The 124,501-nt window shown below is 35.4% G+C and overlaps 4 protein-coding genes and 1 long non-coding RNA gene across 10 annotated transcripts; 2 read left to right on the top strand and 3 right to left on the bottom strand.

Moving 5' to 3' along the window:
• Positions 1 to 17,613: 17,613 nt before the first annotated feature.
• On the top strand, positions 17,614 to 35,290 carry LOC129256971 (transmembrane protein adipocyte-associated 1 homolog). The gene is made up of 9 exons (XM_054895204.2): positions 17,614 to 17,910; positions 23,359 to 23,491; positions 26,969 to 27,058; positions 28,273 to 28,425; positions 29,665 to 29,778; positions 30,472 to 30,532; positions 31,499 to 31,601; positions 32,324 to 32,404; positions 32,818 to 35,290. The coding sequence occupies exons 1-9, from the start codon at positions 17,660 to 17,662 to the stop codon at positions 33,047 to 33,049; spliced, it is 1,218 nt and encodes a 405-aa protein (XP_054751179.2). The 5' UTR covers positions 17,614 to 17,659; the 3' UTR covers positions 33,050 to 35,290.
• A 16,886-nt stretch (positions 35,291 to 52,176) lies between these two features.
• Positions 52,177 to 56,865, bottom strand: LOC135153638 (uncharacterized). Its single transcript, XR_010293117.1, has 3 exons — positions 56,696 to 56,865; positions 54,714 to 54,897; positions 52,177 to 53,641 (listed from the first exon to the last, which is right to left on the bottom strand). It is a non-coding gene; the product is annotated as an uncharacterized LOC135153638 (long non-coding RNA).
• Positions 56,866 to 58,411: 1,546 nt separating this feature from the next.
• LOC129255486 (uncharacterized) lies at positions 58,412 to 78,812 on the top strand. Of its 3 annotated transcripts, none has more exons than XM_064097385.1 (6): positions 58,412 to 58,669; positions 68,505 to 68,725; positions 71,583 to 71,611; positions 72,290 to 72,332; positions 72,969 to 73,089; positions 76,304 to 78,812. In XM_064097385.1, the coding sequence occupies exons 1-6, from the start codon at positions 58,627 to 58,629 to the stop codon at positions 76,495 to 76,497; spliced, it is 651 nt and encodes a 216-aa protein (XP_063953455.1). In that variant the 5' UTR covers positions 58,412 to 58,626; the 3' UTR covers positions 76,498 to 78,812. The 3 variants fall into 3 exon arrangements, with proteins under 3 accessions (XP_063953455.1, XP_063953454.1, XP_054749811.2); XM_064097384.1 differs by having other exon boundaries at positions 58,412 to 58,893; XM_054893836.2 differs by lacking the exon at positions 58,412 to 58,669 and adding an exon at positions 58,898 to 59,266.
• Positions 78,813 to 79,153: 341 nt separating this feature from the next.
• Positions 79,154 to 92,688, bottom strand: LOC129256973 (uncharacterized). Its single transcript, XM_054895205.2, has 6 exons — positions 92,403 to 92,688; positions 88,838 to 89,043; positions 88,052 to 88,083; positions 86,593 to 86,632; positions 82,469 to 82,592; positions 79,154 to 81,253 (listed from the first exon to the last, which is right to left on the bottom strand). Exons 1-6 carry the CDS (start codon positions 92,470 to 92,472, stop codon positions 81,054 to 81,056), a joined length of 672 nt encoding a protein of 223 aa, XP_054751180.1. The 5' UTR covers positions 92,473 to 92,688; the 3' UTR covers positions 79,154 to 81,053.
• Positions 92,689 to 96,015: 3,327 nt separating this feature from the next.
• On the bottom strand, positions 96,016 to 103,372 carry LOC129256974 (uncharacterized). Of its 4 annotated transcripts, XM_064097382.1 has the most exons (4): positions 103,160 to 103,277; positions 101,932 to 102,102; positions 101,624 to 101,745; positions 96,016 to 101,260 (listed from the first exon to the last, which is right to left on the bottom strand). In XM_064097382.1, the coding sequence occupies exon 4, from the start codon at positions 101,174 to 101,176 to the stop codon at positions 99,104 to 99,106; it is 2,073 nt and encodes a 690-aa protein (XP_063953452.1). In that variant the 5' UTR covers positions 101,177 to 101,260; positions 101,624 to 101,745; positions 101,932 to 102,102; positions 103,160 to 103,277; the 3' UTR covers positions 96,016 to 99,103. The 4 variants fall into 4 exon arrangements, with proteins under 4 accessions (XP_063953452.1, XP_054751182.2, XP_054751181.2 ...); XM_054895207.2 differs by lacking the exon at positions 101,932 to 102,102 and having other exon boundaries at positions 103,160 to 103,372; XM_054895206.2 differs by lacking the exons at positions 101,624 to 101,745; positions 101,932 to 102,102 and having other exon boundaries at positions 103,160 to 103,274.
• Positions 103,373 to 124,501: the final 21,129 nt, after the last annotated feature.

Raw genomic sequence — 124,501 nt, 5'->3', positions numbered from 1 at the left:
AGTAATAATTAAATTTTACTAAAAATTGCCAAACTTATATATATTTGAAAAAATCAAGGCATTTTTTTGCCTCAATTTATATAGGAGCAAAGATCTGCAGTGAATCTTTTGTACTGGTGGGAGGATTGTCTGCATGGCGGATTTCCTGTGAAAGTCTGCTATCTCATTTATTCTACATAATATTCACTTGAAGGAGGAGGAGGAGGAGAAACAAAAGAAGTAAAAAATTTTAATAAATAAATAAATAAATAAATGAATAAATAAATAAATAGGCCTAATCATAATTTTATGTAATATTGGAAAATATAGGCCTATAAACTTTCAGGTCATTATAATTATTTTTAAAAATGGCTCGCGCTTCGCACTCCTGTGAGCATATAGATGTCGATCACCGGGGAGGGGGGGGGGATAACCCCCTCTTTTTCAGATGGGGTGGCCTATAAAATGTTATCACCCCTGATAGGCCTATAACGAGGGAGTACAAGCTGATCGGATGATAGCCCGGGGATAATGGTAATCATGACTTGTGTAATATTATAATTGATTGTCGTACGTAGGCCAATACATGATGACAATTTTTTTCTCTGGATTAGTCTTACTAATGAAACCAATCCTTCTAGATATTGGTAGAAACAGAAGGGTGGAGAAAGAAATCAAATCCAAGATGAAATAGAATTAAAAGAAATAATAATGTCGTGACAGCACTCTTCTGAATGTCACAAAAAGAGTAATTTTTGTTCTTTAAAAGATCCATGCAGGTTTCTGATGTGAATAGAAATATTCAGGAAAACTAACAAGTGTAATGATATATGGCCCATTTTCATGTCGATTTTTCAATAATGCATGTGTATTCTTCAATACCGGTCTTTAGCACCCCACCCCCTTCAGATATTGGACTTGGAGGGTGCATGATGGACCCCCAACAACAACAAAATGTGAAAAAATAGAAAAGGAAAAGAAAAAGGGTGAAATATGATATGTTCTTTAATATGATGTCAAAATCTATTTAAAAAACTTGATTCTTGTAAAAAAAAAAGGATAAAACATTTAGATCCATATCTCCTCAACAATTTTCTTATACAAGTGCTTAAAATGTTCCCTTTGGTTATATCATCATCATCATCATCATCATCATATCAGCCATGTTCAGCCCACTGCAAGGCGAAGGCCTCCTCAAGTTGGTGCCAAAGGCGCTTGTCTTGTCATGCTTGTGCTGATGCAATCCAATTTATGCCAATGAATTTTGTGAGCTCGTCACTCCATCTCAATTTTTGTCTACCCCGATTTCGTGATCCTAGCCATGGTCTCCATTCTGTAATGCGTTTGGTCCACCTATTATCATGTGATCTTGCAAGGTGGCCAGCCCATCTGATTCTCCATTTCGTTGATTTAATTGCTTTGATTATGTCTATTACTCTAGTCTGGCTCCTAATCCATTGTATGGTTTTCCTGTCACGTTTTGATATCCGTATCATTATACGTTCCATACTGTGTTGAGTGGTTTTTAATTTCTGTTCCATTTTCTTTGTTACAGACCATGCAGGTTTCAGAACCATAGGTCATTGCCGGTATAACGCATTGATTAAATACTTTTCTCTTAAGGCAAATTGGCATATTGCTCTTCATAATGTCATTGAAATTCCCAAAAGCGATCCATCCAGCTCTTGTCCTCCAATTGTTCATGATCCATTCTGACGTGTTGCCCAAGGTAGATATACAGCGCGTCCCCAAAAAAATGTCCCTCTGACAAAGGGCTGAATTAATTCTAAAATGTGGAAGTATTCTCAAATAAATGTTTATGAGCAGAAAGCTCATTTCATGATCTAACTTCTGGGAAAATTTCATTGGTCGCGCTTCAGCGGTTTTGAATACATACTCTGTTACGTAACAGTGGTGCATTTTAGCCCATTCCAAGTTTGCAGCATTGATGCATTTCTGCATTGTCTATGGCATATATTAACCCCCATTTGTACATCCAAGATGATACGGGGAATCAGTGCACCAACTTGGAAAGAAAATGTGAATGAGGGATGAGTAAAATAAGCTGAAAAATAAAGGTGAATCCACAAGTTAATCACCCTTTGCAAAAAGAAACTTTACCAGAGAAAAAATTGACCTCTTTTTTCTTTTAAAAAGTTTCATTGACCACAGTAGCTTATTAACTAAAAAAATAATGAAAACAAAAATGCAGTATTAGGCATGAAGTAGGCATGAATTAGGCATGAAACAGACATGACCAGTTAGTGTCTTTAATCATTGTGCATCTCCTATTATCAAACATGAAATGAACTGTCAAATATTGCTTTTGCCCTTTTGAACATGCTCAAGGTTGTGATTTGATGAGCTTGGTTAGATCATGGAGACTTCCCTGATCAGATCAGGGAATACCTTGGTCAGAATGTTCAAAGGGGGTTGATATGCTAGAAAGTGCAGAACACACAGCAGTGCTGCATGCATGCAAACTTGGAATGGGCTGAAAAGCACCACTGTTACATAATAGACTGTGTATTCAAAACCACTGAAGCGAGACCAATAAGATTTTTAAAGAAGTTAGAACATGATATGAGCTTCCTAGTCTTATACATTTCATTGAGAATATTTTTTTATTTTTTGAAGTAATTTAGCCGCATATCAGAGGGACATTTTTGGGGGGACGCGCTGTAATGATCTACTTTCTCGACTTCAGAATTATCCATTATGATTCTTTCCTCCTTAGCAAATTTGTTGAACATTATTTTTGTCTTTTTCATGTTGATCTTCAGACCTACTTTGTTACTTTCAGTGTTGAGATCGTTGAGCATATTTTCTAGCTTGTGGCCATCATCAGTAATTAGAATGATACCATTGGCAAATCTCAGGTGGTGGAGACACTCCACTCACCTTCAATGTTCAATATATATATCAAGTTCAAGTTCAAGTTTATTTATTCAAAACCAAAAACATCACATCATAATCAAAATAGATATTACATACAACGTAAATGAGTGCATGAACATACATCAATTATATTATAGCATAGACGAATTCGTTTTAGGACCCCTTTAAAAGCAAAGCTTGTGAGAATACTTATGATTATTCACATAAAACATAGTATATACTGATCTACAAGATACAAAAGGAGAGGGAAAAAATAGATATATAATAAGGTTAAGATGCTAAAAATAGAATGGAAAACTATTACAAACACACATATATACACACACACACCCACACACAACCGCATTCACCCACATAATTATGCACACTTACTAAACATAAATTCTGAGTAGGTCATCAACTTAAATGCAAATACATCCTTTCTTACACAAAATATGGGCATATGATCTGAAATATCTGAGTAAATTACACCAGAGCAAAATTCATTTTGAATGCAATTAGTGAAAATAGCATCCATCAGGGTTGCACTGTCTTCTGTAACACTCGATAGGTTTTGTGATAAGAGAGAACATTCCAAAGGAGTACATAAAATCAACAAAACTTTTAACACATTGATCATTATCATAATTCAATAAATTTATGTTAAAATCACCCATCAAATAGATCTCCTTGTTCTCTCTACTCACAAACTGTAGCTGATGTTCAAAATCCTCAATAAAAGACATACTATCATAGTTTGGTGCCCTATATACACAACCAATAATAACCTTTCAGAGTGAATTGTTGTTTCAACAAAGACTACTTCATACCATGTCTTAGAACCAGACAGATCTTCACGTAATTCAAAATCTATGTCATCTTTTACATATACAAGCATGTCCCACCCCCGATTTTCCTGCCCTACATTTATGAACGCAAGAATAGCCAGGTATCTGAAACAGTCGGATATCAGTAGCATCTTTCAAACCAAGTTTCTGTATAACACCTATTACTGAGAAATCATGTTTTAAGCATGACAGTAAATGTAACAGATCATCAAAATTTTTACATAAACTTCTGGCATTCAAATGCATAAGATTAAAATTTCCCTCTTTATTCTGATCAAATACCTCACAATTAATATAATCACAACTTCTGGCATTCAAATGCATAAGATTAAAATTTCCCTCTTTATTCTGATCAAATACCTCACAATTAATATAATCACAACTTCTTAATATTATGTTTACATCTTCTTCAACAATGGTATCCACTAGTAATTATTAAAGAAAATCGATGACACATTAAATATTTTGTACATATATGAATCTGTTATGATACTACTCAGAGTTGATCTACCATACAAACACACATGGCTTATAAACATATTAAACAGACACCAAAACACAAAAAGGCACTCACACAAACAGTTCATACTTGTAGGTCTATGCCCACACACACACACACACACACACACACAATTGATAAGAAATAATATGTAGATTCAAATGTGTGAAATTGTACATGCTTTGGCAATTAACTCCTAAAAAAAGTTTGGAAATCTAATTTTGATAGATAATATCAATGTGTAATTAATTAATATCAATGAATAGATCATTTAATTTTCTTTAAAATGATACCATATATGATTATCGTTCGCATGGAGGTACAGCTAGTGCCTTGAAATGTCGGGCAAGGTCACAATTCAAAAGTTGCAAAATAACACAATACTGAAAGTCACTGTTCTTTTTTTCAGTGCATGGAGATGAGTGAGTTTCTCAGCGGTTTCTTTTAATTGTTTTCATGCACCTTAATCAACATCAACATTAACATGGAATCAAACACACCTCTGCACAAGCAAAAACATAAGAAACAAACAAACATGCATGCGGTATTTCAAACCACGACTCACACCATGTTATCTCACAGTAGGCCCTACCATCATTACAGAATCAGGGGCTTGATTTGAATGGATTTTCATCTCTATAATATAGGCCTACCGGTATATTGACACAGACAAAAGAATCATGTTCTGTATTGACCCATCATGACTATTTCTGCTCGTTTTGCAACTTTTCAATTCAGACCTCATCCAACACTTTTGAATCATGCTCTTTTCATGATGGCAAGATCATAACAAGCATGGTATCCTTTTAAAAAGAATTAAATGATCTTTTGAATGATATCAAATATGCATTGTGTAAAATTGAGAGTTGGGAGAAATTAATGGCCAAACACAGATTTCCAAACTTTTTTTGCTCGTTTTTCAGCTTTTCAATTCAGACCTCATCCAACACTTTTGGATCCTGCTCTTTTCGTGATGGCATGACCATAACAAACATGGTATCATTTTAAGGATAATTAAATGATCTTTTGAATGATGAAAAATATGCATTGTGTAAAATTGGAAGTTGGGAGAAATTAATGGCCAAACACAGATTTCCAAACTTTTTTTGAGGGCCGGTTTATAATAATTAATATACCGGGTATATATATATGTGTGGGAGGGGTTGTGTGTGTGTGTGTGTATTCATTTTTTGTGTGTATAGAAGAGAACTATAACTTATGGAAGACTGGAGAATATTCGGAAAATTCCAGGATATTTTGTAAAATTCCAAGAACTTTCAGAGTAAATTCCAGAAAGTTCCTTTTCGAAAAGTGGAAGCACCGATAGCGATCGGATCGTATATATATACCGTACCGTACGATATGGATGGATGGATGTTGACTAGACTTTGATTTAATTAATTGTTCCTTAGAGTTAGATGTGAGACTGAGGTCGGGTGAGTTCCTAGTACATATTTCTTTGTATTTGTTTTAGGCGTGTGTTTTTGATTAATTATTTTGAATTTTCATTTATTTCCATGATGTGCTCTGAAACAGTATAGGCCTAGACCTATAACTGTTAGTTATTTCCACATTCAGACAACGAAAAACGCAATCAGAATAGGAGAAGCGTGTCACGTGCATAGACAGGCATGTGTGATTTTTCATGCCCGAAAATGAACGAGGGACATCACGTTTCTCTGTCTGAGTAATCGTAATTGCACATGAGTTGAATTACCCGCTACACCATAATGGTAAATATAATGGGGTGACCATAATTTAGGCATAGAACTATTTTAAAACTTATCACCAACCAAGTTTAATTATATTCAATAAAAAAAATTTTCACACTGTCACACTCGCCATTCTCACAACGCCAGTATGAATGATTTACTGTTTAATTGTGCCACCACAAGTGGCTTACCATACATGTATGCGATGACTCTGCCACGGCCAATAAATGTCTCAACACCTACTTAAATCGTCTGTAGTTTTCCCTTTATTTACTGGCGTGGTGGCTTACGGTGTGATCAGAATTCCGCGGCTAACTTTCGCTACCAGGATCAAAGAATCCGGATTGCGGGAAATCTTGCTCGAAAACTTGGGGACAGGCGCTCACCAGGACTAAATTTGGTGTGATAGTTTGGGTAGGCATACAGAGTTGAGTATTTATAAAGCGTACGTAGTCCCATATATAGTATGTACTGTACTGCAATGCGCGCCGCATCGACGAAGCGATGCACGGTCGTGGCGGGGCCCACCCGCGTCGGGCTCGCATCTATACAGAGATGTGTAGCCGTCGCTGAGGCACCTCAGCGTAGGTGTCCTCCTGCTGTAGAGCATGAGTCTATCGTGACTCGTAATAAATCTAAGAATGACACCCCATTTTTCCCTGCCAGTGTTCGGGGAACCTCCGAACAGTTGACAGTGGAATTGCATAGTGGTTCTCCTTTGAATTTGATAAGTGAGTCTACTGCTGATTTCTTTGGCCTTGAAGTTGTAATCGATTCGTTTGGTTACAGTGACTATGTTGACCCCGAAGTGTCGTTTGCCTTACCATCTGGCATTGTTGGCATTACATCTTTTTCTCTTTTCCATGATGGATGTGAGTTGTATTATGATGGTTTCGTGGTTGAAGATGGTGTGGTGAACTTTGACGTGATGGCTGGGGCTCCCTTTATGGAGAAGAATGATGTTTCCATTCGACCTTCTAAACACCAAATCATGTTTGGGGACTACCATACTTTTTCTTACATGTCACCATCTGATCAATTCCCCCAATCTAGTCCCACTAGTATGAATGAATTAGATGAGCTAGATTGTGCAGTGGGTATGATATTGCAAGGATCTGAGAATGAGTGCAAACACACTAATCCTGGATTTGACAGTGAGTGTAAACACACACTCCCACTAAATGAATGTTCTCAAGTATACAGAGAGATCATGGATGTTGGGTGTAATGTTCAGTTGAATGAGACTGAAGCTGAGCATCCACACATTCACAAGTCCAATGACATTAATAACATACACAGTGAGGTCATTGATATTGAGTGTAGTGTAGAGGTGAATGAGACTGAAGCTGACCATCCACACATTCACAAGTCCATTGACAATAATAACATGCACAGTGAGATCGGATTGATGACCAGTGTGGAGACTGAAAGTACACGTATTATGACTGAGTATAATGTTGGTAACACAGACTTGGGATTTGCGTTGCCTCTACGTGGGTTGAAGATGGATGGTGAGATTCGTGAGACCTTGAGTGAAAGTGTTGAGAAAGTCACACAATCCAAAAGCTGTAAGCCTGCTGTGAGTACTGATAATAGCTGTGACCGTGCTAAGCCATGCATAAGCACAGTAGGTGAAGTTGGGACACATTACAATTGTCAAGTAAAACATGAACATGAAATTAGTCGCGACAGTGACCTATCGTGTGTAAAGGTTGTAGGTGAAATTAGGCTACATAACAACAATCAGGTAAAGTACAAATATACACAATTTGATACTGTTCCTGATACTAAGCTTAGCTCTGTTGTTCCCAACACTGAGCCTAGCTCTGGTGTTTCTGATACTGAGCCTAGCTCTGGTGTTCCTGATACTGAGCTTAGCTCTGTTGTTCCTGATACTGAGCCTAGCTCTGGTGTTCCTGATACTGAGCTTAGCTCTGTTGTTCCTGATACTGAGCCTAGCTCTGGTGTTCCTGATACTGAGCCTAGCTCTGGTGTTCCTGATACTGAGCCTAGCTCTGACATTCCTGATACTGAGCTTAGCTCTGTTGTTCCCGACACTGAGCCTAGCTCTGGTGTTCTTGATACTGAGCCTAGCTCTGGTGTTCCCGGTACTGAGCATAGCTCTGGCATTCCCGGTAATGAGCCTAGCTTTGGCATTCCTGATACTGAGCCCAGCTCTAATACTAAGCCTTCCCATAGTGTCTTGGTAATGAGCCTTACGTTAGCTCTCTTGTGTCTTGTAATGAACATAGCTCTAGTGGTAGTATGCTCTCCTTTCATTGCTACTCATGTTTCGGAAGCTGAACCTAGCCTTGCTGTTGCAGGTTATGTACACAATGCTGACTTCACTTCAATAGAGCATTGCGCCGGGATTCGATCGCTTTCGCATGACCTTTATTCTCCTTTCGCTACAGTGGAGAAACGTATTCGCGAAATCCACGATCTTGAAAACCGAACCGCTGACTACCTGTCGGACGTAGAGTACATCGATGAGAGTACCCGTAGTACAGATCGTTGTTATTTCGGTTTCGTTCTTTGTACACGTGATCATGATATCGATGAGAGTACCCGTAGTACAGATCGTTGTCATTTCGGTTTCGTTCTTTGTACACGTGATCATGATATGCCCAGGCATGTACGTGGTGTCCGCAACACAGATCGTTTTCGGCATTTCGGCTTTGTTCGTTATACACGTGATCATGATATGCCCAGGCATGTTTGTAGTGTCCGCAACACAGATCGTTTTTGGCATTTCGGCTTCGTTCGTTGTACACGTGATCGTGATATGCCCAGGCATGTTTGTGGTGTCCGCAAAACAGATCGTTTTCGTCATTTCGGCTTTGTTTGTTGTACACATGATATGCCCAGGCATGACGCTTACCTTGATATTGTGCTGTGTTTCTCTCTCACCGACAGTTACCATTTCTTTACAAGTATCTTACCTTGTGAGGTATTCTATGTATGCACAGCTCACATGCCTTCCGTAGGTATTACCATCTGGTCACCCTACATGGTCTGTATAGCTTATAGTGCAAAAGACAAGGATTTGGCACCCTACCTTAGTCCCGTGATGTCTACCCTCCTTCGGAATCCTCCTGATCGATTGATATTGCCTGTTGTCCATCATGCTACTGATTCTGATGTGATTTTGCTGCTATCTTACCTGTGTGGCTACATCAGTTCTGGTAACCAGTCCTCTACATATTATGTCATGACTAGTCTTCCCCCCTCACGGCTCTTTGAGGACAGAAAAGCGGCCCACAGTAGCACACCCTTACTCCATGTTCATGGAAGTTCGTCACGCGCCGTCTTTCCGGTGGCCGACCCAGTCCGTACCCCTGCTGTTGTTGATCAGCCCTTGAGGATCCGACCCCCCGTTGGATCTTGGCCTAGATGCGTCGAGACCATTGAACACCAGGATTGGCTTCTCTGGACTTGTGGACCTCGCCCACCATCGCCCTTTTCTGATCGAACTCGCATGATCCTCAATTTCCATGATGGACCTCGCATGATTCCCTACCCCCCTGATGGAACTCACTTTTCTGGTCCCAGTGTGGTTGTCATGCGACCTTGGCCTTCTGGACTCTTTCAGGCTCATACAGTGATGTCATCACACGCTACAACAGTTTCTGCTGCTTTCTGATAACTGCCCTGTGTGCTTAAAGTTTCTGCGCGCTTCGGCATTCACGGTGGCCCACACCCCCCCCCCCCCCCATGGTCATATCTGCAGTAGTGACATTTATGTTTAAAGAGTGTATACATTTTACCACTGTTGTTGTATCACGTTTTTTTTATTATTCATTTCCTATATTGTTACTCATGTTTTGCTTTGTGATACAGGTATGATTTGGCTATTTTTGTACTTCCTTAATATACGCCCCTTTTTTATCTACAGATTTATACAAGTATTGGGTTGCAGTTGGTTTTAAATTTTTATGGTTTTACCAGAACACAAATATAAATGTGTTACTACACAGATTGGGTGCGGAACATTGGTTACGTTTTGTATTAATGCATGCTATAGTTTTTGAGTAATATTTTTGATGTCATGTGTGCATACATTTCGGCCGTTTCAGATTGTTAGTAGTGTACTGACCAAATTTGGAAACATGCCTTATTTTCTGAGTTTTTTATGTTCAGTAGTAACTACACATGACTTATCTCATTTGTTCACATTTTTTAAAAATTTGTTTATATGGTAGTGATTAAAGAGTGCTCTTGTGGTATTATTTATACCTTTGCTTTGTTGGATATAAGTGGCATGTAGGCATGCTGTTGTACATTATGTACATAATTTTACAGGACAGTGAATTTTATTTTATCGTTCTAAGCATGTTGCATTTTACTTGTAAAGTAAGCAAGGGTAATTGGGATTAGTGCATTGTTGTAATATATTTTGAGGTTTGCTATCAATGACTCGTATAGTGGAATTGTTACATGTTCTTCATCCACGCTATACGTATATGGCTATTATTTGAGGTCTGTTATTAATGACTTGTATAGTGGAATGCTTTATGTCCTTCATACATGCTTTACTTATATATTGCCTATTATTGGAGGTGTGGATTTGATCCTTATCATTTGCACATTCATATTTAGATTGAAATAATTATGGCCAGTTTTGGTGTACCAATTGTTTAGTTGTTACCTTACGTATGTTACCCTGTTACTTAAATATTTTTGTTGGTGTTCATGCGTTTTGAATATTATTTCATACAGTCAAATTGAATATGCTTGGTTTTGGATCTGTTAAAGAAAAAGAGAGAAATGAAAGAAACATAATCACGCCAGTATGATTTACTGTTTAATTGTGCCACCACAAGTGGCTTACCATACATGTATGCGATGACTCTGCCACGGCCAATAAATGTCTCAACACCTACTTAAATCGTCTGTAGTTTTCCCTTTATTTACTGGCGCAAGCATGACAAGTCACAGTTCATGCAGAATATAAAATCATGAATAGATCTAGTATTACATTTACTAGATCTAACTTAGGTCTTAGACTTAGTTAGGTCCTTAGGCCTAGCCTAGGGCTAGGCTCTAGTAGTAGTGTAGTACTGACATGACTGACTAGTATTAGTAGTATGGTCACTATGGTGGTTGACGTTCTGCTGAAGCTGAACTGCGTTGCTCACCATTATTACCTTATATTACCGTTGTTGGCTTCTCTCACCATTAATATTACCTTATTACCGGTACCGGATCATGCGGATGTACTGGAAAAATGCAGAAAGCTGCAGCCAAGTTTCCAGGTCTAGCTTTCGTCCGAGCTAAATCTTCCACAAACATAGACTGTTTAACTTCTGAATTGAGACCCGTACGTAAAGCCAAAGTATTAGCAGTAACGTTAGATTTCCTTAACATTTGGCAGAAACACGATTCTCGGATCGTGTTTCAATAAAATATCACATTTACAAAATGAAATTACATTTAACTTGACAAGGAAATAGATCTAGGCCTATATAAAATTAAGAAATTTCGTACTAGTTTGGACTGCAGTTCCCGCTAATTCCCTTCAAATGATGATCAAAACATACAATGTAGTCATCCTCGATCCTTTCGTTGGTCATCGTAAATTGCCATCTTTACCAGTCGCCGTATATCGTGATTCGTGCCACCGCGTTGGGCTTCTCTTGACTTTATTGCTAATTGTGCATGCGGTCAGAATTGTCGCTTGCATATCGGAAATTCTAATCGGAAAGCCTTGATAAAAGCCTAACTCAACGAATGTAGAGGGCAGCAAGTCACGTCATCAAAATTGAGTCAATTTAGAAACTGATGCGAGGCATATTTCAGAGAGGCATTTAAGCGCTTTTTAGTTGGCGATTTCCACCTTATGTATTATTTTTGTTATTTTTAAATGACCTGATGATAATCCCCACATCATTACCTTTCCATTGATATAAGGCCCTATTCATAATCAATATATTTCTCCTTTAATATATCCATGAAAGTGATAAAACATGTGTTAAACTTTGGAGTACAAATTATGAGGCTTTATGGTCTGACTAACAAGTGACTTTTCCATGAACATCAATTTTCAATCTAATAATAAAATACCCGGTAGAGAAAAATTACATTTGTCTTCGGCATATGGATGTTGATGTCTAACATCAACTAAAATTTCCAGAAATCGATCATTCAGAGTTAAGAAAGAAGGGAATTTTTATCATTTTCTTGGTAGTTTCCAATTCTATCTACACTTATACTTTGAAGGAAATAATTACATGTAGGGAGTCCCGCCATGGTTTGCCAAATCTTGCCTGCCAATGAGGTCTGAGATTGACTGCCTGTCTGTCAAAGTTTGGCTAAGTCCTCAGTGAGAATTGTACAGCTGAAAATTTTGACATGAATAAAGTAGGGTGTTGCAAGTTTATTTAGAAACAATATAGCACTTATTTTACGGTTAGTGAATGCACAAAATGTAGAGGGCGCAACAGTTTGTCCGTCAATATATATTATCAGATCATGATTGTGGAAAAGTGTCTCAGGACTAACCTTTACTTGCGCAGTTGTTACATCTTCATTTTTTTTTAAGACAGAAAAATTGACATATTTTCAATTTTTCCTTGATAATGATTACTACTTTATGAACATGTGTGATCTTACTCATTAATATGCATGAGGCATGATTGCCTATTCATATAGATTCATGAATATTGATGAGCAACTCAAAATATGGCAATTTCTAAAGAAGATTGAGGATATTTTGAATGCCAAGTTGTAATAAGAACTTGAATCATGTGTACATATCGGAGTGACAATGATCTGATTATATCTGTGCATCAAGAGGTCAAAGGTCATAGAGTTCAAAGGTCATAGAGGTCATATTGCTATACATGGAAATATAGCAATAAGTGAAAAACTGTTTGAATGATATACTTCAAACTTGGTTCCTACATTCATATTGGATGGACATTGATCCGAGTAGACGTTGGGGTTACAAGGTCAAAGGTCATAGAGGTCATTACTGTACATGTATATATCTCATACTCTGGACAACTGTAGATCCGTTTGAGGAATCTACTTCAAACTTAGGTCATAACCAACAAACGTAGAGGGCAGCAACACACAAGCGTGTTGCTCTAAGGAAGGTCAACTCCGCTCAAATTTTGTGACCACTCTAAAAAATAAGGTGGGTTTTGGGTAGACCAAAAGCTTCAGTCTCTGTATTTTGGTTGTTCCGCTGAACTACGTTGGCTCCACTCACCATACATAAATGGGGATTACATGTAAAATGTCAGAAATTGTTGAATAAATCCCCAGAAACGACGGTTATTCCTGTCTAGGTTTTGGGGAACTTTGTAGAGTTGATTTTTTTTCATTTGTTAATTAAAAACATTTTTTGATGAAACATTTTTGGATCGCTTATTCTTTATAATAATATCAAAAATAATATCAACATTTTTGAAAAAAATATTCACCTTGAAAAGTCAGGATTTTTTCATTTTCTCTCATTTTGGAATATTAAGTCTGTAACGAGGATACCTCTGGTCTGTTACTTTCTTCTGCTAAATTTCGCTGCACCACTAATAAATGCATAGACAACCACCGTCCAAATCAAGGTCGTTCTTCTGGCCTGGATGCGCCGAGTCTTGGCCGGTCGCGTAGCTAGCTATACTAGTGACGTTGATGCGCTGGGGATCCAGGCGACTCGTCATAGATCTTCTAGTAACAGTAACGTCTAATTTGCCTGGCCTGATTTTAGGTGCAATGGTTTCAGGGCTGATGTTTATCATCGATGATTGTTCAAGGTTAGATTTCAAATTTTATATTTAATTTGACTTTTTAGTCTAAAACTCTGAAATAAAGGCGCTGTATCCCCGAAATCCAGGTCGAAATTCAACTCCGAGTCCGAGACCATTGGCTGTGCGCTGCATGCACAGCCAGCTAGGCGAGGCTGCCTCGATAGATAGGTCGATCAAGCAACCAAACTTTCAAAGCCAAATTCCCTGGTTTTCTTCATACTTTTCTGAGAAAAATCTCAGCCAATTGAGGCAAAAAGATTGCAATGTTACATCGTTTGGCAGAGAATCACCGTTTGGCGTTAGACCTAACTCAGTAGGGTTTAGACCTAGTCTAGTCTAGGGCCGTCTAGGGCTGGGGCCAGATTAGTTTCTTGAGACAGAAGTTGAACTTAAATTGATTTGAATACGGCATCCATATCTTAATTTGACCATTGATTCTCAGCAATCAATGTTTTAAAGAGTTTTACATTTGTTTATCATATGGAAAATAGTAAATTTTCCTGGGCCTTTGGTTCTGTAGATGCGTACAATTTTTTTTTGAAATTTGAAAGCGAAAGAGCAAAGTGACAGAACTTGTGATTTTATGCATTTTCTAAACTAAAGTGAATTTTAAGGATTTCATGTATAGATCTAGGCTTAACGGTAACTTGTCAACCAAAGAATCTTCTAGATCTAGACTCCAAAATTTACCATGTATGGACTAAAAAAATCCTAACCTATAGCTAAGGCTGGCCTTAATTGGACCAAACCGAGCCTCGGGGCTTGCATGGCCATGGGCTAACCCTCGATTATGGTCTATATCTAGGTCTATATACGGTAGGCGTCCTTTACTAATATTATAGATTGTATAAATATTATTATTCGAGGAATATTATTATTGTTTTTTAATTATTTTTTTCCCTTTTGCATAGATCTATCTCCTACCAAGTAAAACAAGTCGTAGTAGATTCTACTAGACCTAGATCTAATACTAGATCTTAGATATCCCGCACGGTGGAACATTGATCGATGTTCCGCTGTGCGGGACAAACAGATCGAGACTGTTCAAAGCTGTCTAGTCAGACTAAACTTAAAGTTAGATCTTAGACTGAGGTCTATCGATCTAACGATAGATCTAAGTAGGCCCTAAGTTAGATATGGATCTAACGTTAGACTTCAGTTATTTGGATGCAGTGGCGTACCTAGGATTTTCCACAGGGGGGCAAAACCGTCCGCCAAAAAATTCGACAAGCAAAAAAAAAAAAAAAAAAAAGTCTTCAATCACAAATAAAGGATTTCGTAACAGAAAAAAATTGACAAGCAAAAAAAAAAAAAAAAGTCTTCAATCACAAATAAAGGATTTCGTAACAGAAAAAAAATTGACAAGCAAAAAAAAAAAAAAGCTTGTCAGGGGGGCAATAAAGGTCTTCAAGCTCGTCAGGGGGGGCAAAAAAAGTCTTTCAAGCTCGTCAGGGGGGCAGGGATACGTCCTTTGCATGGGTTGTGGCTCATCAGGGGGGGCAGACTGCCCCCCTGCCCCCCCCCCCCCCCGTAGGTACCCTAGTGTTTGGATGTATTGTAGGCCTAGATCTAGATTTAATAGAAGTTTTGGGAAAATGCTGAAAAGAAATGATAACATTAGACGTGGATCTTTTTTTTTATACCCATTGGCATTGGCATTGCTACCGGTTCTTTATTTATATTAAAAAAAATCAATGAGTCACAGCCTAGGCTATGGGCTGCGGATAAATGCTGGTCGACGGGTTGGCCGCCACGTCGTGGTCCGCCTAGCCTAGGTACATAAGAGGTTGAGAGCTAAGCAGACGACGAAACATACGTACATAAGCATGGAGTGATGACGGGTTCAGCGAAGAGCTCAGAGAAAATAAGGTAGTCATATTCAATCCCGAAATGCTTTGCGAGTGGTCACAAAATCGTCTCGGCGCAAATCACCTAATACAGCCGTCTGGTGAAATCGCTGATAACAAGAATCATCGATTTGGTAATGATTTTAGTTTCTAAAACTTATATTTGTATGGCTTTAAATATTAATGGTTGTTTTTAAAAGTATGTATAATCCTATAGGTATTTTTTTTTAATCTTTGATATCGTTGTAGTCATATCCTTTGATATTGTTTTCGTGATCGCTACTAATTTGTTGTTTGATCGGCGTTTGATTTCGTTGGCATGAATAATAAAATGTGCGCGCAGCTCAGCTGCATGCGCGTATTGAGTTGACCTTCCTTAGAGCAACACGCTTGTGTGTTGCTGCCCTCTAGGTTCGTTGGTCATAACCATGTATGCATGTCGGCTGACAACGAGAAATTGAGAAGCTTTCCGTGACAAGTTAATATGTGTCAGAACTTGCTCGAGGCTTGACAGACATAGCATCAAATATTTACAAACTGGATTCTAACCAAAATCGGAGTTAAGAAAATTATATAATGTATTCCAATTTCATACATGTATACTTTTTAAACAATGGCTGCTTATTGACAACCTGAACATTGTCAGAGGCTTGACAGACTTAGCAACAAGTAATAGGTCTGCAAACTGTTTTTTATGGTATACCAAATTACACACCTATTCAAATTTCACAATACTCATTATATTCTTCATACAAAAATAGCTGTGCAAGCCAACATACACTTGCCTGTATTCCAATTTTCCCAGTTCATTCAATTCTTTATATCTTTTTATTACCGGTAATTGACTTTGACAACCTGAAAGTTTGCTGCAGGCTTTCCAGAGCAACATATCTAGTCTATATGGTGCAGACGCCAAGTCCAAGTTTTCATGAAATTATTTACTGATTGGTTAGCAAATCACGTAATGTTATATTATGATTAATACTTTTCATAGGTTGACTATATTAAACACAGGAGTAAAAAAGCTTGAAATACCTTCCTATCTAGTAGTTATTTGCCTGAAGGAAAACACAATTTGCCTCGCTCCCTTGCTCATTGATTCTGTGAAAATTTGAATGCTCCCTTTGACATGAGCTTATTTATATCAAGGAGTGGTCGGTTAAAAACAAAAGGTTTCACAAGGTCTAGTATGATTTCTCTGAATTTCAGTTATTACATTTAATAATGATAGGATCCATGTAGGTCTTGTGAAACATGCAACATTTTGAAGGGGTTTGCTATCAATGGTTCACACATTCTGTGTACAATCATCAGTTATTACCTGAATTTCATTATGGCAACCTAAAATGCCATTTGGCAACCTAAAAATTGGTATAGGTTGCCCGGCTGGCAACCAAAGAAAAAAGTTAAGTGAGAGCCCTGTGTAGATGGGCATACCATAGATGCGAAGATGTCGAAGGTGGATTATCAGGAATCCCCCATCTCAATCAGTTACTGTTCAGAAAAAGTGGTTAAAAGTTTTATAAACTACTCACTACTGTAAACATACTGACTCAAGCCTAATGTACAGTAGAATCATTTATTTCTTACCCATTACTGACAACCAGGCAAGAGTTATTATTTTGTATCTTCCTTAATCGTTTTCAAGCAATTAACTTCATGAAGGAGAATCCTGAGCCCATGATTTGGATGTCAGGTTGTACATCTTGACTCAGAAACATTTATTGGATCAGTATCATGAACTCAAAGATGTGTGTGTATTTGAGTTTTGTCAGACGTGTATCAATCAGATATGATTATTTACGTCTGGGACCGACCTTTAACGTCACCATCCGAAAGACGTGACCAGGGCTCGAACCTCTGCATCAATTTGTAACTTCCCCACAGCTTGGATTACAGGCGCACGCCACAACGCCCAGTCTTGAACTCAAAGAGTCAACCTGCCGGTACATTTGAACACAATGCAAATCCAAACCAAAACAGTTAATGCTTGTTTCTGATCAACTCTGAATGAATATTGCACTTCATTTCCCTGCTTTCTTAACACTAACAGTTAAAGTTTCTTCTGTGACCTGTGTTTTAGATATCTTGTAATATAGCAATGCCAGTATGAGGAAGATGTCTATCTGTTTTGTCTAAATTGCTTATGTTGTTTCACTTTAAATTCTGCCACCAGACAACCCTTTCTGTAATGGCAGTGCACATACTAATACCAGACCCCTCTGCATCACACAATTGGACAGATGTATTAAGTAGCACACCATCTGCCAATGCAAGTAATATGTCAACAAGCTCAGATGTTTCTCAAACATTTACCATCCCTACTCTGGAACCAAACAGTACCGAACCTCTACCTCCATGCCTTTGGATACTCTATGCAGAGATTGGTAAATCAAAGTAAGTTTTTCTTTTTGCTTCTTCAGTTCATGACGTTAATATGGATAATATACTGTAGTCAATTGCAATTGAAAATGTCATTTTTGTCTCACCTGCATAGCATTAGTGAGACTATAGGCGCCGCTTTTCCGACGGCGGCGGCGTCAACACCAAATCTTTACCGAAGGTTACGTTTTTGAAATGACAGCATAACTTAAAAAGTATATGGACCTAGTTCATGAAACTTGGCCATAAGGTTGATATTACTAAACATCCTGCCTGAGTTTCATGTCACATGACCAAGGTCAAATGTCATTTAGGGTCAATGAACTTAGACCATGTTGGGGGAATCAACATCAAAATCTTAACCTAAGGTTAAGTTTTTGAAATGTCATCATAACTTAAAAAATATATGGACCTAGTTCATGAAACTAACTTAGACATAAGGTTAATCAAGTATAACTGAATATCCTGCATGAGTTTCACGTCACATGACCATTGTCAAAGGTCATTTAGGGTCAATGAACTTTGGCCAAATTGGGGGTACATGTATCTGTTGAATTACCATCATAACTTTGAATGTTTATGGATCTGATTCATGAAAATTGGACATAATAGTAATCAAGTATCACTGAACATCCTATGCAAGTTTCAGGTCACATGATTAAGGTCAAAGGTCATTTAGGGTCAATGAACTTTGGCCAAATGTGGGGTATTTGTTGAATTACCATCATAACTTTGAAAGTATATTGGTCTAGTTCATAAAACTTGGACATAAGAGTAATCAAGTATCACTGAACATCCTGTGCACATTTCAGGTCACATGACCAACGTCAAAGGTCAATGAACTTTGGCCATAATGGGGGTATTTGTTGAATTACCATCATAACTCTGTAAGTATATTGGTCGAGTTTATAAAACTTGGACATAAGAGTCATCAAGTATCACTGAACATCTCATGTGAGTTTCAGGTCACATGACCAAAGTCAAAGGTCATTTAAGGTCATTGAACTTTGGCCATTTTAGAGGTAATTATTAGATAACTTTCAAAGTTTATAGATATAGTGTATAAAATGTGGATATAGGGGTAATCAAGTATCACTGACAAGTTTTAGGTCACATGATCAAGGTCAAATGTCAATGAACGTAGTATTGTATCATTATATGAATGGTGTTTTTGTGAATAATTATTCTATAGTAGTTTTCAAAGTCAGCACTGCTGCTATATTGAATCGCGTGATGCAGGTGAGACTGCCAGAGGCATTCCACTTGTTAATGTATATACATGTTAGACATCACTAACTTTCCATATTGATCAATGCAAAGAAAATAAAAGAAACAAAATCGTTAAGATGCATTTTGCACATGACATGATTCCCATCCTGACATCGCTTCCAGGGAACTGCATTTGGTATTACTGCAACATGTTTCCAGTTAACAAGTATGTGTGTACATCAATGACTGTGTTGGGATGGGAGCATTGATATACAGCTGTAGGAATTAATGCTGTTCTTCTCATCGTGTTGTATTTTAGAAATACCTAATTAATAACCAGCACTGGTTACTATATTCCTGTCTACTCCCTATTCTCCGCAATAATCTTACACACCCCCAATTCAAGGTGATTGGAAAGTGAGAATAAATTGTGAGGATGGTATTCTTTGGAAGATAGTAAGATACCCTTTTTTCTCTTCATTTTTTTTCTGATCAATTTAACTTCTAAATTGGTCAAGTTGTTTTTTAACATTGTTTTTAGAAATTATATGTAGCAGTATGCAATTTCAACGTATTGCAAGTCGGAATGTTCAAAGTACTAGTATATCGGATATTGATCCCCGGATCAAAACATGTATTTAAAAAGATGTTCATAAAGTTGCCGTGAAATCCGCGAAAATTAATGTACCGCGAATATTTCTGAATTTACAGTATTGCATTACAAATGTACGTACATGTAAAAGCTACTGTTCATTAGACTGTGAGTAAAGTAAACAAATACACAGACACACTATACATGCTGACCTTGCATACTACCAGTGAGAACAAGCTGTATTTGTCCATCTGTTGTTCTCATACATGTATTTGTACATAGAGTCAGTTTGCCTTTTAGATTTTTTTTTTCCAGATATATGATGTAATTGATGATGTCATGCTGATACAATCTAGAGGGTTCCTCCCTTATATATATTTTATGCATTAATCATAGTGAATAGCAAAAGGTTTATTAAAGGACAAGTCCATCCCAACAAAATGTTTGTCTGAAAAATTTGAATAAAAAGAGAAAAATCCAACAAGCAAAACACTGAACATTTCATTAATACCAAATGTAAAATAGGAAAGTTATATTTTAAAGTTTCGTTTAATTTCACAAAACAGTTATAAGCACATCCTGGTCGGTATGCAAATAAGAGGACTGATGACGACACAAACTCTATATTCTTTTGTATTTTATTATGGGAAATATGTTTTCCTCATTGTCCTGTGGAACCAAATTGTTTTCCTTCCTGAACATGTGGTATTACCACTGTTACAACATTATGATTTGGTAAAGTTGTTCCTTAATGTCAAATCGGTAAACATTGGAATATTGTAGGCCTATAATTCAAACAATAGAAAAATCATTGACTCTCTCATTTGCCTGTCACTGAGTTGTGCATATAACTGTTTTGTGAAAAATAAACAAAAGTTTAAAATGTCACAACTCTCTTATATTTGATTCTGATGAAATTTGCAGCATTATGCTTGATAGATTTTCTTCTATTGATTCAAATAAACATTTTCTGGGATGGACTTGACCTTTAATTTTTGTAAATGGACTGTGGACCCTTTATGACATATAGGCCGCCATTGAATGTACGTCATAAGGAGGGGGGGGGGGGGTGATTTACATGTAGCCATATACCGATACCTGCTTGAGTGGCTAGAATTTATTATGGACTACACGTAATATAATATGCAAGGTTCAATGATTAAAGGACAAGTCCGCCCCAACAAAAAGTTGATTTGAATAAAAAGAGAAAAATCCAACAAGTATAACACTGAAAATTTCATCAAAATCAGATGTAAAGTAAGAAAGTTATGACATTTTAAAGTTTCGCCTAATTTCACAAAACAGTTATATGCACATCCTGGCTGGTATGCAAATGAGGAGACTATGACGTCATCCACTCACTATTTTTTTTTTTTTTTAATTAAAATATGAAATATGAAATATTCTAATTTTCTCCTCATTGTCAAGTGATACAACGATTAATTCCTCCCTGAACATGTGGAATTAGCATTGTTTAATACTATATTTATATTGTTCAGTCAAGTTGGTCCTTATTGTCAAATATATAAAAAATGAAATATTGTATAATTCAAACAATAAAAAACAAAACAAATAGTGAGTGATGGACATCATCAACTGACTCACCTAGTTGTGCATATCACTGTTTTGTGAAAAATAAGCGAACCTTTAAAATGTCATAACTTTCTTATTTTACATCCAATTTTGATGAAATTTTCAGCACTATGCTCGTTTGATTTTTCTCTATTTATTCAAGCCAGCATTATCCTGGGGTGGACTTGACCTTTAAATGGAAGCATACATGTATGACCAATGTTAGTGTACCAGGAAGTATCATTCTATCTGTATAGTGAGAAAAGTAGGCTCTCAAGCAGCTATTAAAGAAGTTATCAAATTGAAGATTGAAAGGTTTGATTTCAACAAAAACACAATTTTAACTGTTATTCCTGTATGTAAGGTAGTTCTAGCTTTTAAAGGACAAGTCCAAGCCAACAAAAAGTTGATTTGAATAAAAGGAGAAAAATCCAACAAGCATAACACTGACAATTTAATCAAAATAGGATGTAAAATAAGAAAGTTATGACATTTTAAAGTTTCGCTTAATTAAACAAAACAGTTATATGCACATCCTGGACAATAGGTTATAGGCAAATGAGCACGCATTACTATTACTTTTGTATTTTATTATAGGAAATATGAAAAATTCTAATTTTCTTATTGTCATGTGAAACAAAATTTGATTCCTCCCTGAACATGTGGAATTACCATTATTTTTACAGATTATGGTGAAGTCAAAGTGGCCTTTATTGTGAAATCTGTAAAAATTGAAATACATGTATTGTATAATTCAAACAATAAAAATATAAAAGAAACAGTGAGTGAGGGACACCATCGACTCTCTTATTTGCATATTCACTGAGTTGTGCATGTACATGTATAACTGTTTTGTGAAAAATAAGTGAAACTTCAAAATGTCATAACTTTCTTATTTTACATCCGATTTTGATGAAATTGTCAGCGTTATGCTTGTTTTATTTTTCTCTATCGATTCAAATCAACAATTTTCTGGGGTGGACTTGAACTTGATTTAAATTTCACATTGATATAAAATTCTAGATGTAAATGTAGATGATTTGCATTTATTGAGGATTGATCAGTTTGATTTTTTAGCAGGAACTTTGTTGGTATAAATGTTAATCATTTTTGCACCATGAGTCATCGGTTCATAAAACAAGTGCCAGAAAAATAATTTGTTACTAAGTGATGTTGTTGACAAATTGACCTTGCAAGTGATGACTTTCCATAACCACAGGTAAACTGAAAAACAACATTTTTTTTTTTTTAGGAAAGCAAAAAGTGATATTTAAAACTCAGTACTCATGGTCAAGTACAAAATGTTTATGATAAGAGTACAAAAGGCGAATTGTCCCTTATTTTCATTCATTGAAATTCAGCAGTATCTAGATGTAGTCAGATGAAGATATTGGAAGTCCCCAAATGTGTGATTACATATTTTTTCTCAAATGATGATACATATACAGGTAGTAAACAGATTTAGTGCATTTACATGTGGATTCTATTTTCATTGTAGCAACAAGATTTTCATTAGCGTATCTCCTTGTAAGAGCTTGTAACCATTGAACTCTGCACTAGTCAGAGATTCATTCATTGCTTTAAGTACATTTGAATAATAATTTGTTTAAATTTCAAAGGCCTTTAGTTCTGATCAGTGCAATTCATCCCTGATATGAATTGTGTGTATTTATCAGAGTATCAAAGCATCTGGTCCCACCGGCCGACGGACACAAAATGGATTCATAACGGATAAAGCAAAATTTGGGTTGGCTCCATCCGTTTTCATCTGCTCCAGATAATAGACAAAATGGGCGAACAATGAAATCACTGGACAGATGCTCAATGGATATACATATATGTAGAGTGTATGAAACACGTATGCAAAAAGTACACAACGGATACATAACATTTTCCAATGGATGGCAAGATTCTTTTCTGTTTTACATCCTCTCTGCACGCATAAGTGCAGTGGGACCAGGCCTTCACAATTCTAAAAGTCAATTCTTCTCTAGTTCATGAACTGTAAAAGTAATACATGTATGTGCTGATTTTGTTCATGTACATGACTTGTAGCTTCAATATATCTACTTTATTTTTCTCTTTTGCAGTATTAGAGTATGGGATTTGATGCTTCTCGTTCCCAATGCCATCTTCCTACTCTTCCTGCTTCTCAGGTCAAAGGTTGCAGTTGCAAAATTGCGCCAAACCAATAGACCAATCTTTTTCACATTCTACATTATGGTGAGTTTCTTGTATGTTCTTGCAAATAGCCAGATGATTGATGTGCAAGAGCTTTATGATTTTTCCATGTTATGGGACAGAAAACCACTCCCCCTCCATTTTTGTTGCTTTAATAATGAAAATTTCAGTTTTGGTTTCTAGTAGTTGATATGTTTGATTTGAATGAGTCAATCAAATTGACTATAAAAACAATTTGAATGTAGTTGGTTTATTGTTCATGAAACTGAAATGCATCCTAGACTCTCCAAAATGATAGTATCATAATATATGTTCAAATAAGTGATCTCCAGACATGTACACAGTTCTTAATTAAGTTTATGTTGTGTCATAGCAAACATGTGACCATACTGTTACACCAATCTAAAAAAAAATTAGGATTCAGCAGGAATCAAGGAGAATCAATTGGAATAAAAAAAATATTAAATTCTGGAAAAAATGAGTGGGGTATTTCCAATTCATCGCACAATAGTCTTACTAGAAGGGAAATGAACCACAATGGAGTCAGTATGACAATTTTGGCTTTGTCCTTGGATATTCAAGGGACATTTTCACTGCATTCTATTTTTTCCAACATCACAGCAGCATTTGAAACATGAATGCATTGGAACAGCTGGGGGGGGGGGGACTTGACCAGGTGATGGTCAAATGACAGTCATTTCATACTGGCTTTTTTTTTATTGCGAATTAGTGTGTTGGTGGCTTTAGAAATTGTTTATGAAATTGGGTGTATTGAAATAAACCAAGAATGACTTATCTAGAAGTCAAATGTACTTTAAAAGATTAATACCAGTTGTGGTAGCAATCTCAAAATGGGTTCGAAAAGAATCTAATAAAATGACCACCCAAGTGTTTGTATAAGAATATGTGCCAATTGGCTGTGGAAAAAAATCTGTAGTTGCTGAGAAATTAGCAAAATAAGCACAGAATTCCATGAAATGTCGGTTATTTTCCCAAGCAGTATTAATACACCGTCCACATATGCCTTTTTGTGTTAGTTTTCATCAGAATTTTCGGTTTTCGGCTAAGATTTCATGATTTTACAAAGGTGAGTTTATTTCAACGTACCAGATCTATGATAATATGGTGGTATTTAACATTGATTTTAAAAGCCTTGAACTCATGAAATAATTATTTGCCGCAATTACTTTCTTTTACATTTACCGTTAAGACACATACAAAGTCCAAAATTTAAATTGAATAGTCATACATCAATCGAAGCTTTATTTTTCTAAACACAGTAATGCAAGGTTTATGCAGTTTTTGTCTCACCTGCATAGCAGAGTGAGACTATAGGCGCCGCTTTTCCGACGGCGGCGGCGTCAACACCAAATCTTAAAGGCATTGTTTAACATTGTTGCCATTTAAAAAAATCTTAAATGCATGGTTCTACGTGCTACCATTGTCTCTGATATAGTGTAGAAATAAAGCTCTGAAAAAATTGCGCTCTAAATTTATCATTTAGTGCCTTAAAAAAGTGAAAATCTGTAATTTCCTCCCATAGACTATGTACAGAATTAAATCTCGGGCCGAGATTTCATTCACAAATAAGCTGTTTTCTTAATTGTTTGAGATTTTTACTGGGAATTTGTGTTGGTTTCAGGGTTTTTAGGAACATATACACCTACCTATATGCATTAAACATCGTAATTCCATGATTTTTTAAATCAGCTTCTCACGATGTTAAACAGTGGCTTTAACCTAAGGTTAAGTTTTTGAAATGACAGCATAACTTAGAAAGTATATGGACCTAGTTCATGAAACTTGGCCATAAGGTTAATCAAGTATTACTAAACATCCTGCCTGAGTTTCATGTCACATGACCAAGGTCAAAGGTCATTTAGGGTCAATGAACTTAGACCATGTTGGGGGAATCAACATCAAAATCTTAACCTAAGGTTAAGTTTTTGAAATGTCATCATAACTTAGAAAATATATGGACCTAGTTCATGAAACTTGGACATAAGGTTAATCAAGTATTACTGAACATCCTGCTTGAGTTTCACGTCACATGACCAAGGTCAAAGGTCATTTAGGGTCAATGAACTTTGGCCAAATTGGGGGTATCTGTTGAATTACCATCATAACTTTGAATGTTTATGGATCTGATTCATGAAACTTGGACATAAGAGTAATCAAGTATCGCTGAACATCCTGTGCAAGTTTCAGGTCACATGATTAAGGTCAAAGCTCATTTAAGGTCAATGAACTTTGGCCAAATTGGGGGTATTTGTTGAATTGCCATCATAACTTTGAAAGTTTATTGGTCTAGTGCATAAAACTTGGACATAAGAGTAATCAAGTATCACTGAACATCCTGTGCGCATTTCAGGTCACATGACCAAGGTCAAAGGTCAATGAACTTTGGCCATAATGGGGGTATCTGTTGAATTACCATCATAACTTTGAAAGTTTATGGATCTGATTCATGAAACTTGGACATACATGTATAAGAGTAATCAAGTATCACTGAACATCCTGTGCAAGTTTCGCGTCACATGATCAAGGTCAAAGGTCATATAAGGTCATTGAACTTTGGCCATTTTAGAGGTAATAATTAGATTGCTGTCATTACTTTCAAATTTTATAGATATAGTGTATAAAATGTGGATGTAGGGGTAATCAAGTTTCACTGACAAGTTTTAGGTCACATGATCAAGGTCAAATGTCAATGAACGTAGTATTGTTTCATTAAATGAATGGTGTTTTTTGTGAATAATTATTTGATAGTAGTTTTCAAAGTCAGCACTGCTGCTATATTGAATCGCGTGATGCAGGTGAGACCGCCAGAGGCATTCCACTTGTTACCACTTGCCTGCTGGGTATATTATTTAAAGGACAAGTCCACCCCAACAACAAATTGATTTGAATAAAAAGAGAAAAATCCAACAAGAATTGCACTGAAAATTTCATCAAAATTGGATGTAAAATAAGAAAGTTGTGACATTTTAAAGTTTCGCTTAATTTCACAAAACAGTTATATGCACATCCTGGCTGGTATGCAAATGAGGAGACTATGACGTCATCCACTCACTATTTCATTTGTATTTTATTATATGAAATATTCTAATTTTCTCATTGTCAAGTGATACAACGATTAATTCACCCCCTGAACATGTGGAATTAGCATTGTTTAATACTAGGCCTATATGGTTCAGTCATGTTGGTCCTTGTTGTCAAATCTTTAAAAAATGAAATATTGTATAATTGAAACAATAAAAAACAAAAGAAATAGTGAGTGATGGACATCATCGACTGACTCACCTAGTTGTGCATATCACTGTTTTATGAAAAATAAGCGAAACTTTAAAATGTCATAACTTTCTTGTTTTACATCCGATTTTGATGAAATTTTCAGCACTATTCTAGTTTGATTTTTATCGATTTATTCAAGTCAGCATTTTCCTGGGGTGGATTTGACCTTTAAAATAGCTCCAATTAATTTGATTTTTTTTTCTTGCACTTTACTTTTATTTTCAGGCCTTTGTAGCAACCATTGTTAGTGTTATCAGAGCTATCGTATCAATGATTGTAGATGCCACAACAGTACCAGGGGATTTAACAGATACAGTAAGATTTAACAACTTTTCTTTGATACCTTGTCCAGGATAATGTATTCAGAAATGGATGGGAGGACTCCGGAGTCAATGTTTGAAGCTTGTTTATTGAAAATGACCTTTAAAAAGAAAAACCAGGGAGCAAAGCATTTGAGAATATTTATTTTGCTGTTAGTAAGTATTCAAAATGAAGTTATTTCTCTAAAAGATGTAATTTCCTTGTGAGTCAAACTCTTGTTGGAGCTGCCATTTTGCTTAACCAGTGATTTCAGAGAAGACTGTGCAAGTAAGTTGATATCCATTAAGTTTGATTATGTGCATCAAGAACACCTGTTTTATTGATGATTCCCTTTACATAATATACAGTCTTTAACAAAACACTGATATTTTTTCATCATCATGGCTAACTTGCATTAAGTGAATAGAAAGCAAAGAGAGAATTAATAACAACCCATAACTCAAGTGTTATGTTTTTTCATCTCTAACTTTCCTTTTAAACCCTAATAGTCCTGCTGTGTTTTAATTCTGGTCCGTCCGAGGGGGGGGGGGGCATTAATATCTTAGCAGTGAATATTCTTTATAGCATTCTTAACAATTGTACTTGAAAAAAATATTGCCTTATTGGCATGAACAAATCTGTAATTGATAGCGCTACAATTGTGATCTGAGTCCCAATATGCATGTCTTTCTGTAAGACGTACATCCATTTTTTAATTAGGTTTTTTTTCCTTTGTACAAGTTTAAATTTGAATTTTGAAAAAAATTATTATTCCTATTAGCAATCCCATAACAAATGTTTGATTTATTATGTACTACCCCTTTTTTTCTCTGATTATTTTGATCAAATCCACCCTTGCCATTTTGAGAGATATGGTTGGTCCCTCTACCAATTTTTGTCTCGCCTGAACAAGGTTCGACATAGACTTATATTAAGTCTTATCTGCTTTTTCATTCATTTATTCATATATTCATTCTGTATTATATCACTCATTCATCCATCCTTTGATTAATTTATCTGTTTCTTTCTTTCAGTAGGATGGCTATAACATACTACTTTTATATTGTTTTCACTGGATGTCCTTTATTGACAAACAATATATTTAAAAGTCTCTAGGTTACTAAATTAACTTCTTGTAATCTTTTACATTTAAGATGTTAATGAATTTGGTGATAGTAACTCAAATTGCACCAAGTGTTCATATATTTTTTGTTTCTATGATCAATTAGATTCTGTGGTTAGCTGTGAGGTTTGCTCTTCTCTCCATTGAGCTGAGTGTGGTTATATTTGGGATAGGATTCAGTCACCTTGATAGTCGATCCAGCATCATTCTCATTCTTCTTACGACGTGTGTTATTTCCTTCTGCTACTCAGTGGTTCAAGTAAGTCAAACAATATACTCATTCTTAATATTATGTGTTATGTCTGTCTGCTGCTCAGTGTCTTTTACAATTTTTTTGTTCTTTCATCTTTTTCGCTTGCTAAAACCAATAGATCTCTTTGGAATAAGCTACCCTCTTACATTCACAATGCCAAGTCCGTCAGTCAGTTCAAGACCCTACTCAAAATCTACCTGTTTAATAGATGATTTACAGTTGTGGATTGGTCAATTGAAGGTGCACACCAGTTTTGACTATTAGTTTTTATTTGTGTCATATTTTCTTTTTTCCCAAGTATGAACAATAAACAGAATAGAGTGCGATAGTAAGCACCTTATTAATGTTATTTATTTTTATTATTATTATCATTGGATTAAAGAAAGAACAACACTCTTGCAACTCAAGTTTCCATTGCGATACTCGCCCCTATTTTTATTATGAAGTTTAGCAGTTCATTACAGCTTATATGAATGATCAGCATTGACAAAAAGATTGGGTCACAATCCACATTTCCAAGGTTTCTCTCTATCCAGAACAGTGTGGTTAACACACATATGCAAAGGTGTGTGAGCAGCTATGAGAGAAAGCCGGTCAAATGGCAGTGTATGCAGCCTTGAACAGTATGCGTGATGGACATTTCAAACCTCATTGGTATTTGCAAGCCAATCATGAAAGACAGAATGTAGGCATCTGTCTTCATGGGTGCCGTATCATAAAGAATTGTTATAATAACAAATGCACAATTTTTATAACAAGTTTACTATCAGCCTTTCAAATTGAATGATTTCAGTAGCTTTAAACTGTTATTGTAAATTTGTTTTTAGAGCAAGTCTAATGACATTGATTTCTCTTCACACAGAAGAGCAAGCTATACATCGGTTTGACTTGTACATAGCGCATTCTCTGTGTGAGAGAACGTCTTGGAGAGGGGACAATTTTTCTGTATCTTTAATGAGCAGCTATGAGAAGAACTAGACTTAGAATCATTGCAGTATATTTACTTGATAATTGGGATTGTTTGGGAATTTGGAAAATGGCAACTACATTAAATATTTTCTAATGATGCTGTAAGTAGTGTGCCTTGCTCATCCGCTAATTCATATGTACTTTAAATGCTCCCTCTTTAAATGGCTGGAGTGATAGATTTTAAAACTGATCCTTTATTTTGAAGAATATGGCTAATCATAAATTTTCGTAATAATTCTATTAATTTTTGGAGATGTGTATTGAATACCTTAACAGGGCTGTTTAGAGGTTATATATCCTGATGAACACTATGAGGATCCTAAGGAACATGATATATTCACTCATGGTGGTATGATCTTTTGGTGTGTAACCTCTTCAATATTTTGTCTGGTAAGTATCTGATATCAGCATTTAATTTGTATTTTTTTTGGTTTATGTTCTATGACGGAGTGTCAGTAGTTATCCTTAACAACTTATGTCTTAACTCTACCTAGGCCGGGGTATTTTGGAAGATCATATGGCCGGGGGGGGGAGGGACTCGCAGGCCATTTTAGTATTAATTCAGGGAAAATATTTTCCCTGAATTAATACTTATTTGTACACAAAATCATGCGTTTATGAGCAATATTAGGTCTGACATGCATTTACGAAATGTTGCGGAATTTTGAAATCGCGCAACCGGGCATCGCAAATTCCGAATAAATTGCATGAAAAGTTGAGGGGGACTCTAAGGACCCCCTCCCCCCCCCCCCCCAGCCTAGAATGGGTTAATATATTAATTGACCTGCTGGTGGGTCTATTGGGGCGATTCCATCCCTTGATTTTTACACATTTTCCACTGTAGATTTAGAGCAAAATTTGCTGATTATTTTTCAATAGAAATTAATTTAGTTATTTATGGGTGAAAGATTCAATGTATTTTTATAGTCCAACATAACAAAATTTCCCTGTTTGTTATAGAAAAATCTAACTTAAATTCAGTTAATCATCAGTATTACCCTGAATAATTGCTAAATCAGTAAGGAGTCAGGAATAGGCTGTCTGATAATCATGTTTTCTGTCTGTCTTGTATCTTTCATCCAGGCATATATAATTGTCTTCTTATTGCCTTATACACCTGTGAAAAATAGAATACAACTACCTGGTGAGTTTTTTTTCTACTCTCTCTCATAAACTAATTTCAGATTAACTTTTCATTCAGAACAATCAAATGAACGTAGTAAGTAAAACAAGATCATATTTGTGAGAATTTTACAATGTCAGATATTGTGTAAATAGATGATCTGCATCCATACAGGAAATATCTTTGATTGATATTCATAGTACATTTCCCTAAACATTAAACAATAAAAAAAACTTTAGGAAATTTAAAACTAAAACTAAAAAATAATTCATTTAGGTAGTATGTACAGCAATTATAAGCTCTTACATTGCTGTAGAATTTATACCCATAGTCACTTGACTTTTTGCCAATAATATTCTTTACATATGAAGAAGGCTGGTTCAAACATATGGGCCTGAATTTACAAAGGTGTTTTTTTTAACCGATTTATGCAGATTTCCTGTAAAAAAATTATGCTATTTACCACGTATATTAATAAATGTCCAATGCTGATGCACGCTTTTGTGACAGTATGCCAAATTGACGCCTGTTGCCATGGTTAAGTATGCCATTTTATTCATGAGTGTACTGTTTGAAGAGTGGACTCATTAATTCAAAACAGTGAAATCATGAATAAAATAGCGTGGATAACCACGGCAACAGGCGTCAATTTGGCGCACTGTGACAAAGGCGCGCACCAGCATTGGACATTTTTTTTATATACGCGGTAAATAAGTGAAATTTATACAGGAAGTCTGCATAAACCATGGGTTCAGCCGATGGTTTTAAAAAAGCACTTTTGTGAATTTGGGCCACAGTGTGTAAACTTATGTATACATATTCTTCATTTTATATGTTACATTTTAAGCAATGAGAATAGTTGAGATCTCTCCTTCATAATTCATTTTCAAAACTTTATGATATTTCGGTAACTTTTAGGTTCATTAAATTGTTAAATGCCAAGGACAATAGTTGAGTTAATCATTTTCCCCCCATTTTCCATTACAGCAAAGAGGTCTTTTTACTGTTATGTAGCTTCATTAGCATTACTCAACTTCAGTCAGGCCATAGGAAGTGGTCTTGTTTATGATGATGTCCAGCCAGCAATATGGTAAGGTTTTACAAGTACTCTTTGGAATGCTGGTATTTGAAATATTGTATCCCATTGAAGAGGGGCTTGAATCCAGATAAAGACTGGGCTATTAGACCCCATGTATCAACTATTAATATTCATATTAAAGTAATGATATATTGCATCCCATCTGCTATGCTAATTTCTGTCTTGTGTTAACAACAGCTTTCTTCCAACTTTTCCTTACACTTATTGTGATAGATTAGGGGAGGTATAAGGAATGAGGTGGAAAACTGACAGGATCAAGTTTTGCATTACTAGACTACTTGTCTTGCCTAAAATGTAATCTAAAATGAGTCAAGAAGTCTATCAAATTAGGTTTTAGAGATTCTCATATTGTTTGACATGTTGGGTATGTGTAAATGAGGATTAAATGTAATTGTCAACCTAGGAACATATGTTCAGTTTTTAAAGAAACCACCTGTCTTCAGTGATTTTTTTTTTCCACTTACCATCTTCATAGACAGGTTGATTGTATGAGTGTGAAAGGTGATGTATTGATGTTAAATCATGAATCTTCATTTAATATATGGATAGTGAAGACTTTGATAGCGGAATAGTGTTAAAGTGTGTCAGCAAAGATTGGATTTAAGGACTATTGTAAAAGAGGGATGCCTATTTCATTTTGTTCTTTGCCTGCTATTTTTCAAATTGTTAAAAACAAAATTAATGGAATTCTTATCTCTTTTCTTTCTTTACAGCCTTGTGGACATTACATCTTTCCTGTACTTTACATGTTTTGCACCATTAATTTACATCACATTCCTTCATAATTTCTTTCTGTGAGTAAAACTGTTGTGTGAATTTGCCATTAAAATTATGAAGTTAATCAATGGATGTAAAAGCTTTGTTTATCTATTTGTTTTGTTATTTTTGATGTCGTTGATTGATATTGATAAAAGGAGACAAAGTCAATTACTGTTTAATACTGTGTTTACTTTTGCAGTGTAAAATTTTAAATTCCTTAAAATAGAAAAGCTATAAAAGGAGCTGAATCATCTATTAGATGGTAGTACAGCAGTTGATTCTTTGTTCATTATGTTTCCAGTATCCCTTGATTACAATGCTTGTATCAGTTTCTGTAATTTTTACACTTTCAGTCAATAAATGAAATTGCTAGTATAAAAAAATTAATGATTAAACAATTTATGATAATTGATCTCCTTGTCTCTCTCTCTGTCCATCTGTACTCCAGAGCATCTAAGCAACTACTCCTGCTTTCATATGCATCTCAACCTGATGAGAATGATGATGAAGCACACCACTTACCCTATTCAGTCAGCCGGGATGATACATTAAACCAGTCCCTTTATGATAGTACTGAGTTCGGTCAGGGCAGCCCTCCTGCAATATCTGGTCAACTTTCTTTTAGTATCAATGCTCAGATTGAACCTGTACCACATGATCTTGGTGACACAAAAGGATAGTCTTTATTACTACTGAGATACAAAGGACCTGATTCACTAATGTGTACCAAGTTAAACCATGGTGTAAATCAGCAGCCTTACTATGGAAAGCCAAATGGTACTTTAGTCCTAAACAATTTGTTTGATTTATCAATGTATTTGATTCTCTGTGATTCTCTGAATTATTAATAGCTATCTGAATGATAACAACAATTACCAAGAAACCAGGAGACTGTTTTATAAAGAGTATGACTTCAACAACATGCACATGATGTTTCACAAAAAATCTCATTGGTCATCACAACTCTCTAATGCCCTTTTTGTCTCCTTGTTTCTAGTGTTGCTGTTGCATGTCTATGGTCTATATTATGTTTGTTCCACTTTATATGTTTGTCATTTTGCCTCCGACGAAGATTCTGCTAGGATCGAAAGCTTAGGCCCCTTTTGACTCTCTAATTTACTCCATTGGCTCTCTTTTATTAGATAAGCAGTTTTCAGCAGCTTTTTTCTGCCAAAAAATCTCATTGATGAATACACAGTAGCATGCATCCTCTGAACATGATCTGACCAATGTGATGAGGCTTAAATGGTGCACGCAATGGAATTTAAGTCTGATTTAAAGTCAGATAACCCCTAGGCAAGAAGTCTACAACCTTAATCTTTTAGAATCAAGTGATCTCTAAAACAAAGTGTATAAGAATGATAGGATTCTGTGGGCTAAACATAGTTATTTAACTCAGACTTCTCATTCATTTTGAATCTGTAGGAAAGATTCTGAATTTTTCCTCTACAGAGATCTTGTTTAAATAAGATAGATCAATGTCAGTTCCTATTGTTCCTCTGTACTCCTTTGAGAAATGAGTGTTTTTCATATTTTTAAGTAAAATCAACATATTTTTTATTAAGAAGAGTTGTCACATTTGGCTACTAATCAATTGAACTATATATTTATACCATGGTTTCACTTCATTCATCTTTGTGAATATTGACCAAACCAGTTTGTCCATTGAACCAAATCACCTTATTTTTCTATAAATCTAAATGGTATATACTATAGAGATATAAATATATTGTATGTGTTATACCAAGAACTTAGATGGTACTTATAGAAGTTATATTTGCGTGATATAAATTATATTTGTTTGAATTCTTATTCGTACTTTGTTTTTGTTGTACTTAACGTTCACAATTTTTGTAGGATAGAGTGAACTTTTTGTTATTTGTACTACATCTTGAGTTTGTTGTACTTATGTTCACAATTGTCATTCTATAGAGTAATCTGTTTGTTATGTTTACTACATCTCGATATTGTCACACAAGTTGAGTCTTGAAGAGTTTAATTGTTGATGGAACTACGAGACCTTCAACTTCATATTTATGAAATAAAATTCAATAATATTTTTTTTGGCTTGAGACTGATATTTTTAACTCTTATTTCCAGAATGTACACGTTCATAAGAGTTATTATTAAAAGTACAGTGTGGGTTTCGTCGGATTTCCACATCAGAATTATGTTTAAAAAAAAAAGGATGAAAACAAAATCCCAGTCTTGTAAAGATTTGATGAAAGGAATATGCATGTAACTTAACCCCATCTAGGCCGGGGTATTTTGGGAGTTCATATGGCCGGGGGGGGGGGGGGGGGGGGGGGGCCGAAAATTGGCACGCGGGTTGTATAGGACATAATCTACAAAATTGTATAGTAATTTATTTCATGCGAATTGCTGTTAAATGATTATGCTAATTTATGCGTAATTAGTATGCGAAAACTCCCTAAATAAAGCTCCAAATGTTCTAATTTTTGGTATAGAAACTCTTTGTGGTGTTCTTAGCAAGTGTACATGAACAAAATTGCGATATCAATTCATTTTCTTATGTATTATATTGTTTTTTGCAATTTCTTATGTATTTCTTTGTTTTTTTTTACCTTTTGTTTTTCATTGTTTTTTCAATGAAATTTGTTGGGGACTCTTCTGAGACCATAAAAAGCATAAAATAAATACATTTAGACCAGCAAAACTAAAAATAATCATACATTTATGATTATTGGTTGAAAACACAATTTGTATTGACTTTGTACACAAAATCACGTTTTTGAGCAATTTTTGGTCTGACATGCACTTACATAATGTTGCGTAATTTTGGAACCACGTACCCGGGTGACACAAAATTGGTCTCAAAAGTTGCACAAGACTTGAAAAGTAAAAAGTCATCGAGTTGCGCGGACAAAAAATTTCGGGGAGCGAAAATATTGCGCGAATCGTTGAGAGGGGCCCCCCCCCCCCCCCCGGCCTAGATAGGGTTAATGGAAGGCATGAAGAGACTTTAGTTTATAGATAAGCAGATAAATATTTTGACAGTTTGTATCCACTTGGTGTCTTGGTCTACTATCAGATGGTCATAACACTAGGCTAAATACACATGGTCTGATATCAAATCTGTCTAATTACCATTTGGTCTCACCATTACTTAGGCTAAATGGCATTTTGTCTAATGCCCAGATGGTCTAGTTTCCACTTCGTCTATTTTTTTTTACAATTTGTCAAATCAAAATATTGTTTTAAACAGTGTAGCTAATGATCATTTAAACTACGTTAGGTGTCAGTCCAAGTGGATGTTAGATGACATATGTATTGCCTATTTAAAAATTAGACAAAATAGTAACTGGGGATAGTGTCAATTATACTAAATGGCTAGTAGATAGTCTGGTAGTAGACCAAGTGGCAGTTTACCATTTTAACCACTATTGAATTGATATTGGGTTTCTCACATATGTATTCCACAAGTAGACTTTCTATTTGCTTTTTTCCTTTTCCTTCTCTACCTTACTATGTCCAGATAATGACAATCCACAACATGCTATGGTGGTATTTGATGTCTGCCTCATTTTTAACTAACATTTGTCTATTTTTATTTCAAATAACAAACATTAAAGAGTACTTCTTTACTTTTCATTTATTATTTGATGAACATAAGTGCAAATGACAAGTAAAAGGTGGAAAACCCTTCATTTTATTACATTAAATTTACAGGAATATGTATGTGTAGGTTTGGAGCAAAAGATGACAGTCACATGGAATGCACTTTTTTATGTAAGCTCGTCATCTTCATAAACTTGACATTTATTTCATGTATGCTTAACTAATTGTTATTTTCTACCAAACTTTGAAATCTATTTGATGAAGTTTTTTTTAAAGAAAAATATTGATTGAGAAACTTTTTTGTTTCTTGAATCTATTTATTCAGTATTGAATAATGGAAATTAGCTTATTATTAATATTTCACATATTTTTTAAACTATGAAATAGTGTTTTTATGCTTTGTTACTTGAGAGTTACAAATTGTGTAATAATTTCCCTTTTTTAAAAACTGTTTTGTTATTTTTGCTTACTCGTCACATACTATTTACCTTCATACTACATGTTATAAAATCACACAGAGTGCATCAATATGGTTCATTTGTATATCCTACAAATGTGACATTGGATACTAACCCCCCCCCCCCCCGCTTTCGCGGCTCCTGTTATAAACAAATGTGACCATTCTGCATTATTTCACCTGGATATTTCTTTCTCACAGTTGTACTGTAAAAATATTTACTTAGAACTGTAATAGCTAGATTCTATTTACTTTATGTATTTGCACAAAGTATGTTATTTTGATGAGTCACACGATTATTATAATGTGGTCTCGAAACTGACCAAGTTGATTAGACCTTATTGCAAAATATGTAAATTATGATGAGCTAATTTATTCAATAATGAGGTAGTGGTGGTAGAAAACCATATCATTTTTGTAGTACATGTCTTAGTGATGTGAGAGCAAGTTCTTCTGATTATTAATAACATAGACCCAATTAACATGGTTCTGTAACTTCATTTAGAGTAAAGAGGTCTTATTAATGAAGGACCCAGGTTTAATACCTAGTGGCTGTATAACTGCTCTTTGGATAGGCATTGATTCCTATACCAAGCTCCTCACAGAGGACTCTGAGCTGTAGGTTCCCTGTGTGCTTACTGTCAATAATAAGCATACAATGCCCCTCTTTTGGAGTCTGTTAAACCCATTAACCTCGGTTAAAATACATGTGTCATTGTCAAATCTTGCATTTAAACACGCCAAAACTCAAACTATTGGTTAGATGGTTTTAAGAAGATGTGAAGACTTCTCATCTGTGAGGAGCTAAATGGTTTGAATTTGCAATAATATGAACTAACATTTTATAGGTCCTGTGGCTGAAAATATCATGAGTGCTATGTTGTAGCCAGTAGTAGTGTGATGAACCTGTACATGGGTAAAGTTAGGTTTTTTTTTTAAATTATACGCCCGTCCTATGGGGCGTATTATGGTATCACGCTCGGTGTCCGTCCGTCCATCCATTAACTTTTCCTTATAAACACAATAACTTCAGTTTAAGTGTTTTCATCTTACCATTCTGCAGTCCTTGTAAACGCGATAACTTCAGTTTAAGTTAATCTTGGCTCATGTAATTTGGTGCATATGATACTAGCATGGATCCCAGGAAGGCTAATGGTTTTGAGGTCAAAGGGTCAAAGGTCAAGGTCACAGTGACATGTTTTCATCTTACCCTTCTGCAGTCCTTGAAAACGCAATAAGTTCAGTTTAACTTAACCTAGGCTCATATAATGTGGTGTGTATGATACTAGCATGGATCTTAAGAAGCCTATTGATTTTGAGGTCAAAAGGTCAAGGTCACAGTGACATGTTTTCATCTTACCCTTCTGCAGTCCTTGTAAACGCGATTACTTCAGTTTAACTTAATCTAGGCTCATATAATTTGGTGTGTATAATACTAGCATTGATTCCAGGAAGCCTATTGATTTTGAGGTCAAAAGGTCAAGGTCTCAGTGACATGTTTTTATCTTACCCTTCTGCAGTCCTTGTAAACGCGATAACTTAAGTTTAACTTAACCTAGGCTCATATAATGTGGTGTGTATGATACTAGCATGGATCTTAAGAAGCCTATTGATTTTGAGGTCAAAAGGTCAAGGTCACAGTGACATGTTTTCATCTTACCCTTCTGCAGTCCTTGTAAACGCGATTACTTCAGTTTAAGTTAATCTTGGCTCATGTAATTTGGTGTGTAGGATACTAGCATGGATCCCAGGAATTATATTGATTTTGAGTTCAGAAGGTCAAAGGTGAAGTCCCCACCTTCCACTTTTCTTGCTTGACCAAAAACTCAATTTTCCGCGTTACAGGTGGGCGTATTATGTGCTCGCCTTAGCGACACTCTTGTTTTGTATTTCTGTAAACAGTGAATGGTCATGAAAACTAAAACTCTTTACCATCTTTTTTGTGTCATTTCTTTTTCATAGAATCCATATTAAAAAGAATTATTGGATATATACAATACTAATTGGATGTAACAAACCAGAAAGAAGCAAAACAAAAATTATGAAATGAAAGCCAATGTAGATTTACATTTGCAGTATACTATTTTTTTTTTTTTCAAACTGGATGATATATTTCTCTTTCCATTGAATAATGAAATAATATTAGTGTTTATATTTGTGCGATCTGTTTACCTCATTACAAATAAGTGTTCATTGTAAAAAAAAAGAAATGACAGTTTAATACATGATCTAAAAATCTTGCCAAGAAATCAAATTTTTGTGACAAACTGTTATGAATCACTTCTTTGATTATTCTAGATATGTTATGATAAGTGGAAATAAATACAGAGCAATTTTATTGTACACTTGTTGTCAATTGTCTTTTCTTGTTTTCTTAAAGGTCAAGTCCACCCCAGCAAAATGCTGACTTGATTCAATAGAGAAAAATCAAACAAAGCTGAAAATTTCATCAAAATCGGATGTACAATAAGAAAGTTATGACATTTTAAAGTTTCACTTATGTTTAACAAAACAGTTATATGCTCAACTCAGTGATATGCAAATGAGAGAGTCGATGGTGTCCCTCACTATTTCTTTTGTTTTTATTGTTTGAATTATACAATATTTCAATTTTTACAGATTTGAAAATAATGACCAGCTTGACTGAACCACAAAATGATAAAACAATGATAGTTCCATATGTTCAGGGAGGAATAAAACTTTGTTTCACGTGACAATGTGAAGAAAATTAAAATATTTCATATTGCATGTAATGAAATACAAAAGAAATGGTGAGAGAGTAATGTCATCAGTTCCCTCATTTGTATACCATCTGGTGCATAGTCTGTGAAATTAAGCGAAACTATAAAATATCATAGCTTTCCTTATTTTACATCCGATTTTGATGAAATTTTCAGTGTTATGCTTGTTGGATTTTTCTCTTTTTATTCAAGTGAACTTTTTGTCGTGGTGGACTTGTCGTTTACCTACCAAATGATTTGTATGCTTAATTATGCAGGGGTTTGTATTATCAGTTCAGATAGTTGCAAGATTTTTGTTATTATATTTTATTTGCATATTTTATTTATTCATGTATTGATTAATTGATTTAGTTAATACATTACTCATTAATTCAACTATTGAAGTATATTTATTTATTCATTAAATTAGTAACTTATTTATTCATTCATCCTTCCATTCTTCCTTTCTTTTAGGGGGTAATAGGAGGGGTGGGAATGAGTGATTTTTCTTTTCTAAATAATGTAGTCTAGTCATTCAAGTGCCTGTGGGACTGAGTCATTGATACAGTGATAGTCAACAGTCATAGCTATGGAATCAATTACTTGTTGCAAAAGCATTTTGATAGATTAGATAAGCATTAGAAAAAAGTTTTTTAAAAATAAAAAGCAAAATGGTGAAAAGGAAAGTTAATAACAACTGAAACAAATATTTTATTTGGAATGTGATAGTACCAGACACTGTCTTCAGAAATATTTTCAAGACTAGTAAACTTGATTATACTACGAGAAACAATTAACAGGCTAGATTACCCCATGCTTATCATTTATCGGTAAATGATTAACTGGTATGATGTCATTTTATGTCAATAACTGCCATAAATATGCAGAGTAGTAGTTACATTGGTATCATGGAGTGCAATAAAAACACCCTTGGTTATCAAAATACGCATAAATATATTGTACAAAAATGAATCATATTTATTTTCCATGGACATTGCTTGGAATTCTCCTTATGTGTACACATTTTGGACAAGGAGATGGTGAGTAATTCTTGGGGGTGTTCTTTGACACTACTTCTTCACATTTATACCTTCATGCTTTAATAAAATACAGCACTGAGCTATTGTACTAGCTAACATTTGCTTTTATAGGTACAGAGTTAATGTTGCTGCCATGGGTGTCGATCGGTATTCTTGGTTGGGGGGGATGATTGACACAAAATAATGTTCTTGTGGATGGGGATCTTTTAACATTACCCCCACTAAAATCACAAATTAGGACATTTGGGAGTGGTTGATATGCATGGTGTTCTTGGAAATTCCTTCATTGTTGCAGTGTACTGTACTTATATAATTTTTTTGAAAATTCAATTTGTGTTACAAGTAAGCCTATTCTAAACTCATACGAAAGAAAAAATGACAAAAATTGTCTGGACCATGTACAAAGTGATCTGTTTATTAAGCATGATGTACACAACTTCTCTCTTAAATCTAACCCGACTGGCAATATCTTTTTTCTTCTTAACGCAGATGATAAAATGCAGATTCGGACAAATTAGACTAGCACAAATTATACTCTGTGGCCTCTCGTGCGCCATCGGGCTTACCGTCATTTCAGTGGAGCGTTGTGGCCCAGTGGATTAGTCTTCGGACTTTGAAACAGAGGGTCGTGGGTTCGAATCCCAGCCATGGCGTAATTTCCTTCAGCAAGAAATTTATCCACACTGTGCTGCACTCAACCCAGGTGAGATGAATGGGTACCCGGTAGGAAGAAATTCCTTGAATGCTTTGAGCGCCTATAGGCAGCCCAGCTAAAGCCGGGGTAATAATGATAGCAGGGCCCGCTGGGAGAACAGTTTTCGGAACTGAAGCGGCTTCCCTGGGTAAATATACCTGTATTATTATTATTATTATTATTATTTCTTAGACGATTTTAACACGTTTTAAATGCTTTATAAGCGCATGAAACAAAAACAAACATAAAAACAATAAAAACTCAAATGTCATGTTATGATATTTCTCCAACATTTCCTTGAACCATCAGTGTGTAATATCAGCTAATATATGTGTTAAAATGAAATTTACGTACCGCATGAGTGTGCTCATATAGAATGCAAAACTGTCATCCCTTTCCAAACTCAAAAGAGATTTCTTCCCGATTTCTTTTTTAGTTATTCAAGTCCATAACAATAACAAGAATAACATGGGAAAAACATCCGATGTTCATATCCGAAGATACGTTAGAGAGAAATGAATGATTATTCTTTCTGAAACCATTAATTGATTTCACTTATTAAAAAATTGTAATAATATGATCATATTATATTGAGCTCACTGAACCTCAATATTTTCATGAAAGGTATCTGATGGGGTCACATGGTAAAATGTTTAATATTAATTATATCCAACCGCATCCAACAAAAGCACCATACATATGAGCTACTGATCACCAAACGACAATTATGACTTATTTTTAAAAGTGAAATTTTTGCATTTGATATGGGCTCACTCTTTCATGAATATAGGCACCTCATTTCCACATAGATAGGTAATGAGGACATCAATGCTCTCCTGCAAAATATTATTGACCAAAACTTATCGTTCAAGTCAAGGTATTTGGATATACACGTAGGGGTGACTTTCGTTTTGTGCACATCTTCCTTTTGGCATATTAGATATCTGGTCAACCACTTCTTCTGAAAGTATATCTTTTGTGATTTTGTCTCTTTTGGGGGAATGATCGAACAATCTTGAGGGTGATTTGGTTCATCATCATGGAAGGTTTATTCACCTTTCCTTTCCACTGTGGTACTAGTGGTGCCGATTCTAATTTACTTATACAAGCTGTTTCTTTTTCTTGCAGCGGACTTTAAGATTCCTTTCTCATTTCCTTTTCTGCTTTCTTGCTTGGGGTTGCTTGAAAGAAGTTTGTTATTTCGGAATACTTTTTGCGCTTTGCATCCATTTTTAGCCTCAGATATGCCCGCGATATAATCAGGATAATTTGCTCAAGAGCTTTTACATGTTTCATGACCAGCACGTCTTGTTAATTTCGCGCATTGAAATTTGGTTACAATAACTTTTTATGACAGCGATGCCTGGCGATTTACTTATACGTAACAAAAATGAAATGATATTCAAAAGGGTTGTAGATTAAATGGGACAAACATCATGCACTTGGATGTGGAGAGGGGTAAATCTGAGAAAAGTTATTTGTACTTTTTCAAGATCTACCCCTCTGGGATTTATGTCCATGGGGTTTTTCCCGTTTATCTTGCCACCCTTTTACTCCCGTTTATTTTCCACCCTTTTGAATTAATTGATTTATTAAAATTAATTTATTCACCACTGGTGGGATGGAACACCGTATCAACAAAAGTTGTTTTTCGTCGAGTCCTTTTATGTCATGTGTTAAAAAATGTCATATACATAAACATTTCATTCTTTTTCATCTTGAACCTCCACCCATCTGTTTAAAAGTCCTTGAAAAGAATGTTTTTATTTAATAACAATATACACAAATTGCGAGGAAAACAAACTGATTGATGGCATACTATAATCATCAATATAATCATCATGATCAAACTTTTCATTTTTCTATCATCATTATTATAATTTTTCTGCCCTAAATTATTGGGGGGGGGATGATAATACAGGCCATCCCCCTACTTGAAATATTGGGGGGATATATCCCCCCCCCCCATCCCCCCCCCCGTGATCGACACCCATGGTTGCTGCGTGTCCCATGATACTTGTTGCGAGGCCGGGCCTTTGTCATACAAGAATGCTCAAATTAGCAGCATTGTTTTGGGCAAAAACATGTGGCATTGAAGGTTTCACTCCAGTATAGGTAGCATAGTCTTTCAGGGAGAGAGAGAGGGGGGGGGGGGGAGAGGGGGGACGTACAACTAACTGAACTAAAGTGGATAAGCATTACATTCACACATAATAGTAGTATTATATTTGGGTGAGAGCATGTAATATGTCGGTGGTGAGAGAAAGGGATATTGGTCCTTTGAAATGAAAGAATCTCTATTTGAAGCTACGTACTTTGGATGAATTTTGTGCATTTTTTTCGGTCTCTATATGGCCTACTCCTGACTTTATAATATGATCATGCTTATGCAGGGCAGTGCTTAATATAAAAGTCCTGGAGTGACCTCTGGGGGAGAAGAGAGAGAAGATGGAGAGAGTGGGGAAGAACAGAGGGAGACAATAGTCCGGTTTGAGAGGTGTAAGAAGTAATATAGTATCTATTGAAAAGGAGAGGTGAGCTAGGGAGAAATGGAAACTAATATTGGGAGAAATATCAGGATAACAATGGCAGGAGAGTAATTTTGATGGATGACGGCCAGGCCCGCTACTCCCTCGATAGGGCACTGTACGGAATGTCTTGATGCAGGGATGAATTAGTAGACTTGTTAACTGCAAAAAAAGGGGTGAACGCTGCATTTTTTAGTACAAATGTCCCTTGAGTCAAAAGAAAAAGATTCATCCAAAGAGACACGCTGTATCTACCCAGAAGGAAAAACCAGTTCCACTGGACCAGTTAAACCAGTAGAATTTTAACTGATAACTCTGGAAATTGGAACATCGGTTTACTGGTCTAACTGGTCATACTGGTCCAGTTAAAAATTAAACTGGTCATGAATTACTGGAATTTTATACTGGTCTCACTGTGGTCTTCATACTGGTATCCAATTAAAGCTGGTCTTTACTGGTATTTTTACTGGTCCTCGAACTGGTCGAACTGGTCCTCGAACTGGTCCCCGTACTGGTCTTACTGGATCACTTTATTACATGCATTTGATTTGTTATATACCATGGTCAGTGAAATGTGATGGAAAAGATGGTTAGTAAATTAATCTTTCTGCTGTTATTTTAAATGTGATATGTGAAATTACACATTTTCATTGTGAATTAGTTCACAAACTTATTTAGAAAGTTTTTAAACAACAATGAGTGCCATTGCAAGGATATTCCATTGTAAATCCTGATTTTTCTTTTTAAAATAAGAAAAATGCAAATGAGGTAAACCACGTGATCAGCATCATCAGAATTACTGGTATTACTGGTCTTGACCAGTTCAATTTCAAACAATGAATTACTTTAGACCAGTTGACTATATCAGAGGAATATAATCTTGCTTTGATCTTAATCATGATTAAAGGAAATAATTACTTTAATGATAATGTTAATACTTGATAATTATTATGATATTAATAATATTTACAATATCGATAACAATGATAACAGTAATAAGAATGATAACAACAATGATCATAATAATCATAATAATAATAATTATGATAATTATAAGAAGAATGATGATAATTACAATGATAACGATAATAACTTTCTCTGAATTGCAAGATTCATTTTCCATAATTCGTCAAATGATCTGACTTGAAATAAAATCATTATTTATTGGACCAGTAACACCAGTTTGATGAAAATCAATTTAACTGGTATTACTACTTTGCTTCAACTGGAATGCAATTGTTTGAACTGGTCTAGTTGATTTTTACTGGTCCAGTTAAAAATCAACTGGTCCAGTAAACATATACTGGAAACCAGTAAAAATCTACTGGAAACCATTTATTGGACCAGAAACACCAGTTTGATGAAAAACAATTTAACTGGTATTACTAATTGCTTCACTGAACTGGAATGCAATTGTTGGAACTGGTCTCCAGTTGATTTTTACTGGTCCAGTTAAAAATCAACTGGCCCAGTAAAAATATACTGGAAACCAGTAAAATTCTACTGGAAACCAGTAAATTTTGTTACTGGTCTTACTGGTTTTACCTTCTGGGTATGCAAATAAGCAAGTAATTTGCATAAATTTGCATATTATGTCGATATAGTAAAAACAAGTATTTCAGGATATATATTTAACCAGAACTGCCCTAAAGACTTAGGGTAAGAAAGGGAAGAAAATTGTCATAAAATAATTGGGATGTCCTTGTTTATCATTACCTAATTTACATAAATTATGCAAATTATAATTTAAAACAGAGTATTTTTTCATGAATCCTGAACTGTTTTATAAATAACAGCAATTAATACACAATGTCAACATTCTACATGAAAGAGAATATATTAGCGAAAACATCGATATGCTTCATGACAGTATTAGTGTCTTAATTTGCTTAGAAAGAGGGCAAATATGTCAACATGTATGACGTGATATTGCGCTAAAACGAGACCAAAACAACCTCTATGTCACAGCACACTCACGAATCGGACAATAAAGCGATCAATGGTATGTCATTCGAGATAACACAATCTCAACACAATAGTTCCATCGGCTTCTCGTATCGCTTTTGTTGGTGTGTCTCAGTGTCTGCCACACCGTAATCTATGATACATACGGACAAAATGCATTTCGGTATCGGTAAAACACTATTAATTTTGTTTTATTTGTTTCTAATTTGTTTCTCTTGGAAAATTTACAGGAGACATTGCTTTGCAGGCTACTGCTTTAATGAAGCTCTGGCACATGAATCATGACGAATGTACCCCACCTCAATCCATATTTTAACTTTGTTAAAATATATATCTTTTGGAGACCCCGAAGTGGCAAAACTGCATTCCCCGCGGCATTCCCGCTACTTTACAAAACCAGTTTGACTTGCATTATCGACTTGGAAAAGACAGATGTATGAGACATCAGTTAACATGTTTCCTGAAGATAGTTTTTTTTTGTTTATTTAAGCCTACGTCCATGGGAGCCCTCCGAATTCACCCCATCCCCTCTCTGTATTTCGACACTAAATAAAAAAAAATATCGTGTTTTAAAGCCACCGGCAAGGCAAATTGCGTTTTTGGTATAATAAAGCAACTTTTATATCTATATTTCATATTTATCTATATTAATATTATTATTATCATTAATATTATTATTATTATTATTATTATTATTGTTATTATTATTATTATTGTTGTTTTGCAGTTTGTAATAATGCTCTAGCACAGTAAAGGCTATAATTCAACAGGAGCATGCCTAGGATACCCTTTCCCCTTTGGTTTTATGTATTCAAAAATAGTTTATTGTCTTTAGAACTCATATCTTGGAATAGATTGAGGAGAAAATACTCTACAATTGACATGTAGAAGAGCTGTGGTACATTGAAGAAAAGCCACACATAAGCTCTAAAATACCCCTTTATTGATTCCACTCTATGTTAAATTTGAATATTTTTAGAGTCCATTCGGAAGAAAGATACATTTCTACTACACACAGTGAAGCCTCTTTACTTTCTCCTCTTGAAAAAAAAAACATAATAGAAGGCATTGTTTTATATCGCATAAAATAAGTTCGTGTACATGACGGTGGCCTGTCGAAGATGCCCAACCCTTTATTTTGTTTTGACAATATATATTTAGAATATCGTCTAAATGAAGCCCTCATCTGGAAAAGGACACTTATTAAAGGTAGCATCTACATTATATAGAGGAGGCCCGGTACTTGGAAGCGGGAGCTGAAGCACCCGCAAGATTTTTCTGAAGGGGGGGGGGGGGGCTGTGCTGCGTGTGTTATTCTCCATAGACAGCACCCCCTGGAATTCCAGCAGATGTGACAAAACGAAAAAAAGAAACGTTACCAAAAAAAAGCCTTCATTTTGTAATGCAATCCATTTTGTTTATTTGCTTTTGAAAAGCAAAAAAGTTTCAATGTAAAATTTTGGTCCCAAGAAATTTAACAAGCTTCAGCCCCCTCTTCCCAGTGCCAGGGCCTCCTCTGTATAATGTAGATGCTGCCTTAAATAAGTGCCCTTTTCCAGATGAGGATTTCATTTAGACGATATTCTAAATATATATTGTCGAAACAAAATAAACGGTTGGGCAACTTCGACACGAACTTATTTTATGAGATATAAAAACAATGCCTTCTATGTTTTTTTTTTCAAGAGGAGAAAGCAAAGAGGCTTTACTTTGTGTAGTAGAAATGCATCTTTCTTCCGATCGGGCTCTAAAAATATTTAAATTTAACATAGAGTGGAATCAATAAAGGGCTGTGTGGCTGTTCTTCAATGTACCACAGCTCCTCTACATGTCAGTTGTAGAGTATTTTCTCCTCAATCTATTCCAAGATATCAATACAAACAAAAGTAATCTTTTAAGAGTTCTAAAGACAATAAACTATTTTTGAATACATAAAACCAAAAAGAGAAAGGGTATCCTAGGCATGCTCCTGTTGGGTTATAGCATTTACTGTACTAGAGCACTATTACAAATGGCAGAATAATAATAATAATAATAATAATAATAATAATAATAATAATAATAATAATAATAGTATAATATCAGAAGAAATATATCAACACCTGGACGATCAAGACATACTACCATGGGAACAGAAGGGATGTAGAAAAGGAAGTAGAGGAACAAAAGAACAACTATGCATCGACAAAGGAATTATGAAAGACAGCAAGAAAAGAAAAACGAACCTCGCAATGGCATGGATTGACTACAAGAAAGCATACGACATGGTTCCACACTCTTGGATCATCGAGTCTAGGGAAATGTTAGGGGTACCAGACAATATCAGAAGGTTCCTCATTACAAGTATGACGAGATGGAGAACTAAGTTGGAAAGTAATGGTGAAGTGCTTGGAGAGGTTGGTATCAAGAGAGGAATCTTTCAGGGAGATATAGTCTATCTCCATTGCTGTTTGTGATGGCAATGACACCATTAACTAAGGTACTCAGAAGATCCAGGCTAGGATATGAGTTCAAGAGCAAGGCAAAAATCAACCATCTATTATACATGGACGATTTGAAGATGTTTGGTAAGACACAAAGTGACTTGGAGTCTCTCATCAACACTGTGCGGATCTACAGCGAAGACATCGGTATGCAGTTCGGGTTGGATAAATGTGCAATGATTACTCTCATGAGAGGTAAGCCAGCCAATGACAACAACTTCCAGATGCCGAACGGAGAAGAGATCAGATCAATCGAAGGCGGTGGTAGCTATAAATATCTCGGAATATTAGAGGCAGATCAGTTGAAACATCAAGAAATGAAGAAGAAGATTGAGGCAGAGTATATCAGGAGAATTCGGAAGGTGCTCAAATCCAGACTAAATGCTGGAAACATGGTGAAGGCTGTTAACACTTGGGCAGTAGCCCTAGTGAGATATGCTGCTGGCATAGTTGAATGGAACAAGCTTGAACTCGAAACCCTGGACAGGAAGACAAGGAAGTTGCTAACTATGCATGGGATGTTTCACCCAAAATCTGATGTAGATAGACTTTATGTGTCAAGAGAGAAGGGATGACGTGGTCTGGCTGGAATAGAGGATACTGTAAGATATGAGGAACAAAGCCTATACTGCTATATTGAAGGCCAGATGGATAGCATCATGACGGCAGTCAAAGAGTCGATGAGGAAAGGAAAGGATTTGACAGCGAAACAGCTGAAGGCTGATCAAAGGAAAATGAGACTGGAAGGATGGAAAGAGAAGGTGATGCACGAGCAGCATTTAAGACAGACAGAGGAGTTTGCTGGACCAGAGAGTTGGCAGTGGCTGAAACGAGGAAGTTTAAAGAAGGAGACGGAAAGTATGCTAGTTGCTGCTCAGGACCAAGCAATTAGAACAAATTACCGAAGAGCCAAAGTTGAAAAGGAGCATACATCTCCCTCATGTAGAATGTGTCATGACAAAGACGAAACGGTGTCTCATCTGGTGAGTGAATGCAGCAAAATGGCACAGACAGAGTACAAAGGAAGGCACGACAGAGTAGCAGCTGCAGTTCATTGGGGTCTGGCCAAGAAGTACCATTTACCCCATGCGGAAAAATGGTACGAACATCGGGCAGAGCCTGTAGTAGAGAACGACGATGTAAAACTTTTATGGGATTTTAATATCCAGACAGACAAGGTCATTGAAGCTAGACGACCAGACATCGTTCTCTTAAAGAAGAAGGAAAAGGAATGTCTCATCATAGATATTGCGATTCCGGGAGACGTACTGCAGAGCTTGGCGTAAAGAGGAGGAAAAGATACAGAAGTATAACGATCTGGCATGGGAGCTGAGAAGGATATGGAAGGTGAAGACGAAGGTGGTACCAATAGTCATCGGAGCCTTAGGAACAGTGACAACAAGACACAGAAGCTTTCTGGCTGTTCTAGGAGTGGAGGTGTCCTTACTCATATCTTACGGAAGGTCTTGAATTAGAAAGAGAAGTGAACAATGAGAAGAGGACCCATTTGATAGAATATAGAACAATAACCCTAGATTTCTGGAAGAAGTCCGGTTGCTGTTTAATATACCAACAGAACATCAAGTTGTGGACAATGGAAATAATAATAGTAATAATAATAATAGTAATAATAAAAATAATAATAATAATAATAATAATATTAATAATAATTATAATAATATCAATAATGAAGAATGTAAATATAAAAATATAGATATAAAAGTTGCTTTATTATACCAAAAACGCAATTTGCCTTGCCGATGGTTTTAAAACACGATATTTTTTTTTATTTAAAGTCGAAATACGGAGAGGGGATGGGGTAAATTCGGAGGGCTCCCGTGGGCGTAGGCTTAAATAAAAAATAAAAAAAACTTTCTTCAGGAAACATGTTGACTGATGTCTCATACATCTGTCTTTTCCAAGTCGATTATAAAAGTCAAACTGGTTTTGTAAAGTAGCGGGAATGCAGGGGGATGCAGTTTTGCCACCTCGGGGTCTCCAAAAAGATATATATTTTAATAAAGTTAAAATATGGGTTGAGGTAGGATACATTCGTCATGATTCATGTGCCAGAGTTTCATTAAAGCAGTAACCTGCAAAGCAATGTCTCCTGTAAATTTTCCAAGAGAAACAAATTAGAAACAAATAAAACAAAATTAATAGTGTTTTACCGATACCGAAATGCATTTTGTCCGTATGTATCATAGATTACGGTGTGGCAGACACTGAGACACACCAACAAAAGCGATACGAGAAGCCGATGGAACTATTGTGTTGAGATTGTGTTATCTCGAATGACATACCATTGATCGCTTTATTGTCCGATTCGTGTGTGCTGTGACATACCCTGATAGCAGAAACTGGTAAAAATGACGTTATATTTACGTCATTTTTACGACAAGTCTCACGTCATATTGACGTCGTTTTATCACGTCTTAAAGACGGGATCTTGCACCCGCGAATAACGTCATTATGACGTCGTATATTGACGTCATTATGACGTCTCCAAGAGTGACTACGACGTCTTAATGACGTCTTTGCAACGTTTTTACAACGTTTTCCTGACCAGTATCAAGGGTCAGATTGACGTCGTGTATTGACGTGATTATGACGTCTTCGAGAGTCAACCACGACGTCTTAATGACATCCGTGCAACGTGTTCCTGACCGGTTTTAGACGTCATATTGATGTAATTATGACGTCTTTTAAAGTCATCTACGACGTCTTAATGACAACTTTGCAACGTATTCCTGACCAGTTTTAGACGTCATATTGATGTTATTATGACGTCTTTATAAGTCAACTACGACGTCTGAATGACGACTTTGCAACATATTGCTGACTAGTAATAGACGTCATATTGACGTCGCATATTGAAATGAATATGACGTCTTTTGGAGTCAACTATGATATCTTAACGTATTCTGACGTGATAATGACCTAAAGATTAAATTCTACATGCAATGTACATACACACACCACTTCAAAGACCTTGTCATTGAGGATTATCTATATTTTGTGAATACTGAGGTGGTCTGACAATGTCCAGCATTCCCAGTAACAATATAATGATCCTCCATGCCAGGGCCTTGCATAACTTGTCTCAGTCTCAAGAACATGACCCCCCCCAAAAAAAAAGAATATATATACAAAAATGGAAAACGAAATCAAATACATGTACGCATTTCAATTACGCAATCGTGGCAAACATTCTATTAATAAATAAAAGTTGCATAACATATTACCAGCAAAAAAAAAAAAAGGAAAACAAAAAGTTGAAAAATCTAAATAGATTGAAAAAAAAAAAACTTTTCTATGAAAATGCAGTATTAGGGTCAAAGGAATGAAATTACAATGTTTGTTATTCCAATACATACAATTGTACATGTATAAATACACATTAATACATAACAGAGGCATAATGATCTCCAAGAATAAAGCTTTTTCATTGAAATAATAATTAAATATACCTTCAACTTTAGACAACTATGTAATGTAGGTAAAAATATATGTAAAAAAAAAAAATACCTGAGTTGGAATAATTTCAGGATTTATGGAAGTTCGCATTTGGGTGAAAGAATCATACATGTACATTAATTCTTATGAAAAGTTTGGGTTGTATTACACTATCACTTAGGGGTAAAAGACAGTAGTTGCAGCAAACAATTATTTCTTCGGAAAGTCTTTTAAATTAAGGTTAATTGTCAAAATATTGTACATAATCTAGATCTGGGCTCGTCTTACAAAGAGTTACGATTGAACGATCAATCATAACTCTATGGAAATCCATCAGTGTCAATTTTTTTCTACGAAAAATTTGCACAATGTCCTTTGTATGCAAAAAGAAGCGCAGCGAATTTTTGAGAAAACAATGAATGCATGAACATACATCATAGCTAGAAAATATTTTGAACAAACATGCTTAATAGATGTTAACATTGCTGACCGTCCATAGTTGCGATTGATCGGATCAATCATAACTCTTTGTAAGACGGGGCCCTGGTAAATTATTGTAAACTTGTATCTTTGTAAAATCATGAATTTTGAACTTAAAATCAATAATTCTGATGATCACTAACACAGAAAAGCATATGTGGGACAGGACAGTGTATTATGATTGATTCGAAAAATACCCGACATTTGATAGAATTACATGCTTATTTTGCTCATTTCTCAGCAATTACACATTTTCTTCCCGAGCTATTTGGCACACATCTTTTATATATACATACACTTTGCTGGTGATTGTGTTGGATTCTGTTCGAACTCATTTTAAGATAGTTACTACTAGAGGTGGGCTATTAAGGCAACTATGTAGTAGGAAAAAATATACTGTATGTAAAAAAAAAAAACCTGAGTTGCAAAGTTTTCAAGATTTATGGAAGCTTGCATTTGGGTGAAAGAATCATACATTAATAAGTCTGATGAAAATAATTTGTGGAACTGTTGTATTACACTATCACATAGAAGGAAAAGACAGTAGTTGCAGCAAACAATTATTTCTTGAGAAAATCTATAAAATCAAAGTTAATTGTCAATATATTGTACATTATCTACATTTGGTTCATTAATGTAAACTTGTATCTTTGTAAAATCATGAATTTTTTAACTTAAAATCGATAATTCTGATGATCGCTCTAAACACAGAAAAGCATATGTGGGACAGTGTATTATAATCGATTCGAAAAATACCTGACATTTGATAGAATTACATGCTTATTTTGCTCATTTCTCAGCAATTACACATTTTCTTCCCTACATGTAGCTACGTAGGCTTTTTATGTGAGCTGAGAGATTTCATACCAGATTTCCTATGCTTGATAAAGTTCTTAAAATAGTCTGTGTATCAGCATAGCATGTGTTCAGTGTTTTGAACCCACTGGAAATTGTGCATCATATCTTTATGTATGGAAGTCATTTTGCGTCTGCGGTCTCCATGGTTTTTTTCAGGATCTATGTGTTGACTAGACCAGTCCCATATTGATATTTTCGTGCTGTGTCACTTTCGAAGGCCGTCTCTAATTGGTTGACTGGTGAGTTGGCAGATGCACAGCCTATCCCACTTTTCGATTATATCATTACGTAATCTCTAACAACATGTCTAAGATATCCACCAGATCAAGAGGCCGCTTGCACTCGGCTAACGCATGTACACAATCCTCTGTTTCATCATTAACTGGATCTAAACAAAGCCCAGCATACCTAGATCATATTGATACAGTCGTTCAAAGAGCGGTGGCCGTGTCAATGGAACGCGATAGACAAAAACTCAATGATGATATGGATAAGCGCGAAAATAAATTGCGTGAAATTCTTGATGAAAAGCTCACTCGTCTACACGCTCTTGAAATATCTATCGATACTAAATTGAAGCAACTTCATGATTTTGAAAAATCGGTTTCTGATAACATGACTAACACCATAATGCTTTGTCAAATAGGCTTGACCACATCGAACAGTACTCCTGTCGCAATAATATCCGTATCCGTATGAGATGTACGAAATGTAGCAAAGCAGATTGGTATCGATCTTACTCCATGTGACATTGATCCATCCCATCACCTTCACCGACCAACTAGCAGTCATGATGTTCAACCCCAAGGATCATACCCCGGCGTGGCCCTGTAATGCCAACTTAGCAGCTCCACCAGTCAATGTGAAATTCACTTCATACAGGCCGAAAAGAACGATGATGAAAAATAGAATGAAAATGCTCAGGAACAGATGACTGGGTGCAGGCAGGCAAGGCACTTCAGATGGGATGAAAATTTATTGGCAGGACACCTTCCGTTTCAAAGTACAGCATCTACAAAAATAACAGAAGAGGAGAAACATAAAAACCTTTTCTACATAAACTATTTATTAATCTTCATTAAAAACTAGATGGTTTCAATATTAATTTTCAATTTATTTTAAATGATTAAAAAACGATGTGGGGTTTGTTACATAATTTATACTTCAAATATAAATACATGTATGTAAAGTCAAGTCGGGGGGGGGGGGGGCATGATGCCCTCAAGACCTTAAACCATCTCTGTATAAGGAATGAAATTTTAGAATCAATTTATTTGACACATAAAACATATTATTTTTTTTATAATTATGATTTTAATTCATGCCTTTTTTTATGTGTTTTAAATGGTTATGGGGTCACCAGGACTGTCAGGACTGAGAATTCGAACTTCGAGGCCGAAATACAGCCATTCCCTATGCCTGATTTGGCTGAAATTCAGGTCAAGGATCAATTAAATATATATTTTGCAAAAAAAATCCGACAAATTTTGAGGTGGAATTAGTTTTCTGGCATCGCGAGATCGACCAATGCTAAATTTTATTAGCGCCAATTTACCATCTAAACTTGTCATTGAAATTAGAACGTCCAAACTGATCCACTGCGTCAGCCTGGAATCTAGTACCAGTACTAGCACAATCAATCAGCTATGCATGTGCACCAATTCTGTATTTCTTGCAAACGTACGTCACTTGAGTTAAAGTTCATGTCATTGCATTATATAGCGTTGGAATTGTAAGAAAGTGATCCTTCAAAATTGTTACCTTCCTACGATACGAGTACAAATTGGACAAATTAAATGTTTGCCCCAAAATTATTGTGGGAAAGGTGGATTTTCTAGGGAAATCCATCTTAGTGTACAAAGTTCTACAGGCAACAGAGACTTGTCTAGGCTCCATGAATGATAATACAATGAAAAAATGATAAAAATATCACAGAGTCCTTGAAGTACAGTCAGGACCATTGACAGATTATAAGGTGCCCCGAGTTTGTACACACCCAAATCTGCGTGATTCTGATAATAGAGATTCCCAATGATCCCAAACAAAAAAATAAGCTTGACATCTGAAATAGCCTTCTTACTTACCTACTGCCCGATGCCTCCTAGCATGTAGGGCAGCAACGAAGGATCTCCACTCCTGGCATCCGGCGATTCTGGGCCTTCTTCTGGAAACTCCCCCAGGCCAGGTCATATTCACCGACTTCATTTCCTCCTCAACTCCTCATGTGTGACACCGAGACAGGTGGTTATGTGTCTCCCTCTCTTTCTCCTGAAATGTCAAACAGATCTATTCATTAAAAATCTTACTCAAAATGGTGCTTTTGGTAGAAAAATAATGAATATAGGGCATTTCATGTGACGGCCTTAACCCTTATGAAACTGGGGGGGGGGGGTTAATTTGACCCCCCCCTCAACAAATTTCATCACTATGCTGTCGCGCAAAATTTTTTGATCGCGCCGCTCACTGACTTTTTACTTTCAAGTCTCGCGCAAATTTTGAGACCAAATTTGTGATGCCCAAGTACACGGTTACGACATTACGCAACATTATGTAAGTGCATGTCAGACCCAAAATTGCTCATAAACATGATTTCATGTACAATCCAATGCAAATTGTGTATTTAGCCAAAATTCATAAATTTATCATTATTTATACTTTTACTGATTAAACTTATACCCCTTTATACCCCTCGTAAAATCGGAGGAGGACCAGAGTTATCCGCATTATGTTGATGCTGCAATTATCCGCATAATAGCAGCATCGGGACAAGATTTTGAGTTTATAAACGTATTTCCAAATAATGCGGATAATTGCCATGGTGCGGTCACAAGGTCACCCTTTTCCAACACAACCGCATCGGAGGGGGCGTGTCCAGTTGTCATGACGATTATCCGCCTTTTTCAGGACGGGCGCTCGTAAAAATAATGCGGATAATTTTCGGAGTTTGTGAACGCAATTTTTATTGAATTATCCGCATTACTATTAGGCGGCTAATTGGAGGATAGGTTTATGAAAGGGGTATTAATTAATTTTGCCTTGTTTATGATTAGAATTAGGTCTGGAACGATTTCCATCGAAAATACAATAAAAAACAAAAAGTAAAAAAACTAAGAAATACATAATAAAAAAAATAAAATACATAAGAAATCGGTCTTGGTACCAGAATTTTTTTCATTCAAAATTGTTAGGAATGCTATAAAGAATATTTTCACCCAAAAAAATAGCATTCTAGGAGCTTTAATTAGTGAATCAGAGCAAAAAGTATGATTTCATGAATAAATTAGCATTAATTAATTCATATTAAAAAAAAATATATGAATTCAGTGAAATTTACCAATGCAACTATGTAGATTATGTCATTCTCTACCATCATGCAAATTTTCGCTGTGAACGCGCAATCCGCGGCTGAGATCTTATAACTTATAACTAAGGGGGGGGGCAATAATGCCCCCCCCCCCCCCCCCCCGGGAATGACAAGAATCAAAATACCCTGGGAGATTTAGGGTTTATTGTCAGTATATCATCGAGGATCTACATGTTGATCTGGTACAGTTACATAAACTGAACTTTGTGAAATCTTGAAATCTACGCTGAAAAATGTTCACACTGAAGATCACCAACACAGATAAGAGCACGTGGGACAGTGTATTATTATTGCTCTGACTGAATGTCAGCCAGACGCTTGACCCGAATCCTGTGCTTTTTTTGCTGATTTCTCAGCAATTACACAATTTCTTCCAGAATCCTTTGCCACCTTTGGCACATATATTATTTATAAATATAGACAGACACTTTGGTGGTCATTTTCATTGGATTCTGTACGAACTCATTTTGATATCGTTACCACAACTGGCATTTACCTTAATCTGTGTGCAGACTTGGGCCCTGAGGCTGAGCCCACCAGCGCAGCCTGTCCTATACAGCATGCCGGCGCTCCCCGCAGCCACCCCGGCCGGGCAGTGTCAGTGCACGAAATCTAAAGCCAATGGTAAGCTAGCTACGGTACGTAGCTGCAAGCCGCGCTCCGAAAAGAATTAAAATCTTAGAAAATTGTTATCTAACTTACTGTTTGGTCTACTGCGAATGCCTTCGAAGTCGTTGTCCAAATCTGACCCGTGTTCTTAAAGTAGTAGAACTATTACGGCCATCTTCGTCGCACTTAATTCTCGATCCAAAATTAGGCTGCATGCATCATTTAACGGCGGAAAACGGGCACATACCGCACCTTTTTCAAATGATTGTGACTTGCCAGTTGCATGCAGTGCAGCGCGCATGCGCAGGCCCGCATGCGCAGGCCCGACGCCCGGTGAATTAATTCTGCGGATCATGAATTTTTTTATGAGCCCGGGGGTGGGGGGGGGGGGGGGGGTTGAGCTGTTGAGCTAACTAGTTAGGGGGTTTGCATGACACCGGAGCATGACACCAATTACGAAAAAACAGTTTTAAAATAGATACACACTTCTTTGACATATAAAGCTTCCTCTTGTTTGGTTTGGTTGGCAACCAGTTAAGAAATTATTATTTTTGCCACTGCTTTTGAAGCTTTTTTTTCTTTGAAGAATGATATACTTTACCTTAAAAAAAAAAATTATGTACTATTTTTTTTTTAGTTTTACTTTTCCTTTTCTAAATAGAAATAGCCTTGCTAACATGGCAATTAAGGTTGAAAAAATGGCAAAATAGTATGTGGCTTTGAAATTAAACTTGTAAATTTCCTCGTCGTTGATTGGTAAATAATTGATGTCATAATCACGTCATAATGTGGTCATATGAAAACGCAAATTTCTTTGTCGTTGTTTGGTAAATAAATGATGTCATAATCACGTCATAATGTGGTCATATAAAAATGCAAATTTATTTGTCGCAGATTGGTCAATAAATGACGTCGTAATCACGTCATAATCTGGTCATATAAGAAGCAAATTTACTTGTCGTAAATTGGTCAGTAAATGACGTTAAAATCACGTCATAATCTGGTCATATAAGAAAGCAAATTTACTTGTCGTAAATTGGTCAGTAAATGACGTCGTAATCACGTCATAATCTGGTCAAATAAAAATGCAAAAGAAAGTTGCCATTCTAAGTCGTCAAAATTACGTCGTAAGAACGTCATAGATACGACGACATGACGAGTATTACCACTTTACGATCAGTTAATGACGTCATTACGACCGTGTCTGCTATCAGGGTAAGAGGTTGTTTTTGGTCTCGTTTTAGCGCAATATCACGTCATACATTTTTGACACATTGCCCCCCGCATTGCCCTCTTTCTAAGCAAATTAAGACACTAATACTGTCATCCCGACTGTCATGAAGCATATCGATGTTTTCGCTAATATATTCTCTTTCATGCTTTCATGTAGAATGTTGATTTTGTTTATTAGTTGCTGTTTTTTTTAAACAGTTCAGTATTCATGAAAAATACTCTGTTTTAAATTATAATTTGCATAATTTATGTAAATTAGGTAATAATAAACAAGGATATCCCAATTATTTTATGACATTTTTCTTCCCTTTCTTACCCTAAGTCTTTATTTCCAATTTTAGGGCAGTTTTGGTTAAATATATATTCTGAAATACTTGTTTTTAATATATCGACATAATGCATAATATGCAAATTTATGCAAATTACTTGCTTATTTGCATAGATACAGCGTGTCTCTTTGGATGAATCTTTTTCTTTTGACTCAAGGAACATTTGTGCCAAGTGGGACATTTGTACTAAAAAAATGCAGCGTTCAACCTCTTAACAAGTCTACTAAATAGTTGACCCTTTTTCTATATGCATAAAACGTATCAGGAACCTGCCCATAATAACAAACTCTTCATAATTTTTGTCTTTGGTTTGGGCGGGTTTTCACTGAATTGCACATTTCTATTCAGAACGTGATAGGGTGAAATTAAGACCAGTGTTTGCTCACTTGGCTGCGCTGAACCATTGGATATGAGTCACCAATTCTTATTTATTAATGTTTGTGCATTGTGACTGCATAGCGCATGATAACAGCGAGAGTTTTTACGCTGATCAACAAAGTTACCGGTACGTGCCTTTGAGTTTGGGCTAATTACGAATTACGCCATTGTCCGGTATATAACTAAGGATTAACAGCTGTCTGATTTCGTTGTACTGAATAAGGGCAAATAATTGTCGCTTTAAATTCTTTCAAGTAAAAGTCAAAGTCAGAGTGAAGTTATATAAGATGAAGCGGCTGTATTCTAAAGGGTTTTTAGTGTTTTACACTCTCCTTGTGCTGTATTCAAAAGGTAAGTAGACCTACTGTATTGGTATATTGATCTACCTCTAACCATGGAGCTAACCACTATCTCTTTCCTAATCGTTGGAGCTGGTAGGAGTGGTACTGGTGTGCGCGGATGTATGAGAGAGTGACATCCTGTTCTGTCGGCCTCGAATCCCTTGGAATACACTCATGGTGCCATTTAACTGAAACTGCAGCCAGCTAGCCGCTAGTACTTTAAACTTGAAAATTATGGACCCAAGTTAGATATTTTCCAAAAAACTGACATATTGTATTTGTATGTATGCAAAAATCACGTGGTAATCACTTCTTCAGATTACATCTGCCTCCTTCAGGGTTGAAGATTCTTGCACTTCCACAGGAAAAGATTCCTCAATACTGTAGGTTAATTCTTATTCTTTACCTTTGAGTCAAGTTTCAAGATTATTGTATCCCTGGCCTAGGGGAGCCCCTTTCTGCACCGGACAGACAGGACGATGCCTGGATGGTGTCATAGAATTAGGGACAGGATTCGGGTAACCTTCTTACTTTTTAGAATAATATAAACAATAAGAAGAAAAAAACTCAGGTAAAAAAGTATACTTCTAAAATGGGAGGGTAAAGATTAAGGAACAAAAAGTTAGATATAGCTCTATCTCAATTTTCAAAATATATTTGAAAAAAAAAATTGAAAAAAAAAAAAAAATTCCTAATTTTTATATAAGAAGTTCAATAGTCGAAATTTGATGGATTTGCAAAAATCATTACCAACCAACCACCTATTAGACCAAAAGCTTCAGTCTCTGTATCATTGGCTCTGCACCCATGGGGATGATAGCAAAATGTCAGAAATTGTTAAATAAATCCCCAGAAACGACGGTTATTCCTGTCTAACCACCTAGTAGCTCTTGAGGTTCAAGCAGAAAAGGACCTTGGGCTTGGGTTACCAGTAATAGTTAGACTCGAAGCTTTCTTTCAATGACCAAGTTTGATTAACAAGCCGCATTAAAGTGTAATAGAGTCAGAGGAATTGTTAGCCTCTAGATGTCAGATTTTAGGAGGTGTCCATTCAGTTAATTAATTGGCTGTTCCCATCCAAAAGTCCATTTTGTTATACTAGTAAGTTGCATGCTTTGAACTGTTGTTGAATCTGAACTAATAGATCTAGATGATCTACATTCACTGATACAGAACAATTTTTTATTCAAATCAAAAGTTTTGGTAAATTCCCTGGTCAATATTCAAAGGATTTAGTCCTCATTGATACTTTGTACTTTTGTCCTAAAACTGTTAATTTTTGTTGATGATATGAATATAAAAGTGTTTGAGTTGATTTATTTTACATGAACATTCATGTTGGCTGGGATCCTGACCAAATTCTAATTTATTCATACCCATTTCTAAAGCAGAGAATGGGGAAAGGATTTAATGTTTGTAGCTTTATATGCAATAAGTGATCATATCTTAAGGGGTTTTTTTAAGGAAAAATATGGGCTATATATATATATATCCTCAAATTATATAAAATTTAAATGAGTATTACAAGATGGAAGAGATTTGATGTTAAATACATGTACTGTACATCTTGTAAGACTCGGCAGGAAGATTATACTTAATTATAATTCAAAATTCATATTTTTTCAAACCTGTGTCAAAGCTTGAAACATGCTTGTAATACCACTAATGCTAATTCATTATTTTAATTGATTTATAATTTCACTTTGAGTGCAGGTGTATAATGGCACAGAATCAGATCTATGCAGTCAAGTCAAACCTTATTTCATGATCACAGGAAGTAATGGAAAAGTCATTTGAAATCTGTTTGTCATGCATTGCATTTAACGATTACACAACTGACTTCTCTCCAATAATTTTCAAAAAAAGAGTACAATCAATTTGAATGAATTTCTTATGAAAAGAAACTATAAGATATTTCTGAGGTTAATTTTGACAAAATTATCCAGAGTCAGTGACCTGAACAAACTGAACCAGGAAATTAATAAACTCAATGAATGTATAGAATTGATGGTACTCTGCACTTTCTGATAAATTAATAAAATACAAATTATTTGTGTATACATGTGCATTATGTGAAACTCAATCTAAATCACACACTACTTTTCGGCTTGTCTCGTGAATGGAGTGATTTTGACAGATATGCTTTTCACACTGCATTTACTTAACCCCATACTATAATCCCAGACTATCCTTAACCCCATACAATCTTTATTTTTTTTTGGTTTCACACTGTCTTTCTTAACCCCATACTATTTGATTAGCCAGGGTTAACGCCTTAACCCGGGACTATCGTACAGCTCATGAATATTGATGATTTTTGCCACACAGAGCATGATTAACTTGCAATTTCGATTTCTGTGATTGGCTAATACTTAGCCCAGTTTCGTTTCACATTGCATCTCTTAGCACCACAATCGTGGTGCTAGCACCGCAATAAACCGGCTAACCCTGCTCTCATATCGAAAACTTGCATACAGTGTACCGGACATGTAAAAACATAGCAGACGACGTTTGCAGACCTCGCGATCATCGTATGACTAGTGGTGCAGAATGTTCCATTGCGGCTTTATGGGGGAAATAGCATTACAGAGGGATAAAATGTATACACAAATAATGTTTCAGCGTAATTTTTTGTGTCAATTTCATAAATTATCATTGTTTGAACATTTAAAATGTCTTTATAAAGTGAAAGGAATAAGCAAAACTTAATTTTCAGACTTACCTAGATGCAGTGGTAAGCTAGGAAGCACCCCTCGTATACATAATGGACCCGTCACAATATCCAGAGACATATCCAACTTTCACAGAATAAAATTGATTTTTGTTGGCAAAAATAATGGTATCTGATATATTTATCTGATATATTTATATCCATAGTTCGGACTGACAAGGTATATATATTTATATATTCCTAAAAAAATGTTCAGCACTATTTGGAAAGAGCTAGAAAACCGCTGTGACTCGAACAACACACCAACGTACACAAAAGCTCTGTCCAGCCCTATATATGTTGAATGCACGTCGAGTGTAGGTTTGCTCTTCGGACATATCACTATCACAAAGAAAATCTCCTCTGATTTGATGATAAAAGTGCCCTATTTCCTTATTAACCAATCTCCATGGTTCTTTCATGAGTATTTGCCTTACAATGTGCCCTTTATTATAATCTTGGCAGAAATTCTTGATATCATCACCCACCGATGTGACGACGGATGTAATCCACCCGGGTACTATAAAAATGTCCCCTAACCCATTATCCCAATACATATTCCTGACTATGGATGGTTTTGAGTGATTTTAATGTAATAATTAAAGTGCCATATTTCCCACCAACTGAATGTAAAAAAATTATGGTCATCTGATAGAAGAAGTTGTTAACATTCATTTCAGGGGGGCGGAAATTCTATCTGAATCAAAGCTTGTCCTTGATACACATTTGTTTGTGAAAAAAGGGTATGATGCAAGGGAATTCTGCGTGTTATAAGGGTGCGCGCGTGCAGCGAGGACCTTCTGTCCGCTAGTTTTCCATATGTTGCAGGGCCAGATAGTACCATACTATTTCCTATGCTAGCCCATATTGCTTAAATGTAGTGTGAAACCGAAGTTGGCTAAGCTTAAGCCCGGGAAATTGGTAGGACTAAGACCCCTTAGCCCCACCAGTTTCCCGGGGTTATCGAAAATATGTGCAGTATGAAAAGCATGGTACAATAAAAATAAATGTTAGAATTAGGTATCAAATGTATTGACAGTAAGGCTCATTGTTGTGATAGTAAAAATGTACTTCAGATGATCATTCTTAGAAATTATGAAACTGGTTCAACAAAAATGTTCTCTCTGTGTAGACAGTTAAAATTGGAGTATATAAATATGAAAGGATTCTATTTTGAAATTAGATTTCGAATGGGAATTGAACTACGAACTATACAAGTTAGGTTTAAATCCATCTAATTTAGTTAGAACCAGACAAAAATTATTTTTAATAGAAATTAGATTATTATTTTCATTATTTTGACTTTCAATTAAATGCTTTACTGTTTTCTATTGGTTGTAGATCATCTATTTTGAAGAATTGTAGTTATAAGATCTAGATTACATGTACATCCTCAACTTTTACCCATAAAGCCTTAAAGGCCTTTCTTTAAGTTCTCTTATTTCATTTCATATTTGCATGTATTTGTGTATTGGCATATTATGTGATAATCGTGTATGTAATACTTTGTAAATATCTTTTTATTGAAATGAAATAAATGGATTCAATCAATCAATCAAATCAGTCTAGTGCTAATGAATGACTGGAAAGGATTAAATCAATTCAGAATGATATGAGCTTCTTATCTTACATTCTGGATGTATACGATGCAGGGCCCTCCTGGGCATAAACGCATCCGGTACTTGACCTGAATTTTGCCGGGACCGGCACGTGCAATACACCGGGTGAATACCCTACTCTTTGATGAATAGTGTACTGGTTTTAACGTGCATAGGTTGTGACTCTCCTATACACACGGGACCAACATTTGCTTCCTTTCCGATGCATTTCCAACTGCATTCACACCTGCACTGAATAAAGTGGTGAGGCACGCTAACACACAACGCTATAGCATCAGACTTTTTTTTTTGTTAGACACGTTTTGGCATGAGCGAGATTTGAACCCCTCACGTTGAGATCTACGATCTTATCCGAAACATACGCTGTAACTGACTGAGCTACGCTGCCTCCCTAACATTTGTTTGACTCTCAGCATATAATTAAGATTTCTGCCATATACATTTTATTTCATTTGATTTTTTCATGTGTTTGATGATGGTGTGTGCACTGTTCATGTTGAATGAATATATTTTTTGTAATAATAGTACAATTATCGGCCTGAACCACACAGGCTTTGTTTAATCTGATCATCTGTAAAAGCTCTATGATCTGATAGGTCATACATCCTATTATTCAGACAGGAAATGAGTTGCTACTATTATGCCATTGCGTTTGACCTATAACCACTGACTCTTTATATCGTTCACTGGTACATGTACATGTGTAGGTACATCCATGGAAGCCTTTTACTTAGGGGCAAGAGTGGGAAACACAGGTGATAATACTGGTTAATAGTTAATACCACCTCAATAAATTTTTTTTGAAAATCAGAAATAGTTTCAAAGTGCAGGGAAATACTTCTAAATATACTTCTTGAATATTTGCAGGTATGCCAGGTGTTCCTCAAGCATACAGTATTCTAGGCTTTCTCGCATTCCAAGTATTTCCCATCTGGTTGGGAAATATTTAAATTTCCTGGGAAATTGCCAAACCTACAAGGGAATTAAGGCATAGTCTGTTAACTCTCTTATCTTTATCACTAACAACCATGGTAACAATTTTCTTACCTCTTGAGTATCTTGGACACAGACTTAACGTTATGAGTTTAGGGTTGTTATTTGTTTAGTATGTTATCCAGGGTTGCAAATAAAAATAATGCATGCACACATTAATTGGATGAAAACATATAGATGTGCCCATTAATTCCACAACCTCCTTTCAATCTCCCCTCCATTTTAATAGGTCCAAACTTTATCCCTGAATAACTTGATGTGGAGGGAAGAAAACAGAGATCCTCCCAAATGTTCATATATTTAATCATGGACTCTGGAGAGTAATTCCCAGGGTGCACAGACTAACCCTTTTCTCGTGGATAATACCATTCCATGATAATACTATAGGCCTACATAGGATAGACAGACATAATTGGATTAAACATTCTGAGTAATACTTTTGGAAGAAAACAAATGAAATTTTGTCATTTAAAAAAAAATTATTTATGTATTTATTGAATGTGTTTTGGAGTGTAACACAGTGTACATTGCAATGACATAATCATCTTGCCAGTTTGAAATTGCTAAATATATGCTTCCACCCGGAGGGGCCACTTCCATTGACGAGTGGATACCATGCGTGACCACGGGGTCTTGGAAAGCACCCTAAAACACGTATTTTCCATATTCTGAAAATGCACCCCTTAACAAGTATTGGCGTGTTAAACCCTACCCTTAACAAGTATTGGAAACAAATACTATTGGCAAGTATTCCCAGAACTGAGCCCCTAAACAAGTACAGCGATGTATTTTCCATATTCTGAAAATGCACCCCTTAACAAGTATTTGAAACAAAACGATACTCTTTGCAAGTATTCCCTGAAATGAACCCCTAAACAAGTGAACCGATATTTTATTGTTATGTCACGGGTCCGTCGGTCGTCGGTTTTACCTTTACACACCATTATTTTGGTTTAGTACGGCCCCACCTTCCACACCTCGCGCAAACATGACAAATCGGACTCTAAACACGTAGTGTTGGGGCAAAAAGGACATCCTTTATAAAACATTTTTATTTTGTTTTATCATCCACGCATATTTGACCCTAAACACGTATATTTTTCCGAGCGAAATAGATACCCTTTTTCAATATTTTTGTGTTTTTGACACCCTTATCACGTTACGTATGTAACGTGCCCTATCTTGAAAAAGACATCCTTTTTACATGTTTTTTTTGGTCGCGCATGGTATCCACTCGTCAATGTAAATGGCCCCCCCGGGTGCTTCCAACTTTTTCAAATTCTAATGTATTCTGATTGTTTTTATTGTTCTGTTCAAACATTTGACTATCTACTTCAAACTGCTTTCCTGATTTCATTTTTGTCTCGCCTGCATAGCAGAGCGAGACTACATGTAGGTGCCGCTTTTCCAACGGCGATGGTGGCGGCATCGTCAACATCAAATCTTAACCAAAGGTTAAGTTTTTGAAATGTCATCATAACTTTACAAAGTATATGGGCCTAGTTCATAGTTTGAGGTCACATGACCAAGGTCAAAATTCATTTAGGGTCAATGATCTTAGACCATGTTGGGGGAATCAACGTCAAAATCTTAATCAATTTAAGGTTAAGTTTTTGATTAAAACTTTGACATAAGGGTAATCAAGTATTACTGAAAATATTGCCTGAGTTTCAGGTACTTGACTAAGGTAAAAGGTGATTTAGGGTCAATGAACTTTGGCCATGTTGGGGGTATTTGTTGATTTCCATCATAACTTTGAAAGTTTAGTGATCTTGTTCATGAAACTTGGACATAAGAGTAATCAAGTATCACTGAACAGCCTTTGTGAGTTCAGGTCACATGACCAAGGTTAAAGGTCATTTAGGGTCAATGAACTTAGATTATGTTGGGGGAATAAAAACAAAATCTTAACCAAGGTTAAGTTTTTTAGATAAGTCATAACTGAAAGTATGTGTACCTACCCCGGGGGGGGGGGGGGAGCCAGTTACATTGACGAGTGGATACCATGCGCGACCAAAAAAACACGTAAAAAGGATGTCTTTTTCAAGATAGTTACGTACGTAACGTGATAAGGGTGTCAAAAACACTAAAATAATGAAAAAGGGTATCTATTTTCGCTAGGAAAGCTACGTGTTCAGGGTAAAATTTCCAAGGGTACAAAAAATTAAGACTAAAATGTTTTAAAAAGGATGTACTTTTTGCCCCAAGAGTCAACACTACGTGTTTAGAGTACGATTTGCGCGAGATGTGGGGAGGTTGGGCTGTACTAAACCCAATGATGTAGGTAAATTAGGTAAAACTGACGACCGATCGATTGAAATATCGCTGTTCTTGTTTAGGGGTCCAATTTAGGGAATACTTGCCAAGAGTATCGTTTTGTTTCCAATACTTGTTAAGGGTAGGGTTTTACACGCCAATACTTGTTAAGGGGTGCATTTTCAGAATATGGAAAATACGTGTTTAGGGTGCTTTTCGAGACCCCATGGTCGCGCATGGTATCCACTCGTCAATGGAAGTGGCCCCCCGGGGTACCTACATGTAGTTCATGAAACTTGGACATAAGAGTAATCAAGCATCATGCAGTGAACATCCTGCAGTTTCAGGTCACAGGAGGCATGATACATGTAGCTCAGTCGGTAGAGAGCGGGGGATTCGTATTTCGGTGACCCGGGTTCGATTCTCACTTGGTGCGCTAGTGCCCTTTGGTAAGGCATTAATCCTCAGTACCAGGTCCTTCGGAGAGGACCTTAAGCCGTCGGTCCTATGGTTGCTTGCTTACAAGCATTCATGCTTTCTTAGCAATCAGGTAAAAAATCACCACCACCACCACCACATTTGACCAAGGTCAGTGAACTTTGGCCATGTTGGGGGTATTTGTTGAATTACCATCATAAATTTTAAAGTTTATGGATTTAATTTAGTTCATGAAATGTGAAATTAAGGGTAATCAAGTATCACTGATCGTCTTGTACAAGTCTTCAGTGACATCACGATTAATGTCAAATGACATAAAGACTAGAGTCAATGAACATTGTATTTTATCATCGTATGAATGTTTTTTTTTAAAATGATTATTCTATTTTCGTTTTCACAGTCAGCACTGCTGCTATATATTGAATTGCAGAATGCAGGCGAGACTGCCAGAGGCGCTCCTCTTGTTATTTCTTTCCAATAACTTTCCACTCTGGTTGGGCTCAATTTTTGTATTTGTTTTTATAAATGTTTTTCACTTTCCCATCATTTTAATTTGGATAAATTAATTTATTCCTCTAAATATATTTTCAAATGCCACTGTTGTAACTAGAAGTTTTATTAAATTAAGACCTTCCTCTAATTTTTGTTAAGTTTGAAAAATATTTCAGTTGTATATTATTTTTGTATGATTAAAAAGGAATAGTGAGTATGTTACATTATGGTCTCTCTCTTATTCCTTTGCTGTTCATAATTGTGGAAATAGCAGAGCTTTAAAATGTCAATATATAAATCTGATGCTGTGCTTTAAGATTAAAATTTCCAGCATTACACTTGTTTGATATTTATCTTTTTATTGACTGTTTTGATCTTGTTACTGTAAGCTCTAAGCAGTAAAAACTTCGGCGTACATCCGAACCTTCGTATCAGTCAATTTTGGACAAACAAACAAAACAAAAACAAAAACAAAAAATCGATTTTGGAATTTTTGCAGAAAATGAATGTACAAGTCCTATTAAAAAAGTTTCTAGGCAGCGATTTATGTTAGTTTCTGAGATATGTGGGGATTTTCATGGTTATGCCATACAAATTGTTTGATAAAATGCGCAAATCCCACAAGAAATAGGTACTGTAGCAAAACAAACAACAGCTGCATGCACTTAATATGCAAATGCGCAGACAGTCAAACCGTCGTATCGGCACTGCATTGACTTTACATGTGAAAAAGCAATACAACATTTTGATTGGCCGCGCACATTGAAATCGCGGTCAGGGTTGTTGTATCCCCTATGGCATTTTGGTACAGGGAAATTCTAAACCGCTCAAACCAAAATTACAAGCATCATTATTATTTGGAAAAAAATATTCAGCCATTTATCTGAGAACAATTATTATTGTCTCTATTGTTGCTAATCAGGGAGAGTATTTCTAAAACCTTTACTTTAACCTAAATTATCCTGAAACTGTGATTAGCATGTCAGAGTGTGCTAATTAATTACCTTCTTGCAGGAAGCCGACAATTTAATATTAAGTATCATATCAAGTTTTGTCTTCCTTTCCATATTGTATTTTAACTTTAACTTGATTTTTTTTTCTCATTTAAAACAGATTGTGATAGTCAATGTGATGCCCAAGACTACATAACATGGGAACCTGTGAGAAATGAATCTGCTTACGACAGGGATCCATCAAGTCTCAATCAACCTGATGGTAGACCACTAGGTTTTCAGAGTGATACCATTGATTACATCAATGATGCAGGTGCTAATGCTAGACGACCATGTGTAACAATCACTGGATGTACCAACTCTCAGTATTTAGAAATTATGGTAAGGATTCTAAATTCAAGAGTTCTACCAAATTTATTATTGATTTGATAATTGGGGTAGCTGAATATTTTGCTATGGTGGTTTTGCTACCATTGTTGTTAATTTAGTTTAAATTCAGCAAAAGTTACAAAATACAGTACAAACATTTTTAAAGACCATTTTCACACTGCTAAGAGATCTTGGACAGTGGGTTGAATGCACAAAGAAAAAAAAATTGCCTCGTGAGTAATAATATTGCTTTAAATGCAGAAGGTAGAGACCAAGCAAGTGCTTTAATCCATATGCAGAAAATTTATTTTTATTTATTATTAAAATTATTTTAATATGTTGGTGGGGAACCTATAAAGGAGACTATCTGCCTTTTTCAAATATGTTAAGTACTCAATTTCTTTGAATAAAATGAGAGTTTCTTTTTAAATATTCACATCTAAAAATGATGAGTACATCATGTCATACGGTCCTTGAGAGCAGAGGAAGGATTTTTATTCAGACAGCGTGACTATTTAGATCGCATCAGCATAGCCACTTAAAAAAAAAAAAAAAAATTTGCTAGCTGAAGGCAATAATAAACTACATATTTATTTTACTAAAAATACTAGTTAGGGGTTTTGAGGTGGATGGTCACATATATGTTTTTTTTTATAATTATTTTTTGGGTGGTAAAGAGTTGCTTCAGCCTTTGATAATATATTTCATAGATACAGCAGGAGGATACATGTACTTTGAAACCATTAAACAGGTTATGACAATGGTTTTATACATGAAGATTGAATTCAAACAACTGCTGAATTTAAAGTCATCTTGCAAAGGAAGGTCCCGGAGGGGCCACTTCCATTGACGAGTGGATACCATGCGCGACCAAAAAAACACGTAAAAAGGATGTCTTTTTCAAGATAGGGCACGTTACGTACGTAACGTGATAAGGGTGTCTAAAACACAAAAATAATGAAAAAAGGGTATCTATTTCGCTAGGAAAGCTACGAGTTTAGGGTCAAATTTGCGGAGATGATAAAACAAAATGAAAATGTTTTAAAAAGGATGTCCTTTTTGCCCCAACACTACGTGTTTAGGGTTCGATTTGCACGAGGTGTGGTAGGTGGGGCCGTACTCAACCAAATGGTGTGTAAAGCTGGGGTGTAAAGGTAAAATCGACGACCGACGGACCCGTGACATAACAATAAAAAATCGCTGTACTTGTTTAAGGGTTCATTTCAGGGAATATACTTGCTAAGAGTATCGTTTTGTTTCCAATACTTGTTAAGGGTAGGGTTTCAGACGCCAATACTTGTTAAGGGGTGCATTTTCAGAATATGGAAAATACGTGTTTAGGGTGCTTTTCGAGACCCCATGGTCGCGCATGGTATCCACTCGTCAATGGAAGTGGCCCCCCCCCGGGAGGAAGGTACATATTGTTGTCACCTAAGGACCATTACTCATTACAAACACAGCAGTAGGCCTACCTACTCTAAATATTTGCTTGCAAGTTGGACATGTACATGGCTTCCCACAGTGTGTTGGACATAGCTTGCTCTAATGACTTACTTAAAATAAGAATAGTGAAAATTCATAGGGCATGAACAGGTGAATTCTATATTCCTTTTTGGTCCATCTATAGATGCAAAGTTACAAACTATGAACTGTGGGTAAGAAATACTGTCTCAATCAAAGTAAGATTTTTGTGGTCACAGGATGAATGAGCAATTCCCTAAAATAAATGATGCATTTTGCATTTGAAATTACTTCAACTTAAATACAATTACATTGTATTTAACTCATGTGGAAGGTGGACTTTTTGAAAACTTGACTCTTATAATATTTGTTATTTCTTATTACTGAAAGAAGGAAGAAAATATGACCTTATTGCATTATTGAATATATTATGGCATTGTAAATAACAATTGAAGTTACTATTGGGTGGCAAAGCTACTACTTTGATGCAATGTTGGTCTAAAGCATGGAAGTACATAGGTCTATCTCTTTAAGGGAAGACATGTTCAGACAAACCCCTGCAATTAAAAAATCAGAATATGTGGACTAAGTCAATCAAATATTAGTGAGCTAAAGTGTTGCAATGGTCAGAGATTTTGTCTGTCACCTTGTTAAAAAGAAACTGTGGGCCAGTTTTATTTATTAAAATTTAGGGCAAAATAATCACAAAGACAGTTTGCAAGTTTGTCTGCACAACTGAAGCATATATCGGGCAATTTGTCCCAACATGTCTGTCAGACTTTAAACACTATGAAAAGTACGAGCTTTCTGGAAATAAGAAAAAGTTTATAAAAAAGAAACGAGTATAAGTGATAGGCCTTCATTAATCTGCACAGATAATTCAAAACTTGGTTTATTAAATTGGAAATAAATAATGGAAGTCTACTAATGACAGTGTTTTTCCTTTCTACATATATCAGTATGAATGGTGACCTATAACTAGACCTCAATCTGTATACTTCTCTCTTCCCTTTTCTTCCACTTTTTTTTTGTTCTCCTTTTTTTTCACTTCTCGAAAAGTTCTCAATGAATATTAAAGAGACATTAAAGGCCCTGTCATATACTGCCATCTAACTAAAACATCTTAGAAAGTACTGCTTATGTTTAGTATTCGGTCTCTAGTAAATTTCTACTGAAGCAGATGAATCTAGATGTTGATGGATGACTTTGTTTGTTTTTTATGATTCATCCTACATCTACATGTACACCAGTCTCAACAGTATGTGATAAAGATTTTCAAATGGATCCATACTCTATGTTTAGACTATATTATGTGACAGAACCTGTTATGTTCAGGATGTAATGTCATTATATTTGATTTGGTAACTGGTGTTGATTGTCCTCTTCATCTTCTGTTTTTCCCATGCAGGTTGAACCAGAGCAACAGTCCAGTATTTGGTAGGTATTACATGCATGCAATTGCATCACTGGTAAATCATTAAAAGTCAATAACCCTAGATTGTGAATTCTTCTTGAGATCTAGTGTGCGATAGTTAAAGTTTATGCGTAAATGTTTTATTTCTGTAGATTAGACAATTTTGTTAGAGTGGTCTGTAATTGAATAATGATTATGGCATATCATGAACTATCTTTATACCCCTTGTAAGAATCAGGGACAATTCCATTTTTCAAAGGGGAGGGCAAGATCCAATCTTAAGGTATTTCTCAATTGAATAACAGTTTACTCCCCAGACCTTTATTTTTGATACTCATCTGTATTTCATTAAAAAAAAATGATGTGTGAGTGACATCATAAGTTCCCTCATTGGCATGCTGACCAGGATTTATACATAAATGTTTGTGAAATTAAGCAAAACTTCAAATGCAATCTTTATCTTATTTTATGTACCATACAATTTGGATGAAGTATTCAGTGTTAAGCTTGTTTTATTTCTGAAAACTTTTTATTATCAACTGTTAATTGGAGTGGAGAGTCTTTTTATTATTTAAATTGTCTGTTTATACCATTGTGCTTACAGTAGAACACTATGTTACATTAATCATATATTATTGTGCATGTAAAGTCTTTATGAATTTTCATATCATTTCTTTTAATCAACTCATTCTCTCTGTTAGCACTCAGTCAGATGTTGCCAATAGTGAAGCAATATGTGGGGATGTAAGTATATGTCATTTATTTATGTATGTCTTTAGTATGGAAATTTGCTATGCACTTGGAAAGTTGACAAAAATCATAATACATGTGTTACTTTAAAGTGGTTGTCTAAAATTGAACATTTTTTCTTAGTTTTTTTTTTATTGTGTATGAATTCTCTTTTACACCTAACCAGTGTTTTCTGTATGAACGGAGCTTCCATATATCATGGACTTAATTATTGTGCAGAATGAATATTGGGAAGATACTCTTTGCATTGCAGCAGTTATTTTCCAATATGTGTTGCCATATGGTGATAAGAAATTGCATGCAATTCAAATTCTTTTTTTAGGTCTAAGCAAAATAATTTGTCAAGAGATGTGTGTACAAATTTGTGACTTAATTGTGAAGACAGTGTAACAATGAGTTATGACACAAAGAATAAATCATTGTAATATCAAGATATGGTTGGTACAACTTATGATCCTATTTTATCTTGAAGCCCACATAATGTTCATTTATTCACATATTTTGTCACCATATTTAGATAATATTAAGAATGTTTCTGCGCTTTGTTCAAGTTTGTTGTACCATATCAGAATATTAGAGTCTTATTAACATTGTATATTGCATATTCTTTTTAATTCTTTTTGCATAAAGGGTCAAATTACCAGTTGTGTTCCATGTCCTAGTGAAGAGGTGACATATCAGTTTTTTTGTCGGGAGAGCTGTGACCAATTTGCTGTCAGCTTCTGGTTTAGATTTGTGATTAGTGATCCAGGTAAGGCCTGAAATCTAGTCAAATCCCTCAAGATTTTCAGAAGGAGGAAGCGGTATAAGATTAATCAGCATGCATTAGGAATGAGCAATCTTCATCCCATAATACTTTATATGCATGTAAAACTACATCTAAACATGGCCTGCAATTGTAGTCAGTGGAGTTGGTGCTTTGGTTGATTAACTTTATCAGCTTAAATGAGAATGGTATATTGATATTAGATAATGTATTATTTCAATTTTTATTTATAATTGCATTGACGCCCAATGGTGACAATGCATTGTTCTTGTTCCGTATTCCTATTACGTCGTCTTCTTCTTTTTCTTCCACAAAATCCCATTTGTTTAACACATGGTTTTTGTTAGCTCTGCCCTGGCTCCGTCCCTCATCCAAATTCATTCAAACTTGGTAGACATGTTGTCCAGCATCCCTAGTTGTGCCTCTGGTCTTCTTTTTTCCAAAATCACTCATGCATGACCATCCAGGCGCCATTTTGTATATTTCAAGTCCATTTGCATACCATTACAAATCTCGTCCTAACTCCCCCATCCTGCATGCTACAGACTTCTAACAAATTGCTATAGATAGTCAAAGAATTGCTCCATCATCTGCGACATATAACTTGACCTTTACAATGCCATCTTCATGCCCTAAATTCAAATCCGAAATAGCCTTTGTTCAAAAACTTCATATTTATTGAAATGTAAAGTCAAAAAATCGTAAAATGGCCATAACTTTCTTATTTTTATTCATTTCAATTTCATATTTTCAGGAATTGATTACGGTACCATATCATACATACTACTCAGTTTCCACGCATCGCTGACCTTCCGTCATTGAAATAGCTCCCTCTAAATTTTCAAAAACGCTCACCTTTGAATGCTCCTCATTGCGTCATGCATTGCTAAACCCGTACCCTTTTTTGAATTTAGGGTCTTCAAGATATGCCCTTTCATGCCATTTAGAAAAATATATACCTTACCACTGACGAAATATCTGAAAAATGCTCCCGAAAATCAGCAAAATACGCAAAAATGCACTATAATGCCAGCACAACTTCAACTTGCTCTTTTTTCCTTATTCTTGAAGCTTATTCTTCCTTACTTGGCAGATATGAGCATTGATATATACTTCAACCGTTCGTCAACCTTTTGTAACAGAAACTGACAAAAATCTGACGTCAGCTTAAAATTATTGTGCAAAACTTTCATTTTTAATGTCTTTCTTTATATGGCATTTACTTCCGGTCTATTGCTTGCGCACAGATAAAAGTGGTATCATTAATGTCACCGCATTGAAATGCTCTTTCCAGTGATACCAAATACGACATAGGTTACAACAGAAAATTTCAAGATAAGCCAATCTGAACGCATGGTATACTAGTCACAATGCACACATATCAACAACAGAATTTTACACAATGTCTATGGGATCTGTTTCACACAAAAACGAACTTAACCTATGAGGGGCCATATGGTCTAAAATGGTTGACTCGAGAATGTAGCTTCCTATGGAGCGCAAAATGTACCAAAATCCAATTTGATTAACATGTAATTTTTGTTAGTCCTCCCCTGCCTCCGTTCCTCATTCAAATTCATTCCGATTTGGTAGACATTATGTCCATGATGCATTATTGTGTACCTCTTATGTCATTTTCTAAAATCATTCATGCATGACAGTGCAGGCGCCATTTTGTCCATTTCACGTCCATTTGCATACCATTACTAATCTCGTCCTAACTCCCGCATCCTGCATGCTACCGACTTATAAAAATTTGCAATAGATTATTTAAGAATTGCTCTTTCATATGAAAAAAATACTACTTGCCCTTCAAAATGCCTTTTTGCCCTAAATTCAAATCCAAGATAGTCTACGTTCAAAATGTTCATATTTATTGAAATGCAAATTAAGAAAATCGTAAAATGGCCATAACTTCCTTGTTTTCAATCACTTTTGTCGCATATTTTCAGGGTTTGCTTTAAGTATCATCCCTCATAATTCGAACGCAGTAATGCGCATCAGTGACCACTACCTGAATAAATAGCGCCCTCTATTAAAAAGTGCAAAATAGTAAAAGAGCCATAATTTACTTGTTTTCATTTATTTCAGTCTAATATTTTCAGAGTTTGCTGATGGTAATATGTTTTCTAATTCCTTGGTTTTTTACGCATCAGTGACTATTAACTTAAAAAATAGCGCCTTCTATAGAAAAATTCAAAATAGTAAAATGGCCATAATTTCCTTGTTTTCATTCCTTTTGGTCTAATATTTTCAGGGTTTGCCTACGGTAACATCCTTCATAATTCACCGTTTCGTTCCGCATCAGTAACTATTATCTTTAGAAAAAGTGCCCTCTATTGAAAAGTCGAAAAAAGTAAAATGGCCATAACTTCTTTGTTTCCAATCATTTTGGTCTCATATTTTCAGGGTTTGCCTCTAGTATCGTCCTTCATATTTCAAATGGTTTTCACGCATCAGTGATCACTACCTTAATAAAAAGCGCCCTCTATTGAAAAGTCTCATAATGAAAAATGTTAATAAATTTGTTGTTATCATTCATTTCGGTCTCTTTTTTTCAGGGTTTGCTTTTGGTAACATTCTACATAATTCACTTGTTTGTTACGCATCAGTGACTATCATCTTTAGAAATAGCGCCCTGTATTGCAAAGTCAACAAATAGTTAAATGACAATAACTTAGATGTTATTATTCATTTCGGTCTTATATTTTCAGGGCTGGCTAATAATATCATCCTTCACGATCCATATGCTTTTTTTACGCATCAGTGACCATTACATTTAGAAATAGCGCCCTCTTTTTGCAAACTAAAGAAATTAAAAATGGCCAAAACTTCTTTGTTTTCAATCATTTTGGTCTCATATTTTCAGGGTTTGCCAATTGTATCATTTCACATAATCTAACTGTGTGTTACGCATCAGTGACCATTCTTTTAAGAAATAGCGCCCACTAATATTTTGAGAATATATATCATCTAGAGTTTTCTCTCTATATCCTTCTGTTTCTTGCCCTCTATTAAATCACAGGCGTCAATGCATGCACATCGTTCTGAAACGATTGCAGTTCTAGTTGTATTTTGTATTTCTTTTGCAGAATAAAATATTGACAAATATATCAAGCTTGTTTGTTTGTTGATGTCTTTGTGACATATATATTGTAAAGTTTATCAAGTTTTTTCCTTTTTTTCTTGAAAATTTCAGATACACCAGATCCAGAAGTATGGTGTCGCGATCGCAATACTGATGAGTTTCCGACCAGTCTGTACAATAATAATCCTATACCTGTGACTAGAGGTCAAACAACTCCAAAATCTGGAAGGGGCACATCACTAAGGGCAACCTTGACCCTGATTCTATGTGCCCTAATAACAGTAACCATCATTGCCAAGCAATAAGGATCTCAGTGCTAGTTGTATCAAATTACTTGACTATATGTGAAGAATTTTTTTTTGAATTATTTATCTATCATTATATTGAACAGAGGTCAGTTATATTCTGCAGTACATTCATATGTATTTTTTTTTCTTTTGTTGTCTTCTATTGTTTCAGATACTGTTGAGGAGAATATCATTTCATGCTGGTCATGTTAAATCTCATTTCACTATCTATAGAAATGAAGTCACTTCCCCCCCCCCCCCCCATCATTCTGATATTATCTTTGTGTGTCAAAGTGAATGCTAACTTTCAATTATTACTCCCTTTCAGAAAAATAAATTTCTTTGCTTAAAGTAATTATGAACCGTACATAACATCTTTAAGTAGAAAAATGGCGTTCCCTCTAGAAATTAAGCAATATAATGAATTGTTGTTTATATACTTTTGTTGAATAGAATATGTTCAATTTAATGAAATGCAGTGATTTATTGAATGTTTTTGTATCATGGTTTATCATATTTCCTATAAAACAAAAAGAATATTTAATATGATCAAAATAGTTACTTGCAATTATCCATTTTTGTATTTGTCTTTCTACTCTCTCAAATTGCTATCTCACTAATATGACAACAGAAATTTATTTATATGATTGTGTAATTTGTGTTCGTATTTTTTCTAGCAAATTCCATTTTAAGTTATGCAATATATAGAAGGTGTTTCATTGTTGGCTTTCATTATGTATTGATTGTTTTTAGAACCACTTTTCTCATTTGTTATTTTATTTCATACACTTCATGATCAAGGAAGAATACTTTCATTTGATTGTTTATGTTTTGTGGTTTATGATATGAATTCATGGAATGAAGTATGTGATTTTTCATATTCTGGTTAGTGTAGTTTTTTCTAGATTTTTGTAAATAGTGTTTGGTGATGTATTGAGATTTTTTTTTGCAAAAAGGTAGTATGGATTGAATTATTATAATTATTTTTTTCTGGGGGCGGGGTTATCTTCAGGTAGTAGCAAGTATAAATTATGTTAATTAATACAAACAAAATGAATTATTCTGGTGCTTCTATTTAGCCTATGAAATAGATATAGAAGAAAAAAAATCAAACTATCTAGTTGAGAAGAACAATTTCAGTTAATTATTATTGGTTGAAAGAGATAAAAGGTTTTACTATTTTGTCTTTCAACATTAATTAAGTTCCCTTTAATTTTTTCACACAGGAGAATGACCATAAAATGCAGTGCCGAGTCTAAAAAAATAGATCTATATAATCACTAGCATAAGGACCAAAAAATTTTGAGTGGGGTCAGATATTGCATCTAGGGCTAAATTTTTTAAAGAGATGCGAGCTAGCAAAGTTTTGACCTTTTTACAAAAATCTAATTTTGCTATATATTTTTAGTACTTCTCAGAAAATGATATTATAATTCACCCTTTTCCTTCTATTTCTCTTTTTTCTTCTTGGTCTGGAAACCTTCCATATGTATTACATTGAACTGTATATAATATAAAAATATATCACCCATCAATCAGGAAAAATAAAGTCACTAATAATTATGAAAATAACCTCAATGAACCTCATGTGGCATTCTAATATTCGAGGACAATCATTTGGGAACATGAAAGATGTAGAGGATAATAACATTAAAAGTTAACTTGCAAGTTGCCTGTAGGTCTACAGTATATACTGTATATCATATTGAAAACCAGTATTTGATTACAGTTTAACATGGAAACCCTTGCTCACAGTGATTGGTGTAAATGTATATTACATTCTTTGGTTTAAAGAGTCTGTTCCTCATCTTATTAATCATATTCATATGGTATATGATAGTTACAAAGGCAGATGTGTATCATTAACACATATGTCAAATGTATTAGCAAAACTAATGCATTTTCCTTACTTTCCTCATTCAAATTTGTGTATTTATCAAAGACACTTGGATTTCATCAAATTTCAAAGGTCCAAGCTCAATAATATTTTTGTTTCATTATGCCCTCAAGTTTACTTACTAATGTTAGGTGCCCACAAACATGACCTGCATCATGGTTGTAATCTTACATTAATCAGACAATTATCCTGTGATCATATCAGATCGAGAGGTCAGCAATGGCGGCCATGGTGGGGATGATGATTGTAGAAATAACAACAAATGAGTACCATTTTTAGGACGAAATTATACTTTTGAGGCATGAATATGTAGAATAACTGTATGCAAAACTTTTGATGAATTATGTTATTGGCAAAATGTCAGTGTAAAGAATATTTTGTACAAAGGAATATTTCTATTAACATTTATATTGAAAATATACAATATATTCTCTTATCTGTCATTTGACTGATTTTTTTTTGCATTCATGTGGGGGAGTGTGCTAGAAGATGTATTCTTTTAGAAACAGTGTGGAAGCAATAGTATTAGGTGTAGAGACAATTATAAGTAGTGAAATTTCAAGTTCAAAGTATGAAAAAAATCAACAAAACAATAAGGTAAATAATTATGCCTATGGGGTGATGCCCTTCCGTGATTTTCAATAAGAATACATTGGGGTAGGGGTATAAAGAAGGGAGAGGGGGACAGAGTTACCCCTGCCCACTGTTACAGTCCTTGGAAATTAGCAAACAATTTTAGAACAAAAATATATATCAAGCTCAAGTAATCTCTTGACATTGATGTTTCAAACTTGAATATTTTATTGTATTCAAGAATTATAATTTGAAAAAAGAAATGGTCATGTGCTGACAATGACATACTTGAAGTTAGAAGTCTCAAAATGCTTAGATAAACTTATGTAATTCATTCCCTTATCATTTTGATGATCAACTTAAACTGATACTTTCTTTTGCTTTACATCAGCCGAGACGACTTCATTTTGAGCATATAGGCCTACACTTGATATTAACACGTCCAGCATGCTCTATCTCTGACAAAAATTATTAAAGCTGAAGTCCATCACCAATAAAAAGTTAATTTGAATAAACAGAATAACATTAAACAAAAACTCTGATAATTTCTTAAAGATTGGATGTAAAATAATAACGAAGATTCGTTTATTTTGAGAAAACTGTATCATGAACGATGTGCAAAATGAGGGAGCCGCTGTCTACATGCACTATTTCTTTTGTATTCTATTTCATGAAATATCAAACATTTACTTTATGCAGACAGGGGGTGGCTAATTTAGCCGCCCCTCGTAATTTATTGCAAAAAAAAACATGTTACCAAACAGATTGCACAGCGACGTTTCATGACTTTCTTTATTCTCGCGACGTCCGGGTTCGATTCCGAATTTTCGTTAAGTGCCTGCCAGGTCAAATATTGATTTCCACAAAATTACAAATCAGTTGCAAATTCAAAAGTAGCCAACATTCTTGAATACTTTTTTATTACTCTTACTGATAAACAAAATTGATTTCATGCTATTTATGGCTGAAATACAGTGTTGCCGACGATTTCAATCTAAAAAAAAATACAAAGGAATAAAAAGAAGAAGAGTCATTATTGGACCCCTTATGACTGATGACGAGGGTGTGAATACATGAATAGACCTAACTGTTTTGTAGAAAAGCGATATTTTTAGATTAACATGGGTTTCTTGGTTAGCATCGGATTTTGACAAAACATAAGTGTTATGCTAATCTGTAGGACCGTATATGGTGTTTCTTCTCTATTGTTTCAAATCAACTTGTTTTGGGATGGACTTCACCTTGGTAAATGGCTTGGGATTTAGTAATCGAACTATTTTATCTCGAAAGAGCTAAAAACTGATGCAATACGAGAATCATGAAATAGTACATTCATATTTTCGAAGCAGCTATTTTTAATTCTGCACTGCACAGACTGTTAGAATCAAGTTATGGTTAAAATAATACATCAATGGATGATCAATTAATCAAAAGTTATTTTGCTAATGAAATAACATTATTTTTACCCCAAATATTTGATGTGCGTATTTAGGGCTACTACTTTTAATCGTTGCCCCAATTAGTATCCATGAAGTGAGATATTCAAATTATTTAATTTACAAAGTGATTGATTTGAAATCCTGAAACAGAAAAGCTATTTTTAAACTGCTTCTTTCATATATCAAACCTTTATGTTGTATTGTATTGCAAAATGATAAACAACAAAATGGGCAGATAGTGCAAATCAGGTAAAAGTGTTCGAAAATTAAAATATAGATTAATGACGTGCAAAATAAGTGTCTTAATGATGTAATAAAGTTTTAAAAAAAAAAACAGAGCGGTAAATCACAAAATAATTTTTCAGTTTGAAAAAAAATAACGATGAGTTTGTAAATTTATCAATGAATAGATGGTCATACAAAATAATATCAAATAATTTTGACTGTCAATAGACTAAAACCAATAAAATGATCAACTTAAAGTAGTTTATCAACATATCAACGGTTCTTGTCTTAAGAGCCTTGAAACATTTTCGATCACTTTGCGTGAAAATGAAATATCGATGATTTAAGAAGAGTATAAAAATGACAGGAATAGATAACATATGACCCTTAATATTGACACAGTAGATTTTACATGAAAAACAAAATCGATCACCCTGGCATCAAAGGATGACAAAAAGAAGGCTGAACAATGAGATGATGAGTACAGTGGTGGTTGAAGCAATGGTAACCATAGCACCTCCAAAACCAGTATCAGGGTCTTGTGGGTTGAGATCAGTGTCGGGAGGAAGAATGTTGTTCAGACTGGTTGGGTATTCACCTGTATCACGACCAGCACACCACAGTTCAGGGTCCAGGATGGCTAAAAGATTAAAATCAAATCAATCAACTGAATATAATTTATGAGAAACTTATTTAGTATAATATAATAAAAAATGTATTTATCGTTTGAAATAACAGTCCGCTTCTCATTGTTCTATGCGCTGCTATACGATTTGTATAAAGTCGAAAATAATTAGCATTTTAACAAGAAATTGCCTGATTGAAATTCTGACATAATAAAGGCCTGATCGGTTTCAAATCGCAGACTGATGTGACGTCACTACAACCTTTTCTCAGACAGGAATGTTTATAATGCCATGAGAAAATAAATCAATCGTATTTAAGGTCTATCTCTAGTAATAGATCTCAGTACATCCATATCTAAAACTCGACATCGGATCGCAGTAGTCATCTGCATAATGCAGGCTTTAATTTAATATGACCATTTATATAGGGTTGGCTTGGGATTTAATAATCCAACTTTTTATCACGAAAACAGCTAAGAATGGATACAATATAGATAGGAATCATACCATAGTATATATCATTCATATTTTTGAAGCAATGAATTTTAGTTCTGCACTGAATACACTCTAAATTCCAAGGATTTTAAATAAATCCATATCGACTTTGAATAGTGATCAGCCAAATTTTCAATTTGTTTTAAATCTTAAGGATTAACTTTTAAATCTCAAAAGATTTGAATTCAAGTCTTTTAGATATTTAAATCAACAAGGTTTAAAGCTAATATCTAATATTCGGCTTGTCAGTGGTCACTATTCACAGCCGATCTGGATATATTATAAATCCTTGTAATTTAGAGTGTAGATGGTTGGGTTTGGTTAAGATGATGCATTTGTGGAAGGAGGTTGCTAATGAGGTGACACGACATATGCTCCTTTGTTCCGGTCTTGAGGGCATAAGGTTATAGTTAGGATTGTAATAGAGTTTTTGGTTCAGAATGATAATATGAATATTAGGATTAGGGTTTACTTAGTTTTTGAGATTAGGTTTTATGTTTAGCTTAACGTGTAGATTTTCCATCGGAACATTATTGTCGCCAGAGCAAATGTCATGAAACCGCTGATGAAATAGGCTTATTTTTATCCAAAAAATTCATATGTGTAACTTAGGGCTATTTTTCTTGAATAATGGCCTTAAGTTACATGAAGATATCAAATCGTGATGCTTTATTTAAACAAAAAAAAGAATAAGTGATTGTTAATTACTATATATCTTCTTAAATTGTACTTACCTGGATCTTCACTCACAACAAATCTGTACCAGAAGGTTACTGAACTTTCGTCACAACTATCGGCATCGCAGAAAAATTCAAAAGAGACGGTATCGGCTATCGCTTGCCGGCAATCATAGATCAACTTGAAAAGAAAAAATATAAAAGAATAACACATATAGTGAGACTAAGATATTTCATTCGTTTAAACCTCAAGTTAAAAATTCAGTTTTCATAATTCATTTGAACAGAGCCAAAGCGAAAAGAGCTTTTTTTAAAGTAAGGAGGGCGAGTCTCAACAAAACTGGATAGTATAAGGAGTAGCCGCCTACTTTCCAAAGATAACAAGAACAAGACAGAAAATATGACTTTCAGACTTACCCTCACATTCTAACCTTTCTATCATCGATAATTATTTTTAGTATACATTTATCGATCAGAATATTTTCTCACACATTTTTCAAAGGCATTTATGTGCCGGGTTATTGTGTCAACTATATAGAAATTGTTAAAATTAATAATACACAAAGGTGTGGAGGGAATGTAATTTGTTAAAAGGGGCAAATAGAGAATAACCACAACTTAGACAAAACAGTGTCTCTTTAGATTTTAAACGAGGCGATATAAAAAGGCTACTTATATAATTATTTTTAACAGAAAGAAGGGGCATTAGAAACGTTCTCCTGAAATACATCACTTATGCATGTGACGTCACGAAATTAAGTATTGAAAAAATATAGTTATAACTCTGTTAGTTTGGTGGATTTTCGTCAAACTTTCATCTTGTTTATCTCCCTTTTTCCTTCTTTCCGTTTTCAATGAACTTGTTGTCTGGCTTCCCCCTCGTTATACTCCCACATCATTCACAGCAGGAAGGTTTCCCGTTAGCCCTTTTTTTACTCGTCTGTTCATATAATTTTTTGAATGAACTGTAAAAATGACTAAGAAACGTTCAAATAGACCGATTTTATTACACCAACCAGGGGCGGCGGAGCGAATTTGAAAGTGTGTGGGGCACATGGAAAAAGAGCACCTTTTCCTTGAAAAGGGCAGTGGCGTTATGGGGCAAAATTTTTGAGGGGGCTAGATATGTCGTATCTCGTAAATTTTTAAAAAGCTGCGAGCGAGCAAAAATTTTGACATTTTTATAACGAAAACCCAATTTTGTGTAAGATTTTAACAACTAGTATTAAAAAATAATATCATATTTCACCCTTCTCTCTTTCATTTTCTCTCTTTTTTCTTGGTCATGAAACATTTGGGGAGGGGACAAGAGCCCCCCATCTGTACGCATCTGCCTATCTACCCCCACTCACATGACTCATGAAGCTTAAGGCACGTAGGATTATCCTTTGTAGTAACATATAAAAAATTGTATTTTGTATTTTATTTATTTAATCACGGTTAAAAAGCCTGCTTTCAGCTAGAAGCTGCTTTTCAGCAAGGCCGTGGACAAATGATAATAACAAATAATATCAACATAAAACAAGCATACAAAAATAAAAACGAAAAACAAAATATATCAAAACATGGGTAAAATACAATTGGCAAAAGTAAAATTGGAGTAAACAAAAATGAAAAATGAATAGACGAAAATAATATACAAAGTTATGTCAAAATTAAACATAAAAAAAAATGAAGATATATAATGCGGCATCATCAAGGGTGATCGGGGTGGAGAATTAAATTAAGAAAGTGATATGAGACGTGCAAATGTAGCCGGGTTTTTTTCTAATCGGGTTGTTGCGGGTAGGTTATTGAATAATTTAGAAGCTGAATAAAGGGGACTGTTTTTTAGATAATTAGAATGAGGCTTCGGTAATTGAATTTGTCGGTCTATGTTTCTTAAAAGATATTCTCGTGATTTAAGTGTGATTCGAGTACAAAGGATAGATGGAGCTAGATTATTGACCAATTTAAAAATGGTAAAAATTGACTGATTGTTCCATCTCTTGTTGAGTTGATCAACCTTTAAAATGGCATATATATTCGCTGTAAATCTACTGTTTATTTCTAAGACAGATTTCAGTGCTCTGTTTTGTAGAACTTGGAGACGATTTAGTTGGCTTTTATTGCCATTTCTCCAGATTGTACAACAATAGTCAAATATCGGTTGGATTAAAGCCTTATACAACATAAGAGCTGTGTTTTGGGGTATATAACATCGAATGCGTTTTAAAGAATAAAATGTCTGTAAAACTTTCTTCCGAACACTGTCAATTTGGGGGGTCCAGGTTAGGGAGCTGTCTATTATCACACCAAGATATTTACATTGGCTTACCCTTTGCAATTCATAATTTTGCATTTGTATTTTTATATTACCAAATAGACGGAGTTTTGCTTTAGATCCTAATAACATAAATTTACACTTATCGATGTTGATTAATAGTTCATTATTAGAGAACCATTTAGAAATTAACTTCAAATCTCTGTTAATAGTCATTTCTAAATTTCTGGGCTCTTTAGATGCAAAGTAAATGCATGTGTCGTCTGCATATAAAGAGAGGGAGCATTGTTCTACAGATCTGACCAAATCATTTAGAGTGATTATAAAGAGGAGGGGGCCTAGGATACTCCCCTGAGGCACTCCACTTTCAACAGTACGAAAACCTGACATATTACCATTGACAACTGTTGATTGCTGCCTACCATAGAAATAATTGCGAAACCATTTTACTGCATCCTGATCAAATCCAAAGTAAGATAATTTCTTTAACAGTAATTCAGACGATATCAAATCAAATGCCTTCTCTAGGTCTATAGTGACCATACCAATAACGTAACCTTGATCAATTTTGTTAGCAAAATCATCAGTAATATTTAACAAGGCAGTGGTTGTTGAGTGGCCTGGACCAAAACCACGCTGGCATGGATCAAGCAAACTATTGTTTGACAGGTAGTTATACACTTGATTAAACACAATCTTTTCTAAGACTTTAGACAAAACCGGGAGTACTGAGATTGGTCTATAGTTTGACGGATTAGTATTGTCACCACTTTTGAAGATTGGCGTTACACGAGCCCTTTTCCATGCATCAGGAATCCTCCCTGTGGACAGTGAAGTATTGACAATATGTGTCAATGGCGTAATGATGTAGTCAATACCTTCTTTAATTACATGTGCTGGAATTTGATCCAGGCCAGTGGCCTTATTACTTGCAATTTCATTGATGTGTTTTTTAACATCTCGACTTGAGATCGGCTTAAAACTGAAAGTGGTTGATACTTGATCCATATTGTCTTCAAAGGTAAACCTTTCTTTGCGTTTAGCTGCCAGGTCAACGAAGTGATCATTTAAGCGTGTGGCAATTTCCTTAAATCCCAAAATATCTTTACCATTAAAAGACAGTTTTTGAATTAACTTCTTGTGTTTTTTATTAGGAAGCATACATCGTAAAGATTTCCACATATCAGAACAATTCCCTTTGTTGATCAAGATTATCTCTGAAATATTTTGCTTTTTTGCCTTTCGTATCATATCTGTGACAGTATTTCTAATTAAAATGAGAATATTGTTTTCTTGTTTTAAAGGGGCACTCGTTAACACGTATAATGGGTCCTTCTCAGGTGAAAGGGGCACAGAACACGTTCCTGTGTGGCACTTTTCTTGGGTAAAGGGGGGTCGGGGGGCTAATACGAGATAGGGCACTTACAAGAAGGCAAGGACGCACTTGCGTGCTCACACATAAAACGGGTCCTTTTCAAGGGGCACCTTTATTGGAAAAATAGGGGCACTGAATCGAGGAAGGGCACTAACAAGAAGGCAAGGGGCACTTGCTCACACATAAAGCGGGACCTTCTCAGATAAAAGGGGCACAGTACACGTTCATTAGGAATATTTTTTCTTGTGTAAGAAATTGTACTTTTTCAGTGCCAGTCAAAAAGTGGGTGTGCCCCCCCCCCTTTCCCCCAGGATCGCCGCCCCTGACACCAACTGCGAACTACCTTGATTCAAGCTTCGTTCTCAAATTTTTGTTGTTCTTGTAACAGTCGTTACTGTTTAATACAAAGGCGAAAAGGGGGAAATGGGCGGAAAAAGGCCGAGCAGTGACAGTGTTTTCCAACCCCTTTCCACCCTTTCAATTTTAGAGTGTACTTATTCTTCATAAAATGGAAGACTAAATCAACGTAGATTGCTTACTTACCGAAGAGCATATTGGGTTTTGATTTGACTGATCCTTCACACTGAAATACAGAAAATCGATAAAAAGATAATGAAGGTATACATTGGCGATAATTATGGCTCTATAGAGATTGTCTACAATAACCTATCCAATATACTTGGTATACTAAATATATATATTCTTAAAACTCGATGTTTATCATTTTATTTCTTAAAGCAAGAACAAAAATAAAATAACTTGACTAAATCATTTTCTACTCTGTTGATTTTCTGACTGTTTTACAATCTTTTTCTTGTTTTTATCATACTGTACAGCGCGTCCCAAAAAAAATGTCCCTCTTATATGGGGCTAAATTACTTCAAAAAATAAAAATTATTCTCCATGAAATGTATTTAACTAGGAAGCTCATCTCATGTTCTAACTTCTATAAAAATTTCATTGGTCTCGCTTCAGTGGTTTTGAATACACAGTCTATTATGTAAAAGTGGTGCTTTTCAGCCCATTCCAAGTTTGCATGCATGCTGCACTACTGTGTGTTCTGCACTTTCTAGCATATCAACCCCCTTTGACCATTCTGACCAAGGAATTCCCTGATCTGACCAGGGAAAACTCCATGATCTAACCAGGCTCATCAAATCACAACTTTGAGCATGTTTAGAAGGGCAAAAACAATATTTGACAGCTCATTTCATGTTTGAAAATGGTAGATGCACAATGATTAAGACAACAGGTCATGTCTGTTTCATGCCTTATTCATGCTTAATACTGCATTTTTTTGTTTTTATTGTTTTTTTTTTAGTTAATAAGCTACTGTGGTCAAGTTAATTCAATGTAACTTTTTAAAAAGAAAAAAAGTCAAATTTTTCTCTGGTAAAGTTCCTTTTTCGCAAAGGGTGTTTAACTTGCGGATTCCCCTTTATTTTTTAGCTTATTTTACTCATCCATCATTCACATTTTCTTTCAAGTTGGTGCACTGATTCCCCTTCAATAATAAAAAAAAAATTTCTTGCCCTTCTGAACATGCCCAAGTTTATAATTTGATGAGCCTGGATATGATTAGGGAAATGTCCCTGCTCAGATCCTGGATGTAAAATGGGGGTTAACATGCTATAGACAATGCAGATATGCATCAATGCTGCAAACTTGGAATGGGCTAAAATGCACCACTGTTACGTAACAGAGTGTGTATTCAAAACCGCTGAAGCGAGACCAATGAAATTTTCATAGAAGTTAGATCATGAAATGAGCTTTCTACTCATGAACATTTATTTGAGAATACTACCACATTTTAGAATTAATTCAGTCCTATGTCAGAGGGACATTTTTTTTGGGACGCGCTGTATAGGCTAAACATGTATAGGAGACGGTGATTTCTGGAAAGAATGTGATTTAGGCTATGTGTAATACCCAACTAATTTAGTCAATATGATCGTGGTGATAAAGTTTTTTTTTGGAAATCAATAATTGACACCAAACTTACCACATGATTGAACCGGGAGGGTCTGATTCCGCCTGGGAAGAAGAGAGAACGAAAGAGAATTGCCATGAAATTACAGGTTTGAATCGTGTTTGCTTTCCGAAAATATTGTGCCGAATTTTCTGATGGAATACAAATAATTTGTATTCAATCATTTCGAGGATCATGAAATAGCTATCGTATATACAGTGTTTCTGTCCCCATCTTATTAGTTTCTATTATTTTATTTTTAGAAGATGATAAGAAGGGGAAACATATTAATGAAAATCAAGTAGGGGCCTATACATAGCCTACATTAACTTTTATTTAAAAAAAAAAGAAAAAAAAATGAGGAGGGATGAATCCATTATAGGCCAAATACATATAATATCATCTCCTCGATGCAAGTTAATATTCTTTTCATTGCATATAATGCTTCCTTTTCTTCTTCTTCTTCTTCTTCTTTTTCTTCTTCTTCTTCTCCTTCTCTTTTGTTCATTTTAATATCGAAGACCTCACCCCTGGCAGAGACAGACAACTAGCCCAATGCCAAAAAATGAATAAATGAATGAATAAATAAATAAATAAATAGATAGATAGATAGATAAACAGATAGATAAATAAATAAATGAATAAATAAATAAATGAATAAAATACTAAAAAAAGGATGAATGGAAAAGACCATGTTCTTTCATAAAAACAAATGACACCACCTTTACTTTGCCCCCCCCCCTATACAGGCCTACATGTCCGGCCGCATGCCCCTATCTGACTCGCATTATTGAAAATACAAATAATTCCTCAACTCACCATAATCTCGATCCGCCTGTCTGCAGCTCCCGTGACGTGAATACATGGTGAAATAGGATTTTCATTGTCTGAATATTCAATGACCGCCTGTGAATATCCAAGTGGTCTACCTGAGGGGTCGTTTACACTTGAAGCATTGCGATCATAACTTGACTCGGGTAGCACAGGGTTCCAAGAATGATTCTCTGTACATTGGGCTTGGCAACCTATAGGAAATCATCAACAAACAGATGTAAAATTAATGAAATGTGAAGTTGTTTCTTACGTATACTAAACATATCTCACAACACTTCCATCCCCATATCCATGCGCTGTATTCATTCCTGATGAAATTATTACTTGGCAATGAATCATCCTCAATGATCTATTTTAAAGGCAAGTCCAAGATGTTGATTTGAATCAATGGAGGAAAATCAAACAAGCATAATGCTGACAATTTCATCAAAATCGGATGTAAAATAAGAAAGTTATGACATTTTGAAGTATTTTCATAAAACAGTTAAACTCAGTGACATACAAATGAAAGAGTCGATGACACCCCTCACTCACTATTTTTTTATTCAATAATTATTCAATATTTCGATCGTTATAGATTTGACAAAAAGGATAAACTTGAATGAACAATTAAATGTTGAAACAATGGTAATTCTACATGTTAAAGAGGAATAAACTTTGTTTCACATGGAAATGAAGAGAAAATTAGAATAATTCATATTTCATATACAATGAAATACAAAATAAATAGTGTGTAGGTGATGTCACCATTCCCCTCATTTGCATACCGACCCGGATGTGCATATAACTGTTTTGTGATATTAAGCGAAACTTAAAAATATTATAACTTTCTTATATTTTACACATCTGACTTTGCTGAATTTTCAGTGTTATGAGTGTTGGATTTTTCTCTGTTTATCCAAATCAACGTTTCGTTGGAGGTGGACTTGGCCTTTAAACAACTGAAACCATTCTTCGATTGAGCCTTAATTTAAAGTTCTTGTTTTATGGAGCTGGTAAATGGATTAATATAGTTTTCAAAGAATAAATAACTGTTTATAAATATTATAATGAAATTTTTGTAATTTGGGATTTCCTTTTGTAGGGCTCCAGTATACTCACAGGCCACCATACTTTTGAATGCAACCAAACCAAAGTAATAACAATTTTAATCTCTATAAGATGGGGATTTCAAAAGGCAGCATAATGATATTCGATAAGATAATGAAGATAGGGACAATTTCTCAATTTGCTCAAAAATAAATCAGATTTCAAAATATATTTTTTTATGGGAACATAGTATTATGAAGCATAATTCTATACTACTGCATATAAGATAAAAAGTCAATTAATTCTGAACAAGGATTGAATTCCCCTTTAAATTTTCAATAGTTTTCGTTGATGCCTTGCGAAGAAAATCAATGTTTATCAATGGAAAGAGAGTATCAAATACCTAACCAATGAATATTAAGGAAGACAAATGAAGGAAGTTTACTTTGCAAACAAAATTAGTCACGTGACTAAAATTCGTTAAAACTTGCACCTGCATGGTACGACTCAGTCACTTCCTTGTTACAAAAAAAGGTTATTATCATCATGTCATTAAGTCCAATATAATGTTTCTTTGGGAACTAACTTTTTAGATGTGTTTAATTATCGATTTTTAATCTGGAAACATGATTATATTGAAAATGTTATGCGAGCATAAAAAGAAAACAGTCCTGATTTAGTCGTCCTACATGTACACTCCATTCCAGGATTTCATTATAAATACTGACACAAAATATCATTCATTAAATAAAAAGTATATAGACAGGTCACTTTTACCTGTATTTGTTGTTATGGTATAATTGAAAGCATCACTGTGCAAACATCCCCAAATTACAGACCAGAATGGTAAATTATTGTTGCATGAACATGTATTTGATAATAAGAAAGAAAAAAAAAACGTCGAGGACAAAAAAGAAAGAAGGATTCAAACCAATAAAATACTTTTTATCAATTCAAATTTGTTTCATGATATGAGAAAGCAGGGGGGGTCGCGGATGCTTTGCTTTGCTTATTGTCTATTCATTGTTTAACCGTAGATTGACTCGTTTGTTCTCAATCTTTTTATAAAACGGTTGAAATACATCAGGAATGCTACAAGGAAGTACATGGTATCAAGATGAATTGATGTATATAAAATAGAGAGAAACCTCCTTCCGCGAGGATTTCAGATTTAAGCATTATTGTCTTTTAACAAAGCCACTCATGTATGTCAAAGATGTGAAATGAGGGCGTTGTTATTATGGTGAGTATAGTGTTCCTGGATTGGTGAAGACATTCATTCAGATTGAGATTACCTTAATCCCCATATTGGATTTTACTCTTGACTGACAACACGAAAGAATTGCATGAGTTACCTCATTTTGACTTCTTTAAAAACAATAATGCCTACATATTCACCATCTTGACTTCCGCAAGTGGTTATTAATTTGCCGAATACTGACTCGGAGCCTGTCTAAAATTTTCTTCAAAGTTCAATACATGATTTTTAAAGATTGTATCCTCACATTCCAATATTACAAAAATGTAGTGATATCACTATTCATTTATTGGTTTTTGTGAGAATTTTAAAAATTGATTTATCCGATTTAGACGTCCCTCTATATAGGCCGATGTTTGATTTTCGTAAATTACGGCCGGTCCAACACCTTCCCTATAATCTTATTGGTTTTATATATCGAAAAAGAATCGGTCCAAAGATTGTAATCGCACGAGGAGTGGTTTTATACTGAAAAAAATATTTAAAAGTTGATTTGTCTATTTTACTCACAAACAGCATGCATGAATTTTATAAGCATACTCTTTCATTTTGCATTACAATGAATTGAACAAAAATGAATTGTCTTTATCTTTGCCAAAACAAAATAAGGCTATATTGTGGAATTAAATGTCTTTTTAAAAATTATACTCCATTTTGATCACAAATAAAATGGGTTAGGCCCTAAAAATTCGAATATCTCAAATTGTGGTTCGGTAGATAACTAAGGAAAAGCATTTTGTATTATCATATTGAGTAAGATATACAATTCTTTCATGACTTTCAGATGGTATACTTCTTCAAAGATCTGTCCCAGGCATGAATTAATACATTGTGTAAAAAGCCAAAACATACACACACCTATTTACACACATACAATTTACTTTTGTTCGGGAAATGACATGTTATTTTCAAAGAAATTTATTTTCTGTGTGCAATTTCAAAGTACTAGATGGTTTAAGAAATGTGAAGTCAATTCAAATTCTCGTAAATTTGCATGAAGCGTTACAAATACACAATAAGGAATACAAATACAAAGAAAACATGAGATTTGAGTACTGAATGTGAAAAATAAAATAAGATCAAATATCAGCAAACAAACCATCTGATGCAAACACAATTATAATCACACAAATGACGTAAAAATAACCAAAACAGTATTTTTTTTGTCTTCTAGTTCTAGCGTGAGTCTTGCTTCGGTCGATACCGATATAAAAAAATAAGAAGAGAAACTTAAGAAGATCATAATCATGATAACATACTCACCGATTGCACAGAATGATATAACTGAAACTGTCACTACAAAATGCAGGCATGACGATTTAGAGATTTTCATTTTGATATATTTTTGTGACGCTGGCTCCTCTAAAAAAAATCAACCTCACTCATCAGACTTCTTTTCGGTATTAAACTCGGATGCTTTAACTCCTATCTCTTTCAATATTCTCCCCCTTAAGTTCTGATTCTTAAAAGTTTTACTGGTGGAACCGAATGACGTTTACGTCATAAAAAATCGTCGTCCCTCTCATTATATATATTGTATCGAATCCTTAGAGGGTGGGAGATTACGTAACGATATTCTTGTTCCTCTATGAGATTTAATGATACGTCATTATTTCCGTGTTCTCTAAAACACAACAACAACAAAACGCACAGTCAAGAGGGTATGATGGGACGGGTTTTCGTTTTCCTTAAAAGGTAATGTCGCTTTTTAAGTGAAAATGGTGCACTGAAATCTATTGAGCCGGGCTCGTTTTTTGTAACAATTTAAGTACTTATCGATTAACAGATCTTCATAGGCGGATCTAGCTTTTGGCGAAGGGGGGGGGGGGGGGGGGGTACTGCCGAGCGGCACATATATTTTTGCACTTCACCGGCGCCATAAAAGAAAATGTTTAAAAAGGGGTAAAGTCTTTGCTGGGGGATATAGTCTTTCCTTTACTGTTGCTAATATATCAGTGTATAATTTTTTTAAGCGGCGCCTTTTCTTTTCTTTCCTTTATTTTTATTTTTTAAGCGGCGCCTTTTCTTTCTTTTACTTTTATTTTATTTTTTGAGCGGCGAAGGCGCCGCTCAAGGCGCCGCTCAAGGCGCCGCTCAAATATTAGGGGGGCGTGCGCCCCCTGTGCCCCCCTGGATCCGCCACTGGATCTTAGATTAATAAAAGACTAAAGTTCATTGGATACCAAGTATGATCTGCTCAATAACCTTGTACAAAAAGAATCAAGACAAGTTTGAAAATTTATATTAATTTCATTTGACAATGATGATTATGTTGAGGGATTGCGATTTCTTAGAGTTTCTCATTCTGTAGTTCTTTTAAAGGGAAGTCTAATTTTCAAATGTATTTATCCTCAGAACGAATGAAGTGATGGTTGCGCTTTTCAAACAAATTACAAAAGACTGTTTGGAACTATACCCCCACGCCATTTTATCTATATTCCTATATAGGCCTAATTCCATTTTGTATATTTCAATTAAAAACATGCAACTTTATTATTTGAGATTCAGAATTCTAAAACAGAAATATGATTAATATTGCAAGCAAAGTATAACGCCAATTTACTTCAAAATAGAGTCCATCTGTGGTTGGATAAATTATGACGTCACTGCGATGAGGAATCGAATTGCTTCTAACATGTCTAAAAAAATGTCTATACCAAATTATTATTATTATTATTATTTTTTTTATTTTTTTTTGGGGGGGGGGGTAAAGTATAGTTTTTTAACATAGGATGTTCTTTATGTCAAAGTTCATCATAACAATGCTGCATTATAACATTTATTCCCATTGACGATATATGCATCACCCTAACTTGCCATACAAATTGCCCCATTTATATACATCGTTGAGTTTTTGGTAAATGAAATCATTCAGAATTTGTGGCCGTAAATTTCGGTATAAAAAGGAGGTGAATAACGCCACTTTCTCAAGTCATGTGAATGCACAATAAAGTTAGTAAAACTCACTTCTCTACATGTTTTAAAGGGGTGGTCCGGGATGAACACAGTTATGTCTAAATAAATAGAGTAAAATTAAAAAAGCAAAATGCTGAAAATTTCATAAAAATCGGATAACAAATAACGAAGTTATTGAATTTTAAAGTTTATCAATATTTTGTGAAAACAGTTATATGCACACCGTCATGAATATTCATTAGGTGGGCCGATGATGTCACATACCCATGCACTTTCCTTTTTCTTATGTTATTACATGAAATCGTAAATATTTCATTTTTTCATACATGACTTTGTAAATGACGTGTCTCCATTATGATGAAATAAGTTGCGGTAATAAATAACTAATGCACTTTATACTCAGTTTTCAATCAAATTGAATTAGTTCTTGGGAGGAAAATTTTGAATAAACCGAATTTCATGTAATAAAATACAAAAGAACAAGATAGGGATATGACATCATCAGCCCACCTAATGAATATTCATAAAGACATGCCTCGAACTGTTTCACCGGAATAATGCAAATCTTTAAAATTCAATAATTTCGTTATTTGTTATCCGATTTTGATAAAATTTTAGCATTTTGCTCTGTGAACTTTATTCTATTTATTGAGGTAGAAATATCATTAGCCTGGATCATCATTTTAAATTGCGATTCAAACTCGCATAGTAGTGGTATGGGATTCTTTCACCCTTTTCAATCGGGTTCTACAAGACAATTCTCTTCGCCCTTTTGTCTTTTCTCTCTCCTCTCTCTCACACACGCACACCCTAATCCAATAAACACTGGCTATATTCTTCTTCTCCTCCTCCTCCTCCTTCTTCTTCCTCTTCTTCTTCTCCTTCTTCTTCTTCCTCCTCCTCCTCTTCTTCTTCTTATCTCTCATTTCCACTTCTCTTTTTCTCTCTACTAGTACTAATGCTGATGCTATACTACTACTACTACTACTACTACTACTACTACTACTACTACTACTATACTACTACTACTACTACTACTACTACTATACTACTACTACTACTACTACTACTACTACTACTACTACTACTACTACTACTACTACTACTACTACTACTACTACTACTACTATACTACTACTACTACTACTACTACTACTACTACTACTACTACTACTACTACCACCACCAACAACAAAAACAACAAATATTATTGTACTACTTCAGTTGTTCCGTCTTTTCTTTCCCCCAATGCCTTTCTCTTTCTTCTCAAACTTTACAATTCATTTTACAAACTGATGTAATTGTTATTCTAGATAAAAAAAATCATCATCGTCGTCGTCGTCATCATCATCCTCGTCAACATTATCATTATCTCCACCGCCAACCAGTCCTAGCACATCCACCACCACCACCTCCTCCACCGCCATCATTAACCCCTCCCTCACTATCCAACCTATCTATCTCCCATTCACTCTTAAGTTAAGAAATCCACATTATTGATGATTTACTATGAGTATGAGAATGGTAACACCCTTTTCAATAAGTTTACATCTACTCAGAGTAGACATGGATGTCATTCATGCAATCATTATTTACCGACAACTGTCATAAACATAGTAGTTTTCGTATTTTTCTATTGATATTACTTATTCATGTTTTCTACATTAAACAAAAACAGGGGCCTGCTATATGAAAGCAATTCACATTTCAAACATTGTGCATTATATGATCATATACAACTAATACCAAAACAATTGGCAGAGAGAATATTGTCATTATCACTCAGGGTGGAATCTCATGAAACATCCCAATATAGGTTAAGATATGTTTTTTTTCTTTAATCGAGTCTCAATGTATTGGGATACTGTTAATTCGTAACCGTATTTTTTGGGTCCAGGGGGGGGGGGCGACCATCTCCCATTGGCTCCAGTATAAAATTCGAAAAAACGAGGAGGGGGTGTTCTGTGCCTTAATCGCCAGTGACTTTTTTAAAATAATCATTTATTATCATTCGGATTCCAACTGTTACATGGAAACGTAAGTATTGAAACGCAACTTCATTATTTTGAACGATGCACCTATTTGAATCGCCGCAAGGCAGAAAATGAACATTATTATACTGCAAAAACGCCGGTATCAATTTAACACCAGCCTGGTATCTTTATCGGTCCACCTTTGAAACAACACCAGTTAAGAATCAAACTGATATTCGTTTAACCATGGACCTACTACTCTGACAGAGTAGTAGGTCCATGGTTTAACTATACTAACTGGTGTTGCTTAAATGCCAAACAGGTGTTAGCCTAACACGACCAAACCGGTGTTGTGTCAACATCTCTCTGGTGTGTAGGCCATACCAGGCTGGTTTTGAATTCACACAGTGTTTTGCAGTGAACAATTTAAATGTCAAATTTATAATACATTTAATGTACTAAAATACGGGTAGAGTAATCCAATGATTCCCAGCAAAGCAATAAATTAAACGGTCGTGAATACACCCGGATATGTATATATTTATTTTTTCAAGGGTTTCTGTATTTCATTTATAAATCAATAATGAATTATCATGTCCACATCCGGGGTTCACATAATAACAAAGATATAAATGAATACATTCAAAGTAACAATCGAAGAGATAAAAACAAAGACTGATAATGTACATAAAGCATGTGATAAGTTAAGATGAGTAAAATACAAAACTGATTGAAGCAATTGCAGCCAGGAGATATGATATAGTGTCAGCAATATTTTTTTCAACGTAATCCCCCCATCCCTGCCCCCAAATCAAAATACCAGTGGAAAATAGAAATTTAAAAATCCTTTATCTGCTATGATCAAATGCTTATTTTTTTTATTCTTCAGTAGTTTATTTATTGATAAATGTTCAGTCGATATATCATCCCTTACCTATAGGCTAAAGAGGTAAACTGCCGATTCATCTATTGCCAATTCGTCCACTCACCACATGGTCTATCTTCATTTAGTCTAATGCCATTCCATCCATCAACATTTCGTCTAACAACCGTTTGGTCCAATAACCATTTGGTCCAATAATCACTTCGTCTAACCACCAGTTCGTCTACGACCATTTCGTCTAATAACCAGTTGGTCAAATACCCAATTTCTTTTCATTCATTTCGCCCAATTAACACTGATCCAATTAGACCAAATGGTTTATGGACTAAACGACTATTGGATCAACTGGTTATTAGACGAAATGGAGGGTGCGGGATGAAATGGCAATTAGACCATGTGGATAGTGGACGAACTGATGATAGACAAATAATAGTAGATAGTTGGTAATTAGACGAATTGGCATTATGATTAGACCAATAATTGGAAATAAACCCTCATCAGGTGAATATGCTTCAAAAATAAACACGACGCTTGGACCGCCATCTTGCATTATAGCCTAGCTACAGAATTACTCTCTTAAGTCGGTTTATTTCTAATTGGTCTACATGCCAATCCAAGCATCGTATTATTTTTGTAGTCAATGCACCTGATGAGTACCCGATTAGGAAAATGTTATACGTTTCACTTCCTATATACCACACTCCTTCATAAATATTAATTAGTAATGAATAAATTAATGAGGGATGATATTGACGTTAAAACCATAATGCACTGCAATACCTTGTTATATAAAAGTTCTGGAAAATATAGTTTTGCTCTTGAAATAAAAGAATTCCCATTCGTTCGCTACGCTCTTTCGCGCATAAATAATTGAAACGCCCATGAAAGGATAAAATCCCCTTTCCTAAAACGAAATCGCATGCGCTGGGTGTAGCATGCAATTTCTGAAATACATATTCACAGTTTGAATATGTGATTTTAAATTAGCTCGGTCGCTATGTTCCCTCGAAGACAATTAAAACTTATTTATCGCTATAGACCTGAAACAGGGCTGATATTACAGACTTTAAATTTCAGCTGCCATAATACGAAGTATATACTGCCTTGGTGCTCAAGATATAACACTAATGTCACATATTTCTTAAGCCCCCAGATAAGCCCCCCCCCCCCAACCCCGGAAAAAATAAACATTTTGGACCACGTAGGGGAAGGCGGGGAAAGTTGTGACACTTTTTGCATTTTGCATGTTAGAATTGATATGACTAATAATATTGTAGAAATAAGTACCTAGCCTTTAGATTTGATTTTCGGAAATATTTTTCACCCATATATAACTTTCTACCCCCACACTGAAAGTCATTGTGACCTTTGAAAGAAACGATGTCAAATGGCTCAACTTGCCCCATCTGTGGGGGTAAATTGTGCCACCTTCTGGGGTAAGTTGAGCCACAAAAACTATGTACAATATGTATGCGGGAAGAACCAGCATGTCAATTTTTTATTTAAAGTCTTTTCACTTGCTAATTTTCTATAAATACTAACATCCTCTAAAAGTAAAAGAACCGTCATGTGAATTGGCTCCTTTCTGCCTGCATATCAATGGCTTTTTAAGGTTTTTTAAATTTGTATTATACATTACCATAAGAATTACTATGGCTCAACTTGCCCCATGTTGGCTGGCTCAAATTACCCCAGTCCGAACTTAATGCGATATTTTCATATTCTTATTATTTTTTATGCATCCATCATGTAAAAGACTATGACAAGAATGATAAGCCATACCTGGACCAACAATATTGTTCTTATTTCTTTATTATATTTAGAGACGTGTGCGGGTAAAAAGCATTTCACAACCTTTTTTTACTTTTTTGGCTGAAATTTGTATTTTTCCCTCTAAAAAATACTTTTGTTTCAAAGTTGAAAATATTATGGTGGGGTTAAGGGTTATGTAATGGGTCATCAATACATGACACCACCACAATGTCTGACTCATTCATTATTGGCCTGGGGGTGGTGGCTCAACTTGCCCCTATGCTCAACTTACCCCGCCTTCCCCTATTTGGCATTCTATAAGAGAATGTAAAATATATAGTTTAAAAGCATACAGTATTTTAGGTATAATAATTAAATAATACTGCTTGCGTAAGTTCTGTACTTTGGACAATAAATTGCACATTTTCGATATGGAATTATCAAGCGATATGGGACCAATTTTTCTTATGGTCGTCCTCCCGGCATTGGATTTTAGGCTCACGAAATGTTTTCCACGTTGCGATAAAGATTGTAGTTCGTTTAAATCCATGCATGTTAAATGCTTTCCGTAACCTACATGCGTCGCGTCTACTTCCTCCAACAATAAAGCCACCAGCATGCATTAACGATACTCCACATCGGTAGGCAAGTATTCCTGCATAGGCATCATCTATAGGGATCAACCTTGTGGTCTCTGACATACGAGACATCTTCTGCACCGTGGTAGCAGACATGATATAGCCACCTCCAGAGAAGTACGGCAGAAAATACTTGAATGGATAGACTTCCCTGTGGATTTGGTATTTGGAGGGCGTTCTGATGGCGGGGCTCATTGTCATAAGGTTCCCCATAAAAATATTTTGCGATTTGAATACTGGGAGTTGGTTGAGATAGCCGGTCATATGCTCAAAGTTGACTAACATATCATCATCCCCTTTGTAGACGAACTTCGCTGATGAACATTCACTGGACGCCCAACGTAGGCCTAGAATGACCTTCAAAGTTAGATTATGGAACGATTCTACAAAATTTGCTTGAAGAATATCCCCAAAGTTGTCGGACTCCTTCTGAACGAGGTCAACGGTTCCGGGTGTCTCTACTGCTGCTCTACCGAGAACAAACAACACCCGTACTTTCATTGCTTTGGTATAGTCTGGACTACCCCAGGTAACTCGTATGGCACTTCTGAGATTTGCATTGTGAGGATGTGTGCTCACTAACGCTAGTAATGTGATGTCCTTATCTTTGCAAAATGATTTTGGCGTGTGGATGAACTGGAAAACGTTGCTAAAGTACTGGCGATGATCAACATTTTTAGTCCACCACTTAATTTCAGTGGCATTCGGAACAGGACTGGGACAGTTCATCCTGTCTGTGTGGTTTCTCCAAGCACCATGCATCAGCTTTGGGGTGTTAAAGTCACCTAGGGTGAGAGTATCTCGCAAGTCACAGTAGTTTGCTTCTCCACCTGATTTGTGGAATTCTTCATGGTATAGTGGCTCTGCTTTGAGTTGGTTTATTACGATGCCTGCCATAACATCACTCGCTGGAAAGACATTTACCTCTTTGTTGAATTGCACAGCCCTAGGGTGAACCTGTCTAATAAAAGGTAGAGACATAACAAAACCGGCTCCCCCAACACAATAATTTGGGTATGTTTCTTTCGGGAACACAGATTCGGGTACATAATCCCACTTGACAGCATTTCGCTCCACTTTGGCTAGTTTCTTGACCCTGCCAATGGAGAACGTCCTAAATGGTTTAGGCGTAACCAGTTTTAGGCGTGCTACCACATGATGAAAGTTGATAAAGAGCTCGTCATGAGCAAAGAGCACGAATTTAGCATGGGTGCAGTAGTTGAGTGTCCAGCCCATCATGGAGAGAAGGACTTTGGATGATGGTCGAAATGTACGCAGTGAATCTCCAGCAACGCTATGAATTATATCATTATGAATAGCTGCTTCTTTCTTCAATCCTTTCATTACTTCTGGTCTTGGACTGACGCCAGGGGTTACGAAAATAACAGCCACGCGCGCACCAGCCCCGTGCGATGAATTCCTCGCCCATGTCTCTCTTATCGCCTGTCTCTGCTCGAAATGTGGTGGTAAGGAATGGACAAGGGTAAGAAGGAAGATTCCCCTCCCAGAATCCGGACATCCTCCAGCAGGCATCAGATCAAAGTTTTGTGATACTTCTGCCACAGGTACCCCCTCGATATCCACTTCTAAACCTTCATTGTAATCTTTGCGTCTTTGGCGCGCCAACTCTTCTCCATCCTCTACCATCTTCTGTCGCGCGTCGTCACTGTCGTCATGAAAACCTTCAAAGCTTACATTTCCAGCAATTACACGAGCTGGAGCAGCAGTGTACTCCTTCCTGATGACGGTGTAACCAAGTGGATAGTGATCAGGTGGTTTGCTCTCTGGAATTAAGTACACCAGTACGAGGAAGGTTCGGCAACACGAGATGAAGCAGCATGCTGCAATGATGTTTCTAATGAGACCGTCCCCCATTGTACTTTGGTCACCTTTGGTGTTTCATCAGCTGTGTAGCACAACAAGGTAGCATCGTTGCATTTATTGCTCCTTCGACAAGCCCTGAAGGAAAACAAAGAAGGGAAATAATTCAAAGAAAGAAGATAAATCTTCACACCTAATACATAAAATTATATGGTTTTCATGATTCTAACCGAGTAGATTAAAGTTAAAATCAATATGACCCAAATGGTTTATATATAGGACCCATACAAGTACAATTTGTATATATATTTTTTTGTACATGTTTGATGTATACGATTTAAATCATGCGTTATATAACATACATGTATGTCATATTTTGTTAGTAGGGCCCACAGAAGGGGATGGATATGGACACCGTGTATATATTTAAAGTAAATTAGTTTAACACAGGAGAACAAAGTCAACATACTCGAATTTGATCACATCGTATCAAATCCTAACCTTGTTTGATATGTCAACTGTCAAGTGCTTGGTGCTTCTGAAAAGTCTTCATAGAATTACCCTCAGTCCATTTGTTGTATGTATTTGATCCTATCTTGGTGTAGAAAGAGTGACATACTGACCTGTAATGTAACAAGAGGTGGCGATTAACAATTTCGGCTTGCAAACGTCCAAATTACAATTCCATTACAGAAATAAAATAACTGGTATTGCTTTTATACAAGATATAATTTTCCGCAACACAATAGAGAACTTGAGATTATTGGAGACGTAGCACCAGATAGGGAAACTCCGAAAGCTCGAAATACCTTTGAAAATAATATCAGTATTATGGCTCTATACGTGCAGTCCGACACGACCATTCTTTCTTTATCGATATCGGTGATTGTCTGATATCCCTGTGGCTTCATTCTTGGTTTTATCGTTGTTTGTCAACCCCGGTTGCCAAGTACGGTAATTCATTCACAGTTTGGGTGTCTCTTGGGCAAAAAAAGAGAAAGAAAGAAAAAACTCGCCATTTTGTAGCAGAGCAAATACTATATAGGCGCAGTACTTTTAAAAATGTTATCATTCAATAACTGTCAATAATCAAGTGGAACTTCAAAAAAATCAAAGTTCATCACTTTAATCATGCGTATGCGTCCCGTATGCGTATAAGAATTACTATTGTAGACTGTGATTACTCACTCTATACCAGTGGCGGATGTAAGGGGTTTAAGGTATAAGGGTTTACCCCCCCCCCTCTAAGGCTCCTAGCAACTAATAAGGGGGGGGCGGGGTAACAATTTCAACAACCCCTCCCCTCGTAGGATACTTCACATCAATTGGTAAAACCCTCCTCTAAGCAAAAGATCCGCTTCTGCATGTTCTGTATACTCCTTCTCGCTCCTACTATTATTACTGCTACTTCTACTACTACTGCTGCCGCTAGTATACTACTACTACTACTACTACTACTACTACTACTACTACTACTACTTTAACTATACTACTACTACTACTACTACTACTACTACTACTACGTACTACTACAACAACAACTACTACTACTACTGTACTACTACTACTACTACTATTACTACTACTACTACTACTACTACTACTACTGATACTACTATACTACTACTACTACTACTACTACTACTACTACTACTACTACTACTACTATTACTACCGGGCCTACTATACTACTACTACTACTACTACTACCGGGCCTACTACTATACTACTACTGCTACTATGTATTACAACTCTTTTTACACGTACGTCATATTATAACGATAAAACTATTTTAATCCTTTACTATAAGTACTATGGTCATCTTGAATTGTTTTTCTCCCTTCAGCTAGAGTATATGTTTTCACCGTGAATGAATGTATTCACTATGACAAGTATACTCTGGGATACTAGGCCAAAGCGAAATAAGACGACCGCTTTCATCTTGAAATTCTAAAACATATAACTCTTCAACATATCGTGAATATTCAATCTAAAAATCATTTTTATTTCAAATAAAATTAATGAAGACCTACTTACGTAATGATTTTGCACTGAAGTGGTTTGTTGGAACCGGCGACGTACTTTCTAAAAACAGAAGATTTTTTAACCGCCTGCACACACCTTATGTTAAAATGTACGTATATACGTGTACAATAAACACTCCTGTTATTTAGGGGAATCAATTTGAATAACAATAAGTACAGGGTTGTGTAACGCTTTTGTTAACTCGACCTTTACCAAGAATGGTATGAATTCACCCCCTTTTCAAGTGGCAGACTGACTGGGAATATTAGGGGCAAGCTTATTGTATAAGAAAATAGTTAAAGTGTACTCTGTGTAGTGTATACAAGCAATATTACCCTGAAATTCTTCTGATAATGAATAATTTTGATGTGTATGTGACTAAAATAAAAGCAAGCAGAATTCTTTAATATACGGTCTGGTCTGATCGAAAATTGATGGTAGACGAAATAATGTTAGACCATGTGCGTGGTTAGTGGCAGAGGCGTCGATCCTGGGGGGGGGGGGGGGGCAGGGGGCGATCGCCCCACCAACGAAAATATTGGGGAGGGGGCAAGCATAGCGAAATTATTCCATCCACTAGCGTACCTACGGGGGGCAGTCTGCCCCCCTGACGAGCCACAACACATGCAAAGGACGTATCCCTGCCCCCCTGACGAGCTAATTGAAAGACCTTTTTTGCCCCCCCCCCCCTGACGAGCTTGAACTTGAAGACCTTTTTTTTTTTTTGCTTGTCAAATTTTTTGGCGGACGGTTTTGCCCCCCCCCCCCCTGTGGAAAATCCTAGGTACGCCACTAATTCCATCTATCATTGGAACTATTGTTAAGGTACATTTACGCAGGTATTTCAATTATAGGCATTCTTTTTTGCCTATGAATAAACAAGAAAATGGCAAACGCTTTTTACAAGGCTGATCCAGGTGAGTTATGTTTAAGTTGATTAAAAAAAACTACTTACAATTCTCCTATTCATGACAGTTTTATCAAAATTTTGGCTCGCATTGTTAAAAAATATATGTGCTCTTGCATCCTATGTATTCATAATTAAAAAACGTGCTTTAAATGTCCAGTTTTCAGGTCATAAATATATTGCTCTCATAAGGCTTGTTAGATGTATAAATAAGATAATAACATATTCATGAATTCCTAATAATTACATTGTTCTTTTTTCATAGTGGAATATCGACGAGTTCATCTCGAGTTTAGGAAGAGAAATAGGAAGGTAGTCATTATTTTTTTTCATATTAGTCACAAAATGTCTTTAATATTATGTCCAGATTCTAGGTAAAAATTACAATAAAAAAAAATCAGCTCGCGCTTTGCGCACGCACCGTTTATTAAATGCTAAACCGTAACCGCTTCACAATTTACCTACACAGTGCTTGAAATAATGCTTACATTGACCCTTCTTCAGATCGGAATATCTTTTTTTTTCAGCTCGCGCTTCGCGCTCGCATTATTGCTTTTCATAATAAAAGAAATGTATATAGAATGATGTGAAATACACAATGTGTAAAATTGGGAGTTGGGAGAAATTAATGGCCAAACTCAGATTTCCAAACCTTTTTTGAGGGTTTATATATATATATATATATATATTGTAGTGAACCCCTGTTGTTGCTGAATCAAATTTACTTCAGCACCCACCCCCAGCCAAAAATCGATAATCGTTCCCAGGGCCCTGCCGTCCCTTGCAATATTTGATCTTTTGTATAAAAAATATATATATAAATATAACAAATTATAAATAGGTTTGAAATATTGCATTTTCGTTCAATACGAAGCTAGTTGATTTCAATATGATCTTTAAAGGACAAGTCCACCCCAACAACAAGTTGATTTGAATAAAAAGAGGAAAATCCAACAAGCACAACACCAAATTTCATCAAAATCGGTTACGGAAAATCCTTGTTAATGGCTTCAATTCGACTAGGTTGTATTAATGATTGGTTTTGTGTATTTGGAAAATCTGTTATGTTGTGAATATTTTGACACTAGAAAAAAAATTGAGTACGTTGAGTTTTATTAGGTTTTATTGTAACACTAAAGGAAAAAAGAGAAAATGTAAAGTGTTAATTATATGAGTTTACAATGTATTCATATATTAATTTGTAAAGATATATTGTATTTGATGTATGTATTTTATTTTGTACATGGCATGTATGAATTGAAGTTGTTGACAAACAAAAACTTCTTAATACAAAAAAAAAACTTACCCATACACACACACACACACACACATAGGCCTACACTCTAAATTACAGGGATTTAAAATAAGTCCAGATGGACTGTAGCTAGGGACCAATCGATTTCTGAATTTAGTTTTAATCCTAACGACTTAAATTTAAATCTCAAATGATTTAAATTTAAATCTTTCGAGATTTAAAAATGAATCTTAAGGATTCAAACTAAATCCGGAATTCGATTGGTCCCTAACTACAGTCCATGTAGACTTGTTTTAAATCCCTGTAATTTAGAGTGTATATATATATATATATATATATATATATATATGACTCATGAGAAAGAGACATATATCTCACCAACAAATTAATGCGAGCGCGAAGCGCGAGCTGACATTTTTTAGTATACTGACCTGAAACAGGAAAAAGGTATACCTGTGTAGGACTGTTTGTGGTTACTCATGATGAGGAGGATACGTATATCTCACTACACAGATAATGCGAGTGCCGAGAGCAAGCTGAAATTTCTTTATATTAATTCTGACCTGAAAGCTTGATATTCTAATCATTTTGGGTACCAATGATTAAAATGGGTATCTAAAAGAACAATAGATGCGAGCGCGAAGTGCGAGCTGAAAATATTGATATTTCGATCTGAAAAAAAATGACAGTTTATAATGGACGTTTTTAATAAAGAACAAGATATATATCCACCTAAAGATCATAACAAATCGAAGCGGGAGTTTTTTTGAGGTTTAGAACTGAAAACGGGACATTCTATTCACCAATTTAATCATGAAAAGTATGGGCCTTTGCTACAGAAATGATGCAAGCGCGAAGCGCGAGCTGAAAATTGTTATATTCCAATCTGAAAGCGGACATTTTGAGCACGATTTAAAATAAAGAACGAGTAAAATTACAATCTTATATTATTTTTGCACATGCGGAATTATTGGGGGGGGGGGCAAAATGATATGTTTGCCCCCCAATATTTTCATTGATGGGGCGATCGCCCCCCCTGCCACCCCCCCCCCCCCAGGATCGACGCCTCTGGCCAGTGGATATAGTACCGGCAAGCTTTATAATGTCCAGTCGGGTGTTCATACCATGCACACTTCAATGGGTTATTAGTATCCTGAAATAATCCATGAAATTCCTTAAATTTTAATCCGATATTTGGATCCCACGTACAGTTGTAAACCCTTTTTCTTGCATATAATGTCGTGACATTATTCCAATTTTTCTCCAAATTAATTTTAATTTCTTTCTCGGGTAGAAAACTTATTCATTTTTGTCTGTCATCATTCTATCTTCTAAGCTCTAGATCTATTCATTAAATCCATTAATATTCTTTAAAAATGAAGGTTTTCAATTCTAGGAATCACCCTTCCACTAAGTGGAAGCAGTGGCACTGGTATACAGGTGCATGGATATGGCGGTCTTTCTTGGAGTCGACAGCAAAATTTGGCGTGTGCCGTTGCTATGGCACACTACATGCATGTACGAGCTTGAGGTTAGCCTGAGGTTCTTGTCTTTTCTCACTAATTTTATGGTGAACGTCCGTATGCAGTGAGTTCTCATCATGGTTAGAATGGAAAATGCATTCAAGTAAACGGTAATTACGGAATATTTCAAATAACTTAGAGATACAGAACTAAGGAAAATGTAATTGGTAATTTAGCTTGGCACTAACGTTAGATTGGGGAATCTGCTCAGTCCCACGTGTAAGAAAATTCGTTAGACATAATGGGGGTGTTGCATGAAAATATTTGCAATCAATTCAATTGCAAATATTCTGTTGCAATGTTACAACAGATAGATCAACGTTAGTTATAGCAAATCGGATTAAACTTCTTGTATCAAGGAGCAGATTAGCAATCAATCACTTAGGCCTACTTGCAATTAACTGGAAGACATGATAATAATATAATTATATTATAAATTTTATGATTGTTTTAACTTTTATATGGACGTGGACTAAAGTAAAGACTAAAAATACAATATGTACCGGTATGTAGGCCTACCGGTAGTAATAGTAGTAGATAGTTAGTATGGTTGGAACCACTCACACAACATGCGAGGTTAGTATACTAACCTCGCACAACGCATGTGATTTCTGCATTTTGACGCTTTCATTCATCACACAAATGTCAGGGAATGAAACACGCCAAAAAGTTCAACATATTTCCTATACGTAATTTACAACAATCACCTAGCTTTATACTATAAATTTATTCGAAATTATTTGTAAAAATGATTTTTTAATGCTTACCTCCAAATTTTGACCAAGATACTCCGTCTGTCCGTCCAAGTACTGCGGTGGAAATCACGCAAACAACAATTGAAATGCGATTTTTCCTATCGAACAGTCTCGATTTAAGTCGTCGGCACATAGGAAATTGTAGGAAAAAAATCAACAGGTTGCATTTCATGTATATACTTATAGGTAAAGTGCGCCATCTTTTGACAGATGATGATGAAAGTGGATTGAACGAGCAAGAAAATAATGCTGAGCGCCTAGAATGCAGCTAGCAGTACAAGCTGCAGACAAACGGGTATACATGTACCAGACAAACGGTACAAACCGGCATATGAATAATATCGCGCGCCCTCTTTAGGCAAAAATTGATATCCACGCTGATCAGGAGGCATCTACGTGAAGATCAAGCAAAAATGCTTTTATTTATTAAAAAAAACAGCAAAGAGAATTCAACAAACAATCCATATGGTTCGGTAAGTGTCATAGCACAATTAGAAATCTTAGCTATAATGGTACATCATAGTTATTTGAGCAAAAAGGGTGTGAAAGATTCGCGTGCACCAGGTGCATATGAATCCTTCGCACGCGAGAAGATTTGAACCCATGGATGGGTTGGAACTACCCCTTATCGACCACCTAATTTTCTGAGCATCATATCTGCGAAAATATTTATCAGTTTTACCTAGTTTTCGTCTCATTTGTGCAGAATATTGAGCAGATTAGATTCCCATGTTATAAATATTTTTACTCTTCCAAATCAGTTCTATGATGTCAACATGCTAAATCATTGTCTCATTACTTCCACTGCGAGCTCCGGCACATGATTCGATGATTGACGACGGATATATGTTCTAAAGCCGTTTCCTATCGGAAACGGGGCAGGTTCGGGTCTAGTCCGGGTCTAGTCAAAACAATTTTGATAAATTCTACTAAATTTTTACCCTTTTCCCCTTCTTTTTTTCTTGTAAAATCGATTCTTACTGTTCCTATGGACACTGCGCCTACTCTCACGCGCGTATCGTTTGCAATACGCAATAGTTTGTATTCTGTTAAGTAAATCAATAATGTTTAATCGGTACTCACCGGTTCTTTCGTTGAATTTTATGACGATTTCTCACATTTCTAACTAAAGTCTTGCGACAAACGGTGTCGGGATAGACAGCACACGTTCATCTTTATTTATAAATGGAACGCCCCTTAGGTTTTCAAGGCGTTTTTTTTCTTGTATTTTGATTTTTTTTTATACATATTTTGTTAAATAGCGCCTTTTACGTCAAGTATGAAATTAATATCACAGAGTATTTTTCAATTGTAGATATATATAAAATATCATACAATTTTTATTCTATATATACTTTATAATAAAATTTATAATCATTGAGGTCTTTCAAAAAAGGATAACCGACCGATCAGGTGACGATTACGCATATCACGTGATCTGAAAATCAACTTCGTACCGCTTTGATTGCACTCGACGGTGACCGGACCAACTGCCAAGAAAAGCTGGAAATAGGACTCAATGTAAGTTTTCCTTTATATTATTACATTGAAAGTAAGCCTGAGTCGAATCGATTTTAAAATCGGTGTTCGATCGATGTCATCGAGCGCCGGTGCAGATTTTGCAAAATCGGTGCATCGAAAAAAAAAATAAGAAAAAAAATACGTCGGCCGGCCGATTCGTTTGGTTCACACAATCAATCATCAAAATAAACAGTAATGTCCAACTTGACTACTACTTACTTGATTTGTATTCCCCCAAAATGAAACCGATTGTGTAATTATGATGCCTATTCACCATTAATTTGAAGTTATTTCGATCATAGTTCGAGTCTTACTCGTCTGCTCGTGCCGAGATAATTTATGCACGATGAAGTCATGAATGGAAGTCATCGATCGTGCCGCGCATGCGCAGTACTATGCTCTAATCAAACCAGAAAATAGCCGGAAAATTGACGCGATCAACGTAAAATAAACCTTGCTATCATGAACATTATTAATATCATGACCATAGAACATTTAACAATAATTTGTATATGATAATCATTTATATGAATTTACTTTAGAGCTTGATGTGAAACGTTTGTATTTTGTTTCAATTTTCAACGACGGACATCACATGACGATCGACTTGAGTGAGTGCACTTGTCTAAAAAAAAATTATCATGTCAGGATTGATTCTCGAACATTGTCAACATGCAGAAGCTCTTTTCAAGATCGTAATATCACCATATAATAACATTTTACATGACAAAACAGAGAAAATTGCGTTTGATATTTTTTTTCCATCAATTTGAAGCTAGTTTGTGCCCAACTTTGGGCTTTGATTTCATGAATGGAAAATATGTCCAACGTCAACGAACGCGCATGCGCAATGTGCTTCTTTTTTCGAAGCTCGGAGACGTCCAGAGATGGAATAAAAATAAAAATAATGCCAGTATAATACTATTAACACTTCCATATGATCATGACATACTTTGCTGACATCGTAAATATTTGTAGTATGGCCATAAAATCTTAATGAATCGTAATTATTTAACATCTAATAATAATTTATATGAATTTAGAGCTCGATCCGAGACATTCATATTTATTTCGATCGCATGCTCTTGTCTTGTGTCAAAAATTTAAAAAATTGGATTATCATATCAGGATTAATTTTCGAACATCGTTATAACTCATATTCCACGATCTTTCCTCACAATCGTTAAATCAGCATTGAATACCAATTCAAATGACCATCCAGAGAAAATTACGTATTTATTCCCATCAATTTGGAGCTCATTTTGGATCCAACTACACAATCTCAGGCAAGTTACAGTGATCCCGCTGGTTGCACTTGTTTGCTGGCGCTGGCAAGCACGCCTGTCGTTTCGGGAGAGTGAGTGTACGGGGCTGCGGGCGGGGATGGTGTGTGCGAGTCTGGACCGCAAAAAGCTAGTTGACCGAAAATCGTTCGGATCGACTCTGCGTGATTCATGTCTTTGATATTGTTTGATTTTAAACTTATATGTTGTCATCTGCAAATGGACAATTCCATGGAAAATGTTCACTTTAGAGAAAAAAATTAAGTTTCAGTCAAATTTTCTTAAAAAGTAAACTATAAAGTCTCAATTTCCAATAGAAAAATCAGAATATTGAAAAAACTTTGCAGTTTTTTCCATCATCAAAAAAATAGAATAGTAAATTGCAAAATGTAAAAAATGTGGCTATTTTTAAACAATTTATCTTTCCTGTCTCTACTAAAAGCAAACAAGGTCCCAGAGGTCTCTTTTAACTTTTGAATAGTTGATTAATGTTTAAATCAACAGAAAATCATCGTTAAATTTTATGCCATTCATCAATTTTAGAGAAATCTGTCTTCAGATTTGTGTGATTTCTTTACCATTATCAGTGTCATGTCCGTTACGTTTTTCACTTAAAGTTTTCACAGCTTACAGGAAATTTGTCTAAAGGTACTGCAGATTCAGATTCTATGTTAGAATTAAACCCCCTACCATGTGTAGCAATCATTTTCCCTTACCAATTATCATTTTCATAAAAATGGCGTAACGGACATGACAAATCGCGTAACGGACATGACGCCTTATATATGACAAAAGGCAGCATTCACAAAAACAAAATATTAGGGTCACTGTCACAGACTGAGGTCAGTCTCAATTGCTTGAGGATAGCTGGATGTAATAATTCCTAGAATCTGCATGTCATTCAAGCTATTTTTAGAAGTTGGTGAATGATGAAAGTTCAGCTCTTGTTCTGGTATATTTTTCTGAGAATTAACGGTATGCCACATAATATTGGATAAGATGCAGCTAGATCTGGCAACATACTCAGATCACAATCTGCATCATTTGTGTTTGAACAATACAATTGATTATCTTAGGTGTTTGCACTGACAGTTTGGAGCATGATAAAACTCCAACTTGTGAATTCATGAGATCACTCACAATATTGCTTCAAAGTATCTGACTTTCACCAACCTCTACTTCTTCAGTAATGGCACGGGCTCACATTTAAAAACAAGTTTGTATTCAGATATCTGTGTTACATGATGTAGCTCTATGAATCCATGAATCTACAGTGGCACTTCTTTGCAATATCACAAAGCAAAGGGGCTGTGGAAGGAATGTGGCGCGATCGATATTTAATTATGTCATCATAGTATTTTGTTCAGCCATAATCGCGATTTGAATTATGTATCTTCATTTGTACACAAGCAGCGCGGACAATGCAACAAAATTAGATACAGAGTTTGTCAGCAAGCAAGATCGAAAGATTTAGAACATCCAAGATTTGATAAAAGGATGATTATACTCAGGATGATATTTATTTTGAATGAAAAAAAATCTCAGAAGCGATTTACAAACATTCCATGTACCTTTCAACTCATACATAATCGATAATGAAAGACTGGTTTCCAGGTACTGCTATTAAATTTTAAAATACTTTTTAATATCATTTTTTTATCTTAAAACTGACATTAATACTAGTACATATTCTTTATCATAAAATACATTTCATAATATGTTCATCTTGGATTTATACAGGTCTGGTACATTTTGTTTTCATCTCACAAAAAAAAAAGAGATTTCTCAGTGTGCCGTAGTGGTACGATAAACATTGTATTCTATATAAAATTATCATGTAGGCTTTAGCTATTAAATTAATGATACCTGCCAATAATATCTACATATTTTTCTTAAGAATGTTAGTAAAGGTACTTTGCTGTTACATAATTACATTCATTATTTCATATTTCTTTCATTTTGAAACTAAGAAGTGTTGATGAAGTTCACTTCATAAGGGTGTCATGTCCGTTACGCTAGTGTATATTATCAAATAGTAAGCCATGATAAAAAATGATCTTTACTATCAACTTTTCTCCTTTAATTAGGTCTGGCAGATGGTAGTAACTGGAAAATACTCATTAACTGTTGTTAACTGGTGTAAAAGAAATTTTTCTAAATATTTTTTTGTTTTATAAATATTGTAGGAAAAGCCCCCCTCTCAAATTGCAAAATAATAGGAGATATTATAGATTACCTGTTATGATGTGTGTCTCTAACCTCTAGCCTTAACATGCAAACAATTAGACTTGTACCATATCTTGTAATAAAATAATTATATTCGCTTACAAAAAGTGGACGAAACTGTCATGTCCGTTACGCTTCGTGTGTCATGTCCGTTACGCTACATTTTGAGCTATGAATACAGAATGCACTGCAAAACTGTTGTTAAACACCATTTTATGGATAGAGCATGATCTTAAGGTTAACTTAACACCAACGTCAGGTGCATGCAATCTAAGAATTCACAGGAATTTTGATAAGTAATAGGAGGTAAAAATGCTTCGTCCATTTCGTGTCATGTCCGTTACGCTCACAAAGAGTGCAATTTCTCTGCAACTGTTCAACGAAATGATTTGAAATTTAATGTGTATGTAACTGATACTTAAATGTGTCTGATAAGCTCAGTAACAATTATCAAAAGACTGCTAATTCTACTGTATAAACCTTTTAATTACAAAAATTTGTCTGAACGTCATGTCCGTTACGCTGGAATTGACCACATATCATTGTTGATGATATTTTGGGGAAGAATTCTGCATTGGTCCCCGGCTTTTTTTTGTTTTGTGATCATGGAAAATACAACGCTCACCCGGCCAGCGCATACCGTCAGTGCATGCAATGCGTGCATAGCGCATCAACGCGACGGCCGGAGCAAAAAAAATTGACTCGATTTTCCCCGCCGCGCCTTCAAAATTCGATGCGTCGATGTTCGATCGAATTAAAGCTGTCGAACACCGGTTTTCAAAATAATCTATATGACTCAGGCTTAATTGAAAGTAGGACTAGGATTACATGTCATGGACAGTAATTTAATCAATCATAAACAGACCAGCATACAACACGTATTTAGTGAGTAATATCACTAAATACTTGGGTGCAGGAAACATTAAACGGTTCTAACCAGTTTTCGAGCCATTATCGCCTATGAGGTCCATACATGTTAATGTTTGGACCTCATTGGTACTAGGAGTGACAAGTACATGTGTTGTTGGGCTTTGGGCCAGTCACCACACCAGTCGCAGTGATACTGTGAGTATGTGTCAGTGCAGTGGATCGTATTACCGAACTCTTTTCATGAATTCAGTCATATCTAACTCAATATTTTGTTGAAATTCATCAAACTTTCACCACTCATGCAGGTATAATGTAGACTAGTCAACTGTCAAGAGACTTGCCTAAATAATTAATACAATAGTCAAGAATAGCCCAAAGCTAAGTCAATAAGAAGTTAGAGTCTAACGTTACCAACAAAAAGTATGAGGGGGAGCCCTAGCCTTGAGGACTTCGTGATGATATTAAAAAAAATATTTTGACATACTTCCTCATCACAAAACCTTGAAACCCTTTCCATACATGCATAAGCAACACCTATACGCCTGGATGGATTTCCCTAGGAAATCCATATTTAGAGGGTGAAATCAGTTAGTATCTATTTATTTTATTTATCTACATACGCCTACTGCGTATGAAGGTGTAAAAAGTGTGTTAGTTTTAATAGTAAAAATTTGAGGTTTCTTACCAGACCGATCTTGTGTAGATCCCTCGATTCATTTTTAAACAATGCAAATACAGAAGTCAATAGGCTTGACCCTTGAACCGCTTCGTTATGATGTACCTTCGATAAGCGATGTTACAAAATTCCGTTTTGAAGAACAGATTATAGATACAAATTATTTTTTAACAAATAATTAAATTTGAAAAATAATTATTATAATAATAATGATTATTTATAATCAAGTTTCAAATTATAATCTTTCGCATTTATATAGCGCTTAACACATCGGAACGACGTCTCTAAGTGCTTTACAGATATATTATTAACCCGGTCATCAGATCCTTGCATGCCCGCATACAATGCATGGACCTTCTCCACTCCCTGTGGAGCATTCAAACAAGAGTTCCAAGACTCAATTGCTAGGCATAGATGTACTACATAGGCTTTTGCATCCTACCGGGTACACATTTAACACCTGGGTGGAGAGTGGCACATTATGGATTGATGCCTTGCCAAAGGATGCTAGGCCATGGTGGGATTCAAACACACGACGGTGACGACCCTCTGATTACAAGGCGAGAGCCAGAACTGCTACACCACGGCCTTTCCAATTATTACCATTGGCAGTCTTCAACCTTGAAATTTGTAAAAATGAATTTTACTCCTGCCCAAATCTTTGTATGAGATGAAATATATCAACAAATCCTCTCAAGTGCATTGAAAGCTTGTTCCATTTTTGTCTCACCTGCAAAGGAGAGTGAGACTATAGGCACCGCTTTTTTTACGGCGGCGGTGGCGTCAACATCAAATCTTAACCGAAGGTTAAGTTTTTGAAATGACAGCATAACTTAGAAAGTATATGGACCTAGTTCATGAAGGAAAGAAGAAAGAAGGAAAGATAGGATAGAAAAGAAAGAAAGAGGAAAAAGTTCAAACTTCAAGCAAATAAAAACAATCCAATCATATAACAAAAATCCTAATGACATTTGGTGTTTCTTTTATATATTTTTAAAATAAAATAAAAACTAAAATGTTTTAGAAATGAATAAAATACAGGACGTCTGGTCCTGGCCGAGTCAGTCCGAAGCTTGCAAGCATTCAGCGTGATCTAGCTCGAGACTCGGCTGGCTCGATCGCGATCGCTCGTGTACGTCCGTACATGCGCTCAGATGGCGAGAGAGGGGTTTCCCCAGCTAGCTCCTTCGTCGATTAGTAGCGCATGCGCACATTGTAGTTTAGAAAGTGAGATGGCAGCCTCCATCGAACGGGACCGCGGGCGATAAATTGTCGCCTTTTGTCGGTAAATTGGCGCTGATTTGACATGTTTCCACTGTTTTTTGACTGGTATGACATTGTATGAGAGATAATTAGCCGATAATTGCAATTTATCAACAAATTATTAAACTTTACTCAACTCTTTACTGTCAATTTATCTTGTTCATTTTCAAAACAACCACTTGCCTTATCGGGCAATTGACTTTGAGAAATGCTTGCCCGCACGTCATTTTCACTTGCCCCGGGCAAGCGGGTTTGTCGCGCCCTGGCTGATGTTTATGAGGCCCCAGATGGGGATGCTTTTGTAAATACCTTATCCACCTTGAAAAAAAGGGAAAATTGTGACTTAAAAAAGGGTCCGGTATCTAACTTTTACTTAACAAAAATAAATTCATGAATATGGGTGTTAAATTTAAAATCAATTTATCAATAATTTAAAGTTTGATGATATGAAAACAAAATGAAAGAGGGGGAGGGAACTGAATAGAAAAGCACAGTTTGGCATGGCATGATATAGTATATTTAGTAATAGTAAATATTTACTCTAAAGGAAAATTCCAGAAGATTTCAAATATTGCTTTAAAAATTAGGAATGGTGAAGTGGAAAAATCTTATGAATGAAAATGTTAAACTTTTTGGACCCCCAAAATAAATCATTTTGAACATCCATGTTTTTTTTCTCTTTGCCCATACCATAACATTCCCACCATATTTGCTCTGCTTATGAAATTCCCTTTCAGTTGATATATTCTAACTCAAGTGGGCTTGCTCATTTCATAAAGGAAATTTTGATATGCAAATTTATGTAAATTTTTTAACATTGAAAACTGACATTTTAAATCCCCTTTTGTTTTTTAATGTCTTTAGGAGAATATTAAAAAACCTGCTTTATTTAGCTTTAAAATGAGACCAGAATCAAATCTCCAGCCCTTTTTATGACAAAGTTATTTGTAGGACTATCTAATACAACAAATACACCAATCCCATAGAGACACATATACAAGTAATGCACATTGCTTCCACCACCCCCACCCACCCTCAAGCAGCTTACAAGTGACGCTAGCAGACAAAACCTTGAGCATGTTACATAATTATCGCCAATATGCCTATTTGTACATTGTAGGAGAAGAAAGTGAGGGAAATTGATGGAGACTGAGGAACCAGAAGTTACGTTGAAACTTTGAAATGAAATTTACTGAGTGAAAGTTCATTTATAAGTTCCTGAAAATGTGGACTTTCCTGCAACGTTTTAATGAAACATTTGTCTTTATAGTAGAGCGGATAAGCTCAAATAATCAGAACAAGTATTAGTATATGCCATAAGATTTATTTTAAAGATGGGAGGTAAATTTGTAAATGCCATTTTCGGCTGTTGCCATGGCAACAGATTAATTTGTCCAAAATAACATACATTCCCATGTAACTGGTAAATAAACATGATGTAGATGACCAAAATGATAATTTTCAGGCTCCCAATTGACACCAAGATAGTTCCAATTGATCCGTTGCCATGGCAACGGCCGAAAATGGCATTTAAAAATTTACCTGCCATCTTTAAAATAAATCTAACGGCATATACTAATACTTGTGAAAGTTTCATGCTTTAGTCATAATTTGCACAATTGTTCGGCTTATCCGCTCTACTATTATTAGATAATGCTATTTAATCAAGCATGTCTGCTCCACATAAATTCATTGAAATTTAATAAGCTGATATAGAGTACAGGTCTATGTAGAATTTTTAAACATATGTGGGCATTCCAAAGTTTGCTTGCCTTAGTCTCCTTTATCGCAGGATTGAGAAGCACTATCACTGCATCTTCCTGCATGTTGTTTTGTCTAATGTGAGAATAAGCAATGAAAAGATGCTTTGGGATTCCTGCATGAAAGACATGGCTTTGATAATGGAAGACAACTTTTGAGAAAGTATAGAAGTCATAACATAGACATTATTGAGATACCTGAACAGAATATCTTGTTGTTAACCCAAGATCGTATATTGTCAAGGTGTCTTGGTAACATTTTCTATTAAAAATATCACGATTTGAACTACGGTACATGTAGATGGTCAATGGTATGTATATTGGTTAAAGTTTGTTTGCAGTGAAAATGTCTTCTGCCCTCTTTTGTCAGAAGTTGAATATTCAGGAAATAAATGCATTGATCTTTTCAATGAAATTTAAAGGTCAAGTCCACCCCAGAAAAATATTGATTTGAATAAAATGAGAAAAATCAAACTAGCATAATGCGGAAAATTTCATCAAAATCGAACGTAAAATAAGAAAGTTATGACATTTTAAAGTTTCGCTTATTTTTCACAAAACAGTGATATCCACATCTCAGTGACATGCAAATGAGACGGTCGATGATGTCCCTCACTCACTTTTTCTTTTGTTTTCTATTGTTTGAAATATACAATATTTCATTTTTTACAGATTTGACAATAAGGACCAACTTGACTGAACCATATAGTACTAAACAATGCTAATTCCACATGTTCATGGAGGAATTAATCGTTGTTTCACTTGACAAAGAGGAGAAAATTAGATTATTTCATATTTCATATAATAAAATACAAAAGAAATAGTGAGTGGATGATGTCATCAGTCTCCTCATTTGCATACAGACCAGGATGTGCATATAACTCTTTTGTGAATAAAGCGAAACTTAAAAATGTCACAACTTTTTTATTTTACATCCGATTTTGATGAAATTTTTAGTATTATGCTTGTTGGATTTTTCTCTTTTTATTCAAATGGACATTTTGTTGGGTGGACTTGTCCTTTAAAGCTTGACAATTTTTTTCAGGTAGTCTTCATTGTATTTTTTATGGATAAGGAGTGTAACGGAAATATGTTAAATGAAATATTTTGTAATCAAGTTCCATTTTAGAAAGCTGGTGGGTATTGTCTGATGTAAGAAAATCTCAATGTTCTTCCTTATAGTACATGCATACTATACCATGTTTGACATGACATCATCAACCATAAAAATTCACATGTTCAGAGACTCCAACCCGAAGCAACTCAAGGAAACCCCTAGTAAATAGGAGACTGTGCCTTATACCTCGGTCACATTTGCTACGGCCGCCATAGATTCTAAAATTTCTACGGCGACTAACAAATCTACGGTCGCCGCAGAATTTCCACGGCCACTTACTGTAGCAGTCACATATGTTAGGGTCGCCGCACGGCATATTTTTTAATTTATGGAGCCAGAAAATCTGCGGCTGACGTATATCCTTGAAATCACGACGTACGGTCGCCGTAGGGCGACCCTGCGCTGGCTGTAGGTTTTTGACAAATACTACGGCAGACGCAAGGTGGCCGCAAGGCGCACTCACGGCGGCCGCAGGGGGACTATACATGCAGTGAGTATACAATGAGTTGCTTGTCACACTCATCATGATATTTTACATTTGACATTTCATTTAAGAAAGTTTCCAAAGTGTACGCACCATGCCCACGCGCGTATTCTGGGCGGGAGGGAGGGGGGGGTTTTCGGGGCCCAGGCCCCCGGGTAGGCGAAAAGGGGGCGCCAAAAGAGGGAGGGAAGAAAGGGAAAGAAAAGGGAGATAAAAAAGGAGGGGGAAATAGGAGAAAGGGAAAAGGGAGAAAAGAAAGAGAGAGGAAAAAAGAAGGGAAAAAGGAGAGAAGAAGAGAAATTAGGGGGAAAAAAAAGTGCAGGGGCGCCAAATTTATATTCTACATTAGGGGCGCCAATTTTATGTTTGACCAAGGGGCGTCAAATTGACGTTCGACCAGGGGCGCCAAATTGATGTTCGACTCTGATCTGAATATCATAAGATCAGTACTGTTCGACCTAGGAAGGGGGGCAAATTCGACCTTTGAGGTGATATGCGCTTCGCGCTCGCATCGAATAATTAGTTTATATGGACATCCTGTTAATGGTTACCAATAGTGCTTAGAACCTGTTTGTCTGACGGGGAGGGGGCACCATTTTTTTCCCGAAAGTACACAGGAGTTAAAATTATAGGTCGGGCCCCCGAGGTGCAAAATCCTAGATACGCGCCTGGTGCCTCCCAAGCAGATAACACAAAACGAGAAGGGGAAAGGAGGGAAGAAGAACACAAGGGCAGCAGACCGTTCTACACCATGGCTACGGCTAGTCCAATTTCTACGGCGAGCGTAGAAAAGAAAAAATGTTATAACTCCGCGTTAAAATTCTACGGCCACCTCTACGGCCTGTGAAAATTAGGAATCCGCCGTACGTCGACCCTGCGGCCACCGCAGTTTTACTGCGGCCGCCGCAGAAATCTCTCGAATTCAGGTATCTACGGCTGCCGTACGCCCGCCGTAGAGCATATGTGACCAAGGTATTAATGTGCATGCAAACCACACTAAGCATGCATGGCATGTAGGGGGTGGGGGTACATGTGGTAGGGCACTCAAGCTCGCCCCTCGATTGCAGCACACATGCACTTTCGCAGGCTGAGTCAATATATTTTTATTTACCTGTCCCCACTTGTGACATAACAGATTGCATGATAAAGTCTTGTAACCACTGACTTTGAAAATTAACAAGTTTTAAAAACTAAGTCTCGCATGATATTAAAGATTGAGTCATTACACGTTCCTAGGTCTTGGATAGTGATTAAAAAGACATCATGTGAAACCTAAAATAACAAATAAGTTTCTTTATGTCATATGAATGTATGATCAAATTAACATTTAAAAAGTCTATTGTTGTATTGTCTTTTTGTTTCATATACGTATATGTCTAACATTAAGAGATTAAAATATTCATTTTAATTTTGTTGTCATTTATTCATGGAATAATTGATGAGTTAACTTTTTATAGCAGTGAAAGACATACATGATGTCTGGGTTTGAAAACCAAGACACCAGCAACCACCTTCAGGGGCAGTCTAAAGACATACACTGTACAGTTAGGAATGCCTTTTGACAGGCATCCATTATTATTCATTCATAGATGAACTTTTTTTGTCTGTGATTTTCTTTGAACCATGTTCTTTATTTAATCATGGTGGAAAGTGTGCTTTATTAATCTTCTATTATTAGGCAGTCTGTCATGAATATGACAGATCACCTTTTATATTCGTCAGAATTTTCTTTATTTTTATTGCCAAATTTTGTCCCCACTTTATCTCAAAATCGGGCATGTCAATTTTCTTGATTTTCATGTCATGTATGGACATCATTATGGACATGTGTAACAAAGCTTTTTAAGGTTATCAAATCATGATAAAGTCATCTAGGCGCCATTTTGTAAAATTAAATGATTGATCATATCATCGCAACAAATCATAAAAAATCATCCATATTTGCATCATATCAAGTTCAGGTGACAGGTCATTAGGACATGTCATCAGAGGTCATGCAAAGGTCATGACGCGCACGTACATGCGCGTCAAAAGTTTAAAATTCTTCAAATTGACCGTGGTCAAGTTTGGGTAAGTTTCAGGTCATTTTGAACATGTCAACAATTTGCACGTGCACAGGTATGTGTGCGCGTTCTTGCACCTACCATCGGTATGCATCTTCGAGTCATCATTTATTTTATGTCTGTCCATTGTCCATTATCTTCTGATTAATTTGATACCTCACTCGGCCTTTTACGACCAATACGGGAATGCGCGTCCATTCAAATTTGCATTACTCGCGCGTGCAAACTCGCAAAATAAGTCATAAATGGGCAAAAATATGCCTATATAAAATTCACTGTAGCTCTTCAGGAAGTCCGTTGACTCCCAATTTTTCATCACTCTTGGATATAGTCAATATCTCATTTGGAGATTTCGTAAGTACGTCAAAATTACGTTAGAAGTGAAAATTACATATTATCGCAACTTACGTCAACGTATTTATGCATATTTGACCGTATCTTCGTTATTAGTCTTCAGTTTTCTCCCAAACTTTGATGTAGTGAAAACAAGTCTCTTCAAATAATATGTGAATAATTTTCATTTTCGACCACAGCATCAATGTTTTATGACTTGTTTATGTTTTTGCAAATATTTTCTGGGCCTAATTTCTTAGAAATTTTTTAAGGAAATGTTTCATTAATCAATTTTACGGTCTTGTTGAAAATGTTAAGCCCACTTGTTTTGCGGTTTTCTATGTAGGACATTTTTTGTAATTTTGCCGGAACTTTTTAAGGGGTAATTTTAACATTGTAAAACATTTATGTATTTTTTTAGTAAATGCTGCAATATTGAAATGCTATTGGGTTGAAAAATTTCATTCCAGACATTTTGCGTAAATTCCCTGATTTTTTTTCTATTTGGACATTTTTATTAAATACAATAACGTATAATTGCCATTATAATTTATATAAGGTATAACAAATTTTCAGGTACCTTCTGTGAAATGAAAAATTTTGCAATTTAATTACTTACACATTTTCCCGAAATTTTTCGGGAAAATCGCTGGTATTTGAATCTTTTACCTGACTTTTTTCATTAAAAATCATCAAGAAAGAATTTTCAAGCAAATGTCAAAGTCATACACAATTAATTAATGGATATTGAAAATTCTTGACGGAAAATATGTGAAATGTTTAGAAATTTGCAGAAATTTTGCAAACTTTTACATAGAAAATTCTACATAATTCTTTTATCAAAAACATCACTGATGAGTTTTGAAGTGAATGCTGTGAAATTGTAGCATTGTGAAACTTCTCATTAAAAATTATTGAAATTCAGCAGAAATTTTGAATAAAATATTTAAGATATTTTTGTTTTAAAAAAGTATCACCTAAGAATTTTCAAGTATTCTGTGAAATTAATACCCACTGACATTGTGAAAATTCTTGCTTGAAAGAAAGAATTTATATCTTGAAAAAAAAATTTCTGACAGTACAAAGAATTTTTAAAAAGATTTTGCATAAAAACATCAAACTGTCGATTAAAAATTAGCTGCTGTGAAAATTAAGGCGCCTTTCATTGCGCAATTTTGGAAAGCCAATTTCGGTAAAATCGTCTGAAATTTTTTAGGAGTTTTTAAGGCGTTTTACGTGCTCCAAACTTCATTTCGTATTTACCGTATTGCATTATCACCAACATCATTATAATCATCACGAATGTCATTACCACATTAATAATCACTTTTTAGTAATGGTCAAAATTTATTCCCATGATGTATATGATCAAGATTATCAAATAGATCATATCTAAATGATTCATTTCATACAACATTAGCCGACAATGAATGAAAAATCATGACAGACCACCTAATTCGTCCTCATGACGAATTAAAATCTAGTTATTATTATTATTATTATGATGTTGATGATTATTATTGTAATTGTCATCATCACCATTTTTGTTGTTATTATTAGTATTATTGGATGACTAATCCTTTATATATCTCATTGGGTTAAATCTTCAGGATATTGAAATAACATGTCTGATATATTCAATTGGATAGCCTTCTATGTAGTATATTCATCTTTCAATGGAGAGGTGACATTCTTGTCATTAAAATAAAAGGTGAATTTCCCAAAATTTGAGATACCTGTTCAATATTTTGTTACATGTTCCTCAGCAACAATGTGTTCATTTTAGTAATCAATAAATGTGTACATGAAATGAAATCTATTGCTATCAGATGTGTTCAATTACCTGTGATATGACATGATACCTAATTGCTAGTTCATACATGTACATACAAGTTTATAGATAATCTTATGTTAGAATTACGATGAACTTTGAACACATAGACTTGACAGAGATTTGTATTTGCTGAATGTGCTAATGTTTTACATTATGTCAACAGAAAATATAGGAGAGGTCCATTCTGTAAGAGCTAAGTGTGGAATCAATGTGCAATCAATGTTCTTGCATGGAATATTTTGAATAATACATGTATATTTAGTTTGGTGGGAACATCCTAATATCTAGGACTCTTTTTGTGTTTAATTACTTATTTGAAGCAGTTGCAGTTACATGTGGAATTTGTATAACAAATGTGTAAAAATCATCACCATAATGTCATTTTGTAAGATGTTTCTTAATGATGGGAAAGAGTACTGATTTGAGATAATTTTAGTTTATCATTTGAAAAAAACAGCAAAATTCATCTTATATAGAGTCTCACGTAGGCATTCCAAAGTCATGGTAATGGAGAAAAACATGTGTTGATAATTATTAAAAGTAATCGTTTCTTATCATGGTTGAAACCTTCAACATCAAGACTCTCTGGTATGTTTTATTCTAATTGAGCATGTTGAGTGACATGTATTGTGTGAAATTACAATATATCTTAATATTAGAGTTGCAAAGCTGAGTGAAATTCAAGAAAATGTTTTATATTTAGATCAGTTTTGTTGAATTTGTCATCTTTGCATGGGGTATAGGATCTTCTTATTACAATGAATTAGAAATATAATCAACATGTTTATTTTTGTCTCGCCCACCAGAGGTGAAGGCGAGACTTAGGGATCCAAATGTCGTCCGTCGTCCGTCCGTCACAAATCTAATGACACATAACTCCACAACCGTAAGTCGCTTTTCAACCAAACTCAGATGGTAGATGGACTTGGGGGACCTACATGTTATGCTGCAGTCAGAGGTCACATGGTAAGGTCAAAGGTCATTTTCAGGTCAACGTTAAAGTTTACATGCAAGACTCTCTTATGACACCTAACTCCGCAACCGTAAGTCACTTTTCAACCAAACTTGGATGGTAGATGGACTTGGGGGACCTGCATGTTATGCTGCAGTCGGAGGTCACATGATAAGGTCAAAGGTCATTTTTAGGTCAACGTTAAAGTTTACATGCAAGACTCTCTTATGACACCTAACTCCGCAACCGTAAGTCACTTTTCAACCAAACTTGGATGGTAGATGGACTTGGGGGACGTGCATCTTGTGCTGCCGTCAGAGGTCACATGGTAAGGTCAAAGATCATTTTCAGGTCAACGTTAAAGTTTACATGCAAGACTCTGTTATGACACCTGACTCCGCAACCAGAAGTTACTTTTCAACAAAACTTGGATGGCAGATGTATTTAGGCGACCTGCATGATATGCTGCAGTCGGAGGTCACATGGTAAGGTCAAAGGTCATCTTCAGGTCAACATTAAAGTTTACGTGCAA

Source organism: Lytechinus pictus, chromosome 3 (assembly GCF_037042905.1).
Source record: "Lytechinus pictus isolate F3 Inbred chromosome 3, Lp3.0, whole genome shotgun sequence".
Taxonomy (NCBI): Eukaryota; Metazoa; Echinodermata; class Echinoidea; order Temnopleuroida; family Toxopneustidae; genus Lytechinus; species Lytechinus pictus.
This window is presented reverse-complemented; position numbering and strand designations above follow the sequence as displayed.

Bases quoted from the DNA above. Each gene is read 5' to 3' on its own strand.
- LOC129256971 (XM_054895204.2), top strand. From the start codon at position 17,660: ATGTTGTTTCACTTTAAATTCTGCCACCAGACAACCCTTTCTGTAATG. The intron at 27,059-28,272 runs GTAAGATTTAAC...ATGATCAATTAG, and splicing joins CAGGGGATTTAACAGATACA to ATTCTGTGGTTAGCTGTGAG. The intron at 28,426-29,664 runs GTAAGTCAAACA...ATACCTTAACAG, and splicing joins TCTGCTACTCAGTGGTTCAA to GGCTGTTTAGAGGTTATATA.
- LOC129255486 (XM_054893836.2), top strand. From the start codon at position 59,170: ATGCAAAAATCACGTGGTAATCACTTCTTCAGATTACATCTGCCTCCT. The intron at 72,333-72,968 runs GTAAGTATATGT...TTTTGCATAAAG, and splicing joins GTGAAGCAATATGTGGGGAT to GGTCAAATTACCAGTTGTGT. The intron at 73,090-76,303 runs GTAAGGCCTGAA...TGAAAATTTCAG, and splicing joins ATTTGTGATTAGTGATCCAG to ATACACCAGATCCAGAAGTA.
- LOC129256973 (XM_054895205.2), bottom strand. From the start codon at position 92,472: ATGAAAATCTCTAAATCGTCATGCCTGCATTTTGTAGTGACAGTTTCA. The intron at 89,044-92,402 runs GTGAGTATGTTA...GATTTCCTATAG, and splicing joins TATATCATTCTGTGCAATCG to GTTGCCAAGCCCAATGTACA. The intron at 86,633-88,051 runs GTAAGTTTGGTG...TCTGTATTTCAG, and splicing joins CCTCCCGGTTCAATCATGTG to TGTGAAGGATCAGTCAAATC.
- LOC129256974 (XM_054895207.2), bottom strand. From the start codon at position 101,176: ATGGGGGACGGTCTCATTAGAAACATCATTGCAGCATGCTGCTTCATC.